Raw genomic sequence first — 144,179 nt, 5'->3', positions numbered from 1 at the left:
GTTTCCTGGGAGTTTATTATAAACTTCACATGTATGGTCTTATTGTTTTGGGGTTTTTTTTCTGACCCCAATACATGTGTTCTACAGATGCACTTCCTCAATTCTCATACACTGACAACACCCCACAACTTTTCAACAGAAAATTACAATGTTTTTACTGTCAAGGTCATTACTGAAAACAATGCAAAGTCAAGTGTCAGTTCAGTCCTTGGAAAATCTTCCTTATTGTTAATATCTCTTGCTCCATCTTTTTCTTTAGTTTTGATGTTGTTTTGGGGGAGGAAGTTGGGTGGTTCTTTAAAAAGATAATCAAATACAGTTGTTTCTTTTAGCCACCTTCATGCTGGTACTAACCCTCTCCTGTATCTGATCTAGATATTCACTAAGTGGCACTGACTCACTCACTCAGCTGAAGCCATATGCAGCAGATCTCACCTATTCATTTTATGTGGAGGAAAAAATACATAAATTGGTCATCTGATCAAAGAAGGAATCTAGTTTTTTTCAGGCACAACTGATCATCAGCAAATATTTTTCCCTGAAATCTAATAATTATTTTGCCTCATTTTGAAAATATGAGGGGAGAGCTTGTCTAAGCCTTGTACGCTACCAAGGTGAGACTGCCACCCAGAACATGGAATCTAATGGCCGAGTCTCCTCACAAGACCAGTCTCTGCAAAACCAATTTGCCCCTGCATGAACACTGTCTCCTGGCTCCCTACACGAGAGCATCAGACACAGTAACTCCATTTAGTCTCACCTGCAAGTCACCTCATGCTGGCTGGAACAAGCCATGGCTAAAACTATTCTATTTCCAACTTACTCTTCCATAGTAAATAGGCACATTTTTATTAATAGTGTCAAAGCCCAAACAGTCGTGTTCTAAATGTCATGTCAGAGCTGCAAATTCAAGACCGTAACCCTTACCTTGACCTCTAAATGCTACTGCAATAAAATTCTTTGACACCATTAGACCAAAATATTTATAGCACAGGAGTGTGTTTAATCCAATACTGAAACGCAAATGTACACACTTCAGTTTCCCTGCAAGCTTTGTTCTTGTCCTATATCTCTGTGTGGGGAACTTTCTTCTTACTCCCCCCACTGTAAAACCAAAACTAAAAAAATTATCAAGACAAGCTGTGAAATGAATGGCAAAACAACAATCCCCCATGACAGCAGAAAACAAAAGCAATCATTCTGCTGCTTCTGCTGGATAAAAAATGTAATGGGAAAGGATTTTTTTCTGCTTGTTTTTAAGTGTCAGTGCTGAACTACTTGGTGCTGAAACAGAAAGTGTGTGCACCCTTTAGATCCTTTTTTCTACCTTTTTTTTATAAAAATCTCTTGTCAATAGCTTCTGGACTAATGTCCAAATTGGACAGGCTTTATGTTTGATATGGAAAGGCCATTAAAAGAAGGGATTTAATCCACAGCTCTGAAAAAAAAAAAAAAAAAAAAAAAAACCAACCAAAGATGTCCTACAAATATTTTTCCATAAGCAGTGCATTTAAATCTTAACATTATGCCTGATGATGATAGACTTTGCCAACACTTATGGAGCCTTAAGTGAACTCCAACAGAAGGTAATAAACACAACCTGTTAATACATATCTGATAACACAGAAAATAGCCTGGTACTAAAGAAAATAGCACTTTTGAGCACCAATCCCAAAAGCTAACTACAAAAGAGAGTTTTACCACTTCCAGAGACAAAACTAAATTTTTACAATCCACATACACGTGCAGTGCGTGTCTGCAGAATTAAACTTTATTTCCAGAATGCTTAATTAGTTCAATGCATTAAAAAACTCAAAAGGATTTATCATAATGGAGTCATGTATTTCATATCAAGACAAAAGAAGAGTCCACAGTAAAACAACAAAGCATGTCTATTTTGTCAAAAAATACTAACTACATGGAATAAAGTATTAAATACAGATTCACACATACTGACAGGAAGACAAACAATAAAAACTGATAGACTTAAAATTTCTATGTAAGAATTGTCTCAAAACATCTGCAAGCATGATCATAAGATTTTAATCACCCTGATTAAGAAAAAAATAAATTTCCTTCAACAGGATATCTTGTTATTACTACCAAACAAAAGAATTAACTTTTTAATTAAAATATCTCATATGTAACAGCTGTTAAAGCATTAAAGACACTGCTTCTCCCTAAAGCAGAAAGGAAATGTCAGATGTACAATGCAATGCTGGAAGTTACTTTTTTAGTTTTATACTGCCATAGCCAAAAGAAAAGCATGAAACTTCTCAAGTTTTTCAAGTTTCTGTAGCATTTTTTCAAAGGACCAGACAATATAATTGGTTTCCTTTATCCCCAAATGTACCACGGCAACTGTGAAACAAATGTGGTAGCTGTCCTACCACGGTCTACTAATACTGTCTACTGCAATTTCCATTAAGCAAAAACATCTCAAAATGATAACTGCATTCTATTGAACCTAAGTTACACCATGGTAAGCCTGGAGTGATAATGCACACTGATTTATAGGAAACATCAACTTCACTGAGCTCTGCAAATGACTCAATGTCAGATCCTGACTTGGAATAACAAAATCCTCAAGAAACAATAATTTGAAATTTACTTGAGGCTTCCATAACTACACACAAAAACACTTCCAAATTAGTTTCGGGCTGACATTTTAGATCTGCAATCTGTAAATGCTCTGAATTCAGTAGTCCTATACATCTTATCTCTGGCCAAGCTGTTTTTAAGTTCTTGTCTCACAAGACAAAAACTTAAAAACAACAAAATGGGCTTGGCCTGTATTTGCTGGGGAGAAGTGGTGGTGGGAGTGGCAGGGTGGTGTCTGTTAAGGTTGCCCCTTCAAATTGTGTTTATCAATGATTCCTTCAAAAGAGAACTATCAGTATAATTTGTATTATATAACAGCTATCTAATTTTCTCAAAGCTGCAGAGATATATTTTGTTTATAAAACAGAAACAGAAAAAAAAATCCCTAGAACTGTTAAATAGTCAGAGAAATTGAACAGATTTTTTTAGACAAAAAATAGTAAAAACCCCATACAGTACCCATGCAGTTCCCAAAGTAGGATTTGAAGAAAGTAGGAAGAACTGTAGCACAAAGATATGAACTACCTGAAGCAAGAAGGTACTAATAGCTAGTAACTTCTATATTTCATGAAAGACAGTAAGGGCTACAGCTAGCATCACAGGAAAGGAAGAACATGCACTTTTCCATCAATTACAGTAAAAAAAAATGCTCTGGACAGCAGAAGCTAGGAAAAAAACCCCTTATTTTCCAAAGCATTTATAGAGTAAGAATTTTAGAATTGCTTCATAAAAGTAATGTAAATTCTGTTGCTGTACTCCTTGTTTCACATCCCACCAAACTAAGTAAAAAACACATTATCTGTGGAACAGGGCAATTCTGAACTGCAAGATGAAGTTTGGGACCACTGCTAGGTGCATTTTAAATCCCAGAGTAAGTCTGAGGAATATGTTAAGAGAAATCACAACAGTTATATTAATCAAAGATGAGCTATGGAAACAAAAGATTCTTTGAAGAGAAGCTGAAGTACAGAACATATAGTTCATGATGAAGAGATTGTAAGCACTCTTGAAAATACAGAGAAGGAAGTTGTGGAGCAAATAAAACCAAAGTAACAGAGAAAGACATGAAAGGACAAAATTAAGAGATAAATAAAGTAATATCTCAAAGTGTTCCCCCACCAGGAAGTGAGCTTTCAGACATCCAGATGAGAAAACTGGGACAGGAACATTCATGTACAGAAAAAAATCCATCAGATAGGCATCTACAAGGGCAAAAAGCAGAAGACACAAGCATGTACAGAGCAGAGCCTTCCTGTTCGGGTTAACACAATCTTGTCTGAAAAGCAGAGGGTCTTACACTGTTGGGAAAGCAGGAGGAATCTTGTAAATTATTGTATTTAATCAAAATAATAAAAAAAGTGTTTCCTAATGAAGACAAGGACTCAAATTTGAAGTTTCTGACACTGGATAATAATGAAATTCCTTTACACATTTTCTAACCTTCCAGTGGGAAATGGAGTAAAGAAAGAGCTGTCACTCTCAGCACAATTAATGACAACGAAGGAACAAACATAAAATAGTAAGTAATGCAAGGATTTCTGAAAGCACACAAGCAGCACACAACTGCAGCACTGGGAGGAACAAGGACAAGTCTGCTCCATCCCTCACATCCAGTTGTGGGTAACACTGCTGCAAGAGAAATCCTGAAACATTTCTAAGCTGCTTCTGATGAAAATTCTCCAACCAGCTCGTGCCCTGTTCCACAAAGTTTATTACTTAAACATAGTATTGAACAGGAATCTTCTTTACTGATGCTACTGCCTCACAGTCTAAGTATCATGCAGTAAGGATATTATTCTTTTCTTCTTCACAGCAAATCTTTAGATACACAGCACCCAGATACAGAAGACTAACTGGCTTGTCTTCCATTTTACACTATTTAACATTTATTTCACTAATACACCAGGGCATTATTATCTCATCTCATTTATTAAGCATAAAATCCCTTAGCCTCCAAATTCTAAACCTGCACTTACATGAGAATAGCAAGCACAATTCTTACAATTTTTCCTCATCAAACAGCATCTTATCATTTATGAGATATAAATTGATGACCAGTTTTTAACCATGGAAGAGGACATACTCTTCCACATTCAACCTCATCTGTATGTTTAAGCATCCAAGCCATTAGTGCCTTGGAGACAAACCTGTATTCCTTTAATATAACCCTCCTAGATGACAGCAATCTATTAATAAATGTCCTTCAAGTACAGTTCACTAACCACCTTCACATCTATAATTTAACATATTCACTTAGACTAAGCTTCTCTAGTTTGCTTCGCCTATATTCACAAAATTCCACACGCCCATAAACTCAAGTATTTCTTTGTCAATATGGCTTACCTCTTTTGGACACTGATTTCTGCAGGAAATAAGAAGCTCCTTTTCTTTTACATCAGCACATGTTAGTTTTCTGTAAAAGGAAAGATGTATTTGTGTTTTAAAAAAAAAACAAACCCAAACAATTTAAGAACAACAGAAGTCAATGCAATAGGGGTGCATTTTCAGTATATTCCACTGTAAAGAAAAGTGGACTCATTTGTCCACATCCTGTGTGGCTAATATAAACTGCCCTGTTTTACAGAAAAACCCACACAAATTTACAGGACTTAAGGTACTTTCAAGAAAATGAACAATGACAAATATTCTTGCATATGATGGATATTTTCAGAACAATCCACAAGTTCCAGCTTACATTTCCTGAAGTCTAGCTTAAGTCTATCCACACCCACAAATGATTAAAAAGGTGTACAAATTGAAACACTAAGCAGTTTTTCAATTAAAATAGCTAGAAATAGAAAGACATTAACTGCAAAGACAAAGGCCTTTTAGACTAACTATATTAATTCTATTACTTGTATAAAATTCTTCTTTACATACTCTAAAAGAAGCACATATAGAGCAAATTTTATGTTTTATATTTGCATAATTCAAAGGATTATCTGTATTATAAGACAATTTCTGTTCATGTGACTCCATGCATTTATAGCAATTTTAGCAGTAATACCAAATAAAATGCTTGCAAAATTTAAATAGAAAAAACCATTATCTTAGAAATTATAATCAAGAGAAATTTTATAAACTGCCATAAGAGTAGCTCCCATCCCCAGGTATTTCAAATTATTTCCAGTTAATAGCATTCAAATGAAAAGCTGAGTTGTGTTCTGACACTTACAAGCATTCAATATACAGTACTGATAGTTTGCAGTGACACTTTATTTTAAGCATCTGGAGACATGATGGGCAATCCCCAGGATGACAGGGCAAAACACATCGGTGAGGACAGCCAGCTGGCCGGGGCTTGGTGCACTCCTCTTCACACTGTGAGCATTCCGGACCCGCCTAACAAAATTAAGACAAAGTACTAAAGAAAATGCCAAGCATTTGTTTTGTGAGGCATCATTAACGACCTGTTACACAGAAGAAAGAGTTGGGGTGTTTTTGCTATGAGAATCAAGTTATTCAGTAAGATATTTCACAAGCAAGAGTAATTATTAAAATATGTTTTTTAAGAGAAAACCAGAAATGCCAGCGTTTGTCAGTCAAAGAGAATTTTATTTTCCCTCCTGGGCATAAAAGAACCTCCTTAATATTAGTGCTTTGGAAGTGACCATAACCTCTAAGGAAATTCTCTAAGGAAAACTGTTAGAAAAATAAGTCATTACATATTCAAAACCAACTTATCCCACTCACCATGTTCTTGTAATGTTTGAGTCATTACATACTATCCTCTAATACAGGGGTGGAGGGATTGGTTTGCTTGATTTTAAGAAGCAAACTTTAAGTTATTCAATTTCCAAACACACATGATATTCTGTATAATCTTCCAAAAAGGATTATTAACTTGGGAATATCCTAGGAACTGAATAAGGTCTTGCTTCTATTCCACAGACTACACAAGTCTACCAGAGCTGTGATGACACTCTCATTCCAGGTGATGCAACCACCGGCACAAGGTGATGAACAGCACAGCACAGTAAATAAAGCTTCATTTCTACTCACATTCTTAACAACACTTCCAGAACCCTAGTCTGTGACCAAACAGACCCAGACAGACTGACATGATTTATCAGCTGAACCTACACAGCACAATATTTAAGGTCCACTATCACATTCCATGTTCAGTTGCCAAGAAGTCAGCCAAAGTAAAGCAAATTTATCCAGGAATGAAGCTACAAAAGATTCCCCAAAAGGACTACTCCAACACCAATGTTCAACTTTATGCTGATCAAAATAACAGCATAAGAATTTTAAGTGAAGTTTTAAGTTAAATCCTTCTCCTTCTATAGCTGAACAATTTTTGCTGAAATTTAAAAACAACTTTTGTACAATGATTGTTTACAAATCTTAACTCACAAAAATTCAAATCTAAGGAAAACAACAGCAACTAAAACCAATTAGAAAACTGTCATATAACATTTAACAGTAGGTAAGAGTAAACAGCTGGCTTTTCTGCAACATTTTTCTAACACAACATGCAGAACAAACTGAAATTCCAGACAGAAAAATCACTACTCAGACATATAAGCCAGAAATTTAATCAGCCCTGACTACATTTAGTCTACCAAAACAAGAGAACAAAAGCTCTAAAGGTCAACACCAACTTGAGTTCATAAGAATTGAAGAAAATCGAGAAATTATATTTACCCATGCTTTGCAGGTACACAGACTCCCATTCTTCTGAGAATGTACTGCCTCATTCAAAATGGAGCCAGGAATAGTCCTGACTCATTCACATTTTAATTAGCTTAACTGAAGCAGCAGGCAGGCAGCCTTTTACAGTCAGAACTGGGGATGCTTAACTGTCACTATTTACTGATGTCACTCTGTTGCTGCAAGTTACTGTTCCACCAGTTGCACTAACAGCCCATACTCCTCAGACAAAATTTCCACAATCATAGATGATTTTGTTAGCTACAACATACAGTTATTAAATTACAACACCACCACTTTCAGGACATGAATCCACAGAAATATTATGCTATTTAAGTTAAATGTTAGCTAGTTAAAATATAGTATTCCTGCTTCACCCAAATAAATGCTTCTCTGTTTTCTAAATGCCCAGACTGCCCATGTTACAACTTTTTCTAAAGTAATGCTTAAAAAAAACTTGAGAAGCTGTTTTCCTCCAAACCATGACTCTCCCAAACCACAAAACTTACGTATGTGGCTCTGACTGCTCATAACTTGAACAATTTTAAGCTTCATACTTTTGTTTCACATTATCCTCAGCAGTTAACACCTGCAACTGAACTGCATAAATGACAGTTTCTAGTAGACACTGATAAACATGAATATATTATCATGTTTATATATTGAAGACAATTTCCATATAAAATACACAAAAACAAAAGCAAAAAGGAAATTAACCTACCTTTTTTCCATCTGCACTACTGTTTGATTTAGTAACACGATGACATTCTTTCACACAGGTATGATTCTGACAATCAAGAAGCCGCCCACAAAATCTCTTACAGGAGTAGGGATTTGCAGCGTGACATGGTAACGGACTAACCTAAAAGTTAAAAATAAATAAATAAATATAGACATGCAGGTGAGATATATATACAGATATTGCACATATGTAGCATGTGAGATATATATATTTACACACACAGAGACACAGAATTATTACGGAGAAGTTTTGGTTTTCCTTTGAAAGAGAAAAAACACCAGAGAAATTCTATCTGATTTTTTAAGTGTCATTTGGGTTCCTGCCCACACAACAATGTATCCACACAAATTTGTTTTACACTGACTATGACAGGAAAAAAACACACTTCACTAAATAAGCTAACTTTTGCAGCATAGTTTCCCTTTCTTTTTGAAAGACCATTCTTTCAAAAAAGAATAGTTCAAAGAAAGATCAAATCTTTTAGCGTCATTTGCTCAGTCTTTCTGAATTACCCTCATGTCTTCCTTTAAAGGTTCCTAGGGTGCTCTACTATTATTGCAAAAGACAGTAACAGTTTGCTTTCACAGAGCTAATTGTGTTATGGTCACCATAAACCAAAAATATTTTACAGTCTAAAAAACCTGCCTGCCAGAAATTCTAAAAAGCAAATACTGACTGCATCAAATATAACTCCCAGGATAGGTAAGGAGAAGCAGAAATAGCTCCATAACAGGATTAAGATTTTAATGTCTTATGTCACATTTGTACTTTCCAATTTGAGGTCAACACTCCAGTTAACAGAACTCTGCAGAAATCTTCAGAGCATCTACTTAAAAGCCATTACTCTTCATTGATACTGAAACCAGTGTAAACTCCTAAGTAGGTTACTTGCCTAAAGTTGAATAGTACAAGTCCCTCCATACAAAAGGATTAGAGGAAACTCGCTGTTAGCATTTTCCAACAATTATATAATACAAAAAAAAATTAGTTTCCTGTGATGCTGTCAAAAAAAAAATATTTTTTTTCATGATTTCATGTCATTTCTCAGAGAAAAACAAACTATTTGTGATGTTATTACACAAGAGGCTAATGTGACATAACTCACTTTGACTAGACTAAGGGTGTGATTTTATGTTGCAACTGCGGTTGACCGAACAGCTTTGCAGGGTACCCATTCCTTTTCTCTCTTCAAACTCTACAGCCCTCACAGCAATCTCCTACCACTTTGAACAAGTCCTACCACACATCTCTCTTTACAGAAAGATGATTCAAATCATCTTTCAAACCAAAATGGAAGAAAAGGAACCAACAGAAAAATGTTGCTTGTCTTTTGCCAGTGGCCTGGCCATACAAACAGGTGAACACAGGAACTGAAAAGAAAGAAGAGATGACCCCACAGTACAGAATGAGGGACGGCCTCCCTCCAGCACAGTCCATGTTATTATCTTCCTCAATCACACAAAACACAATTTAAATCCACTTACCTATATAAATTTTTCTGGACTTCACCCAAAAAATCCTACTCCACTACATCACTTCAAAATCCAGCTCATTCACAAGACTTCTGAACTTCCCTGATCATCCTGACTCACCAAGACTGAAGAGAAGTCTGCATGGCAGGCTGAACATCAAGCATGGCATACACAGGAGAAAACCTTGAAACCATCACATCCAATCACTTTCACACCTCTGTGTCAGAGCTGAAGCTAATAATGCTGGCTAAAGCACTAATACAACAACCACACCTGGTTCCTACTGCCCCTTGCAAACATCCTAACTCTGTCTCTGATGGATGTTCCTGGTGACCACAGGAGGAAAAGCCAGCAAGCAGTGGGTCTAAAGCAGAGAATAGTACCCTACCCAGAATGCACTTACCAATTACCAAAGCTTTTCATGTTCCTAATATCCCACCCCTTCACATCCTACTCCATCTCCCTCCCCAGAGCACATCCTTTCAGTAGCAATGTAAGTAGTCAAGTGATGTTAAAGATAAAAGAATTTTTAAAAAAGATGTATTCATCATTACATACCACCCACTTCTCTACCCTTCCTTGCTCGCCCATTGCAACTCAGCATTTTATGACTATGCTTCTGCTGTGGCTCAGACAGTAACAGCAGATTGGGGCTGTTCCATAATGCTGGTGAGACTTTTTTTACCAGGCGTTAGTCTTCCACCAGGTAAGGACACAAGCACTAGCTCCAGTTAGAGCCAAGCACTCAGGCAGAAGTGGAGCATCCCTCCCAGTAGCATCGCTCAAGTACACAGCTGAGAGGCACAGTTAAACAAAGACAAGACTGGTGAAGCACACAAGTCAGCCAGGCAACAATGGCCGCTTTCAGAGGCCTGACTAGAGGGAACATTCCAGCCCTCTGGCTGCATCCAGCAGAGATTCAGCTTGAGTTCAGTAAGATATGACAATCTCCTGGAATCAACTGACACCATAGCCAAAAACTGAAAATTTTCAATTAATTTAAACCTACATTATTTGTTTTCTCCACTCCTCTGCTGTGGGTCTAAGTAATAAATCCAGCTGAGAAAGTAAAGTTTTATTTCCTACAGTTGGAATGAGTTTCTGAAATGGTTAAATGAGGGCTGTAATTCTTAATACAAAGACAGACATCAAAGTAGCCACAAACTCCAGGAGGCTGATGAGCTGAAGAATGAAGAAGGCAGATGAGAACCAGAAGTATTTTATGAAAGCTGAATGGGAAGAAGAAAAAAAAAAAATAAGGCACCATTTTCAGACTACAGGTCTTCCATAGGACAAGGAAAGGAAGGAAAGGAAAAAAAAACACATGACAACTTTCAAAAGCTTTCCAGGAAATCTCCTAAATGCATAAAAGCAATTAGCAGATAAATCAATTAGAATATGAAACCAAAAATCAACATGGCAAGGAAATTCTGGAAACCCTTATAAGGTGTTTAGCCATAGAGAGGAATCTCATCAAGTTTCACATTAAATTTTACCTAGAGGCAGAGTAATGGTCTTCCTCCTATGAACAAACCAGAACTAAAACCCACTCAGAATATTAAAAAAACATACCACTAAATTACTAACAAAAGATAAAAAGAAACACCCAAGAAAAAAAAGAGTTCAATGATATGCCCAGACTGATACAGGATATTTACAAGGAAGTAAAACCAGAGTGTTTTCCTTCCTCTAAAACATTTAATGAAATGAAACAACTAGAAGAAAATCACACACAGCAGATAAATTGATATCATAGTCAGTAAAGATTTCCTTCTTTGTCATCATTTATTGTATCAGCTTTAATGTATGTTTCCCATAAAAAAGATTTAGAATAACTTGACTTTAAAAGATTTTTAAATAGCATATGTGTACTACTGCTATGAAATTCCAATGTATGTAACAGTTAAAAAGAGTTAGAACATCAAGATTTCTTTTTTGGGATGACATCAACTGTTGATAGGTGATTTTTTCTGACACACAACCTGAAACAAAATTGAGAGCTACTTTTAAGGGCCTACAAATGGAAGAATGATGAGTTATTTATTTTTCTAAATATATGTAAAATTATTTAAGCTGCACACTTCAGCTAAAAGAAATGTTCTTTTAGCTTAAACATCATGTAGAATCATACTTCCACTAAGCACAGATTTTATATAATTACATAGATTTTATATAATTACATAATCTGAAAAGTAATTTTAAGTCTGTTCTTAAGTGATAAATTGCTTGTTCTAAATGCCAGAACATGTAAGAGCTCAAACTAAATCAATCCTTTAAAAATACTTTCCAAATTAAATACCAAGGAGAAATAGAAAAAACAACCCCATACACAACCTTCCCAACAAACAACCAACTCCACTATCTACACAGATTAAAATTACTGTCAAAATATTAAAAAAATTAGACAGTATATTTGTTTGTTATACAAGTCCAAAAGTGTTTGCTTCCATTCTCTATTCTACACATTGTCAGTAGGCATCCTGATAAAACACAAGAAGACTTTACAGCTTGCTTATAACAATAGTCCCACATAAATAGTAGCATAGTACAGCAATAAGCACCTACTCACAGCAAAAGTTTGCTTAAGAAAATTGCTACTACTTTTGTCACTTGTGAACAGTCCCCATTTCCCTGTGAAAATTCCCTCAGGAGCAGGACCCTTCTACTGGAGGGAAGCATTCCCAAATACATATGTCTTCTCTTATTAACAAATGTAAATTAGTTTGAGCTGAAATTATTCATTAGGAACCAATGTGGCTGTAAAACAGTGAACAGACATTACATTTTTTTTTCCTTCCAGAGATCTCAGAACACAAAAATGTACAATGAGCACAAAATCCACTGCAAATAAAATACACTTCCTATACACATTAATGAATCATACTTTTCCATAACTTCCACCAAAATCTCAAATAGGAGACAACTTCACTCGAGGAACTGCTGCACTTCAGCAGGAAGGCAGCACCGCCCTCTGCGGGCTGACAGAAGTGACAGTTCATCTAGAGTACCATGAAGCATCCAAAAATCTAAATAATTAAAGTCAGCTGTAGACTCACAGGGATTTGTCCTTACTCTCTATGCAAATCCATATATAAAACATGACCCAAAACACTGAATGATTTTGCCAAGACTAGTATGCAACAGAAAATGAATTTTTTAAAATTATTCTGAAAGAAGTAGTAATAAATATGTAGCAATTGTTACTATTTTCTCTATTAAGTGTAGTGATACTGTCCTTCTGCTATGAGAAAAGATAAACTTCATAGTCATGTATATTGGAACAGGACCAAATCCTTTTACATTATCCAGATCACGTTATAGACTGGGTCTACTGACCACAGCTTTTATTTTGTTTAACATAAATTCATGGAAGTTTGGCTGAGATTCGGTATGTCCTATCAAAAACCATGTCACTGACTCCATGATACACGTGTAAGTTTTACTGTGGAAAAACAAAGCAAAGCCCATCTGTTTCAGCAACAAACAGACAAGCACTGTTGATCTTTTAATCCACTTTGAGGACACGCTTTGCTTTTCTTCAGCAACCATCAAGCTGCAAAACAGCTCAATGGAAAAGCTGCATTCACAGCCTGCATGGGGATGGGAACGTGCTGCCCCAACAGACTGCAGCTACATGGACACTGATAACAACATTCAAAGATGTCAACAAAACATAATCAAGACACCATTAAAACACACATCAAGAGATTATTAATAAAAGTCAAAGAAAAAAAAAAAGGTATCTTCAATATTTTTGTATTTATTTAGTGTTTTCTACAATTTTTTATTTGCTTAAAATGATTCTAGGTTTTTTTATAATATTGTTAGTTAGGCTTTGACAATGAATTTATACCAGACATACCAACAGACAAAGCCATAACAGAAAAACGTTTTTTTAAATTAGTTTAGCAATCATCTTTTGAAATCAAGAAAAAATACTTGACCTTACATTTTGTAACTTTTAGAAATTATTGTGAATAATGATGATAGCTACTAAGCATCAATTAGATTCTCTTCTCGTGTAAGACGAAACAGACAGGAACCTCACCTAAAACTAGAGAAGGCTACACACCAGAAAGACCAGTTAGTAACTAACACTAAAGAATTTTCCACTATTCTGTCTGATTTCACCCATGTATGTTTAGATCCAAGTCCCATGAACATTTTCCTGTATGACATTCTATTCCTAATCTTTTTAGAATATACACAGCAGTTCATAGAATTCAAGAGTGTGTGACAGAGAGAGAATATTAACTATAGAATGAGAGGAAAAAAGCATAAATATTTAATAAGACAACCACCGAAAACCATTTAAACACAATTTAAACACCTGCAAGAAAACACAAGGAGCTACATAAATCCTGAGTTTAAATTTCTGTCCATGAACTGCACAAAGTCAAATAGTTATACATTCTTCAGAAAGGAAGTAAAATACCTTCTGATATATAAGCTGTTGTGTTAAGGTACTTCATAGATTTAAAAATATGTATTAAAAAATCTACTATTTCTTTTGTTTTGCAGACTTATAAAGTAAGGTTAACTGCCATATTTCACTTCACAGGGTAGTTTTCATGACTCACCTCATGCTGTCCAAGACACTCCCTGTTAAAAAATAAAAAAAAAATCAGAGATTTAGAAAATGCATATTTGTTTAGGGGACTTAAATCAGCGACAGGGCTTTTCACACAAAAATTAGTGCAATCTATTTTTTAAAAGCGCAAACTAAGAAAATCACCCATCTATGCAGATCAATGCCTCCTCCTTTTTAATAGTTGTTTGGATTGCTGGGTTTTATAATGAAAATCTCAAAATTTGTTTCATTGCAAATTAATTGTACTTGTATATGATATTAGTTACTTGTTAGAAAGTAACCTGGTTTTGTTCCAAAAGCATCCTCTTTGCCTCTACTAATACATCATATTTTTCAGTTATCTAGTCTGAAGAACAGTTATTTAAAAAAAAAAATCTCCCTGATAACGTCTCAGACACAAAATAACTATCTTTCTATATAAAATCTTTATTTTTAATTAGTTTTGGTTTTTTTTAATACTTACACTGGTACAGGAACCTCACAGGGAGGGCATGGTAGTGCAGTCTGAATGAAGGCTGGCTCAGATGGCTGTTCCCAAGGCCCTGCAGACTGATGCTGAGAGCAAAAGACACTAGTTGAATACAAAACACAAATTTGCCTGACCATAAATAAATAAATAAAGCCTTTCCAATTCTAAGAAATTCACTTTCTAGTAACTAGATTTTTACTAATGGAAATCTCCACACCCCATATAGACAAAAAAATTACAATTTTATCCTTAGCCTGGTTAGGGATAGGAAAATTAAGTCCTGGGGCTCCTAGTGCTAAAATATTAAGCACTAAGTCAAATAAAAAAGACGAGTAAAACAATTCTAACCAGTTAATAAAGGTAAAATTATTTCAATTAGTACAATACTTCAATTACCATCATGCAGTGCATAACACATGTTATGTTAAGAACTGCCAATTTCTGACTTAACTTGTGCAAAATTTGATGGTTTTGTAAATACCAGACTTAAATTTTTTTTGTTCTTCTGTTAAAAGCAATTGCTTAAAGCTGAAATTAAATGTTTTTAATACAACTCCAAAACCAATCTTATAATTTTTTGAGCAACTCAATTATGTATTACAATATTACTTAGATTGCAACAAAGGAGCTAGAACCACTTAGCATCATGCTGAGCAGTACACCTACCTCTGTGCTTGATTATGTGTTTACTCTGAACTCCAAAAGCCTCAAAACAGAAGATTCAGGTCAAACTGATGCTCATTGTTCCAAACACAAATAACGTACCACTTTTCACTGCTTACTTACCAAGCCAGTTTGCTTCACAAGTGCTTCATCATGGCAGGACACAGGGCACAAATGGCCACAAGGCAAGGTTTTCTGGCAGGGCTGGCGACACGGAGGGCACCGCCCAAAGTGACAGTAGTGTTTCTCCTGGGTAGAATGGTGACAGGTAGGCGGCCGACTGCAGTAAAATCCAAGAATGAATCAATATGACAGTAAGAAATACGAAGTTAGTGTCACTGGGCAAGTATGTTCAACATACAAAGAATTGAAATGAACAAGTTGTTGGTGTTTTTTGTAAATTAGTTTACTTCTCACCTTCAGCAGGTGGTTAACACTACAATAAAATTAGAGAGGAATTCTAAAAAAAATTAAAAATCAAAGTTGGGCTTACATATTCAAACAGCTGTTTCAATCCTAATTCTACTCTGCACTACATAATCTTGCTACACCCCAGAAAAAAATATTCTTTCTTTTGCTAGTACATTTTTCTAGATAAACTGCCTCACTGAGGTACTTCAAAACATACCAGAGATGACTTGAAGAAATGAGCTGGACTACAGAGTTGGAAGAGCTTGGTGAGACAGAACCTCCCCTATGAACAGGCAAGCTGCTCATGAAACCTCGGTGTCAGAGAGGTGCCTAATAGGAGGGATTACTGCTAATCTCCATCTGCATAGTCAAGGATTCAGAAGAGCAAGAAATAATAACTGTAATCAGATAATGAACAATTTTTGCCTTTCAAGGTATATTTTATCACTTTCTTTAAGAACACTTTAAACTCCACTTAAGACAGCAAACAGACCCACTTTCTATACTGACCTGCACAGCTGCTTGCATTTGGGAGGTTTGATGGTGCGCTCTCTGCCACAGGGCACTTTAATGACAGTTTTTCCACAATTGCATTTCACATCTACAGTCTCCGGACATGGATTACAACTACCTAAAAATAAACATATTATAATAAGTAATAATTATAACAATAAGCTGACAAGCAAGTCAGAAATAACCCCCCCTCTCACATTTTAAAAAGAAGCCCAGTTATTTGGATCATGCAACACTTAGATGTTTTCAATTTGTATTTCAGTCTTAAATACCTATGAAGAAATGCCATCTTTCATCTGAATTCAAAAAGGGACACTGAAAAACTGGTACAATAAAATTTTGCAGATTTAGTATGATATTAATGTTCAGCCTATGTATAATGAATTGAAAGCATCCTCCATCGCTATAAAGTTACTAATCTGATGCATTTTAAAAATGTATCCGTAAAATATCTATGTTTTAATTCATAACTCTCCCACAACATTTCTTCACTAAGTGCCAATTGCTAAGCTTTATGACTGAGTAATTTAACAGCAAGAATATGAATCTTCTAAAAAAAGTAAACCCATGAGATTTCAGCTTACTAATCATGTTGCATTCTGAAGCTTTAAAGAAAACAACTGAAGATATTTACAGCAAAAAAATTTTAAGCAATTCTGGCTTGTTAGCAGGATCTGAAAAGCAGCATTTCAAGAAGCAGATGTCTCACTGGCAAAAGGCTGCTGAAGAGAAAAGGATGGAAGAACTACAGTCTTCATAGTGCAAAGTAAATTAATTAACAATATAGTGTTCAGCATGCACAGAAACATAGAATCACTCGGGTTTGAAGAGATCTTAAAGATGATCTAGATCCAACCTCGCTGCCTTGGGCAGGGACACATTTTACTAGACCATACTGCTCAAAGCCCCACCCAACCTAGCCTCAAAACACTGCCAGGGATGGAGCATCCAAAAATCCTCTGGGCAACCTGTTCCAATGCCTCCCCACCCCCACAGTAAAAAATCTCTTCCTAATATTTAATCTAAACATATTCTCTTTTCATTTAAAGCCATTCCTCCTTGTCCTGCCACTGCCTGTCCTTGTAAAAAGTCCCCCTCCATCATTCTTGTAGGCTGCTTTAGGGACTGGAAGGCTTCCAGTCTTCTCCAGGTTAAACAACCCAAATTTTGTCCCACCTTTCCTCACAGGAGAGGTGCTCCGTACCTCTCACCATCTTAGTGGCCCTTCTCTGGACTCTGTCCAACAAGCCCATGTCTTTCCTGTGCTGGGACCCCAGAGTTGGATGCAGTGTTCCATGTGGCGTCTCAGCAGAGCAGAGCAGAGTGGCAGAATCCCCTCCCTCCCCTGCTGCCCACGGTGCTCTGGATGCAGCCCAGGACACGTTTGGCTTTCTGGGCAGTGAGTGCTGGCTCATGTCCAGCCTCTCAGAGCACCTCCGAACAGAGCTGCTCTGGATCTGTTCATCCCTCAGCCTGTGTTGCCCCAACCCTGGGGTGCAGCACCTTGCACCTGTGTTGGTACACCTCATGAGATTCCCAAGGGCCCACTTCTTCAGCTTACTTGAAGTTCCAGCTACTTTTGCAAAATAAACTGAAGGTCTAACGCTATACTGCCCAGAGTGGCTAATACGTCTACAATTCACTTAAATATCCTATTAAGGAAGACAACTGACTACATTCTCAAAAATACAGAAAGGCAGAGATCAGAGATTCAGAGAGCCTGAAGGTAAGGTGAGAGCACACTGTTCTCAAATCAAGTGTTATAATGTACTGCAGTAGGAAGCAAAACATTTCCATTCCCTGGCAACACACTGTAAATTTCAGCAAGCACAATAAATATTTAAGGAAAAAAGATAAGGAAAAAACCCAAACCACAAACAGAATACATGAAGTTACCTTTTTTTTCAGGGACTCCTGTTAAAGGCCAAACATTTATTATCAACAACCTGTAAAAATTCTGAGATTTGGTGCCTTTTAAAGGACCCCATCTGGGAAGTTATTTTCTAGGAGGCATCTATTTCCTTTAATATCAGAGGTCACTACAATCTGACAGTTCATAGGAAAATTACCCTGACCTGGTATTACAAACTAAAGATAAAATAATTAATCATTACTTTCAGTAGCTATTAAAATATTGGTATATAGGGAGAAACAAATGAATATTAATATTTTTACATTAAAATAACTGCCTTTATTAGGAATACTTTCAAACATTTATGAAGATGTTACAAACTGTACTAGACTGTATTTTGTTAAAACACAGAGAATTTAGAAAAGAAAATAAATTTATCATCCGTTATCATTAGTGATTACCATCATTATATGCAACTTTAGTTAGCAAATAGACAATTATGCTCTTTTGATAAGTTACTCTTCAAAGTGTATATATTTGATATTTACATTCTCAAAGATCACTTTCGTTTTCTTACAGACACTGCTTTATTGTTTTCATGTTAATTACTGGAAATCTTTGTCACTTTTAGCCAGGTTGTAAAATGCAAACAGCATCAAATATAAACAATCATTCAATATAAAAGCTTATCCTATAGTACAGCATTAGCTCTTTAGTTTTTCAACCACAATTTTATTCTAGAATTTAGTTATCAACCAAACTAATGTGGAAAAGCAATGCTACCAGTTTTCTTCTGACAGTACACAAAAAATTACATTATCCAAGATTTTAGAGAGCTACAAGGGATGGAGAAGAAAGGGAAGGGAAAGAGAAAAGGGGGCACAGTATACAGAGAAAAACCAAACTGCTAGTTTGTGGTAACAGATTTAATAGCAACTTAACAGGTACAACTACCACATTTACCTATCCTCTCCTCCTAAGAGTCACTGCCTCAGAAGGAAGACTGGCTGAACAAGTTGTGATTTATTTCCTGAGTTGTTGCAATTTATACTTCAGAATACTAAGGAAAATTACAGAGGCTACTTGGCTGCTGTTTCAGCAGGCCAGCAACTTCTATGGGGAAAATTGCTGAGAGGGTAGACAATTTTTCAGTCATTCCAATTTAACCCCCTACCAAGCAAATGTCAAAGCAATTTGCCAGGTAATTTTGCCTGTTTCCAGCATCTTTCAACCAAGGTCACTAGATCCAGAAGCAAACTTTTTTGTTATCCTTCTTATAGTCAGTAACAAGTTCTTATTTTCTTTTACCAGTAGGATACCAATATACATTCAAATTTCATCATATTCTTTCTCATTTTAAGCCCACTTGTACCACATCTTGCATTCTAGGATTTTTTTAAACTATCCAGACTCAATCAGCAGCAGTCATTTCTATATGAATTTGGACTTTGTTATGCATATTCAGTGAACAGAATTATTGATAAAAGGAAGTCAAGCCATGGCTTTTGCATTACACAATTGGAAAGAAGACAAGAGCATTTTCAGAGGAAAAGTACTAAGCAAATCACCAGGTAAAAACTCAGGTTGCCACGATGTAAGTCCTTAAGTTCTAACCAATACTGCCCCCACAAAAAGTCCATATGCAACAATGAAGAGAATTTATTAAGCACTACACACAGTTATGCAAGCATGAAATTCGGCAAAAAATAAACAATTTTCCATCACTACAAGGATTCTTCACCTGTTCTTACCTCTGTGGCAGCCTGAAGGGCATTTGTGATTTCTGCAGCCGAGAGTCCGCCCGCAGACTTGATCACAAGGCGGACAGTTTCCAGAACAGCACTATTAAAAAAAAAACCCATGAAGTCTAATAAATGGAAAAAAAAATTTCTGGTGTACACTTTCCTTCTTCTACTATCTCATTATTTCAATACTTGTTTTTTAAAAAGTCAGTGCAATTTAGTCAAATTTCCTCAAACTCATCCCAGAAAAAAAGGCTACCCATAAAGTAGTTTTAAAAAAAATTCTTATTACAAAATAACAGGACAACACACATTTGAATGCATCATTTCAACACATTAAAAAGGCAGAGGGATTCAAAAAAAGCATAAAGTTCAAAATATTATCATATTTTAATCCTAAATATTTTCAGAAGACAGGATATCTAACACTTCACCTCATTATTCTGCAATTTCTTCCACTTTTATGTTCTATTGTCCCCAGCACAAAAATGTTGCTAACCTTTTTTTTTTATACACCTTTTACCTTTGTAGTAAAGACAGATAACTTCAAGACCAGTTATCTATTTTCTATTCTTAAATAAATCAGTAACCTGAAAGAATCAAAACATTTCATAAAACCATCACATCAGTGGATGTTGTATCAGGAGAGAACATAATCTTTTCTATCAACTTGAAAAGTACCTTCCTTCCAACAAGAAACCTGGATTTTCCACCACGGAGGTGTCAACATTGCATTTACTTGTTTTGTAATCTCTTCACATAAATTAAATTCACTACAACAATAATATTCAAAAATACATTAAGAGTAAAACTGTATTTTTTTTCATGCCTATTTGTGGTAAGTAGTCCAACTTTCACAAAGTATTAATTCAAAATAGGAGGCAACTTTCAGGCTCTCTTGAATGAATAAACTGAAAAGATACTTCTGACTTCAAATAAGAATCAAAACAAAACTCCAATTCCCAACTGTCAGACCACTGCTGCATGCACTGCTGTGTATTTGGGATGGAATGCTGGGCTGTCAAAAATAAAGAGTGTGCCCCTGACAAAGTTATAAGTGATTCCCAGCTCTTCCTACAAAGTAGGGAAATAAATTGACTTAAGTACTGCAAAATGCATAAAGCATCAGTGACTACTCAAGAATCTGAAAGTAAAACTGCCTTCAGGAACTGTAGAGCTGTCAAAATCCACTCCCTGTTTATAAGGCCAGTGAGTGTTACTTGATGTCATCCTTTTCAGAGAATTCTGGTACACTGAAAACTAATTTCAGTGTCATGGAAGAAAACTCCTCTTTCTACACAGTAATATGAGGTGGAGCAACAAGTTGATGTGATTTTATCCAGCCTTTTTTTACAAGTCAGCTAAACAATGCATTTGAGACAGATTATCTCTGGGCACTCACCTTCCTCCGGCACTGGTGCTTCTGGCAATCACGGATTTTAGTACACTTGGTTTCACACAGATATGGCTTATGGCATGGCATGCGCTTGGTGTGCTTCCCACAGCGACACTGCTTTTCAACCTCCTGGGCAGCAAGACAGGGAAAAAAAAGGAGGGTGTTTTTAGTATAAGAGGAAAAAAAAGGAAAATAAAATGTTCTACTACTATCTGTAAAGGAAAGTTCAAGGAAAAGTAACATTACACTCCATACACAAGGCAAGTGTGTCCTGCATGATAAGGGTAACTGCAAAACAAATTCATACAAAAAAGTACCTCTCTTGCACATGAGAGTAGATTCACCTCTAGTGCATACAGATAATTTAATAAGTAGATGAGCAGGTTTATCTCACCTTCATGGTGGCTGTCATGTGATGATTACTATCACCTAAACTTTGTAGCCTACGCTGGTTCAGGAAGAGACAGCTGAGACCTGACAGAGCAATGGCTTTGTAGGCCAGACCACAGAAGCTCCAGAGATATCCAGAGCACAGTAAATTTCTTACGGTTACTTTTCTTACAAAGAAGAAAATAGTGTTATGTTATACCACCTTCCATCTCACTAACGAAGGAATATCATAGAAAGACAAAGCCAGAAGGAAGGTAGAAAAGATGGGGAAAAAATTAAGTGCCTTTTAGGGCATAATAATTTAAAAAAACAAAACAAATAAAACCAAGCTAAAGCAACACACTCATCCACAGGTGCAGCCTCAAGTCAATACAGTGCTCAGCTACTTACTCAGAGTTGTGTTGGGATGGGAGGGGAATAATGAAAGAACCTGTTGCTTTTAATAAACAAAGTCACAGATTTTGTGATACATATGATTTCATTTTCCTTAGGTGACTTGCACTGTTCCAGGCACATAGTTTAAGAGCCCAAACAAAATGTGAACCTGATAAGGTAAGACTAACCTGTCTGCATATTTCACAGGGACCCCGATGACAGCGCTGTGAACATTTATGGATGCCACATTCCAGAACTTTGTCACAACTATCACCACAGGTGGGCACATCTTCTGTACAAGGCAATGTAAACTCTAGATGAAGAGAGAAAAGTACAAGTAAACATTTAGGGGAAAAAAAAGCCAAAATATTTAGCAAAAACATGTAATGTATAGTAAGCTCAAATGACAGTTGCCTTTCTTTTTTCAAAAGCTTCCTTAGATATACTTAGTTATTCACATCAAAAATTAAACCCTTGGTGCTAAACAAAGCTTTGAAAGCTATGCAAAAAAAGTTAATGTACTGTCATGGTTGACAGTAAGAAGTTTTTATGGACCCTGCCCTGCAGAATTAGCCTAAACTACTGACTGTGAAAGACTGGAGGACTTTTTATTTAATTTATCATACAAAAGAAGAAAGCAGCTTACTTGTTTTTCCACATGGACAGGACCTTTTCCCAGAACGAGGACAGTCTCCACAGGAACCAGCATGACAAACCTGTTCACATGTATGATTGCCACATGGCAAACATTTCCCACACACCTGAGAAATTCAGAGAAACCAGTGAATGCAATGCAATAGAACTACATACCAAGCCAAAGCAAACCAAGGGTAAAAAGCAGGAGTGAGATGCTTCTGGATGGAATTTCACTTTTTCTGTATTTGCTGAGTTCACTAAATAAAACTGATCATCCCTGCAGTGATCCTGCCTGGAAGGTCACAGTACAGTGAGGAATTAGTGATCCACAAAACCTGAGTAGTTGCAGGTCTGTGCTGGGCTGCACATACAGCTCAGCCTTCAGGCCGGCATTGTGCTGCACATACACTTTGGCCACAGGATAAACCTACTGTAGCAGTAGCGATTGGAGGCAGCTCCCACTCGGTACCAGTGATTGCATGCCTTTATCTAAAAGTGCAGCAAGAAGTTCTCATCTGAGTACCCTTTCTGTTTGACTGCAGAAATTATGATCAAGGATGCTTTCCTCTTGTAAGAAGATCCTACAATAACCTTCAACAACCAAAGTGGGGTCTGCACTGTATGCTGCACATCTATCATGGCCCATTCAATGCTGCACAGCTTGGGGTTCCAAAGATCTAAAGGGACATACTAGTCTTTAGATTATACTCCTTTACTCTACAGTGTTAGCTGAAATAAACTGCATTTTAACTGATACTTCACAGAGGCCAAGTACCTTCCTTACTGGGATCAGAATGGTCAAGTACCTCCTGGTACAGCCTCCCACCCACCACTTAATTTTTACAATTATTTTTATTTTTTCCAGTCTGTCGATCCATAGCCTTGGTCTTAAGGCTGCAAATATACTTCAAAGAATTAATCACAAAGCTTTCATTCTGCTACAGTCCTAAAAATAAACATGAAATTCTTGTCTACTAAGCTGTAGTTTCATTCTGATTTTGAAGGCAACAGCTGAAATTTCCTCAAGTACAAGAAAAAGAGTATACAAAGTTAAATTCACTGCTAAAGTAACCCCAGAACACTTCCAGAACAGAAACATTTTAACTATCATAAAAAATTAATGAAGCCACCAATTAAATCTCTTCCCAAACAATGCTGTTTATATTTTTGATTACACTTTCAAAAGTTAATTTTTTTTTTCTTACTGAATACATTTTTCCAATCTTTAATACACCAAGTAATCAAATTTTATAAAGGTGAGAAATCCATTTAAAAGGATAGCTTCAACATACCTGATCACATTGCCACTGAGGGCTTGCACAAAGTCTCTCCGCTGTCTGCCTCCCACAGATACACCGTTGTTTACTGACACGTGGACAAGGCTGACAATCTCCTGTATGCAATTGCAAAGTGACATTGAGAGCAGGAATTGCAAAAGAATGATGTATCTTAACAACAGAAACAGCTACTGCTCTGAAATCTAAAAAGGTTGGTCTACCTGCATGGCAGGGATTCTCACAAGCATGTTGTCCACACAGCAATGTTCGTCCACACGGCAGGCGGCAAGACCACTCCTTGGCACTGCACCTTCGGGGCACTGCCTTGGCTTTCTTACAGTGACAGGTTGTTGTCACCATCTTTGGGCAAGGTGGACACGGTCCTAATGACAGGAAAAATAGTATCTTGCTAATGACCATTCAGCAAATGCAGCCTTGACTACATCTCTCCTCTTCTGAGAATTTTAAATATACTTAACAGATGTTAAGTTGAACTGTGTAACAGGTACCTAAATACAGGTCACACAACCAAGAAACACAAAGGATTTACCTGGATGACAAAGCAGCAAACATTTATGACCACAGGAAGGTTTGAATTCCCTCTCACATATTTGACCACAGGAGTGAGGTACCAGCCATGGGTCCACCGCAGGATTCTCCACTTTTCCACAGTAACAGTAATACCTACTGGGAGTCTCGGAGCGTTTGTATTCAAACCTACATTTTGGACTAAATAAGGGAAAAAGGAGTGAAAACAAAAACAACTTATTAAAACAATGAAAAAAAAAAAAAAAAAAAAGCAGTTTTATTGTTTTGGCTTCCCAAGACTGTTTCAATGTTACAAATTAACATTTTTACAACTACTATAATGACTAACAAAAATATACAGTAACACAGAATAAAGGTATTTCTATATGTCAGATTTTACAATACATTAATTAGAATGTCTAAGGAATTGCCTTGTTAATGCAATTTCTTTTCGCTAAGAATATATACAGACAAAAATAAGCACAGCAAAAATCAGAACAGTCTTTATGTCAAGTAATATTAAAATAATCTATGCTACAGTTAACCTACTTAAATAGAACGAATTAAAAAAATTATTAAAAACTAGGGGTTTTCTAGTAGCAGTCTGTTAGTCATGTAAAACAAAGTTTAGCAATGCTATTAAAACCAAGCATAGTAATTAGAATTTTATCTGAAACATTTTAGATTCAAGATGTACACCTTCACTGTTCATCCCTGATGTTGACAGAAATTAAAAAATTAATTATTGCTAAAGGTAGATAGACACCAGAGGCCTGGAATTTATAAAGTGCCACAAGCCCAACAGGCCCCACAGAGGCCATGAAAAAGGGAGGCAACAGGAGGAAGGAGAAACAAATCAATTCACATTGCTGGCTACACTGGGAAAAGACAACAGACAAGAAGGTCCTCCTCAGAGAAGAACAGAAAGACTTTGAAAGACCTAGGCACTCATTTTTAACAAATAAAACATCAATTTGCCCTGATATAATATATTACAGACCATTAATCATTTCTCTATAGTGATAGCATAGTTTTAGCATGTCCTTACATAAAAAATAAAATACCATTTGCCTGAAGAGGCATTATCAACTTGAGATGCTGCCAGCCAGCAAGTGACACTTTATTTCCTAAACAAACCTGCTTACGAAATTGTATTCATGTAGCCACATTATTACCTTCTCTTTATACCATCTCAAGGAAAACTGCAAGACCTGATTTAATGTTTGGATTATAATGAGACTAAAAAAATAAATAAATTCCAACATCTTGCTATTTGACAATATTTTTTAAACTTCTTTCACGGTGCCAACTTTAAAAGTGAAAAATATGTAAAGCCATTCAGAAATAAATGTCAGAAGCTGAGACATATAAGTTACCTTCACAGAGGCTGAAACAAATTTGATGCAACAAGGTTTTAATATCACTGTGAAATTTTTGTGAATCATGTTAACAAAAACTTAAAAATAATTTTAAAAAGCAATAGAAAAGTCAGTCTTCTAAACTTTTTTTTTTGTTGTGCCCATAATGTACAAGTACCACTCCTTCTAAAGGAACACCAATTTGCATGGTTTTCCCAACAGAAATAACTTTGTCAATGTACCATGAGGAGCTCACCATGGCCAGGGATAATCTTTCTTCCCAAAATCATCATCCGTCAGAGGAGAAGATACAAGGAAGAGGCTGTCCTTGGCCCATTTTTGGATACACACCAGATGAAATATACAAAAGCATCCACAACAGCTCCAGACCTAAAGAGCAGACATCAAGTGTCAATTGCTTTAAATGAGGTTTCTGTTTCCACTGATGAAGATCCCTAATACCTGAAGAAATACTTCCCTTTAAAAAACGGTTTTTCAAAGACAGATTATACCCACTGTTAGATAATACAGACAGTTCTTCTGTTATAGATTCATACCTATCATCTTTTTTCCAGCTCCCGTGGGAAGTTTTTGCCAAGGCTGAGGGAGCCCCAAATACTCAGATTATCAGAGAAATGTTGATTTAAACACTGTTGGAGATCATGTAGCACAAATTGATGCCCAAAGAAGGACTATTGCCAGCTTAGCTCTGTTCAGACACAGCTTTGCCAAGCAAAGCTGGAAAGTCCTGAGGGATGGGGACTCCACAACCATTGTGAGCAAGCCACTCCAACTGTCATATTACCTTCCTAGTATCCAATCTGCACCTCCCAAGGCCCAGTTTGTGCCACCCTCCCTTATCAAACCACCTGACACCATAAAGATGACTTTGGCTTTACCCAAAATTATAACAATTTGGTAAGAAAAGTGCAGAAGAAAATTTTAACTATTTTTTCTTAATAACTGAAGACAATGTTATGAAATACTGTGAAAATGCAGAGATATTCTCCATTAACTTACAGAGGACAGTGCCAATGACTAAGTATCTACAACTATGTAACTAACTCCCCAAAACTAAAGCTAAGCAAGAGACATTATGCAAACAGACTTGGCCAAAATTATACAGATTCAAGATAACTAGCAAACCACTGAGTTATAAAAGAAGGCTTTCAAGTTACCAAATCATCTCACTTCTGCTAAGATAAGATGAACTCTATCAAGAACCCCAGAAATATGAAGCTAAACATACTCATTGAGGTCTGAAAGAATATGGATTAATATGTTAAGCATTCATACAAAATATATTGCATTTCTTTCTAGAAAGAAGTTACTGACTATGGTTTCATTGGGTCCTTGTAGTCTGTGTATATCTCTCATAAGAAATTTAAACGTTTTCTGAAATGTCTGGAAAAATTTTTTTTCACCTCATTTCTTTTTCATGTCAAACACACACTTGATGCCTCAGGCTTTAGCTTTATATTTTTCAGATTCTGTACTGCTTTAGTGTGAAGCTCTGACCTTCATATTAAGGGATGGTAAGCTCTCTTCACAGAGTAGCTAGACAAAGCAATTCCTTCTCTAGCTGGGCACCCAAGGACAACCGATCCAAATCTCAGGCCCCAAAAGGATAAACAACAGCAGAATGAAGAGAGAAAAACAAGGATGGGACTTCATACCCTAAAGCTATAATTGGACAATTAACTCCAATATGCTAATGGACCAAAACTTATAAAAGAGACCTCCTGACCGGTCGTCCCTTTTTTGTGACCATTTTCAGTTCATTTTGGGTGTAGCCTTGGCTGGGGTCTTGTACTGCCCAAGGTGTGTCCATTGAGGCCTTTTAATAAATACCTACTTTATTCTTTAACTCTGTCTGGCCTCTGTTCTAGGTCAGCCTTCACAAGGCATCACAGTTATACATGGTTTTGGTTCAAGTACCTCTAACAGAAAGAAGGAAAAAATATTTGTCGTGAAATTTTTCCCATATAAAATGTACCTATATGAAATAGGACAAACTTCTCTGACACACACACTTCTTTTTCACCAGATCAGCATTGAGGCAGGAAAGTTTATCTTAGCTTCCCTGCTGTAAATCTAACAATAATATCTCCTAATGTTCTAGTATTTTGTGTTTTGTTTTGCTACTCCATAGCTTACTGAATACACAACTGCAAGCACTGGTATTCAAGCACTTATCTTTGTCACCCGCTACTACCTAAAACTTAAAAATAGCAATTTTACACAATAACAAACATATGACAAAAAAAAGACATATTCTGTTTACAAGCTACACATATAACCACTTACATCTTCCAGTGTTTCAAAATCCAAAGATGCCAAATTTGCATTTAGTACTTTTACCATTTTAAAGCTATCAATCCCAAGAATAACCTCAATATTATAATACAAGTTATTCAGACAGTAACATTTCTTTTGTTCTAAAAGATACTGTAAAGTACTTACAGCTTGGTTCCTTTTAACTGAAGCAATGCAGATGAGACATGTCATGGCCCCTGACTGGAAAGCCTCATTCATGTACTGTCTTGTACGTTCCAGTTCGCTTGCATCTCCGTCTTTAACGGATAAAGATTTTTAAAGCAATTAGTAACATCTGATCTGTTATTTTGTACATGTTGAAACTGATGCAAAAGTATTTTCTCTCTGAATAAAGCCAGTCATGTATTATTAAAAAGGCCACACTTAAGACAGTTAAAAGTATACCATTGCTTCTGCAGGAAAAGACAAGAAGTGCAGCCAGTATGCACAGCTGGGAAAAAGTATTTTTAATGTAAGACATCATGATATAGTGCCTTCCTTCCAACTACAGTAAAATTCTAATACACAATGATACTGCATTGCTTATGTTTCCAGACTAAAGTAAAAGTCAGTAAATGAAAAAAGCCATTACCAGTTTGACTGGTGTAAATGGTAAATGTTTTGTCCAAAATCTTCCCTTGTTTTAGTTCAGCATCTTCATCATCATCTTCAGACGAGGAGCTTAATTGGTCTTCAACTAGCTTTTTTGCTGCAGCCTGATTAGCCTTCTTAATTTCATCAAATTTCTTCAGTGAAGATAATTCTATTAAGAGAAAATACTAATGATGATTAATACCATGATAGCTAATTGTACACACCACATTCAGTTCTACAAACTTTCAATTGTTCTTTTCTTTAAAGAGTTTGCTGATTTTACTTTTTAAGAGTATTTCATCACATTTTCAATACTACACAAGAAGAAATAAACTGTATTTACTTCTTTACTGTGCATTATCATAAAATTCACAGCAGAAATTATTATCTGTCAATTACTACTGACAAATCCAATCTAACATACCAGAATAAAAGCAACTATAATACCACTTTATGAAAAGGATACTTAAAAAACCCCAGACATCCTACACAAACACAACTGTGACACCATGAGGAAGAGAAGAACAAAACATGACACACAGTTTTGTTTATAACAAATTTTCAGTTGCTATAACTTGCAGATACCATACAGGTAGTTCTCCAGGATTTGATATTTCTTAAATTATGACTTTCACTGATCTCCCTCAAATTCAACAAATCTTTACTGCAATAGTGTGTTCATACTATTTCACATGAGATTTTTCTACTGTATTTACCGGGGTTTTGTCAAGTTTAGTTTTAAGGCTTTTCTTACGAAACTATGCTGCCACTAAAGAGTTCTGCATTTGGCGCTTCTCTGCAGGATTTCCCGAGGACGAACTTGCACTCACAGCTGCCGCGCACACCGAGAGCCCGCACCTTTCCCAGACCGGAGCAAAGTGTTTCCCTGACCAGCGCACCTAAGGCTCTCTCCACCGAGCAACTCCCCTGGCTGTTCCAACCAGAAAGAAACATTTCATCCATTACTTCACACTTTACTCCTCTGCTCCGAGAAGACGGTGCATCCTGTGCACCCTGGCGAGGGCTTAGCCCCTCGCTCCTCGCCACTGCCCGAGGCCTCCGCGTCTCTCCCCGGCAGGAACCCGCAGGCAGGACACGGCACATGGCGAACACGGGCTTGACACCGCCGAGCAGCGCGGGAGGGGGGCCGGGGCCCGCCAGCCTCCCTTCCCCGCGATGCCGGGGACAGCCCCGATCTCGCACCTGCAGGGGCTCCGGGCCACCGCCTGCTCCCCAGCCCGGGGCCCGGCAGCGCGGGTAGGGGGCGGAACGCGACACTCACCGCTGGCCCCCTCACCGATGGCCCCCACTGCCGCAGCGCGGGCACCGCCGCGGCCCTTCGCGGCCGGGGGCCGGGCGGCCGCCCCAGAGCGAGCGGCGAGCTCGTCCCCGGGCCTGCCGCGGCCGCGGCCCCGGCCGCCCTGACGCCACTGAGCCTCCATTTGTCCCTCGCCAGAGAGCGAAGGACGGCGGGGGACCAGACCCTCCGCCGGCCCCTCGCCGGCACAGCCGCCCGGAGAGCGCTCCGCCCGGCCCAGCCCGGCCTGGCCGCTCCGCCCGGCGGTAGAGGCAGCGGCGCCGCCGGTGCTCCCGCGGCAACGCGACTACAGCTCCCGGCGCTCCCCGCGCGGCGGGCGGGACGCGCCGGGCACCGCCTAAGCCGGCCGGGCTCGCAGCCGGGGCTGCGGCTGTGTCCCCGGGTCACAGAGTGTCCCAGCTTGGAAAGGGTGTGAGATCACCGTCATTAACCCTGCGCTGCCACGTCCACCATTGAACCATGTCCTCAAGTGCCACATCCATACGGCTTTTAAATACGTCAAGGGATGGTGATGCACCACTTCCCTGGGCAGCCTGTTCCAGTGCTTGACAACCATTTCGGGTGAAATTTGTCCTAGTAACTAGGAAACCTAGTTACTAATCTAACTAATCGAAACTAATCCAACCTCTCCTCGCGCAACTTGTGACCATTGTTTCTATTTCTGTCTCTTGTTACTTCAGAAGACACCGCCCCCCTTCCCGTCACTACCGCCTCCCTTCAGGAGCTTGGATCCTCGGGTGCGGTCCCCCCGAGCCTCCTTTTCTCCGGAGGGAATTTCTGGCAGCTGCTCCTGCAGCATGCTGCTCTTGCAGGCATTTTCTTCCTGTAATTCCTATAACTCCATAGCTGCTGGAGTATGAGAGTTAAAAACCGACCACAAAGCCTGTTTAGAAACTTGACTGAAGAACATCCAGAAAGTTCTAGCGCACAGAAACATATCTCGAGGAGCCTGTGTGCCTGCCAAGTTCTGACAAATAAAGGCAGGTTGAAATAATTCTGATTTTATTGACATTTCCTTATAGCACTTACATTATCTCACGTGCCAGGAGGAAACTTTTTCAGCAAATACCTTCTATTAAAAGTTGTTATAGAAGATTTCCAGCCTTAAGTAGTCTGTAAATCATAAGCAAAGCACTGGAGATAAATTCGGGTTTTCTGTTTTATTTTGAAGTGGTTTAAATCAACAAGTTCTTATTCTCAAGAAAGAGGCAGCTAGTGAATACAATTCATGTCTTAGACTGAAGGATCAATACCAGGAAAAAAAAACCAACAGACGATACCTGCCTTTTTTAAATTAAAACTTCATATCACACATTTATCTAATAAAAAGTCTTAAGCACTTCAACAAAGCAGAGAAGTGCTTTCTAAGTGCCTAGTAGCCATGTAGGATAGGTTGCTGCTGGCATACAGATTGCAAATTATATCCAAGACCTGAGCTGGAAGAATGCTGATTACAAAGTCCAAATCTCACAATATAGCTAAAGACCAGAATAATCCTTGTTCCTGTGTACAGGGATAGAATCTTTATTGACAGGATGGCATACATTTCCCCTTATCACCTAATGAAGCTATTTATCATTCAAAGCACAGGATCAACAGGACACGAACAGCCATTTTGTGTTTATATCTACCCTTGTTGTTCCATATTTATCCTGTGCGTTAGGTACTTCATAAAATTTCATCCTTGCAGCAAATCAGGAGTTATTTCTAAATCTCTGGCATGCTGGAAAGCATCAACATTACAAAAAAATAAAACAGCCAGAAAGAAATGCACTTTATAAAATACCCAATTTATATTATCTCCATCTCATTAAGGAGAGAATGCAAGTGTTGAGATATTACTGACAGTAACATGTACATAGGTATTTTTAAGGGTGGCAGTCCAGTTGCTCAGGGTAATAAAATTTCCCTAAATAGAGAATTATGGATTCTCTCATTACAGTCCCTTTCTTCACTCCTTTTCATCAAACTTATCCGATGTTATGTGCCTATGATGTAATTCTACTGAAAATACCCTGCTGCAAATACTCAGCTGAGACTATAACTGAGCAAACCATTTTTTGCCAATGGAAAAAGACATAAATTAGGGGAAAATCCAAGGAGATAATGCATCTTAAAGCAGTGAAAAATTGATCTAACATAGGAATCTACAAACTTTACTATCTCAGAAGTAGTTATAAAAAAAGAAATTCTCTATCAGTGGGAAAAAACAGCCTCTTTAGTCATATTCTTCCCCCAACAGCATCTACAGAAGACACTGTAGGAAGAATTTGGCCTGTTGCTGTTGTGTCTTCCTCTTGCAGTCTTCCAGCATAAACAAGTGTTACATTAGGGACATAAATATTTTTAATTACAAATCTTCAAAACTTGATAGTCCATGTTCTGCAGCCACATGATTACATGGAACAGAACAATCTTTAATGTATATTTTTATTGGTATATTATTTGTATATTTTTTTTTATTGTGAAAAAAACACTAGATAATGAGCCATCCATGTCTTTCATATTGATGCTTGCATAAAGTTGTATTTTCTCCTCTCTGTATTCCAGCCTTTGCATGTACTATCCTGAAAAAAGGTATATTTCAAATTGTCCTCTTATATTCCAAGAAATCAGCCAAGATGGACCCTATGAAGTAATAGTATTTTCCAAATCTTACAGCCTTCAGTATTCTCATCTACATTGTAGGTGAGAGTATATAGTATTAGTAGATATACTTAATTTTTTTATAATATTGCATACTTAATTAATTTCATGTTAATCAATAGATATTAAAATGTGCTCATTTCTACACAAATTTAATATAAAGGTTAATGACTCCAAATAATATAATTGTTACCAAACCTTTCATTCTTTCCATAAGCTGACACAAAAAATTATTTTAAAACAACCAGCAAAACTTCCAATATTTTCAGTATATGACAATGTATGTGCAACTGCCATGGAGCAGCGTTACAGGGAGTACAAAACACATTAGCAGATAATAATACCTGTTTGTGCAAGAGCAAAGTGTTATCTTCCATTCTCATTCTTGATTCTTCTTTTTTCTGCCCCAAAACTGCCAAATACACGCTACTTGTAGGAGATTACTGACATTGTCTCAACAAATAATCTTTTTGTAATTACTAGTCAGGTACTACAAATATTAGAAGTTAATGTGTTCAGCCCCAGTCAGGATTTGACCCTCAGTCTTATTGGCAACTTTGATGGTTTTTATTCTGCTTTTGACAATCCAGGTTTATCTGTGGATGGATCTGCTTCTTCTAAGCCTGCAAATTCTTCCTCTATAATTGGCTTCAATATTTTCTCTATTTGTGTAAGTCTTTTTTTCATTTTCTGCTGTGCACCTTCATACTCAGCCAACAACCTGGCAAACTTTGTTTGCAGTCTGTCCATAGCGCGTTCCATGTAGGCAACCTTCTCTTCCAGATCTTTAGGATCACTTCCTAAATTTGCAATTTCAATGTCCAGCAACCCATCTTTCATTAGGATTTGCTTGCCTTTTTCTTCCAGCATAGCCTTTGCATCTGGATACTCTGTTAAAGCCTCCATGAGATCATCTTTAGACAGACAAAACAAGTCTGAGTATCCAATACTTTTAATATTGGCTGTTCTTCGATTGCCAGCTTTGCTACCCTTGATATTAAGAATGCTGATTTCTCCGAAGTAGCTGCCATCACTTAGGACCACAAATTGGGTAATTCCATCATCAGCAACTACTGCCAGCTTGCCTTCTTTGATAATGTACATTTCTCGTCCAATATCTCCTTTTCTGCAAATATAATCTCCAGGACTGTATACTTGGGGCTGGAGTTTCAAAACCAGTTCAACCAGCAAACCCGCTTCACAGTCTGCAAAAATACGAACTTTTTTTAGCGTTTCCAGGTGAACGTTGATTGCGATCTCTGCTCTTAGTTTGTCTGGCAGATACTTCAAGACTTCCCTTTCATCCACAGCCTTTTTGTTTGTCCACAGGTAGTCAAACCACTTTATAACTCTTTTTTCCATGTCCTTACTCACATTCCGAAAGTGCATATACTGCTTGATAGCATCAATCCTTGCTTGGAACTCTGCCCTGGCAGCATTCATGTTGGAGATCATTGAACCCACGTTACCAACAATGGTAGCAAAGATAAGTACTCCAACCAAGAAGTCAACGACCACGAAGAAATACTCAGAATCTCTTACAGGAGGGGGAGTTTCACCGATAGTAGTCAGGGTCAGTGTTGACCAGTAGAGACTGTAGACATATTTCCTAGTCAGGCGGGCAAATTCAGGATCTGAGGTGTTGGGGTACACCCACGTGTCAGCCCCAAATCCAATGGCTTTTGAGATGGAGTAGTACACACAGGCGTTCCAGTGAATAATAATCACAATGTACATGACAAGGTTAGAGATCCTGAAGATATTTGGGTAGTTTGTTCTTGTTTCTGTTCTCTGGAAGAATTCAAACATCCGAGCTACTCTGAGTAGTCTGTTTATTCTTAATTCTGGGTAATTCAATCCTAACTTAAAGTATAAGAGATCAGTTGGAATGATTGACAGAAAATCTAGTTTGAATTGAAAAGATTTTTTGTATTTCTCTCGTAGCTTATGTTCTTCTTTCACCAGAAGACCTTGTTCCAGGTAACCTAAAATAAAATGGTAAATAATAAAAAAAGCTACAGGCTCAAATATGTTGTCTTTAAGGTCAGTCCAAATCTTCTTTGAAAAATATTTTGGGTGCAAATTCCATATGGAACATAACTTCTCTTATTTTTTACTATTTAATTTCTTATTTGCAAATAGCTTACTGCTGTATGGTTCAGCTATGAAAGATAAAAAATTCTAGATCTGAATATTTTCCTCCACTTTTCCACTATGGTGAACATCTGAAAAAAGCCCACATCTTCCCCTCCAAAGAAACCTCCACAAGTTATAGGAAGGGTGATCAATGAGGAAAAGAATCTGAACACAGGAACTGCGGTTCCATTTTGAGTGTATCTACTTAATAGCTCCATAGATATAAGTTTTAAAATAAATAGTCATAGCTGACGTTAATGGGATGTCTTGCTTGCTCAATGGTCTTGAAAATCCAGCAAATACTTGAATCTCCCATTAATACAAAAACCAGAGTTAGGTACTGGTTTTTCAGAACCCCTGATCCTCTCTTGGCTGCACTACGTGTTTCTTTTGTCTTGGTGAGTCAGCTGCAGGCAGAACAGCTTGTACCTACATATCTCAAATTTTATGTGTCCTTTGAGTAGTACATAAAATTTCATCAGAATTTCTCCTACTTTTACAGTAAGGCTGCATTCTTTCAGAAATCTAACTCAGTGTCTTTTTTCACTATTGCGTCTCATCAAGGCTATTCAGATGAGAGAAGTAGTACACTTTTGATTTAAAAAAAATTAAAACCGGCATAAATATGTAAAAAGGAATAATTAATCATTGAGTATATTTACCTGTCCTTGTCCGTACAAACATATCAGCAACATAAATGGCATCAGAAACATAATCAATAATAAACCATGCCACTAAGTAATCATGCTGAAGCTCATCAAAACAGGCCCTGAATATGAGAAAACAAAAGTAAATTACCGTAAAAAAAAATTAAATACTTGAATGAATCAATGATAATTTTTTTTTATCTAGTCAGGGATATTATGATTTTCCAGAAGTTCTACGTAGTCACTAAATGAGTACATCACCTAGCAATAATCATGGTCCAGTTGTACATGACAGGCATTGTGATGCAAAACAACCAGTTGTAATATATATTTCCTGCTGGATCAATGGTGAAAATATCTTTCTTCTTCCTAAGTCGTAAGCAGGGGGAAAAAAAGAGATTTAATGAGACTTGAAATACGTGTCTCATTTTTGAGGAATTACACATTCCAGAAATTATTATTGTGAAATAAATGGTCATTATCAAAGTTAAACTTCCTTGCTCAAAGGCATGGAAGATATGAAGCTTGGGGTGACACAACCTTTAGAATCTAAATTTTGCTGACCAAAGTTAGCTTGGCAGTCTCACTTCACTTCATAGTGGCACATGTGATTTTTAATTTTTTTTCTTACCCAAATAACTCTCTTGTCTGATAATTTATTTTATCATTAAAAAAATTATGTGACTATTAATTTTTAGATAAATATAAATTATGACATGAATCATGCCTTTCTGACAGGGAAAGTCTAGCCCCGAGGAAGATAAAATATTGGCATAGTTTACATAAAGAAACCAAAGAATAGGACATCATACAACACAGATTTCTACTGCACTGTGTTGAGTTTCTCTTCCTTAGCCAGAAAATTATGAATTTACCAAGCAGACTGAAAAGCAACAACTTTTAGAGCATAGAAGAGTTTACTGGCTTGTAGGTGCCTTTGTGTGTGGAAGAGATTGCTTTATACTGGCACATCATTTGCTGCAGTGTGTTGTACAAGAAATATTAGATAATCAGAATCCAAAGGAGATATATCTTGATTAATGTTTCAGACCACCTCCATGCATGCATATTTCAGTTGTCCACATATGAACTTAAGTCAAAACAACTCTACTCTAGGGAGAACAGCAGTCTTTACACTCATTCACTAAGGTATAAGCATCTTTACAGGATACCTGTGAATGAATTTGTTCTTACATCAAAAGTAATATTATTATATAGCATAACTGGACTTAAATTAAAAACACTTACTCTTCTGGATTTTCTTTCTTCTTCAACTTATCTTTATTTTTATTTTTCTCCTTTTTTTCTTTGTTCTTTTGTGTTTCTCCATCCTTTTTTTTTTCAGGCTTTCTAAGAAATAAATTAACATTTTCCATTGTTAAGGACCAAGTAAAACATATGTAGAAAGAAAAGTAAATCTCTTAGAAATAATAATAATATTACTCTTTATCTTACCTCTTCTTTTCTTTCTTCCTTTTCTTTTCCTCTCTAAGAAAAAGAAAAATATGAGAGGGTCATGGGATGCACATCCTGTTTCTTCAACATCTATTTATTAGAAGCATCTGAATTCAGTAAGGATAACATTGTACTTATGTGTTTAGCCTTCAAAAAAGGTGTTTTTCTTACTGCTTGTTATTTCACCTAGAACTACTTTTGTTTTAAATCAATAGATACAATATCAGTTACTTTGGTAATAAGGATGATCATCATTATAACTGATGTGCATGAAGTTGCAGTCTCTTTTGGGCTTACCTGAATAACATAACTGTTTCTCATTAAACAATTAGATACTTACTATAATTATTTATTAATGCTTTTCTAATCAAAATTGCAGTACTCTCATTTTATCAAATGGTAAGGATACTTACTCATCTTTATTACTATTATTGTTAATATTGTAGCATGCAAATACTCCAGGTAGATATTGTTGCCTGGGAAACAACAAAACAGCACAGTTATATGATATATGCTGAAATTTAAAAAAATCTCCTAAATATTTACAATAAGCAATATACTGTAATCTTAAAAACTTAGTTTATTACTAAGAATGAAGAAAATTGTATGATAGCAAGTATATGTGCTTAGATAATCCTATGTAAATCATCAAACTAAAAAAAATCCAAACCAACACAAAATATATTTGACATACCTGTTTTCCCCTTTGTGCATCAGTCCAAGGTCCTTACTGGTGTCATGCACCACCACAGTGGGAACAACTGTATGGGAGTGGTGGGTCTCAATCACTCCTACCTTCATGGTCAGGTTTGTTTTAACTTGGGTAATTGAAGAAGACTGAATAAAAAAAATAATCAAGTCATTTCACCACTGGAATAAGTAGCTTTTTGGTTTGGGTTTTTTTTTGTTTTGTTTTGTTTGGTTGGGGTTTTTTTGTTTTGTTTTGTTTTTGGTTTTTTTTGTTTTGGTTTGGTTTGTTTTGTTGTTGGTTTTTTTTTTTCTCTAGGAATGAATCCTTTACACTCTTGCTTTCCTGAAGACCAACAAGACTATTTGCAGTTTCCTGTCTCCCATGTCATTCCTGCCAGACGAGAAAATGACCTGGCAACTGCTGCTAAAGGGAACGTTGTACACATCTTCAGGGAAGCATTAATTTAGGTCTTTCCCCTGAGTTTTGACATATACTCTGAAAATATTTAAACAATTGTGTTTGAAACATCTACCGCTGTTTCTGTGGGTTTTGAACCAATGGCTTGAAACACTGTATCAAGATGGAGAAACAGATTCATGCACAGGTGACATCCTGAAAATCCGTCTAAAAGGTATCCCCAGGTTGTAGGTCCAAAGAAATCTCAGTATATCTAATAACTGAGACTTATACTCTGTTGAGATCAAAGAGTGGGTCCTGTAAGTAAGAGGGTGAGATTAATATGGTGGTTTCCTTATTCATATAGCAGGTGGTATAATAAACACGTAAATAGAAGTGTTACTGGCTCTCTATGTCTGGTCTGTTCATCTCAAGGAAAAAAAAATACCTGAAAATGTTTTACAGCTAATAGAGTGCATTCTACTGCATCATTTTCTAGCACTGGTGTAATTAAATTCTACTCTCCTTTTTCAGCACTTATTCCTACAACGCTGTCAGTTACATCTTGGCATCAGGGAGACTGCCAGCTCTTTAGGCATGAATTCTACCAGTATGATTTGCTCTTGCCAGGGCCATTTAGAGAGGATTATAAAACAGATATTGATACTGCTATCCACTGCAGTAACAATATCCCTGTATATGTGAAATCAGAGTACAGAGACCTCTGTAAGCCGCAAATTGACAAATGAGTGTCTGTACCTCTGATAAGTGAAGTCAAATGCCATAGGGATTTTAGTTTTGAAGCAGTGTATTCTGGCACACCACGAAGGAGGAGCAGAATGATACAGCTGACATTGCTGCCCCACTTGACTTCCCTTATTTGTCAATGAAAATAAAAATATGCCTATACAGGAAATAGGAGGGGAAATCCATGTTTCCAGCACTCATCAGACATGAATGACACATGGTGCAAAAAATAATACAGCAATATCACAGAATATTCTGATTTGGAAGGGACCCACAAGGACCACTGAGCCCAACCCTTAAGTGAATGGCCCATACAGGGATCAAGCCCACAATCTTGGTGTTATTAACATCATGCTCTGACTAACTGAGATCTAACATTCTACACAATAGAAAGATGAAAATTGAAGATTAAGATGTGTTATTCCATTAATAGTCCTAAATACAGTTCAATATTACTGGTCAGTCTTCCAGTGTTTACCAGCATGGATCAGGTTTAAGACAAATAGACATAAAAATATTCTAAATATCTAAGACATACTAAACTTTAGGTTAGATTCACCAGGAGACTAAAAGCTGTACCAGGGTTTCCTGTGACTTACTGCTTGAAAGTGAGAGGATTGAAATTACACCAGGTTCAATTAAGTAGCTTTATATCTCCTTACAGTTCTCGGAAAGCTCTGTTAATGCTGGCACACACAATTTCATCCTGATTAAACCTATATCCTCCACAGGACCACACAAACAATGGTGCAAAATAAAGCTGTGTCCAAATCAGCACCATACAAATTCAAATGCATTAATCTCAAGGGAAATAATTTCTCCGACAGAGAAGAACTGGCTCTAAGCCAGTCATTTCATGTTAGTGTTACTCACAGTACCAGCATTTCTACATAGGCATGTATTTTTCATATTTACTTTTGCTCTTTGAGTCCTCTTTTGTCTCAAAAAAATAAAAAAGAAGAAAAAACATTGGACTTTGTGCTCTCCAGACATACTGATTTCCACTTGTTCTAGAGTTTAAAGATGATGATAAGTATGATAAAATAGAATGTGTCTAAAATCACACCAATCCAGAGTATGTAGCCTAAAGGCTGGGGAAAAAAATCTGTATCCTCTACATTCCCATCTTCTTCAGGTTAATAGGATTTTCTCTGCATTTTTTCAAATAAACAAATTCCTCTGGCTCTGTTGGTGCCTGTTGTAAGCAGAGACACTGTGGGAAACTCTGTTCTGGGGAAGCAGCCATGGCAACCATGCATAGGATTTGCTGGGAAATAGGAGCTGCCATTTGAGGCAGGACTGGACATATTCACATTACTGAGGCACTGAAAGCACTAAGTGGCATAGAAATTGAAGCAGTAACTACCCTGCAGTCTCAAAATACCAAGTCTGAATGTCAAGTTTAGGTAAGTGCTGCACCAGGTTCTTTTTCTGTCTGTCAGGATGTGAAGCACAAGAGTATCCTCAAATTCCACTAGTCTAAAAGCAAATTGTGGGGAGTTTAAGTTCCCAAGTCTAAGACACAGGACTGCTAATGCAGCATGTGCCCAGTGCAAGTTGGACAGACACAGAAATTAAATCTAGTTTGGGGACTGTTGTTATCTTGTTACAGCATTTGCCCATCCTGGGCACAGTAGAAAATACCACATTAAACTCAGTGGATCTGAATTCATCTTAATGCATTTTCAAGTGTTTCAGAATTTTTACTAAATTCTATCACTATCATGTTTTTTATTTGGTAGCCACACATATTTTTTCTTAAACTGATACATTGCCACAACTTATTACAGTACTTTTTAATATTGGGATGCATATTTTCACATTATCACCTTTAGGTAGCAAATTCCAAAGGTAATAGATGCTTTCTTGAGACATATTTTAGATTTTTACCATATGGCTTTTACTGCATCATCCCAAATAGTTTCCTTTTACTACTCTGTATTTTTTTTTAAATGTAACTACTATGATAAACAACGGAGTTTTCCAGCATTGTGACCTGAAAACTAATTATATTAATCACTGTGCATCAAAATCTTTAGGGCTTCAAGAAAATGAAGGCCTAAGTATTACCCTTTTACAGGATGGTGATGAGTAGAAGATCAGTTTCTGTCGCTTCTGCTCTTTTATTTTACATATTTTTCCCTTTCTTACTGGCCCACCACCTTCATATCTCTAATAATTATTTTCATAGAGAAAATGCTTTAAATAAGGATACCCTGGAACAGATTTGGGCATCATATAAAGATTTTTTTTTTCTTTACAAAAAGCAGCAAAAAAATCTTCATTAACATTGAAATCTGCAGCAGGCTACAGCATGATCTGTCTTTTCTAACATGCTAAGAGTCCTTAGCAGTTCTGCAGTAAGCAGTTTCAACAAGCAGTGTGCATGCTTACCTTAGGAATGTAATCTGCTGCTTCTGCTAGAGATTTCAGTCCTTTAAATCAGCCACATTTCCTTACTACATAAACAGAAAACCATGAAAAGCTACATATAATCAACATTTCATAAATAAATCCCTTACTGATTGATTTCACAAAGAGAGTCAGCTCCCTGTGCAGTTCTCTGAATTATTCCCAAGGAAGGACATGGTTATTAGAGGAGGATTTCCTTGACCTAGTGATGGATTTTGAGATTTAGAGTGAGATGAAAGTGACAGTGGCAGTCAGTATTATCCTTCACCTGAGCAGAAGCTTACTAGCCCTATCTACAAGCACAAGAAGTGACAAATACTGGAGTGTGCTCTGTTTTCAAACTGAAAAAAAATATTGTAAATAACTATATATTCAGTGTTGTCTACTTACTTGTTCTCTTAATATTGCAGATGCTTTTTAACTGTAGTAACAGTTTTTTACTGTAATAGATAAAACACCTTCAATGGAAATTTCCTGTTTATTTTAATGTGTATACCATATAACTGGAGAAAAGGAAATAACATTTTAAATTACTTAAAGTTCTTAAACAATATAACATGACATATTTTGATGCTTAAAAATCCAGTGAATTGTGGATATATTTTTATTGGAAAATGCCTTGATGATGAAGTTTTAAGACACTGAACTGATCTTCAGCTTCAGTATGGATTATGACTTTGCAAAATGGTTTAAGTAGCTGCATTCCTCCTCCGGTAGAAATGTGCAAGAGTGCATCTGTAGTGGCCAGAGAGTCAAGAAAGGCCCCACGAGGATCCTAGCATATACATCTAAAGAGAAGATAGTATTTGCATACTTCACCTTTCACATTTCACTGCTGGATACAATAAGAATGAGGAAAATAATGTTCTCTGAAGTTTGAGTGATTAATTTTTCAGTCTGGAATCTTGTGCATGGCCCATTTTTGTAAAAGAAAAAAAAAAACAAAAGGCTCTTAAGCAGCAAAAAGAGGTAAATGTTGAACCTTGAATTTATATCTTTGCCACAACTGAGACATAGCTAAAGTTACTGAATTACATTCTAACTTTGCTTCACAAAAAGCAGAATCCAGGAAAGCAGTCCAGCCCATGGGACTCCAGGATTATGACATATTTGTTTCTATAACCAAGGGTAGCAGGAAAAAAATGCCATTAGCAATCATAGGAACCAACTTAAATCTTGCAGCCCAGGTGACTGAGTTTATGGATTTAATCATAAAACAAAAGCTCAGCACAGGTCAGCCTCCTGATGATAGAAGCAAATTAAACACATCTGCTGCTATGACTTTCCAACCCTGGAGACAGTCATTCCATTTTCCAGAAATGAGAACATGCATCTGAAATTTAAAGAATAAAAATAATTTAAAATAAGATAATACAGGGCAACAAGGAAATGTATAATCTTATGTACAATGGAAGCCACATACCCCAGTTTTGAGTAAGATATGCAACATAACAGATAAAGAAGTGAATAATCTTCTAAATTCTGGCTTATGCTTTACTGTTGTCTTTGAAGAGCTGAAATGCATCTGTTATCCTAAAATCATAGATAATATTAAAGGAATCTCAGAAGGTTACTGCATCCAACTGCATTCATAGTATTGAATCATGATCAGATTTACCTCTGTCATTCTCCAGGTTTTTTCCCTGTCTTACTGTCTGAAAGATGTCAATGTTCAGTGCTGAGCAGTGATTCTGTGAATATGTGGAATATGTCCCAAACTAAATGTTTGGGACATATTCCTTGTTATGTGACACAAAAGAGTTGATACACCTTTTTAATCTGGTGTAGAACTGCCAGTTTTCTCACAAAATAGTATGTCCTGCAAAGCAAAACTAACTTATTTTTCTCTTTATTGGTTTACCCTAGAATTTTTCAAAGCTCTCAAACAGAGGAAGATGAGTCCTACTAGGCCTGGCCACTTCCTTGTCTGACAGTGGCCAGGACCTCACTAACCTGTGAAGAAGTTTGCAGGACAAATTCTGCATAGGCTCAACATAGTGGTGTCAATTCTGCCCTCCTTTAAAAGCCAGTGACATAGAGGTCATAGACTTCACTGATTATTATATTAATGTCAATATTTTTTCATGAATATTTTTCCTGTCATTCTGTATTCCAGCGAAGTAACCTGGACTGATGGGAGAATGACTGCACTAATGGATTACTGTTTTAGTAGGCCAACTGTAATCTCTTTTTGCATCTTGCATTGTCATCATCTGTAATTCTGCTCAATCCTATTAATTCTACATGTAGTTTCAGATACCCACAGCCAAAACACTAGATACATTACACATGCATATGACTTCTAAATTAAGCAGGTTTTAATGACATGACATTGCTTTTCAGCTTACTATGTTGAAGCTCTGTAAACAGATGAGTGTTTGGATTGGGATCACAGTTTTGGCAAGCTTATTTTCTGCAAATATTGTTCTGGTTTTTCTAGAGCTGATGTGATTTCAGCAATTAATGTCATGTTGGAAGTGCTGCAGCTGAGAAGATTCCAGGGCTTCTGGCTTATTTATGGTCTTATGTAGAATTCAGTGTCATGAAGCTCAATTCACACTAGAATTCAGTGTCATCAATGAGGCTTGATGATTAGAAAACCATCAGTGCCAACAGTGTCTCCACCAGTAGGTGGTACTGTATTTTTACTTTAGGTTGATGGCGAGTGAAATAGAAGCAATTTAAGATGTGTATTGGTGAGTTGGGCTCTAATGTGCAGATGAGGCTGGAATGGCAAAGCATTGCAGGTGCTCTCAGGCACAGAGCACAGCACCGCACAGTGTGCTCAAACACTGTCTCAAAGCCTTTCACCACCATCCACCAGGTCCAGACCCTAGTTTCTGCATGGCTACTCTGCACAGGGACTAGCACTTCTGAAATGTCCACACTGTGTCTGGCCATGCCTGGCAGTTTTTTCTGTGCCCTGAGATGAACCTGCATTAAGACTATCCTTGTCTCTTCCATGTTCAGTGGGTGTTTCTCCCCTGAGAAACTGCAAGGAACAAAGAGACTGCCTTATCAGAAAACTCTCTGGAAAATACTAGATCTTCATTCAATGGTATAAATGGGATAAAGAATAATTGTAGTGACCCTACAGAAGTTCCAGAAGTTCTGTACAGTCATTACTTCTATTTAGCAGAATCTTTGTTGGTTGCACAGAATAATGATGCTGAAACATTTACACAATAAAAGGTGATTCCACTGATATTAATTCTGCTTAAACAAAAATCATCAATATATGACATTGCCACCAATAAGAGAGATAGAAAGTGCACTGTAGATAAAAAAGGTTTCATAAATCCAACCTTGCATGTTATTCACTCTTTGTAGTATAGAAGGAGTGAAGATGGCACTATCTGGGCATTTATAAGGGAACATATATACAATTAATCTCTACCCAGCAAGTAGAGCAATCTAATAATTTTAAACTTCAGTCTAGAGACCTTTTTTTTCTCAGTTGAACCTAATTTCTTCATGTATTCCTGCAGGTCTGCACTAAATCACCATGTAGTGGGGAAGATAGAGTTCCCATGGTCAGAGCTTCATTCACAAATCCACTTCAGTAATTTTTGTGTGGCTACATGCCAGGAAAGGTAATGAATCTGTCTGTACCTTCTGTATTGAACAGAACTCATGTTTGGACACTGTCGTGTAGCAACGACTGCTGGCAGAGTAATGCAGAACAGGGAAGCTGAGCAATGAGAACAGGATTTAAAAATGCCACAGGCAATTTTCCTAAATAATAATAAAAGAGATAGCTCTTGCTTCATGTCTGCACCTGAACCAGCTGCACAGTGAACAGGTTTTCTAATTGTGGTGAAACTTGTCATCATCTTCAGTATTTATGATAATATAATTCAATACTGCATCAGGAACTCAATGTACATGCACATAAGAAAAAAGAATCCTCAATAAGAGTAAAGAATTTATAACAAAGCCAAGAAGACACACAAATTATGGTAATTAAGTAGTTCATGGCTAACACAGAGGTAAAGATGGGATTTATTAAGGCACAAAAAATGATGTTTCCAGTGACTGTTTTAGTTATAAATGTAAAAGACTAAAATTGGCTAGATAGTCAGTGCTTCCATTTTTATGAAAGATCTACTATTAAAGTCAGTGCTTGCTGGCTTTAAGGAAAGTTTCATGAAACTTTTAATATATTACATAGTTAATGAAGTTAGATAGCTACATAAGTAGCAGAATTTTAACATAAATTTTCTCTTGCATTTTCCAAACATTTAATGGGGGAAAAAATAGTGCAATAACATAGAAGGGCAGAGCAGGGTTTCACAGACATTTATTCATCTTTGGGAGAAATGGAAACTGCCACAAAATTGCTTTGACTGTTACTACATGCATATTTTTACTTCATACACAAAAGGTTAATCTGTGCTTAGCTGTATCTGGCACAGCTCCAGGGAATTAAATGGGTCTGTGCTGATTTGCATTAGCTTATGATCCAGGCATTGCTCTAAATCAGTCATAAGTGTCATTTTGGATGGCAAACTGGCATCTTTTTTCTCTTTATGTCAGTTGATGAGATTGTGTATCAATACTTTATTTTTTTTTCCCATTTGACCTTTACATGTCAACCAAAATAAAGAAAAATATATCAATGTTGATAAATTACTTTTATGTAGTTAGTTTCTCCCTGACATTGTCTCAAAGTTCTTCAAAACAAGTTGAGTATGAAAACTGCTAATCACCAGTGAAGTATTTACACCTGAAGTATGCCTACTCTGTTCTGTAATAATATTATAGATTGCAAGGTTTTTGCATCTGTCCATTGACTTGGATTGTTAGTCACAAGGTTTTCGTGACTTCATTTTTTTTTCTCTGAAGAAAAATGGTCTCATAATGGTTTTTGCTGTTTATTACAATATAAAAATGTGAAGCATTTAAAGATTTTCAGCCAAGGAACAATAAGTATATAGCATCATTTAAGTTGGAAAATACTCTTGAGATCATTAAGTACAAGTTAACCCAACACTACTACGTTCACTATTAAACCATACCCATCACTTCCACATCTATACATCTTTTGAATAGCGCCAGGGATGGCGAGTCCACCATTTCTTTAGGTGGCCTGTTCCAATGATAGACAACCCTCTGAGTGAAGAAAAACCTCCCCTGGCACAACCTGAAGCTGTCGCTTCTTGTCTGGTTGCTTTTGACTTGGTGGAAGAGACCAACCCTCTTCTAACTACAGCCTCCTTTCAGGCAGTTGTAGAGAGGTAAGGTTTACCCTGAGCCTCCTTTTCTCCAGGCTAAACACCCCCAGCTCCCTCACCACTCCTCACATGACTTGTGCTCCAGACCCTCACCAGCTCCATTGCCCTTCTCTAGACCTGCTCCAGTACCTCAGTGTCTTTCTTGTAGTGATGGGCCCAGAACTGAACACAGGACTCACAGTGTGGCCTCATCAGTGCCAGCTTCAGGGGGACAAAATGTTGCTGGCCACCCTATTCCTGATAGAGGGCAGGATGCCATTGGTTTTCCCAGCCATCTGGGCATACTGCTGGTTCATGTTCAGCCAGCTGTCAACAAATGTGTAAATCAGATTAAATATTTTATTCATTAATTAAATAGACTTTGATGTCCATGGCCTGCTAAAGGACTTGGCTGGTACAGCAGCCCATTTACAGAAGTGTTAGCTGTGTTGTTTCTCCATATTCTTGCTCTGGGTACTGCACCACAGTGAAGCTGTGAGAAGCATGTCAGCAAGAGCTGTGCCAGAGGAAGAGGTGGTCTTTGGCAGCTCACCCTTTCCCACCTTCTCTGCTGCTTCAGCAGGACTTTGTGGATATTACCACTTCTCTTCTCAGCAGATCTGCCAACGGAGTCACTTGCAGGATTGCAGCAAGCTCAAAAAATTGACACATTTTTTCAGAAACAGGGATATGAACAAACAGAGTTGACAGATCTGAGAGGACACAGAACAAAAATAGGAATTTGAAGTAGACTGCAGACATGCATCTGTCCATATATGTGGTTTTATCCTATGGGCATGCTTATGTTGTACAAGAAGATCACAATTTTCTCCCAGACTTTCAGATTATGCTCTAAAATTTTGATTTAATTCTTTCAAATACCATTTAAAATTATTGCTCTCTTTTTTTTTTTTAGCAGTAGCCTGCTTTAGAAATGTTAAAGCGGAGAAGTCAAACTATTTATCATGCAGCCTGCAATGGATTCTGGCCACCTTCCCTAGAAGTTGTTATAGTGTAGACATAGTAAAGATAAAGTGGAATGGTAACTAAAATCACAAAAAGCAAATCCAGTGTTCCTTTTATCCTAACATACGAGTGCTGGTTATGCTAAAAAATAAATACAGAAATTAAAAATGAGACTTAGACATTGAAACCAATCTCTTGGTTTAACCACAGGACTGCAAAGTCAAGGATACCTAAGTCAAGGAAAACCAAGTTATTTTGCTGATAATGTCAACGTATTTCAGCAGTATGCCCCAATGGCTTTTCAAAACCAATGATGATTAGTTTCGGTACTGTGCTGCAAAGCCTGGTTACAGCTCTAATCTCAGTCCTGCACGTCCCTGTGGTGCTCTGTGGAGGTGTGTTAAATTTGCAATTTTGCCTCCAGTTAGAGAAATCCTTGTGCATGCTAAAGGTCTGCAGAGTGTCCCAGGAAGTTTGCTGGGCAACATATAATCTTTTATTAAGCCTTACATTTTGTAAGTGTATTTCACTTTAATCATGTCAAAACCAAGACCTTAGTTGAAACTATTCATTGGGTAATAAAGATAATTATTTCTGTAAGAACTTGGAGCCTGTTAAGCCACAGGGAGTCATCTCAGGGTATGCATCACCAGGCACTGCCCTTGTTCTAGGACGCTGCCATAGTTTGGCCGGGAAACCCCTCTGCTTGCCCGCAGATCCACTGGCCAAAGCGAGCACAGGCAGCTTGTCACAAACATAAGTGGTTGCACATCAAGACTGCTCATCTCTGCTCCCAGCTGCGAAGGGGAAGAAAATTAAATCTACAGAAACTCCCAGGAGAGGCAAACGCTGCCAAGCTACTTCAGGAGAGCGCGCTCTTCTTTGGATTCAGTGCTCAGGTGGGGCCCCTGAACTCCCCAGGTCTGGGACTCGGTAACCATCTGGAAAGCCCATTCGGGGTGACTCCTGGAGCCCTGCGTGCCCTTTCGCCCACAGGCTGTGTCCAGAGGGGTGGCGGGGATGCCACCCCCGTCTCCAGCGGCGAGCGGGCGCGCCCAGGTGCGGCGTGCCGCGCCCGGGCGGGCGGAGCCGCGGAGCCTCGCAGCCGTGGGCCCCGGAGAGGCGCTGCCCGCCCGCCCGTGCTGCCGAGCGGGTCAGTGTGTGCGGGCCGCGGGGCCGGGGCACCGCGGGAGGGCGCGGGGTGGCTCGGCCTGCGCGGGGGGATCCACCGCGGGAGGGCGCGGGGTGGCTCGGCCTGCGCGGGGGGATCGCGTGGCTCGGGACGCGGAGGGCCGGCGGGCTCGGGGCGCGGCCGTGCGCTCCTGCAGCCCCGGTGCCCGGAGCCCCCAGGTGAGGTTTTCCTCCGCCCCGGCATCACCCAGTTGTTTTCCGAGGAGCGGCGCGTGTGCGGCGCCGGGGAGGCTCCTGCCCCTCTCCCGCGGCTGCCTAGGGTTAAACATCTTTTCAGCTTTGTTTTGTGCTTTTTGGTGAGTCTCTACTCCAGGTGTGACGGGAAGAATTCCTTGCGGCTTCTCGATACACCCACTCTTGGCCCCAGGAGCTGCGCCTTGGCAAAGGTGGGCTTGGTATTTCCTGGGTGACCGAGAAAGGCGTTCCAGGTTTCTGCCAGGGGGGAGCTGAGTCGTGAGCTCATTAGAAATGGTTAAATTATTGTCTAATCAGAGCAATTCGTTTTCGAGATGACTTAGGACCAGTATCTTCAGTGGCAGGTTAAGAACCAAGTTGACTGTCACTAACCAAGGCCAGTCAGCCCTGAACTTCAGAATGACAGCAAGTTAGACATGTCACAAGCAGTGTGTAGCACCGGGGTGGCTGGTCTACCCAATTCAGACAGCGAATATTTAGGTGTTTGAGAGAAAAAAAAAAAAGAAAAAAGAAAAAAATTAGCTGAATCATAAAAAAGGTTTAGAAGTTACACCAGCAGTTGCCTCGGCTCAGACTGGTTTCCTGTTGCTGCCAGCCTTGAGTCAGAGCTGGGAGAGATTATTTCTGCAAGGAGGAGTTCTGCTGACACGTTCATGTTTGTTGACATTTGGAAGTAGGAGGTGAAACTAGCTTAGCTACAGAAACTCTGTGCTGAGCAAGCCAGGCAGCCTCAGTGGTTTGTCATCTTCCTCAGCCTTTCCAAGTGATCTTCAGACTGTTCAGACTGGGGTAATAAAATAACAGTAATTTCTGGAGCAGCCTCCTCTTCCCGTCACTCAGGTGGTTCTTTGATCAGTGCACTTACATGCCGCTTTTCATGCAAGAGGAACAAATTACTTTTTTTTTTTCTTTAACTATGAGAAGCTGCTCAGCCCAATAAAAAGAGATCATAAGCATTTAAAATGACTCTTCTCAGTGACAAATCCAATGTTTCTTTGTGAATGTGGGCAAAGATTGTAATTCAGAAAGGAGAGAAGCAACCTGTGACATTCACTGGGTGACTTAGTACAAATGACGTGATAAACTTTCCTTATTTGATGGTGTGAGGTATGCTGAGGAATGAAAAACTTTAGAACACATAGAAAAACATTTTGTTTCATGTGAAACAAAATAAGCTTGCCATTCATCTCCAGCTAAACGAAAGTGCACCAGTCACCAAAAAGGAGGACGAAAACTGTTATTTTCTTCGCTGTAGAAACCCAATGCACAGATAGAAAGCTGCCTTTACTGTTGCAGGGAATGGAAGGACTATACTTACCAGGAGTGTTTATCTTCAAGTTTTCTTTTAATTAAAGGCAAGGAATGTTACTGCTTCTCACACCATCCTGGTTTAGCACCAGTATAGGTATTGGGAGCTAAGGGATTTCATTCATCTCTCCATTGTTTTTTTCACAGAATAATAGAATAGTTTGGATTGGAAGGGACCTTTGAAGGGTATTTAAACCAACCCCCCGTCATGAGCAAGGGCATTTTTATCTTGCCCCAGTATGTGTTTACTAAGACAAAATGTATTCATGCTTAAAGGACTTTTCTGTAATTTTGTTTTGTGATTTATTCTTCACTAATTATGTGAAAACAAGCACATGCAAATTTTTCTTCTTCTAAGACTATGCTAATAGTTTAGGATTTCAAAATACTTTCAGTTGCAAATGCTAATTCCATATTTTTACATTATCCAATTGTAATTTCTAATAATGATAAGAGTGTAGAATAGTATCTATCCTACATACTATGCAATAGTAACTGCATGTTGATCTAAGTTCTCTAAGATTTGAATCTTCAGCTGTGGAATATGAGCATACCTATCTTGTGGGAACATTTTTATTAAGTCTGACTTAGCAATACAAAACAACTCCTGTTATATGGAAACACTCTTGGCAAACAAGGAAATGTGTTTGTACAGCCTGCAAATCAAATTATCACTTCCTGTAGTATGTTTGCTGTATAATATGAAATGAGAAAATAGGGAACAGGTACTCACTCTAGTTCCTTACTTGTAAAGGGTGCTGTCTCCCAGAGCTAATACCAGCATTGCCTGGTATTAGCTGTAATTAACTGCAAATAGGATATTTTTAGGACTTTATGTATTTTAACTATTCTTTGTTAAACTGTATTAAATGAATTATCCAAGTCTGCTTCTTGTTAATTGTTCAGTTAAGTACTTTTGATGTAACATTTTTATTTCCAGAGCTTACATGTGACCACAGAGGCACATCCTTTCCTACCAAGTCCCTAAGTGGCATTTCTTCAGTTAGGAAAAGGGAGAAGAAAAAAAAAGAAAAAAAGGGAGTGTATTACTGATTCTGTCACTCTTCAGGATTAATTGTTCATGTGTTATTTTAACTGCAGGGAAAACATGAAAAACAAAACTATTTGTTGCATCCCCTGCTTCCTATGTATCACAGTGCACTCAGCTTTTGTACTTCTGCAAATTGTTTCATATTTTAACATGTCTTCACAATAAGCCTTCTTTTCAAAAAACTTTGTTCCTAAGAGTTTTCCAGTCTGTAATCCACACTGGTTTCTTGATGCACTCTACTGTGACAAACTGAGATGTCAGCCTAGACTGCCGGAGCCCTGTTGCAGCTTTGCTGCCTGACCTCTGCTTCCCCATGCAAAAAAAAAGCAATTCATTTTGTTCTTGGAAATGCAGTACCTGTTCTTCCTTTAGAAACAAATCTAGGCTGATAACAATGATGTCATTCCCACAGGCTGTCGTCATGGTGGCACTGATAATGCTTGGCTGGCTGAGTGTGAAGCTTCGGTCTCTGCTCAGGATCACCCAGCTCTCCAGCAGTGTTGCAGGGATAGCTGGGGGATCTGTCCCCTGTGGCCTGTGATCTACCTCCACCCAGGGCTTATTGAGGTTAGATTAGATTTGCTGGGAGGTGTAATGAGGCCTTCACCTGAAAATTTTGTGATTGGTTAAATAAGATTTGATTCACATAGTATTCACTGAACAGTTTTCATAAAATGTCTTAGTGCCCATATGCAGTGAGAGTTTGTTCCCTGTTTGATTTTCCTTCTTTTTTTTCCATTTGTTTTTCCAATCTCAGCCACCAATGTAAAAACAGAAGCCTTGAATAGCAGCAGGCTTACTTTTACAGGCAAAGTCCAAAATTGGATTCGGCTATGTGTTTGTGATCTCTGCACAACAAAAAAGAGGCCCTTCATCTTGTTAAGTTTCAGGTTAGCTTTTAAGATTTTGAGTTGAATTTTAAATTGAAGCTAATATTTTTTGGTGCATTGCTTGGTATTCCCCTTATTGCTTGTCTGAGCCAATGAAGTGCAAAATAAGGATGTAAAATAATGTAATCACCTGCGAGCTACAGGAGCGGGTAATGACCCAGGGCAGCACTGTGTACATTGTGTGGGTTTTGTGTGTTATTTGCACAGTCAGAAATTACAGGTGCTCTGCAAAGACACGAAATAGAGTGAGCAGAGTGAGGCCAGGGCTCTTCCAGAGGTGGGCCTGTGTTATGAATCATTTGTCCTTCTTTTTGTGCTCCCAGGTGCTGTGCTCTCTTTTTCTTGCCGCAACTCCTGTCAGGCATGGTGCCAGATCATCAATGTGTCTGAGTCACACTCTCCTCTCCTCACCTCTATGGAAGGGATGGGCAATGAAACAAACTGGAGCATTTCCATGCCTTCTGGAAGCAAATACCACCTCTACATTGGCTTGGCTTTGGCTATAGGCTCCAGTATCTTTATTGGGTCTAGTTTCATACTGAAGAAGAAAGGACTTTTGAAACTGGCAGACAGAGGAGTCACCCGAGCTGGTAAGTGATGTGTCCCCATCACTGCTCCTGCTGGGGACACAAACACCTCTTCCAGCTTGACAAAATCAAGGTTCAAGTCACAGATTGCATGTTTAAAACTACTTTAATGGTGATCAGAAGTCCTGTCTTGGTGAGGGATGGAGACATGGTATTATTTCTGTGTGTGATTACAGGGACCAGGATTTCAGAACTCATAGGACTGTGGGAGATGCAGGGGGTATTAAATCTAGTGAGCTGGTGTGATTTCCTCACTGAGAGCAATTAGTTACCAAAGTAAAATTCTCCATTTGTCTTACCCTCCAAAATGCCCTTCTCCCTCTTTTTTCAATCTTTCTTCCCCCTCATTTGAGATTGAAAGTCTTAAGCTGGTTTAGCTTTTTGGTTTTGCTCAGCTTTTTTTGAGTGCAATGAGTTTTAGAAATGATATTTATTACACAAGTTTCTACAGTTAGTACAACTATGCCTTCATCAAAGTCAACATATGAACAGCTAGAAAAAGAACAGTTGCACTAATCTCATAATTTCCTTTGCATGAATTTAAATACAGAATATTAGCAGTTTTTCTTTTGTTTGTTGCGTTTATTGGAAAATATTATTCCAGAGAATTTGGTTATTTGAAAAAGCTCTGATACTGTATATTATATATACTTATGTTTTATGTTAAAAACAAAAAACAACAAAAAAAGTCATGCACACAGGGGCATTTTTCTTTCTAATTTTTTCAAACCTAAAGTAAAAGGAGAGTCAAGCTGCAGTTGACCATATGAATATATTGGAAAAGCATTTTAAAACATCTCTTAAGCTCACCAACAGTCTTTATAAACATTTTACTTCTGCTTGAAACTTCCCCTCTGTTTATTTTTAGTCAAATAGCATTTTTTAGAAGTCCAAGTCACAAAGCAGTAGAGTGGTTAATAAAATGTCAGTCAAAATCAAATATTCTTCTTGTTGCAAACAATGCTCTTTTGTACTTTGTAAGTGCAAATGTGAAGCTGTAATTTTTGTTTCTTACAATAAGGTGATCTGTTAGTTCTAAAGTAAGGGTTTTTTCTCTTTCAGGTCAAGGTGGATATTCTTATTTGAAGGAATGGCTTTGGTGGGCTGGACTGCTGTCAAGTAAGTCAGTTCTTTCCTCTCAACCTATATGTAAATCTGCAAAAAGCAGATTGTTTGAAAGAGATTTATTGTCTGATTTTTCGTTCCCTTCACTTAAAAGAAATGTCCTTGCAATCACATTCATGACAAGCTGTTCTCATATGCTGTCTTTCAAATACTGCATTTGGTCTTCAGAGCTCTTTGCAGAATAACCATCTTTTCTTTAATATCTGGTCAAATGCCATGGAATTTCATCTGTCCAGCTTCTAGGAGTATTTAGGAGAAAAGTATTTAACTGTCTTCAGCATTTATTACTTCCAAAAGAGGTTGTGCAGCTAATTTTGAAATGAAAATGTTCATGTATAGTGCAGAAAAAATATTTTTGTTTGTATTTTGCTGTCATAGCTGTCATAGAAAATATTTACAGTAGTGTGCCTTTTAATATTCTCCTCCAAGCTGATTCAAATTTTCTTTCTTCTGCAGTGGGATTAGGAGAAGCTGCAAACTTTGCTGCCTATGCCTTTGCACCTGCAACCTTGGTTACCCCCTTGGGTGCACTGAGTGTTCTCATAAGGTCAGTAGCAGTTGGGAGCAAGCCTTGGCAGATGAACCACTCACTGCATGAGGAAAAAAATACTGTCTTTGGCTGAAAGTAGAGATTTTTAATAAGAAAACTGGAAAGCAATTGATGAGCAGAAAATGCTTTTTGTTGCTTGCTGGAAAGATATTTTTCCTTATTTAGAACTTACCTCTCTGGCTAGACAGAATAAAAAGTCTTGTTGCAAAGGCCACTGAATGCCTTCCCTGTAGCTTTCCACCTAGATCATAAAGTAATTCTTATCAGCACAAACAAGGTATACTGCTGATAGAAGGTAATTTATCTATTCCTAGACAACTGGAGTTTTTTAAAAAACTGTTATTCTGTTCTTTGGCTGTGACTAAACTTTAAATAAAAATACAGCACTCCTTCACAAAATGTTTTCAAAATAATTTCTATTTATAGGAGCATAATTTCATATTAAAGCAGAGTTAGTAAACCTTTTGATTTTGTTTTGTCTTTTTGAAATCTTTCTGGCAAGAAGGCAAAGAAAATCTAAGCTTTCTTCTGTATCCACAATTAAAATTTGTGATTCTTTTGAAACATAAATGTCCTTCACAGACTTATTGTTTCCTATGTATGAAGAAAAAAAATAATTTCCAAGTTCTTAAGCACATACAGTAATGTGGCAATCATAAGAGCAGAAAAGACGTGGACTGTGCATACAAAAATTTTATAGGAAATAATTTTTAGCAAAATGAAATTATAGTATTTTAAATGTAAAACTCTGATTTTTAAGAACTGAGTATATTATATGAACCACTGTGTTTAAAAACAACATGCACCACATATTAAAAACAAAGCAAAAAAATAACCTAAACAATAAAACCAAACAAACAAAAAACCCCCTAGGATGCTTGGAATAATCTACCTGCTTAAACTTCAGCTGTTCTGTCGTAGCAAAACTGATGTAACTGATGTAACCTGCAGTGGTGCTGGGGTCAGCACGTTGGTAAATGCAGATCAGCTGGCTGCCTGGCTGCTGCTGTGCAAAAACAGCTTGAGCTTTATTGCTCTCTTCTTTGATGGGGATAGCAATCATTCAAATTGTCATGAGACAGAGAGGTTGTTAGAACTCCATGTCAATGAACTCATTACCCTTGTGTGAAAAAAAATGTCTGTGTTTTGATCAGTGGGTTGAATAACTATTTGTGAGTGTGTTCACACACCATTAAGCCTGTGTTTGTGCCCAAGGTTGTTCTCTAACAGGCTAATCATGACCTGTGAGTGGTGTTATTTAGGCTGTGTTATTGTCCTTAGGTTAAATAATCAACCCCGTGGAGATCCTGAGGTTGGTCTCTTTGAAGGGGAAGACATGCCTTCTCTCTGTTTTGGGGGGAGCCCTGGAAGCCAGGCAGAAAGTGTGCCTGGGTGGGAGAGCCTGGGGAGGGATGAGGAACAGTTTCCAAAACTCATGTGCATTGGTTGTAATGGCAAATGAAGTGCTTTGAACCATTTTTGGAAGAAAGAAACTGCTCTTATGGTTAATCTCCAGTGAAAGTGCATACCCTGAGCCAGGCAATCAGGAGTGAGAAGTTCCTTGGTACTTTGGACCCTTTTACAACCTGGAGGGAAGCAATGAGGGTGTCTAAACTCCCTAAAACCTGACCTTATCTTCTTGGTCATGACCAACTTTCTTGGAAAAACTCCTTACAATTTGATTGTTTTAGGCTGGTTTACCATATATCCAAACTCAAAAGAGGTTTTCTGTTATGCTAGACAGAGATTTTTAATGTCTTCTGTGCCTGGTGGAGCTGAACATTTTATTTTTATTTTGCTGAACAGTGCTATATTGTCATCCTATTTTTTAAAAGAGAAGCTGAATATTCATGGAAAGCTGGGCTGTGTACTGAGCATTTTGGGGTCAACAGTCATGGTTATTCATGCTCCAGAGGAGGAGGAGGTCACCTCACTAGATGAGATGGAAAGAAAACTGCAAGATCCAGGTCTGTATGCAATTGCAGAGAAGACATGCTGCAGCTTGTAGGGAGGTTGCCAGGGCACTGAACAACTCTGAGCATATTTGTGGGCATAGTCTAGTATTTTACCTCATGTGCATTATTCTTCCCTTTCCTCTTTTTTACAGTGTTTGTTACATTTGCTGTTCTTCTAACAGTCGTTGCCCTCGTCCTGATCATTGTCGTGGCTCCAAAGAGAGGTCAGACAAATATACTGATCTACATTTTAATTTGCTCACTCATTGGCGCCTTCTCTGTCTCGTCTGTGAAAGGCCTGGGCATTGCCATTAAACAGATGCTGCAGAGGAAGCCAGCCTATCGCCATCCCCTGGTTTACATTCTGGTGGGCATCTTGGTGCTCTCAGTCAGCACCCAGATCAGCTATCTCAACAAAGCACTGGACGTGTTCAACACGTCCCTCGTGACCCCCATTTACTACGTGTGCTTCACTACGACAGTGGTGACGTGCTCCATCATCTTGTTCAAGGAGTGGAGTAGCATGGAACTGGGTGATATCATTGGAACCCTGAGTGGATTCTGCAGCATCATCATTGGCATTTTCCTGCTGCATGCTTTCAAAAACACTAACATCACCTGGAGTCAGCTGATGTCCACTGTTGCCAAAGAACCGTCACTGCCCCACCGTGAATTTGAAACCAGTCACACTTTGCTGGAGAGCATGGAAGACCCAGCTTTGGCATATGAGGAGGACAACATTTTATTCAGTCAGTGAAACACTCAAGCAGTGTTCATCATTGAAGTATCATGAATTGTAGACTCAGCCCACCCATGTCTACTAGAAAGCTCTACTTTCCTGCAGTCCTCTGGAAATTTGTCTGTGAGGCCTGTTAAGTGTGGAGCATTCCTCTCTATATCAGCTGTTGGCAGTAATGATTGAAAATATTCAGTAATTAGCATGACAGCCAGAAACCTGGTGGTCATTATATGTTAGGCAATGAAAAACATGGTCCTTTTTTTATGCAGCATCTCTTCTTGGGAAATATTAGCAAAAAAGAATGATCTTTGTAAGCCATGTTTAAAAAATGAAATTTTCTTTTGATGATAAAAGACAAGCCTTGCTGAAGTGGCAGGTACTCTGCTATTATCTTGGTGATGGCCTTAATATTTCTGGCTTTCTTTATATTTTTACAATTTATTGCCAAGTGAGCTTGTGGATACTCTACATGAAGGATATTCATTGGAGACATAATATGAAGAAAACACTGTTTAATCCTTTTAGTTTTTAGTACAAAATTTTATGCAAGATTTTTTTTCACCTTTTCCTAATACAGCCATCTATTAATTAGAACCCAATTAAGCTTTTCAAATTTTTTTCCTCATTTTCTAGGAAGGTATTGTTCTTTATTAATAAAATAGTCCTGTTAATTTTTATTCTAAGTGCAAAATTCATTTTGCAATCCATGCACTACTTCTAAAAATACTAAGTAAAGGATGAGCTGTAGGCAAGGGGTGAGAAACGTCAGAATGTCTTTTTTTTTGAGTTTGAACTTTCTAAAAAATAGTATTCGCCCCTATTAGGTGTTTAACAATATGTTAACCTACCAGAAGCCTTGAAGATTGGTAACTTTACTGTAGTTCCTCAGTTGTGGTCACTGGTCTTCCTGTCACAAAAAAGCTCGCACAGTCCATGGTTTGCTCATTACAGTCCTCTTTGTTTTCCACTTTGTAAGTAAGTAACTTCAGCAATCAGATGTGTGTTGGTGACAAGCTCTTCAGAAAGGAGCATTTCCAGTCTTTGGATTTTTAAGTGTGAGTCCAGAAAGTTTGCCAGAGGATGCCAGCACATCAGCAGTTAAAAACTGGTTTTAATCAGCTGAAATGTATATGCCAAGCAGAACTTCTTCATGAAGCAAGCTGTATGTATTCTAATGTTCAAAAGGTTTGGTAGAAGAGTTTGGATGGATAGAAAATTGTTCTGCCAAGGAAAGCTCATCCTTTACAAAAGGGTTGCTGCTTATATTTCATATATTTGTGTGGCATCACTGTTACCCAGCAAAAGGGACATTTTCACTAAAAACGCTTGTCTTCAAAATATAATGACATTGTATACATTATCAATTTGGAATATTTTTCAGCTTGAGAGATGAAATTCACAGCAATTCTTTGCTGTTAAAATGCTTGTGTTAAAAAAGCTTCAGACAAGAAAAGCTACTAACAGGGTTTCATTAATTCTTAGTTAATGTAGAGAATACTTTGGTTTTATTGACCAGATTCAAGCTTCAAAATCTTAATAGTTAAAAACAACTAATACAAACAATAAAAACACTAAAGATGGAGGGCATTTTATAGTTTGTTCTTTAACAAAAACTTGAGTTGCTTTTCACTCTGAATTGCACAATTCAAAGAATAGCTGAAGAAAATATTGACTGTAAAAAAGAGAAAAAGAAATGCTTTTGCATAGTTTGCGGCCCCTTTATTTGCTTATAGAGTCGTCACTGTGGTGTGACCAGATGAGTTATTTGTAAGAAATAGCAACCAGTCCAGTTCTTGAATGGATGTGCATTGGCATTTTTTAAAGATTTGTCATAATACTTTCTTTGAGAAGGGTGTGGACTCCTTATACTCCAACTATGCTGGCTGTAATTAGCCTATACCAAGCAAAATTCCTGTATTTTCTACTGGACCTGTGTATCTGCTATTACACATAAATAGCAACTAATAATAAAAGAATTTTATTTTCTAACAATGTCAAAAAAACAAAGTTAATGGTTATTTTCATGGTGTACAAGAAGTCCGTCATGTTAGAAAAAAAATTACTGATTAACTTTTTGTATAAAAATATTTGTTGTAAGAGATGCTATTTTTTTAAATGTTTATATTTAGTTACTAGTTTGGAATAACTTTGATTTTTTTAATTGAAATTATGCTAATATTTCTCTTGTAATAAATTATTCATGGTTATGTACTAAATTATCTGTGGTTTTTAAACAAGGGATAAGAAAAGAGTGTCATCCATATTTCAAAACTAGAGAAGAAAACCCAAAGCTGATGTGTTAGGCATGTTTGTCTCTTAGCCAGTCTCAGTGGAGAGCATTTCAGTGAGTTGTGAGGTTTTCCAGGCAGTGAAATGAAGAACACTATTTAAAGTAATTAAATGTGTTTTGGTATGTAGGGTGAATGGATAAGAAGGAGAACAAAGCAATCCTCAGAGGCAATACATTGCTAACCAAATTACAGCTTTTAAATGCTGATACTAAACAAATCTGGGCAGCTACTCATTATTACCCTATCTCAGGACAAATTAATGGGCAATTAAGTTCCTTACATAGCTGCACCAACTAAATTTAGGTAGGTTAAGAAGACTTGGATATGTTAAAAAATCTGTATGATTTTGGAAGGAAATACTTCAGTTACCAGTTTCTATAGATATCTGGTCTACCATCTTCCTTTTCCAGCCACACTTGAAAGAAACATGCCATAATAAAATCTTCATCCCAAAGGGTACATATTCAAAACATCAAACTCTACTCATCAGCGCTGCATCCTGGAGCTAGGTGGGGAATTGCTAGAATTCTTCATTTTCTAGAATACTTTGAGAAGGGTGTGGACTCCTATTATTCAAATTCCAGCAAAATAAAACTGGCAAGTGTGCTAGGAAGTATCCTGCCAGCAGGGCAGGTTTGCACTGACTCCTTGTGGGCAGGTTTTAAGATGGTGCCATGGTTCAGAACATGGTGGGAGGCTGAGCAGGAGCCAGGCTGGTGGTGCCTGAGGGAGGAGGGATGGTGATGTGCTTTGGTGGGCCTGTAGGGCCTCCCATCTGTGAAATCTGCTGGGGGAGCAGGAGAGGAGGCAGGAATTGGTCTGAAACAAGTGTCACCAGCCCTGTACATACTAGAAAATGGTCTGCATTGCTTCTCAGGAGTACTTTTGATGAGTGAATTCATTTCACTTTCTGAAAATAAATTCCATTTTTTCAATAATGCACCTTTTTCATAGAAAATAGATGTATCCTAAGTGGCTGGCTCACAAAAGCTTGGAGTTCTGTCTTTTTTCCTCCCAGCCATGATACAGTCTTGTTCCAAGTGTTCTGATTTGTGATCAGCAAACAGTAGCTAAATTTTTACAAATGCTGAACACTCCTACAGCCTTTGACGGAATCTTCCCTGTATGGACGTGTCTTTACTGCTTTTTCCAGATCTCATTTTTATCACATGGAAGTTTGAAAAAACAGCAGACATCTCTTTATGGTCAGTGACAAGGATATCTATTAATCCATTTTTTGCCTGTTAGAATATGGTTGGAATTTGAACTAAGCTCACAGTCACCATGAGGTCTAAGGTGGCCTACTCAGTCTTTATGTAAGGGTGTAGCTGTTCTGATAAATAAATACACTTTAGATACCTGACCTTTGTACTGCAGACTATTTCTTGCTGCCAATTAAGCATCAGTTTCACAAGTTCTCGTGCTTTTTCATTTATTTACTGTCAGCTTGATGATAGCAGCTGTTTAATTTATCTGTGTCAGAATGTTAATAACACCTTCTTCAAATTTTTCCCCAAGCAGCCTACAGAAAGATTATATTGGGAAGTGGAAGCCTGGTAGGCAAGCCTTATTGGTTCCAGTTGTTAGACCAGCATGTTTCCCACCAGGATGGGTGCATATTCACCATGGGAGAGGTCAGTGAGAGGCAGGAGCAAGGTGCTTTGAGTACATAAACCTAATGGAGCTGGTTTTCACTGCATGGTGCTGTAATGTATCACACATTAACTTGCAGTAATATGGCAAAACCAGTTTTACAAGAGCTGCTTAAAAAGATGTCTCATATATTATTCAAAGTCCCCATGCACTTTATATTGTGGAGAGTGTTTGAATTTCACATTGGTAGTACATCATCTGCTGAAAAGCTTTGTACTTCTACGGCCTGGGCATAAACTGTGCTGAGCTCCGTGTGTCTACTGTGTTGTCTCAATTTTGGCTGAGAGGCAGCAGAGCCAGGACAGCTGACCTAAAGTGGCCAAGGGGATATTTCACACCATAGAACATCATGATCGAAGTATAAACTGGGGGGGAGAGGAAGGGAAGTTGGCTGGGGGCTGCTGGTTACTGCCCGTGGGTGGGCTGGGCATTGGTCAGCAGGGGTGAGCACTGGTAAGGTGCATCACTTGTTTCTCTTGGGTTCTATCCTTTAAATTGCTATTGCTATTGTTACATCTTACTTTGTTTCAGTTGTTAACCTGTTCTTATCTCAGCCCACAAGTTTTATCTTCTGATTCTCCATCCCACAGGGCAGAGGCAGTGAGCAAGCAGCTGTGTGGCACTGTTGCCAGCTGGGGTTAACCCACAGCAGTTATAGGCCAGCATTCAGTCATGGGTCTGATGAAGGGTTGAATGCTCATAAATAAATTGGTTATGAAAGTAAACAGTGGCATCAGTTGTTGGCAATTCTTCTGGGAATTTACATTAAATAATGAGAATATCATGGTTTGCTTGATGCAGAAATACCTTAGAAGTGTGTTTGTAGGTACTCCCAAATGTTCAAACAATGGGAGTAGCAATTTTCTTCCCCAAGGGTTGATAACTACCAAAATACTATTGCAGTAAAGATGACTGATTACTGCCAGGACTATATTTGATTATGAGATGCCATCGTTCTTTGGAAATTCCATACTTTGTGGGGTTTTCTATATTTAATTTTAATGTTACAGTTATTTTTAAAATCTGGAAATAAAAAATTAAACTGTGACTCAATTTGTGACAAAAATTAAATTTAACTCATTCTTTCTCTAGCATGTTTTACATATTTTGTCTACAAAGCCCTATAAAACTAAATATTGTGATGTATTTACCTAAAAATAATTCACAATGCAATCACATATTTTCAAGAACATATTTATTTGCAATGATCTGACTATTTTTAAAAATAATTATGAATTCCATCTACCTTTCCTTCTCTACGACATATTTGTGTTGACCACAGTTAAGATTTAAAATTAAAAGTGAATAATAACATAAGAAATAGGGGTACAGAGGTGTCCATGTAAGGTGTCACAGGATCCATCTGAGCCTTACTGTAGGGTTCCAGTTTTTACTTGCCCATGAATCATTCTGGCCATTTGCAAGTGGATGCACTACTTTGTCCAGCCAATCACTTAGCTGGCTGTCCCTTGGACAGAGCCCTGCTCTGCTTCTCTAGGGCTGGATGCTTTGCTGTGCACAAGGACTTGCCTTTGAAAGTGACCTAGCCAGAGCTTTTCTGTGGCATTCACATCTTCTGAAAAATCCCTTCACCCAGGATTTTTCTCCTGGGAAGGTGAGAACCCTCAGAGAAAAAGGAAAACAATATTATCTCATTTGCTTCTCCTCTGTTTTGCTCCTTTGGAATGTGTTTGGAGATTGTTTACCCACAGGTGATGGTTTCATTGGATTCTGGATTGTTTTTACTCAATGGCCAATCAGTGCCAAGCTATGTCGGGATTCTGGTGAGAGTCGCAAGTTTTCTTTATTATCTTTTTAGCATTCTGTATGTATCCTGTCTGTATTCTTAGTATAGTATAGTAACTTTTAATATAATATAGTATCATAAAATAATAAATTAGCCTTCTGAGAACATGGAGTCAGATTCATCATTCCTCCCTTCATTGGGGCACCCCACAAATACAATACTTATCAGAGGTTCTTCCATCATTTTTGCTCTGCCAATCAGTATTCCCCTGTGCATGAGTCATAGTAAGTATAAATAATATAATAATATTGATGCAAGAATTAGTGTAACTCAAAGGAATGAATAAAAATAACTATAAGGTGAGTAGGCTTGGTTACTGCTTTTCAGACAGATTTTTCTCCCTAACCATGAACACAAAGCCTTGAGAGGCCCAAATCAGTGTCCTGGAGTATCTTTCTCAAATATGAAAAACTGTGCCAAGACCAAACAACTGCTTCAATATGTAGGATGCTGGTACTGTGTTTTAGGTAGAGACCTCTCTAAAAGGCTGAGGTTTTCTGTACCAGCTACATAAGTGGCATGCTTAATGCTAGCCTTTCAGGAAATATACTGGTGATGAAAATATATGAAATCACATAAAATCTGTGATTATGCCATCTCTGTTAGATCTCTGAGGGTCGCTGTTAACTCTGCAAAAGTAGGACGTCCTTCGGGTTTCTGAAAAGAAAAGCAGAGGATAAATTTGTGTTAGCAGATTGGTTGATTACAGTACTAGACTTCAGAAATTGGATATAAGTACATATAAGATAACGCTTTAAAATTACATTTCATTTTATTAATACAGAAGAAAAGATCAAGTTTGTCATTTTAGAGAAAAAGAAAAATCATTATTAATGACACCAGCAGCATAAGCACAGACACTTATAAAAAGATTCCTGACATTTCTTTATACTTATTTCAGTTCTGGATCAGAATTCCTATGGAATTTCCCCCTGCAGTAGGTCTGTGGAAAGCCCTGCCAGTCAGGAAAACATGGTACTCAGGAATGCTTTCTGTGTTTTTGAAAAAGGATCTTCACTGCTGAATAATTTGAAGTGCTGCAGCCCAGTGTGGAACAAACTCCTGTGTGGTGGCAGACAGGAAAGAGAGCTTCTTCCCCATGATCTCTCTGCTGGCTGGCACCCCAACAGATGTTTGTAGTAAGCAGGCAAGCTGGATGCAATTTAGATTTCCATCTCTTAAGCTTTTTTTTTTTAAACTTAGGATTTAAAAATTTTATTCAGAGTTATAAGGTGGGAGATAAAGGAGACAGTGGTAGCAACAAGATTCCCCAGCTACTCACTGGGTATGCCTGCAATTTTATATGAAAAAATTGTACACAAAGCTCTTCTGAAAGGACTTTTAACCTAAAATGTATTTAACCTAAAGATGTATTTCTTCTAGAGACTAGGGAAGGAGGTCCCTTAAGGGATTAATCAGATGGAGAAGTTGATGAAATCAGTGTTTTGTTGCCAATATAGGAAATAACAGTTGCTGGACAAATGGTGAAAGAACATGAAGTACTAAATCAGCTTGGAGAGGGTGAAAGAGGTGCAGCCTAGGAGCTGCACTGATGTACAGAGATACTGATATACACTTGAAAAAAGGGGTTCAAAATCTACATTTAGTGGGCATATCCACTTGGTATATGAATGTGTTATCATTCAGAGCAGATCTAGAGAAAGCTATGAACAATACAAAGGCATGAAAAAGGTATCGCATTGCACCCAGCAGAGAAACATGACAACAGTGGCATATTCCAACCCAGGGATGGTCTAGATCTATTGTTCTGATAGTGTGCTTTATATTTCTTGGCTGCAACAGTCAAAAGAAGGAGACACTTGTAAACTTTGGTGTGATTTGTGAAAAACATAATTGGAGATGCTGAGAATGCCACAGACATGGAATAAGGATTTAATGCCTTGAGCTTTTTAAGGTTGCTTTTATATCCATTTTAAAAATTAAGAACAAAGTAATACTTGAAGGGGAAAAAAAAGGGGGGCGGGGAACAAACCTCATGCCAGCAGCTGTACATGACTTTGTACACCGGATGTGATGCCAAATGTGGTCGATAAAGTCGGTTACCCTGAGAGATCTCACGGACAACTTCAGCATTTGACTTGGTTTCAAAAGGCATTTTGCCTTCTGTGAAAACTTCCCACATCAGTACACCTAGAAGTGAACCAAAATAGGTTTAGGACAAAACAAAAGATGCCAAACCCACCAGCTTTTAAGAAAATTAGGAGAATAAAAACCACTCCTGATTCTTCTGTGTGTTGGAAAATGTGGAAAATGAATGAAAATATGGGCAGCCTGAGCTGAATAAAGGATACAACCCAAACAATTTTCAGCTACTATAATTCTGCTCTCTTTTAAGTCAGCTATGGTGATAGTCCATGAAACTCAGATTAATATGTTTGGCTAATGAGGACTCATCAGAAATGCACATTTCAGTCAAAATCTACTTTTTAGGTGCAGAACCTTTCAAATGGAAAATCCATTTGTCTGATATAAGCAAACTTTGAAAAATGAGAAGGACTGAAGCTTAAGATAGGTAGCATGGGTAAAAATTTACATTTTCCTAAATCACATCAGCAGTTTTAGGGAAGCCTGGTTACCCTTTTACCTAATCAACTCACCAAATGACCAGACATCTGATTTGCTGCTATATTTTTTGAAATGAAAGACTTCAGGAGATGACCATTTGACTGGAAACTTGGCACCTGAAGAGCTGATATATTCATCATCAATGACATACCTGAAGAATAAGAGGAAATCACATATTTGAATGAGTGACATTTCCACAAATGGTTTAGAATTCCAGAAAAATAGTATCATTTGGAAACAACACAATTATATCACAACTTTAATATAAAATGCACACCAAAAAAACCCCAAAAAATGGGAAGCTATGCACTTAAAGACATTTCTGTTTAAATGAATGATTTGGATTATTCATCAGAAATATGTCAGAATAAAACATTTTGATACAAACATAAGAGTGACAGGATGGTTATTATTGTCATCTTTTGGGCGTATATTAATAACACACATCACTTCAGCATGGGCAGGAGAATCAGCAGCAATAAATAATTAGTTGTTTTTTTTAATAATCCACCTTTTCAACTGCTTGTTCTAGCCAAATAAGACTCTCACTGTCCATCTTCACAGATGCCATATCAGGGCCATTGTTACCAAAGCAACACACAAAGAAATGTTCATCACATTTGAGGCAACAGTTCTTGTAGGTGCACTAAAGTAACTGTAGGAGCTGACTTCCAGATAAAATGAAATTATGTGCCTAAGGCAGGCATTTATAGGGCAGCATTTTAAATGATTACTAGGCTGACCCCAACATCCTTATGAACTCTGGGAACACTTTCCAAGTATTAATGTTCCTGAGCAGATCACAGATGTGCAGTACATATTTATTCTCAGGGAAAGCATAAAGGTAATTTTTTTAAAGCACCTTTTAAAGGAGGTCACATTGAAATAAGTAATCTTTTTGTCTCACTTTCTCATTTTGGTGCAGGCACAGAAACATGGGAGGCTATTGAACAAAGACCATATGAAATAGCAGTACAAAATAGCCTGTAGTAGCAGTTGTGTGAGCTCTGAATAATTAGGTTGTGTTCCCATCACATCTCCACAGCCTCCCCAGGAGAGTGAGTCCTAGAGCCACACCACTGATCTCCACGTTGTGGCCACAGTGAGCCACTCAGGTCAATTATTCTTAGGCTGGACCCTGACTACCACCTTGGTCTTACTGTATTTTCTCATTCATTTGGATAAGTCCAGAGCCCTGATACTGACCTTACCCTTTTGGGGAGCAGTACAAGCATGGTACAGGATAGCCCTTTGAAAAATAAGTCCTTAGCTATAAACTTCTAGGGTGTTTTAAGCCTGAGGTTAGAAACGAGAGGCAAAACTGAAGGAGCATGGCTGTGTTGACGTAATGACCCACAGCCACAAGGTAAGCGTCACCACAACCTTCTGCTCAAAGCCACTGACTTTGCTCTTTCAAGCTCATCTGCCTCCTAAGTGAGCTGATTCAGTCTGCTAACCCACAAGAAAACTAGTCAGTAAAACACAAAAGTGGAGAGCTTTGTGCTGGGCGTGCAAGAGGAAAGAAGAAAGAAGACATCCCCTTTGGGTAGCATTCAGTCATTTGGCCAGATCAGCTGTGTCCTCTGAGGAAAGTCTGTGATGCTAGAGCTGTGTTTCTCAGACTGGTGCTTGTCAGAGTTCAGAGTGCTCTCTTTCCTCATTTTGGCTGGTTCTATCACCAAGCAGAAAAACCACTTCCCTGCTAGGGCAGCGTGTGTCACACTTCCTACCCACATGGTCCTCCCTGCATCCTGCCTCACCTACTCAGCTACCGCTGCCTCCAGAGGTCAGCAGCATCTCCCAGTCCTGTCCCTAGTGACTTTCTGACCTCCATCCTGCTCAGCAAAGTTGTTTCAGACTTCTGGATGCCCTGTGCACTCTGGGCATTTCTCTGTCCATAAACACCTCAGAAGTTTACCTGGCACTTTGTTTACCTATCTTGAAATCACCAAGAGGACACAACATCCAGTTCATGGTACAGTGGTTAAACAACATTACAGTTTTCATCAGGATTCAAAAATTACCCACAGTGGGATTCCCCAAACCAGTGAAGCAAGCAGTGAGGTTAACTAAATATCATGCTGCAGCTGTCTGAGAAGAGGTGCTCACAAAACCTTTGTCAGTGGCCTCCTACCTTGCCATGCCAAAGTCAGATACTTTAACCACGTGCTCCACATTGACTAAACAGTTTCTTGCAGCCTAGGGAAAATGAGAGAAATATATCTGAAGTCTGTGCTAAAGAATTTTAAGAGAAATACAGCAGCTGATTATATTTGCTTTAGCTCATGCTGTTTATATCTGAAAGGAGATTAGTGTATTAGTCAAAAATATTACTGAATTTTTGTCTCTGAGTCAGTGAACATATTTCACTACTGTGTAGTGAAACACATACATAGCACCTAGCAACTTAAATGCTTGTAGTATGAGTTGCAACATGTTTACGTATTCTTGAAAGTGAAAGACTTTTAGATATTTTCCTGAACATCAACACTAGGAACAATTAGTGTAAATTTTTTAATTTGTTTTGTGATGCTTTCATTACAGAAATCAGTAACCTTGTGGTAGTTTTCAAGATTTTACATTTCTTCATGCAGCTAGGTAGGAAAGGAGGAAGATTTCCTCTCTACATCCAAATGTAAGCATTGAAAAAGCATCAAGGAGTAAAGAAACAAACTCCTTTCCTCTAATTCCCTGCCTATGGGCAGAAAACCCACTCATATATCCCAGCATTAATGAATGACTGTAGAGAGCCAAAAAAATGTAAATAGAAAAATATTTCAATTTTTTAAAATTCTCATTGTTCCTGACCTTTTGTAATGCTGTGATTTTGGTTGTGTTCTAATCACTTTCACACTGAGGTGTCATAATACCAGATAGTTCCCTGTCAATATCCTAATTTTCTCTGATCTCTCAAGGGGTTTGCCTTATTAGATCCTGCAGGGCTGAAGTCTTACAAGATACATAGTGTCCCATAAAATGCAACAGCACATTCTCTACAGCAAATATTTGATAAGAACCTCAAAAAACCTATTGTACTTACCAAATCACGGTGAATAAAGCCGTTTCTTTCCAGATATTCCATCCCTTCGCAAACGTCCTGGCACATGCTGAGGAGAACACCTCTGCCGAGTTTCCCCCGCCTTTGCCGAAGGTAATTGAGCAGGCAACCATTTTCCATTAATTCAGTCACAACATAGAGAGGTTTGTGGTGTGTACATACTCCATAAAGCTGGACCAGCTTTGGATGGGAGAGTTTCCTGTTTAAAATCACATTTTAGACAGGCTAATATTTGTTCTTGACAGGTAACTAAACATTTGATTCTCATGGTGATTTTGGAAAATATTTTCATTACTTGATAAAAAATGTCCTATTCAGCTTTCTTCAGAGTTCTCCCAGTACTTAGCACTTTTCTCTCTACAACTTCCTACAAAAAGTTCACTCTGCGAACTCATAATTCTTCATCAGTTATATAAATGCAGTGAATGCAAAGCTTGATTTGGTTGATGCAAAATGGAAAGGTCAAGTTACACTTGGTTTGCAGGCAGGGGCCTTGACCCTGCAAGGGTTCATCTCTTCTGGGCTTTGCCAAGACCTCATGTGGATGCTTCCCTAATTTGCAAAATTTGCATATATGGTAATACAGTTTCTCAAAAGCTTTAGTTGGATGGAAGCTCTGCCAGTATTCCTAGAGACACTGAGTTACGGATTAAAGAATAGTTGTAGGAGCACATTTACATTTTACCAGAACACTTATTCCCCATTGAGCTCCACAGTACAAAGCAAGGCACACTCTAAAGAATCTGGGCGTAGGAAGCATCTGCATCAGCATGGTTCAGACATTTATATCATCCTTTCTGTCCCACACATCCACCATTCCCATCAAACTGCTTTGTGTGTTTGAAATGGAATTAGGTTATATTTATTTCCTGGTAAACTGACACAATAGCTTTTGTACTTACATCATCAGTTTGGCCTCCTCTATGAAATCATCTTCAGACATTGCACCTTCATTGATTGTTTTGATGGCAACCTTGATAGTCTCTTTCCATTTACCAAGGTAAACAACTCCAAACTGCCCACGCCCAAGTTCTTTCAGTAACAGCAGTTCAGATGGGTTTAATCCCCACTCCTCTGCAAAAGCAACCCAATATGTCAGGAGAGTCAGGCCAGCTTTCCTGAGCGCCTTGCTGATGGCAGTTAATGAGCACTGCAAAGCATCACACTGGTTCATCAGCTATAGCATCAGGTTTAAATATCTGAAAATTTCCACTGGCTCATATATGTTTAAATATAAATGCTATTTAACAGCTTAAAGAATGTGATTGGTAATTTTGGTTAACGTAGGAATGTCTGAGGCTTGAAGATAAGGCAAATGTTTAGATTTAATTACACATGGGAATTTTTTTGGCTCTATGATATGTGATGTTTTTAGCTCCAAAACCAGTTCCGGATGGATAGTATAGCTACAGAAATAGTCACTGGCTACCATTATTGTAAAAACTACAATAGTTCAACCCTTCAGAAATATTAAGCCTTGAGATTATGGGAACATGAAAGAGACTGTCTTGGAGGTTCCTGTTATCCAATAGATGGTATGAAGTTCCAATCTATATACACAAAACTGACATTTATTGCTTGGTTTTTTTTTTTAATACCACATCAGATTCCATTCTTGTTTCTAAAACCTGCAGGACTGACAAAGAAAATCTTCTCCATAAATAGTAATAATTTCAGGTTTCAGTTTTGGTTTCCTAAGCACTTACATAAATCAAATAGCCTTTCAAAAGCTATTAAATGTATGTTTGAGTCTTGGGTTTCCTTAGAAAAGTCCAAATATCTCTGAATGCACTGGTGGTTGTAACAGAAGCACAACAGTCGCTGCACAGAAGCAGCTGAGTCAGGTGTCTCATTTGGTACTGGCACCTTACACTGTTTATGTGTTTATTATTACCAAAGAATTTCACAGATACAACTTAATTATTAACCTGTGTGAATATGAGCTAAATTCTTGCCTCAGCAGATAGCTAAATCTCCTTAAAAAAGAAGATGAAAAATTTACCATAATTCAATCCTGTGGTTTCTGGTGAGGTACATCCATCTGATCCGACTGGATGGCGGAGACGTGTGATAAGACCTGTTGGGGACAAAGCCATAATATTCTGCTGACCAATTACTTAATTTTAAAATATGCTATATCATACCTCTTCTCAAACAAAGCTACTTGGAATCTGATGTAAATTTCTTATTTATTGAAGTTATTTTTGTCTAGTTTGCTCAGATAAAACACTACAGTGAGAAGAAATACAGAAAGATTATTTAATAGGGCCCTGACTATGAAAGTATTTCTACTTTCATAAAGCCAACAGTAATACTCTTGCTTTTTTGTACCATGATAGTGAGCTTAAATGAACTGTAAAATACTGTATAACCGACCTAAGCAGGGTCTGCCAGCATGACTACCAGGTTTAAAATATTTTTTTGTCTCATTTATTTTCTTTGCATTCACAAGCCAACAGTACTAGTGAATACAGCCTTCACCAAGGACTCCCTGAGTTCATTGATTCTTCCCACTACTACTTTTAGGGCCAATTCTGCTACAAGTGATTCCTACAATTCTCCTCGCTCCAGCAAAATGTTCTGTCTATTCCCATATCTTCTTCTCTAGTGCAAGGGATCTCCGTGTGTTTTTCCATCTTCCCTCATTCAGACTAAAACCATTTTATATTGTATTAAAATGATGGGCAGAACCAAGGTGAAGGATATTTTTCATGCTAAAAATTATAAAAATCTGCCATCAGCCAACAGTTAGAGGTGTCTAACTCTGGTAAGCTGAAAGCCAGTGTTAGAGAGTCCTTGTGCTCCCTCATCCCGCCCTTGATTGTTTGTGGTATGGGTTGGGTTTTTTTCCAAAATCAGTAGAATGCTCCTGCTGAAGCACAGCATAATTCCTGCTTTTATTAGATTGCATGTATGCAGGTCCATGTCATAGAAAAAAAAGAATTATGATCAAATTTCACTCAAGTCCCATTCAGTTAAATGTGAACAAAGACAATACAGATCAGGCTTTTAACTTTGCTAAACTCATTTACTACATGTAGACAATTTTGGCAGTTTCACTTCCCCCATGTTATATGCACATGACAGCTATGACTTTGGCAGAAAGAATCAAAGCATATTTGAATACATTAGCAATAGAAACACTTTTGTCTCTTTTTGTAAGGAAAGTATTAGAAAAAGATGTAAAACTGTTACCAGCTCACATGCATTACCTGCAGCATTGTGCTGATGATACTCGATGAGCTCAGGAACGGATGAGAAGAGATAGTTTTCTGCTACATAATATTGTCCCAAGTGATTCTGCTTAATTTGATAATGTAGAATATCTCCATTATGACTTCTGAAATCAACAAAACATCATAATTTCCAGTTTTAAATTTTATAAAAATAATTTGTACTATAAATCTGCTTAAATTTCACTATGGAAACATAGAAAAATCTGAAAACTTGGGACACAGTCCTCAGCTTAAAATGGCTGTGTGTAGCAATGGCTACTGTTTCAGGAGAAAAAAAAATAATTCATTGACTGCCGCTTTCTGCCAGCTTTGGGAGATAGTTGTACAATGTCTTTTGTTGCCCAAGTGTTTTTTACCCCTGTATCATTGCATTCCTAAGAAATAGCCACAACGTTTAAGCAGTGCTCCTCCTCATTTAGCATGTATTTGAATACAACCTCTTAAAATTAAGATGGTACGAATTACCTGCATTTTCTCCCAAAAAACTTAAACATATTCATATATAGCATGAGATTAAATTTTAAGTTCTACTTCTTCAAAAGGTCTTCATTGGAGCTTTTATTTGACACCTTTGTTTTTCTGTATTTCTTCACATTATCTGTCTTATTTGCTTTCTGTATATTTTGCTGTCTGCTTATCCCTGCTTTCTGTGACACTCAAAATTAAGCAGTTAAGTCTGCATTTCAGACTGGTGGTTGCTGAAGGTTAGTACACTAAATTGTGGACACATGGTCACAACAAGCAGAGATCAGAATACAGAGAATACATTATACAGTCTGCATTACTGAGTCATTGTCAGAAACATTACTGAGCCTACAGAAATGGTGAGTCTGTCCCCAGCACAGGGATGATGGGGAGGGCTGGCCCCAGGTTTCCAAGGAGGGGATGGAGGGAGGGAGGAAGAGGGTGGAGGTAACAGCAATGCCTTAGCTGCTCTCACCTCTGGCTTGCTGTAAGAGGGAGAGAAGGAAAGCGGACACAGTTGGTATGGGGGGATGTGGGATTGCTGATGAAGAGGGTGTAAAACAGCTTAAAATAGGTTAAATCAGTGCTGTAGGTGATACAGGCAAGTGTGAGTCCTGTGGCTGTTTTCTGGCAAAAGTAAGATTGCACAGTAGGGGTGACGTGATTTTGGGAGACAAACAGGTGAAGTTTGAGCACAGCAGAGTCTGGGATGGATTACAGTGCACAGAGCCTGTGAAGAAAGGAAACAGTTTGGTGCCATGGCCAAAGGCTGTGGCATGGTTTCCACAGCAGATCATTTGAGAATTTCAGTGAGTGCAGGCAGGTAATCTTTTCTTGCCAGGAGATTTGCACACTGACTCCCAGATCCACCGCCCACCATGACCTTTTCTGCATACAGGGTGATGAACTCTGCATGAACAGCAGCCCAGTGGTTCCCTGCTCTTGTGCACTGCATGTCCAACCTACCCAATTATTCTGAAGAGTCTGGAGGAAGCTTTTCCACCACCACTTGATTCAAACCCTGACCATGCAGAGGAACTCACCCCTTAGCCCGCGAATACATGGACAGCGTAAGAAGACCCTGCCGGCTTGAATCTCTGACAACAAAGGCACCTTCTGTGGGCTGAAAAGAAATCCAAGTAGAGTTACCTGCTTTTGGCTTCAGTAATGCTCTCTTGAGACAGGACTTGCAGCTGATTACCAAATTCTATGAGTATTTGGGAGGAAGATAAATAAGTGGAGAACAGGAATGGATAGCCAGGTACATGGCAGAACAAAATAAACCAAGAGAAAATAATAAGTGTCAGGCAACTTCTTAGAGATAAATAATTTAGCTGAATTAAACACTTCAGTGTGAAGTAGTGAAAATGCTTCGATTTATTAAAAAATCAAATTGTACAAATCACAAGAAAAAAAAATCCAGTTAAAAACATTCTGAGATATTCTTCCTTGGTCTTTCCCTGGGCTGAGCAAAGACCCAACGAGTTTGACTGAGTTACGCACTTTGGGCGTAGAATGCAATGTGGATTGTTTGCTCTGTATTTAAGGAAGAAGCAGTGGTTTGTTAAGTCCTGCTAAACTCAGAGCTAATTAGCTTACTACACGGATTTCAGTTTTTAATATCTAATGCAACAGACAAGAACAGTAAGCCAAATAATTTGATTTATCTGGTATGGAAAATCTACATAGAATTTGCTGGGGCTACAGCTTAAAGCTTTGTCGAGTCTGGATAGTTTGCACTTTACACTTACACCAGAAAGCCTTTTCATTTTAAGGTAGAAATCTTAAAATGTACTTTCTCTCTTACAGAATACCAAACAGATTTTGATTTGACTGTGATAATTCTCTTGATGCCTCTACTGGTAGGTATTTTTCAGTACTGTTAGCTCTCTGTAAGCTGAGTTACCTTCTGGCGCAAAAGAAGTTCTGCCTGGCTTCTGTTTATGTTTCTGCAGTACCACCTGCAACAAGGAGATAATCTAGCCTTAATTTCAGCCAGTAAAAATGAATGTTTGCTTTGTTTCACAGTTTAGTAGTTGCATTTTTCCAGGTCAAAAGCATGTTTAGAGCTATCACTGTATGTTAACATGTCTTAATTTGGAATGATTTTATTAGACCTTTTTTTTTTTACTTTTTGGCCCAATTTACTAAATATTAGTTCAAATAAAAGAAACCCCAGAGGAAAAAAAAAAAGTTATGCCAAACTGTGAAGAAAATTTACAGTTCTGGATGATGTGTGAAGCCTTTCTTCTCTACAATTTTTTCAGAACTTTATTCTTCTCTCCAGTAATTTAAATTTATAGTAATTCGAATTAGCTACATGATCACAACAGGCAAAGATCAGAATACAGAAACATTATGCATTGGGTCTACAGAAACAGGAGAAATCTGGATTCTGACACTATGATTCATGCACGTGAATGTTAATTCATTTTAAGAGTAATGTTTTGTGACAAAAAAAAGAAAGCCTTTGATAAACATGTTCACGTCTAATAAAAATTTGAAGGATCAAACATTAAAATGTATCTCTGCAATCCATTTTTAGAAATGAAAGCACAGTTATAATTTTCAAAGGTACTTACTTGTATGTTTCTAAATTGCTTTTCTTGTTCTCACTAACATAGTTGCTGGGAATTAGACCTTCATTCCTGAAACAACATATTGGGGATAGCATTAATGGTGTAAAAGATTAGTAGGATTAAGATATACATCATCCTTTTGTTGAATTACAAATGTTTCTTATCCTAGAGGCTATGTTGCTAGATACTGAATTACAGCATTAGAACTGAATAAAAATATGAGTCCTTTCATCCAGGCACAACCTTTTTGTCCCACGACTGTGGATGGCTACTCAGATGAAAAAGCCAGATAGTATAGGCTGAGATTTAGGAAAAGAATTTTTTTTCTTCTGAACCAGAAAACACCATCCTTATTTCTGGCCTATACAAACCTCCTATATGAAGAAATGCAAAGTGTGTGCTTGCTTGTGTATTCAAAATAGTTATCAGTACACTTTTACTGAAAACATGAGATGAGAAAAAGTATTAAAATATTTAAACAAGAAATCTGAAGGGAAAAGAGATGTTATAATATACATACAACCATTCCCAACATCAGGATACACTGAAGAAAATGCAAAGGAGAAAGGGGAACAACACAAAACAAACGTAAGTGTGAAAAGTATATTAACTGAAGTTATCTAGTTCTCTAAAATAACCAGGTATTTTGGGGAAGAGGTTATGTTTCTGGTATGTCTTCAAAATCTCTATGGTTTCATAAAGTTTTTACATCTACACACTCCACTGTAAAGCACTTGAAATATGGAAAGCTGGATTTGCACATGGCCCAGAGCCCAGTGATTCACATGGTCTTCAAACACCCTTATGCTGGTCAGGAACTTACTGAGTGTAGGGCTTAACTCTGAATTCCCAACAGATTCTAGATTCCCTGTCCGTTTCTGGGGTGCCAAACCCTGCTGAAAGTCTGCCCAGTCAATCTGTGTGCCTCATATAGAGTTGAACACTTTCAAGCCCGTTCCTAAATAGTCTCATAAGTCTCATTCTATCTACCCACTTTTGCCCAGGTTGCTTTAGGCTTTTTTCTTTCTGTGTAGGAGATTGAAATAGATGACCTCTCTCTTACCCGTGTCGATCTCTCGCCTTCCACCAGAGGGGATCATACTGTTCGAGGATAATGTATTCTTCTGATTTCTTGAGAGGTAAATCTAAAGGCCCTCTAGCAAAGAAGTCACAGAGTGCAGTAACTCTGGGCTTGTTCGTGCAGTCTTCAAAGGCCTCAGGAGGCAGAGGAGGTAATGGCTTGTCCTTAAACTGTAATTGTCTCTTGTGCTGCTGAAAAATCAAAGTATTTTTCATAACTAGTCTTTTCTCTCTACTATAGATTCCTTAGTTACTGTTACTCTGTGATTTTTATGCAACAAAGAACTTGATATGCTCAAGAGCTAGTTACTCCCCTGCTTACTCTAGTACTGAGCCACTGGTACTCACAATTCTCTCTTTTCACCTGCCAAAATGTTACTCACCCCACACTTCCAAATAGATTCATAGGAAACGTCTGGTTGTGAGGCAGAATACTGAGTCACCAGAACAGCGTCAGGGTCCAGGTGCACTTTTGTTCTCATTTCTCTGATTTTGAAAAACATGAAGCATTTGTGTGAATGCATATCTGTAAACATCCACATAAAAATATCCATAGCCATCCATGCCTTCCTTCATTAGGGATATGCAGAGCACGGTGTTTAAACTTCCACACATTTGCTCTTCTACTGCAAATAGAGGGATTTTAAGAAATCCTTTATGTGTAGATATTTAATGACTGAAAAGTCTAGGCATTTCACATACCTTTCTTGCACTGAGCAGCAGCAGCAGCAGAAAACAGACTGGAAGGTGTGATCTGTGAACAAAAACAATTTCCATATTTGCAGTGTTCCTGTTTGTTTACTCACAACACTTACAGAATTAAGGACTATCCTATGTGCTTAGACCCACTGTTAGCTCTGTCTGGCTGTGAGATATCTGGCAAATCATTACGGCTGAATTTGCAGCCACCAAACCCAGCAGATCTTTCCTACCACGGTCTGCCTTATAATGTTTTGGCAATTATGAGGCTATATGTATGAGCTAAATCAGCTCACTAAATCAGCAAAAATAAATAATAAAAAAAGATACATTGTCAGCCAAATTCATAATGATTTGACTGATTACACCACCCTGCACAAGCTCTACCTAGTGCACCGAGGGGGATGAGAATCTTGTCAGGGACAGGAGGTGGACAACTGTCCCCTTCAGCATTGACATAATTTTTAGATTATTCAAGCCAAATACAAAACCACACTTGCATGACAAGCTTTTCTTTATTTTGAGGTTTATTAAAGGAGCCACGCAATATTAACATCTTTGAATTAATACTGATTTTCCTGTTTCTGTTGCAGCCATTAACATAATAAATGCACTAGCCTAGGTTTGAAGTGTGGAGAGAATGTGTGCTTCGCACTTGCATGTCGAGGGGCTGATAATCCTTGTTTATAAAATTGTTTCTAAAATCCAAAATCCAGTGGATACATCATCACAGACATCAAAAATTTAGAGAGAAACCAATCCAATCTATCTTGTATATGCAGCAGAGAGGATATGACATTAAATATGTTGGAAGGCATTAAGAAGATTTGAAGGAAGTAAATAAATGGTTGACACTTGGTCCGCTCCTACCCAGGCTGAGATGTACCTTCCCCAGTTTGTGCTCCCAGAGCAGTTTGAGCTAAGCTGCAGCAGCTATGGTTGTGTACTCTTTCCCTCTCATCTCATCTCAAACTGGGCAGGACAGGATGCTAAAAGGGCAGGTAATCCCTTCCTGCTGGGTCAGTTCCCTGAAGTCTCACCCTCATGCATCACCACTGGGCAGGGGGGAGGGCAGCAGCAGCACCTGCAGGACAGGCTCAGGTTCTCAGGTGCAATGTACAGTCTTTTAAGAAGCATGAGAGTCAGGGATGGAGAGACAAGGCTCCCTTCATATTCAGCACTTTATGTTTATAAAATAAACACTATATCCCACTACAATGTGTCCTATTTTTCTCTGCCACAAAGGTCATGGTTTGCAAAGAGGCCTCAGATTTTTATTTGAAATAGACTTCCCAAGGTCTCAGAATTTTGCTGCTTTGCATTTAATATGATATTTCTTTGGCAGTCCCACCAGTTCCTTCCACATTATTTGTTTCTTTCTCATGGCACTTTTGCATTGTTGATCCTAATGACCTAATCCAGCCTGGAATAAATAGGATGTCCCTTCTGGTGACCTATGAGACTCTTGCCACTGCCTATTACCAAGTGAAAGCCAAATGTGCTAAGAGTATCAATCTTCGCATTAAAACCATTAAACAACTTACCACATTATGAAAGTGTAATTATTTTCCCTATGAAAGTACATAACATAGCAAATCTTGTGCTAATAAAAGAAATGAGAATGTTGGATGTCCAAATGATAAGACCAAATCTAATTCTTAGGTGGAAGAGCCCTGCCTCATAAGTGGTTTGTTTAGACAGACTTGAAAGTCATGGTGAAGTTTCCCTCAGACTTGAATCCTGTGAAGAATCTATTGTGTGGGAAACAGATGAGCTGACCGTAATCAGAAGATACCATCAATTGTTTGATAAGTTTCCAGTGACAGCTGTGAAAAATGCAGCAATTAAAAATATCCAAGCTGGCTGGCAGCAACAATTCTCTTCAAAGCCGCCAGACCAAAAAGATGCTGTCAATGAAGTTTATTTCCTGCGTAATTGTCCAGTGTAATTGTCCCTTGGCCATTTAAACCTGCCTCATAAATAGTGAAGACTGTGGGTGAAAAAATGCTTGGGTTTCTTTTATTTCAGCCAGTGACATGAAGTTTAATCGATGTCTGCAAAGTATGTTGTTATTTGCAAATAGGAACATGATATTTGAAATCCTGTCTGTTTCTTCTCATTGAACCATCTAGTCTAATGAAATACATTATTTCTCAACAGTTTATTTGCTCTCCATATAAAACATTTACAAGAAATAGTTAGAAAGAGCACTGCAGACTTTCTTTGTAACACTAGAATAATCTTCTAATTAGATTTTAAAGATTTGGCTGTTAGCTTGAAAACAAGGGGGTCAGACAGATGCTTTGAATGTGTAATTCTGTCTTGTTTTCTTTATGAGCCCAGTAATTTGAGTATATTTATAGTGTAAGGTCAGGAATCCTTTTTGCCTTCAGTGAATCTCAGACTTGTTTTGTTAATGGATGATTTTTATGTCTGACCCCCTCCTTTTACTGTGCTAAAAGCTATTAGTAAAAAATGACTGTATGTGACATTTTAAAAAATATCCTAAGCATGTATGATGTTGAGTATTTATCCTCTTGTCCTATCCATAAAACCACAGAAAAGGTATAGGCTGAAGCTGTAATTGTGATGTTGCTTCCTGGGACATGTGCTTCATTTGGTGAGCAATTTTTCCAAGGGTGGAGTGTTTAACCTAATAAAGATGACAAAATAGGAGATGATAAATTCTGCAGACTGTAAATTAAGGCTCAGATTAGACTAAGGCCATGGATCAGACAAGACCACACTGAACTGAATTGCAGGATCTGGAGGAGCAGCACACACTTTACACAGTTCTACCAAAGTTTAGTTGCCCTCATTCACTCCGTTGGAGTATTTTAAGTGTGAAATCACAGCCTATCAATCCAGCAGATATCATCCTAAAGCAGATAATTTCCAGTTCTTTGAGAATTAATTTGTCTTTATACATCTTTTCTCAGCAACCTCAGACAATTCTGAAATTCTTTTATCCCTGCATTACTCCTAGAGTATTCATGGAATTAATTCAGTAGAAATTAGTACAAGTGTAAATTAATGCAGTGCAAACTGTACATTTCTGCTTGGAAATTTACCAAGGCTGCCAGGAAGCATTATCAAAGCCCATAGAGAAAGGCCTTCAGCTCTGCAGAGCTAAGTCCTGCTTTAGTTAAATTGACTTAAGGCCAGAAGCTTTGACCTGATGGCTTGGAATTTCAGTTCTCAAGCAAAGACTCATGTACTGATCTGCGCATTTTACATCTTCCCTGGTCATTGGTAATCTTCTTGAATTACACTTTTCCCTCCCGATTAAATTCATATTTATTAAGTTCATAACTTCCATCAGAAAGGAGGCCCAAACTGTGTGGCTGTTCCAGAAAGACGTGGCCAACACTACAGATGGGGAAAGCTTTGATACCCTGAGTGAATAATTTGATTGAACTTGCTCTCCTCGTGGCCAAGGCAGATGCTGACGCTGAGGGCTGCACAGCAGTGTGTGCTGTCACGCAGCAGGAAGATGGCATTTCCTGCCTGACACTTCTCACCCCCACATGCACTCTCTCATGTCTTGTGCTCTTCCTTCCTTTCTCTTTTCTCAACACCCATCAGAAAAACTGAGAAAGAATTATAATACTTAAACTCCTGTATTTTAACTTTTTTAAAAGGCTAACATTTAAAATACAAATTAATTGAAAATAGATTCTTATCATTTACTAATTTAAAATATTTCTTCTTGATTATCCGTTCTTCTGGATCACTGAAATCAGTGGAACAGTTCTATCTGGCTTCCTTTGATTTTTCATCAAGGATATTTTCCTAAAACACTATATTAGAGTCACATATTATGTGTTAGAGTAACATATTAGCTAGCTTTGATCCTTTGGTCCCTAACTCAAGTAACCACACTGAAGAGTTCGTAAATTAAAGTTTAGTCACTGATGGTATCACTGAAAGTTGTGCTTCAGCAAAGAAATCACATTTTGGATTCCGTATTTGGAAGAGAACAGAGAGACCAGTTAGATTTGCCATGTTATGAATTACAGACTGCTTGGACAGGACACAGAAAAGAAATACAGCCTAAGAGGAAGAAATATTCTATAATTTTTAACAGTAAATTAACTTTGAATTCTGTTAAAATAAAGTACTTATGTAGCTATCAATTATTTTAGATTCCACTTCTCTGTTTCCTACCTAACCAAAAAGCTTCCCCTAAATTTAAAAAAAAAAAAAAAGTAACCAAGTCTTCCTTCTTTTAAATCCATACCAAGGAAGATTCCTCTAGCACCCACAGCCCCCTTAAATCTTTCAGCTCACATTCCCTTGAGTTCTATCAAAACACAAGCTATGCAAACACACTGCTTTGATCCTCAGGGTACATCATGATGGAACAACTAAACTCAGTAGTTTAAAACCTAGGTTTAAATTAAACATGAAGAGTATTTGAGGTGTTCAATCTAGAACTTGCCATCTTCCTTCTTCCATTGTATAGAGAATTTTTCATTTCTGCAGTTTTTGACGAAAGCCTGCCACCTTAGACAAAGTTATTTAACACAGGAACAAACAAATATAGTGCACTTCACTGCTAATATCTTTTTTCTTTCTGGAAATTAATATTTTAGGAGGAAGACACTTGTTTATAAAGCAGTGTAACATTATCTCCCTGATGACAGGCAAGCAAACACAAACCCCAACACTAGCACAGAGCCATGCCAGCCTATGGAAGTACATCAGACCTATTAGGATGCTCTGTTTCAAAACAAGAAATAACCATGGCATGAGAAGCATGTGGCTAAAGTAGAAACACTAGGAAACCAGTGTTGAAGCTAATCTGACAAACACTCAGCCTAAAAATGTGCAGCTGACACTTTGATAACTAACTTTTGAGTCCTGGAAATAAATTTATCTGTGCACAACAGAGCAGATGGGATGCAAAAGGAAGAAAAAGATGGGTCAGCTGTCAGGAACAGCCATTTGCTTAAGCAGCTTAAAGAAGAGTCCCATCAGAACAGAACAGAGAAGGCAGAGTGAAAACACATTGATACAGTCCCAAGCGTACACTTTGGGTTGATAACGTTGTCTGTGTATGGTGCAAATTCACACATATATGTGCAATCTTCCTCCCATCCTCAGCTGTTACTCACTGTAAATGGCAGCTTTAGGAAAGGAACACCAAAGAGAAAAGCAACAAGTCAGAAATTAATTTTTATCATTTGCATGTTATAATTTTGCTATTTCACCATTTTCTTCACTTGTGTTTCTTTTTCTGAGTCAGCTTCCCAAAGCTCTACTAACACTGAACACACTCTAGTCCATGTCAAAGGTTTGCACTCTACCACCACATTTTTGCTAGAAGCTATTGCTCTTGCAATGGAGCAGAAGGTTTACTGTGTTCAACACCACAAACTCAGCTTCTCCCATCAAACCTTTGCTGTAACACAGTGTGCCTCCTGGTCTGGTCTGTCAGTTTTCAACGTTACTACAAAAATCAATAACCTGGTAGAAAGCCACACTATAGTTTGCTTCTAAAAGCACTTTAAAATACAAGCTTTCAGCTTTTGGTGTGTGCAAGCTGAGGCTTCCTGTCTTTCCTGTGAGTTAACTCTACTCTGAGGAAAGACAATTTTAGTTCTATCAAACTCTCTGTCCATGTCTATGCAGTTCACAAGTTTAAGAACAGTATGTGGAAAAATCTCCCAATCTATATGTAAAATCAGTTGCTTTGCTAAATCCATCATACAATGGATTTATATTGGTGTGTTAATTTTGAAAGTCCAGACAAGTAGACAAGTAGACAAGTAGTCTTAACACAGATCCCCTTAGCAGTGCAAGAAAAAGTAGATTCATATTTTTATGGCAATATTTAAATACATAATTTGCTAAGTATGCTGCTGTTGCACAAAACAAAACTACAAGATCAAAATATGCAGCCAAGTTTACTTACAGGTAGAAAGAATCATGTCCGCTTATCCGTTTATATTGAAATGAAAATGCAAACCTCTCTTCATCAGCTGTGTCAGTAAAACAGCCCAAACTGAGCTCTTTGCTCTGATAAGAAGCATGGTAAACCACAAATATTGCTTGACCACGCCTACTTACCTTTTATTTGAAAAAAAAAGTCCCAAACAGAGTAGAAGGAGAAAAATGGTCTGCTTTCTAGCATCAAACATTTTATAGAAAAAAAAAGTTATTAAACTGTTACCACTAGCTCTAAGTATTTCTTTTTAAAAAAAAGTTTAAAAGCCTGGTGTTGTTCAAATGGATTTTTGACCCCAACATATGACAGAATTGAATTATAATAAAAATGGGAGGAAGGGCTGAAGTTGCTTAAGGGTGAGTGAGCTCATCCAGAAGAAAGGATGGTACAGCATTTCAACCTGCCTTTGAAGACACCAGGAGAGTCAGCAACACAACTGCCTCCAAAGGTGATCTGACCCTTTCTAAAATTAGCCACCTAAGGCTACATTCAACTAAAAAATGAATTAATCTAGAAACTAGGTGCCTCAGAGTTCCTGAAATCCTAAATATCAAGCCAAATACCAAGTAGGCAGAAATTATCTTCAGCTACTGGGAAGTGGCATGTGAAAGGGCAAGATTCAAAGCACCCACTCCACTTAGAAAACTGCTGCCAAATGTTCACACAGTTAGTGTGTGTTTTATTATACAAATTAATGATAAATATTTAATTATTGCAAAGAAATAGGCTTAAGGTTCATTGCAAACAATTAATCTTCTGATTTTCCTAAGCTTCATTTGTCTTTTAAAGGAAATATTACTTATGACATGATGTGTGGTTGAAAGAGTTAGCAGCACCATACTTTGGAAGATCTTAAGAGAAAGTGGGGTTCAAAGGAGCAGTTAGGGAAGGAAAGATGTACCTGGCTTACCTTACATGTTCCACATTGCTTTTTCCACTACTTTTTCTACTAGGTAGAGTAGAAACCCCTAGATTTTCCCTTTCAACAGTGCTTGCTGTTGGTATGGATTGGAGAGTGGTTTTGGACTCAGCAATTTGACAGGTTGGTTTGCATGGCTGGAATAATCTTCTGAGACTTTGCAATGAAGGAAATAGGCATTTGAACCTTTTCTGGCAGCCTGTAGCTTTTCAATAGAATAGCATGAGAAAAGGAAAGCACTTCTTCCAAGAAAGAGGAGGCTTCCTCCTTTTGAACATAAAGGTAAATATTAAACAAAGCAATGTGGGAATCTAAACATCTCTAAAATTGATTACTGAAATATCCCAATGCCAGAATGATGGAATGTATTAAGCTAACTATGGTTACTCTTAATAACTTCATTGGAAATTAAATTCCTCTTACTTCTCTCTGACTAATTGCAAAAAAAAACTTTTGGTGCAATCTATTTGCTATTATACATGCCACAACAGCACAAGTAGCAACAGAAAATGAAAAAACTTAATAGAGCTACTAAGAAAGTGACTACAGTGAAACAGGAGTACAAATAGTCCTCATATGGACTGCTACAAAGTTAGGTTAACTGAAGTAGGCTTCAGTATGGTTGAGGAGATGTTAGCAGAGGGGACAGGGCATGTAACTTCCAAGGAGAGTTCAGGTAATGCTGAACATTTCATCAAGGCCAAATTCATTTAAATATGTATTCATTCTACCATATATATATGTACAAAGAGAGAGTGTATGTATACACACCAAAGTGTATATATCTATGTATCTATATATATACATGCACTAATGTAATGCCATATTCATGTGAACAATTCGTCTGACTTACGATGCATTGACAGCAAATGACAGGCTACAAATTAGTTGGTTCCAAACAATAGTTAACATTCAGTTTATTTACACACACACGCAGTATGATATCTTCTGTTATGAACAGAAAGGTTAGATTACTGTATGTGCAGACAACAGACAGAAACAAGAGCCCTTCTTAAACACATTCGAGAATTTCTTTCATTCACAACCCCCTGCAGAGAATTATGTGTTTAAATGAAGAAAGGACAAATTTGTGCTTGAACATTTCAAGACAATCCCCCCCCCCCACTTTATATAAATAAATGCATTCAATTTATATATTTACAGTACATACAGCATATAAATAATTTTATAATTAATCCAAAACATGGTACTATGGTTCACTGACAGCCAGCTGTGCTGAATCTTGGACTTATTTTTCATTAGTAACATGAAGACTAAGCATGGGAGGTCTCTGGTAAACCAACTTTACAATGACTCCAGCATATCATGGCTCATGAAGCACAGCTTTCAGAGTGTTATGCTAAACTGAGCTGGTAAGAACATACCATGTGCAAATGAAAGAGATGCATTTCGTCTTGATAAACACCCATCAGCCAAGAAAAACAATGTTTCTGAAGAATCTCTGGAAATATTTCAGTGTCAGTAAAAAGCCATTCATAAACACCTTCCATTTCCAAGCACACAAATCACTACTAATGCTACTGCCCATGTAGAGAAACCCAAAAACATGGACTGTATGTACATGAACCCAACCCACTGAATGCAAACGAGGTTCCTGGCCTCTGGCCACATTTTCCCTCTCCATAAAGAGCTCAACTTTGCAGCTATGCAATGCTGACTTTTTAGAGAAAATATAGAGATCACTAATATTGCTGAAGGTACTGTGCTCATTTCCCATCATGGAAAACTCTCCTTGTTCTGGAGTGCATCAGATATTACATGTCCCCCACATTGTTTATTTATCAGCACCCAACAGCTTACAGGATCAAGTTCTTAAAAAGAAACTAAGAAGCCACATATCTCTGGGAAGTGCCTGATTTTCTCTGCTTGTGCTGCTGTTGCCTTTTTTCAAAAAGCATCTTCACCCTCTGCAATGTCAATGATTGCATGAAGCAACTCTTCAAAAGTCGGGCGTTCCTCTGGTTTCTGAAAATAAAAAACATGCACAGCTGTGATCAAAAATCAATAAAGTTGTGTTGATTTTGATAAATTACTAGTTATATAATCGTTCTTTGGTGAGGAATATAGCATTCATTAGGTATTAAAAGTAAAAATAGTTACTATTCAGGATTTTGGGATGTGTCACTTAATATCAGTAAGCAACACTTTTCTTAATGCTTTGAAAAAGGCATAAACAGGTGTTGCTGGACTACACTCTTTATATAATTCATTATTTTGCATAGTTTTATACCTTTTTTATTTTTCTTCCCCATTCCCACCCTTCCCCAATGAACTGCTCCAGTCTTTCTTAATGCAAGTTGTTCATGCTCCTAAGAATTTTGGGTGTCATTCTCAGATGCCTCTTTTATATCAACTTTCTTTTCTGACCTCTGAAATGACAAATTATTTAATTTTGTCACTAAATGCCTTCACATACTCAATCAGACAGTTCATTTATTTCATAGAAATTTCTTCAATGTTTTATCTTGTCTGAGCTCCAGTTCAGTTGCACATGAATAGCTGAGAGACCTGGATACACTCAGAACGCTCCTCTAGAGAAGATAACTGCTGTTTTTAGGTCAACCTTTATTTAAATTCAAAGACAAAAAAAAAATTAAATATATATATATATATATATATATATATAAATATATACCTCCTGCCAGCACATCATCATCATTTCATACATCTGCTTACAGGCCAGTTTGGGCCGATACAAGCGATGTCCTTGGCTAACCATTGTTACCACTTCATAGTTGGAGCTTTTTTCAAAAGGCATTTTTCCTTCTGTATATACTTCCCACATTAAAACACCTGGGGGAAAAAAAAAAGAAAATAACTAACTTCTTACACGTGTTTATTGTGAGACCTGGACTCAGGCTTTCTGATAGATAAATAGTTTGAGATCCATAATCTAGACACTTTTCACATGTGTCATCACCAAAAAAGTGTTATTCTAGTCGCATGTGTTTTAATGAATAACATAACTAAATGTGTCTGTGGAACTTTATCACTAATAAAACCATGGCAAATGGCTTCTCTGAGCTTCTACTCAGATGTCTGAATCCTTCCTAATAACCAGAGCTTAACTGCTACTGATAGAATATAAAAAATGCACTTTCTTTCCATGATGAATATCTTACCAAATGACCAGACATCTGACTTGCTGCTGAATCGGCTGTAATTAAAGACTTCTGGGGGGCACCATTTCACAGGAAATTTAGCCCCTGAAGAACTGGTGTATTGGTCATCAAGGACATACCTAAAAAAAAAACCCACAAAAAAACAAAACAAAAACACCGCCAAAACCAACCAACCAAACAAAAAAAAAAAAAAAAAAAAAAGAAGAAAAAAATATATGCACATTATATCCTTCTGTCAGCCTCCAAATCTGCAAATTTTAATTTAGCTTTGGATTGGAGTATTAGAAGCTCTTATTGCCACCTAATGGCCATGGGTGTTAACATCACAAGACAAAAATAGCTTCCCTGGGGCAGTACTACTGCTTCAGCCATGACTCTGTTCATTTTTCATATTACCCCAGAGTCTTTTCTTGTGATCTATTAGCTATACAACACAGGTCTAGGCCACCTGCAAGTTAAATTCTCTAATATGAGAGAAAATGTGGGAAAAGCAGAAATTGCATGCTCTGTTTTTCACCAGCCAGTCTGAGTTCAGTTGTCAGGGGACATAGAAACTTAGCAACACAGAGATGTGGCAAAAGTCAAACCACGGTGCTTTAACACCTTTCTTGGAAGAGCTGCTCCCACCACTGCCTCACCAACACATCACCCACGCAGGCGCTAACAAGGGCAGGAAATTAACCCCCCTCCAGATCTCAGCATCTCCCAGCCCTTCAGCTACCACAACTCTGAACCTTCTATCCCAAGAGAATCCCAAACTCACTGAACAGCCTCTTTCTAACATCTATTTAATAAAATACAGTTTAACTATTATCTCTGCAGCAGCTCTGCTCTCTGAAGCTCAAACTCTGTCTTTTGTTTAAATGAGTAAGGAAATCAACACAGAACAAGCAAACATAAAACTAGAAAAGAGAAAGGCAAAATAAACCCCATCGAAGACTGTTTCATAAAGAAGTCAAAAAAGGTAATTTTTGTATGCAATTTTACTTGGTCTGTGTTGCCTTTGGGCTTAGTACAAGGCTTAGGTGAATTTTTCCAAATCTCCATAAATGTCTTTGCACACTCACACATACCTTGTCATTCCAAAATCCGAGACTTTGACCACTCCTGAGTCACTCACCAAGCAGTTCCTGGCAGCCTGCAATGGGAATGGTTAGAGCTGGATGAAAAATTGGAGTCTCTTGCAGACAAATTACAGCAGTCTTATCATAATAATGTCTTTTTATTCATTGCTTAGCAAATTAAGCCATTTACCACATTCAGTGGTGTATTATCATTATAAAAAGTACATGTGCATCTCCTCTTGATAGTACCATTTTCACAACTACACTACTGTGTAAAAGATCGCCAGGAAAAAATTATCATCTCAAGGGATTAATGTGTGGTGAAAATTGCACAAATACAGAAAGGAGATAGGCTGTTATATTAGCACAAATTGCTACTATTTATAAACTTTTCAGAGAGATTTTATTTCTTTTTCTTGAGAGAGGAAAATCTCTCAAGATTTTCTGTACAGAGCAGTTTTAGAGACTTGACTAAACCATAAAGAGCCAACTTCGTCCATTCAATTTTCTGCAAGAACAGAAGCAGTTGTAAACAAACAGACCGTTCCAAAAATAAAAATTTCAGAGAGGAGTGTATTGCCTAATGGGATGTTACCAGGTCTCTGTGGATAAAGCTGTTCCTCTCCAGGTACTCCATTCCCTCACATACATCCTGGCACATAGTAAGCAGAGTGTCTTTACTCAAAACTCCCCGTTTTTGTCTCAGGTAATTGAGAAGGCAGCCATGCTCCATGAACTCTGTCACGATGTAAATGGGCCTCTGTTGTGTGCACACGCCATACAGCTGAACTAGTTTAGGATGTGTTAGCTTCCTGAAAAGATTGAGATCATGTTGTTATTACTTCCTCCACCCAATGCTAGTTCTCCAGCACACAAAACTGCAGAAATAACACCTCCCCCAGTGTTTATTTATCATCAGTATACAGCATCAGAGGCCTAGGACTGGAGATCAAAGTGCTAACCACACAACTCACATCATTACTTTAGCTTCTTCAATGAAGTCCTCTTCATACATGGCACCTTCCCGAATTGCCTTGATGGCCACCTTGTACTGTGCCCTCCACTTCCCGAGGCGCACCACACCAAACAGACCGCTCCCCAGCTCCCTCATGAATGTCAGTTCTGAGGGGTTGATCTCCCATTTCTCTACAAAACAAAACAAGTTAACAAACAGTTAAGGAACCTACTGACCTGGTAGACGATAAGGAAGAGGAAAGAGAAACTGGACTAATAGCAAATTAAGGAATTTAGGTAGAAAATTTCTGAGAATTAACTTGAAATCTGAACACTTCAGTACATCACAAAACAAACTTTTAGATGGACATGACCTTTAAGCAACTCCTGACTAACACAGAAGTCAAAATTCAAACTTTGCTAAGGCCAGTAATTACGTACTGATATTATCAGATTTGATTTCAACAGAATGGCACCACAAAGTTGTGCCAACACATAGAAATTGCTCACATCACCAAGCATGAAAAATGGCTATTCTAAATTTACATTTTAAAACGGTAACCCCTCAACAAAGATCAAAGGGTCAAGTTTGAGTCAGAAGTCTGGAGACTAATGAAGGAACCAAAAGCACAGCCCTCTAATAAGGCAGAGCTCAAGATAGCCATAGCAGAAAGCATGGAGGAAAATACCAAATTTTGCTGGAGCACCAGTGGCACGTGGTGCCTCTGCAAGTGTCTTGAAAGTACAGCATGGACCAGTGTGAGTTCATACAGCAAATCACAGCACAGAATCAGACCTTTCCAAAACTTCTAGGAAGTATTGTAGCACCTCAGCATACACAAAATCATTAGAATAAGTGTAGATGAACATAACAGGCAATCACCATAGCTGAATCCTGCCGTTGTTGGTGCTGTCGTCCGCTTTGGGGTCACTGGGTAACGCAGCCTGGTAACGAGACCTGAGGTTCAATGATAATTCAAGAGACACAGTTTACTTCAGAAACAGCACCAGGCAGCAACTCAGCCTCTTGTTCACTACAGACTCCAATTAAGAATATGTAGAAAAATCAGTTATAATAAATGAAAAGCAGGAGTATGTTTTTGGGGTGTGATTTTCAGGATGTCATCAGGAAATGCTGGGCCATCTGAGTTTGATGTAAAGATCTGGAAATTATAGTTCTTGAGTGAGATTTGTGCACAGACCAGACTTGGAAAAAATAAGTATTAGTATCTGTGCCTTAAACCCCATCCCTATCCTCTCCCCATTCCATCATACAGGGGGCAGAGACTAGCATCAGCCATGAATCTGGAGTCGGGATTTTCTAAACAACAAATTATTGTTCTCCTCAACTGTTTGCTATATGGGAAGGTTAGATTATTTCAAATGGCAGTGACCAGCAAGTAAAAAGGTAAGACCTGGAGTGTGTTCTGGGGAAGTACCATCACTATCCATCTACTGTGGGTTACAGGCAGCTGATAGAAGCACTATGTGGAGCTAAGGGGACAATTCTTCCTGACTTGATACAACTATTCTTCTGTTACTCTGGGAAAGTAACATTTTATACATCATAGATATATATATAAATATATATGTATATATATATATACATGCACAAAACCTTTCAAATTACTGCCTCTATTGAAATAATGTGGAACTGCAGTGTTTCGTGGCTTCCCTGAAAAGGAAGGATCCACAAAACCCCCCAAAATTTCATTAAAACAATAAAATGCCTCAAATTCCTTTTCAAATCAACCTTCAGGGATAGAAAGAATCCAATCCATCTACCTGCTGCATTATGGCTGTGATATTCAATTATTTCTGGAATGGAGTTAAAGAGATGTTTTTCTGCGAGGTAGTACTGTTTTGGTGATGTCACTGTTTCCTTTATATGATAGTGTCTTATTCCTGATGAACCTTCCCTGGAAAAAAAATAACAACAATAACAATTTGTAATATTATCATGTCGTTTGTGGTGATTTTTTTAAGAGGAGCACATTTACAAGGAATAAGTAAACTGAAAGTGCCAGCACAGCTGCAGAGTACCATATGCTTTGGGAATGGCTTGAATAGCAAATATCCTAAGCCCTGGCAACTTGCCTGCACCTCAGTTCTCAAACCAAGTTGAAGATTAACCCAGAAAAGGTAATTTTCAGCCCAGTGAGTTCCCCAGTCCAGCTCACACATACAGGCTGGCAAGAGAGAAGAGACCAAATGGAGTGGGAGAGCAAAACCTCCTCCTGTGGGTGGGGGTTAAGGTCTACGCTGGATTAAACCAAATGGGAACTAACCATGGAGCTGAGAAATTTGTTTTAGTCACCCGCCTTTTCTACCACAGCAGCCCTTGTTCCTTTATTGAGCCTTCTCCTGGCTTTCCCCCAGCCAATGCATTTGGATACAGATACAAATGGATTCAGACAAGACAAGGTGTGCAGAGAAGCCACAGAAACTCACCCTCCAAATTTTGTGTAAAGGGAAACAGTATACAGGCCAGGCTGACTGGAATCTCTCACCACAAAACCACCTTCTTTATCCTAAAACACAAGCACATTGACAGTTTTGAGCAAGTGGTTTTAAGCTACATGATTCTATCACTTGGTTCCAGGACATGCACTTGCCAAAATAAGCCTGTGCTTTAACTAAAGAAGCTACTTAAAGTGAATTTCACAGTCGATACTGTAAGGCTGATGTGCTCACCTCATTTCTGAGGAGCTGCTCTGCCTTGCTTCTGTTCAGGTTTCGGCTGTACCACCTGCAACACAACATAAGTAAATAAAACTTCCCCAAGGTGCATGATTTACCTAAAATGCTTTAAGCAAACTATTATGAAGCTAGAGATAAAACAATTTTATGATAGAAGAAGATCAAGAATTGAACCTTTGATAACATGCAAAAATCAGTCTCTGCTACACTATGCAGTTGTCCCATAAAAAAGTTCTGAAACAAATCCATGGAGATCCCACAAAAGCCCATAAAACTCAGGGAACTGATGTAAGTTTTTGGAAAAAACACTTGTCAAACACAGTGGCAGTAGTTGTTGTGAAGAGCAGCCCAAGGGGAAGGCTGGCAGCCCTGGGGAAGCAGCTGCCTGCACACCAGTCAAACCACCCGTGGAGCTGTGTCAGACTGCTCTGCCATGCAGTATCTCCATTCCTCTGGGCTCCCAGGGAGCACCCACCTAGCAAAGGGGAGGCTGAAACTCTGAATTAAGGGTCATGGCTGCACATCTCTGAGCTCTGTGCTGCATGGGCAGGTTAAAGCAGCCACAGAAGCACCTGGCAGGTCAGCCAGTCACAGAGAATAATAAAAAAAAAAAAAAAGGAAAACCAGGCATTTGCAAATGGTGTGGAGCAGTTGTTTTGAGCTATGCTGTTATTTCAGTAACCAAGCAGGGAAGTGGCACGGCAGCCTTTAATCAGATGCTGCATGTTCAGGAGACAGTGGTTTCTTGCAGTTGGTACATGACCTGGAGTAATGCTCCCTGGACTGCGCAGAGACTCAGAAGTTTGGCCCCAAGGTGGTAAAAGCACAAAGTGGCTGGACCAGATAAGGCAGTCCAGTTCCTTCCTTCCCTTTCTGCCAGCCCTGCAGCCCAGCCCAGAGCTGAGCAGAGCTCTTAGCAAGAGTTTCTAAGATGAGAAAGCAACAAAGAATTCCCTCTAGTCAAGCTAAGGGCAAAATCCCAGATGAAATTCTTCTGTCAAACCATGGCAAGTAGGAACCATATGTAGCTGAGAGTAAAGTTTTGGAGCTACTAACACAGCTTTGAAATTTGGTTTTATTCATTATTTTCTTACAGCTCAATTTTATCACATGAAATGTGTCTTAAATTCTCAGGCATAACAGTTTATCCTATAATGATGTTTGATCATCAAGAACAGGTTTGGAGACTATCATGTTAAATTTTACTCTGATGTTCCTAAATAAGTACTCTGTAATTAAATATCAACTGGAAAAACTATTAAAAAAAAAAACCAAAAAACTAGACATTTATAGCTGTTAAGTTACATTGAAATCTGAAAAGCATTGAATTACATATTTTCTTGAAAACTAGAGCTTCCAAAATATCCAGTATTTTATGTTTATTTGGAGTGACTTCTATTGTTTTCTCCTCTACTGTTTACTGCTACATACTTTGGACAGACTTGTCACTTTACTATTAAAACAACATTTAGCACACTTAAAATGGGTACATTTCCTTCAAAGTCTCCCTTTGTCTACCAGAGAATTAAGAGGAGATTTTTGCTTTAACCTTGATAGCCTAAACAGTACATGCTGATGGCTGTCTCGCTGTCTTGACTCTACATTATAAATTCCAACAGAATCAATGAGGAGAATCTGAAAAAAAAATATATGCCTATTTCAGTTGTTTAAGTTTAACCTCTAGGTGCTACCGTATGTGAACAGTTGCTTTCAAAATGCTAAAAATACATTGTCATTCTTGAAGAATAGGTTTTATTTCATGATATTCCAGATTTTAATTCAAGCATTCACTTACTCATATTGATCAAGGTTGTTGGACTTCTTTCCTGTTACATAGTTGCTTGGAATATATCCTTGTTTTCTAAAAAAATATATAATATATCATCTGAGTGAAAACATGTAAAATTGCACGCCTAGAAGACACTTGTTTCATTCTGCTAATTGCTAGAGGTCTCTCAATGTAATTTATTAATTACTGACCCACCCACTCTACTACTGATTATTCAGAAACTAATTTTCTGCATCATCAGTTCACACTGACTTTCAGCAGCCCTAGAAAAGTGTCACGGCCAGCAGAAGTGTCCAAGGAAAGCAGCAGAAGGGATGAAGGAGAGTGAGTAACCTTCTGCTGCTCCGTCACTGTTCTGCACTCAGAAGTCCCAGTCAGTCAGGGGAAATATGTGTGGAGCCTGGCACAGCCTGATAACTCACAATTACCATAACATATGGCAACAGGAACCTGATAAATATTGAAATATGAAAACTTTCATCTTTGAAACCGCAGGGAAAATTCTAATACAGGGAATGTGAAGTTGTAGTCATTACAGTATCTCACTGCAATTCTCTCTCAACTTATTCAAAGATTGTCCCTAATGATCCAGCTATTAAGTAAAATGATGATTATTCAAGTCTGGAAGTTAGAGTCTGCTGAGCTAAATGTTAACCATATTGCTCCCTAATGAGACGTTCCCCAGGGAAGTGGGAATACTTTACCAGTCTAGCGAGGTTTTAAAGGATGGCTGGGTCTTTAATTGGGGAACTATAAAATTGGAAAGTAAACACAATTGGAAAGGCTTCCAGTTCTGCAACTGTCTTTGCACTTGGGTCCCACAATCCATCTATGGAGTACCCTTTTAAAAATTGGCTTCTGCATGAGAATATATGGATGAGATTTCAGAGCCTGGGCCTAATGTAGGGTCTAATGCAGTTATTTGCTGACACATAGTCAATATGAACTTCTACAATATGAAAATAGACTGATAAACTTTATGATAAAAAATCAGGAGCTAATTCTTACCCATATTTGTCTTTTGCCCTCCACCAATGGATGTCATTCTTCTCAATCACTGTATATTCTTCACCTTTCTCTAATCTTAAATCATGGTGTTCTGTAGGTTCAAAGTCATACATTGCTACCACTATCTCCTCCTCTTCATTTCCATTTTCTTCAACTGGAGGAGCAGGTGGAGGAGGCCTTCGCTGAAAACAACACCACATTATTCAATTATCATCCCACGCTGCTCCACCTTCCCGCCCATTCACCCTTGCCATCACCCCAGTGCATCCTGGAGGCAAAAGCTGGGCTAGTCCTGTGGTGGCCTGGGGGGCAGCTGGGCTCTGGGGAGGCAAACCACGCAGGTGCCATCCATGGGGCTGGTTTGTGCTGCAGCCCTGCAGCTGCCACTAAAGAGCAAAGCTGGCTGGCATTTGCTTTTTGCCAGCATTTTCCACCAGCAGTACAGATACAGCTAACAGATGTAGCTAAATTTCAGTGGGATTTTTTCACCCTGAGATAGAACATGATGCCCACTGATGCATCCAGAAACTGACCTTTGCTCCAGATACAGCAAGTATTTTGAGAAATGTAAACACTTTTTCAAAAAGCAGTAATTATTTGTTCAATATTTTAACGATTCTACCTACCGCACTTTTTTCTGGCATTGAGGAGGACAATCTCATTACATCTAGAAACAAAGCACAGGAGAGGATTTGTGCCTATTTATTTAGCTATAAACTTTAAAACTAAATAAAAGGTTTACATTTCAGATCAGGCTTGAACAAGCCTTCAGTATGGCTTAGAAATTCAGAAAGCAAAGACAATTCCAATTAAGCTATAGGAAAAATAACTAAATATTCTTGCAAAACTATTCTAAATTAGCCAGCAGTTACATTGACCACAGATTTGGCAACATCTGTGCCACACTAGAGCATGCCACAGAGAGCTCTGAACCAGCCCTCAGATGCTAAAAAATATGAGAAATAAAAAAAGGATAGAGATAAAAAAGGCATAAGAAAATGAAGCTGTGTTCTTGTCAGCATGATAATCTAAAAGTCTGTTAGTATCAACACCTGCCCTTTTAAAAAACATAAGCCCCTGAACCATGCCTTGCTAAATAATGCATAACAGTTGTATGTATTTTCTTATTACATCCCTGAGATCCAAAACTACTTTTCTCCTGCACTAATTTTTTCACACATTTAAAAGGTTGAGCTATAGGTCATGCTTTTCACTTTGCTGAATCAGATCAGCCATGAGCCCCTGTTTATTCTGCAAGTCTTCTAATGCCACTAAATCCCCAGGTCCCCCTGACTGCCTGTGCAGACATAAGAAATCATTGGTGCCACAGATTTAACTGGGAGATAAGCAATGGCTCAATTTCTTTCCCTACTACAGAATTTTTCTTAAATCAAGGACTGATCATTACTAGCTCCTTTGCTGGACAATATTGCAGTGCCACAGCAGTGCATGCTGGAGCCTCCACTGCTGAATCAGCAGAACCTGCAATCTGGAGGCTGGAAGAAGGCACAGCTCATCCCAGTTCAGCACAGGGACACTTACAAACCTCTGAGGAAATTCAATCCAGTGTCTGTAAATATATTAAACCTTCTTGTACCATTTTTAACTAGGTGTAGGAACACTGAATGCAATGCAGTTATTATTCTTTCACATGGATATCCAGAGGTTTTAATAAATAACTGAAGAGCTGGCAAGATTTGTAGCAGAATCTTTTTGCCATAAGGTTTTATCCTCAGTCTAAGGGGAACACTTGGTCAAATAAGTTTCAGATGGGAGAAAAAAACCAAATGAAATTCAGCAACTTCAATAATTCCTTTCAGATTTACCTAAACTTTTTTCTTTTTTGCAAGGACATTTTGCTGGCTTTTCTATTTTCCACCAAGAATGCTTGGTAAATATTTTTGTCTTACTTTAGGCACAGTATCAATGATTGACTCTGCTCTATAAATTTGCCTAATACCCAGGGCATTCAGGTGTGATGACAGAATCATACAAAAAAGCAGAAAAATATACCAGAAGAACTTCATAGGAAAACATATGTACTTACTGTTTTCAAAAAGACTATATCTTTCACAGCCAGGTGCTAATTTTTCTGTCTGCCTACAGCACTGATAAATTCCCTCTGTCCAGAATTTAGGATGATATTTTACCATTATATTGCTGTTGTTCTTTATTTCTACAAGAAACAAAGGAGCATATATTGAAAGATACCAAAAAAAAAAAAAAGGTCTGCAAGAGGGTAATTTTTAATACATATTACAATATCTTTGACATGAGGCATAATCTTTGCTTGCCCTTACTTCAGCATAGCTTCTCTTCTTGCATGTTTACATGGAGGTGACAAAACAACCACAGAGAACATATTTAAGGTAATAACTTTATTCCAGATGGGTATGCCATACTCCCCCCCTACATCAACCATCCTGGCAGGGGTTTGGTGCATCACTGACAGGAGACCCTGCACCACTGGCATCAGTCAGGCAGCTGTGTAGGCTTTGGGAGCTCTTTGTTGCTGTTGCAAGTGACTCAAATTCATCTACAAACAGTGTTCTGGAGGGAAAGACAGCTGATATTTGTCTCTATTCTGTGGCACAATTCATCATTTTGGCCTGGAAGGCTCCTTCCCCCATGCTATGGACTTGCTGAGTTTCAGAGGTCACTCCTTGCCCTCTGACCCCAGCCCAGAAATAATTTCTTATTACTTTACAGACCACCTGTAATTAATGTAAGCACCTGATGGTGAGAGAGGGCATTAAGAGGCAAATTTAAAAAACACTTTTACTCACTGTGAAAGCAACTATCTGACCACATCTCAGCAGAGATACCTCCTATCATTTTACATCAGCTTAAGGCCCACAATGTTGTCTAGCTAGATCCAAACAAAACTTTCCAGTGATGCCATCAGCTAGCTTGGATAAACTTTTTAACTCATTGTGCAAAAGCAGAGTCAAATTCTGACTGCAGCTGCACTTCACAAAATCAAACTAGATCAGTTTGAGTATTTGAGGCTCTCAGTACCTGCTACCACACCCTGTGTATGCAAGTAATGAGCTGGCCCAATAAAAATTAAAATTGGTAGACATAAACAGCAGAAACTCTACTATTTCATTTTTGTAATTTGTTGTGGGTTGATGCTAGCCAGCAGCTAAGCACCCATGCAGGCACTCACCCACTCCCACAACCCAGTGGGATGGGGGAAGGAATAGAAAGAACAAGAGATAAAAAAACTTTTGGCTTCAGATAAAAACAGTTTAATAACCAAAAGAGAGAAAAAAAGAACCCAGAAGTAATGTAAAGTAAATCACTCACCATCTCCCACAAGCAGACCAGTGCCCAGCCAGCCCCTGTGCAGCAGCCAATAGGGAAGGAAAACCCCCTAATCCCTGTCTTCCTCTATCCTGGTTTTCATTGCTGAGCTCAACTCTATATGGAATATCCCTTTGGCCAGTCCAGCTCTGCTGTCCTGGCTGTGTCACCTCCCAGCCTCTTGTCCACCTCCAGTCAGTGGGGGCAGAGAAGGAAAGAGGCAAATCCTCCATGCTGTGCAAGCACTGCTCAGCAGCAAGCACAACACTGAAATGTTTTTAACACTGTTTTGGCCACAAATCCAAAACACGGCACCAAGTTAACTCCAATCCATGCAGACAGCTCAAGCAAAGCTATCTGCCTATGTTAGGGTTTAAGTACAAGCAGTTCCCATTACCTTCTTTCAGGTTCCTCACCCACTGATCCCGGCTTTGTGCACTCGGTGCAAAAATATAAAGTGTGTTAGCATCATATACAACCTGGAGAGGAGAAAAGAAATAATCAAAATACATTCACTTCATTATGTTAATTCATTTCTTCCTAAAGAAACAGAACACATGACTGTTGAAGACAAATGACTGTTACACTTGGCAAAATTGGTGTATTCAGGCACAAAATGCAGAAATTGGAAAAGGTTATTAAGGTGTATTATTCAGATATTATGTTTTCAGGAGAATTAGAAAGAATTTTGTAATGGTGTATTATCTTGTCAGCATTCCTTAAAATGCTTGCTTCACGCTTTGCTTTGTTCATTCTTCACTGTGTTCTTTTCTGAAAGCAGTTCAATTTAATGAATGAAAGCTACTTTGTAACCAGACATTCTCCATCTGATTCAGTAATGCTCTGGAGTGACTCTTTTTTACTTCTCCACTGCTTGAATTGGCAGAAAAAGAGTACTGCTGTGGCAAAAATGGATCAGAGTCACTGCTGCCCCTCTCCAGGTGTGGAATTCCTCCTCACTCCAACCATTCCCTCTATAGAAAGGAGGGAATAGTAAGCATCCAACCCCCACATTTTTCTTTTTCCCCTCTAAGAACTTTGTTTTCTGTTTTCATTTCTATTCAATTCACAATTAAACAGGGCAAAATAAAAAAGCAACCACTTCTATTTTGATTTTCTTATTGCTATATAATTTCATGGCAATTAGATTTAATTTCATGTAAAAGAATGAAGACAGGGAAATTGGGCTGTCAGCTCACTTGTTCCAGCAAAAGAACAGGGCAGGGCAGTTTCCAGTCAAAATTCAAGCTGAGAGGGCGAGGAAAAGAAAACAACCAAGTGTCTGCGGCCCAACTCCCAAGGGAAGGGACTGCAGCAGAGCTTGCAGGGGAGTGTTTTAACCACTGATCCTGAATTACCTCCCACCAGCCCAAGAGATAGAGAATGGTCTCGTTATTTACAGTAATTTTAAGGGCAGTTATGTCCAAATGACTTGGTGTTGTTGAAAAGAGCACTTTATGTATTTTCTATTTTAAAAACATACCTGAAAAGGGTATTTATTTTGACATGGAATAATACCATCATTTTTTACAACTTCTACACATTTAATCCTTGAAATATCCACAGATCCTTTTCTGTACTTTTTCTATAAGAGAAAAGAAAGAAAACATTTGTAAAAAGATAACCAATTTATCTAATTATTTCCTTTTTTCAGCAGAGACATCTTGATTTCTTTCCCATTTATAATAGTGATTTCACTTTGTGTGACTTCAGCTGGAGAAGTTGTTTGAAAACTGAGAGTATAAAGATCTGCACTTGCGAAAATACAGTAAATTTGCTTAGTGAAAGTACCAATTCCTTATATAGAAAATTTCCTATCAGATGTAATTGTAGGCTTGATATACTCTTCTTTACAAAAAATAACTTGAGAAAAAAAGAAGTGCTTCCCCCTTGCTGAGTTTATGATGAAAACTGGTATAATCTCATCTGCTTCCTTGTTCTGTTGCTGAAGTGCTCCAGCATTTGGAGGCTTCTGCGGTGTTCCACTAAGGTTCCAGAGAAATTTGGATGCTACACAGGCAACACAAGTCCCTGATGAGACAGAAGGCAGAAGATACAGGTGTAACCCTGGACCAAAGTGGGGTCTGTACTGAAGAAACTTCTTTGAACAAGGCTAGCAGAATCCCAGAGAAGCAAAGTCAAAAGCACAGACTAAATCTGAGATTTAGTCACCTACACTGATAATGATGAGCATTTTAAAGAAGGCACAGGTGCTCAGCAGGTGCTGCACAGTGCATGGAATGACAGTGTAGTTCAACACTCTGGAGAGGCAGCCCCTTGGAAGAACAGCTGATAATGAGAGGCAGGCGTACTGGGCTTTGGTCTGCCCTGAAATCCACAGGAGGACTGTATAGTGCCATCTCTCACTTTTGGGACAACCAAATCTCTAATAGGAGAGGAAGTTTCTACTGGAATCCAGAACAAAACAAAAGCAGTAACAGCTCATGGCTGGTACTGAATTAATACACATCAAAAAAATTGATTTCCCAAGCACATCCAGAACATCCAGTCCAGAGTACATCTTATGAAAGACTGACACTGTTCACACAATGTGGAAATAATTAGCAATTACTGAATTCTTTGAGATATGCCAATCCTTACTCAGCTCCTCTCTTGGGGATGGAAATTTTAGCCCGAATAGCAGAAGTCTGGTACAATCACAAGCAATTGAAAACACAGTCTTGTATGCAGAAGAAAAGAAGAATTTCAAATACAGCAGTTATGATCCATCACCCTAGAAACACTACAGTTAATTACCCATGAAGTTTCATCGGCACTTAAAATGCATTTAGCATTCTGAGTCTTACATAGATTAGTGCAGAGAAAACATGCATAAAGAATTCATGTACATCATGGTCAGCATCAGGAAGAATGACAAGGGATAAGTTCAGATAAAGTTACAACAGCTATTTGTTACCAGAAAAACCAACACACAAGAGAGGTAGGTTTTTTAAGGGGGAATGTATGGGGAAATTAGGCACTTCAACCACAAAGAAAAAGTAAATCATAAACATTACCATGAGTTGTACTACAAAGATTTATCAAGTAACGCTGAAAAATAATTTTGTACTAAGTATGAAACCTTGGATTTTTTTAACCAAAAAATCATTTTAAGTTTTTTGTTTATTTTATGTTGGTCACTTCCAAACTCAGGCTATTCTATGGTATCCCCATACTTGAACATTGACTCCCTAAAGTTCGTGCAAAAGCCAAAAGTTGTTACTGAAATCCACACCATTTGGCAGAGCAGGCAGTACTGCCTCTCCCTCCCCTTGTCACTGTGTGGCTGACCCAGCAGTTTCAGGGATGCCAGGTTAGCCAAGGCAGAACAGGAGGGTCCAAACAAGATCAGCCTTTTCATGAACCCCAGAATTCAACAGCCCACACAATTGTGCTGAAGACACCTCTCCAGATGTCTTTTTTGCACAACAACAGGCAAAGAAGAAGAAACACCACTCCTGTAACTTATCTACCCTGCTTCCTGCGTCCAGAGGGGTGCTCCTACTGCTTGGATCCTACCTGCTGGTTAACTGAGGTTGCAGGACAGACAGAAAATACACATTGGAGGGAGTTTTTGTGTCCAGAATCACAGAAATCCCTTAGAGGAACACACTATTGTTTTATCTTGGATCACCCTCCCTCTGGGCTGAGATTTTCATGCCAATTCTGGCATTCAGGGAGCTCACTCAGAGGACACTGATAGGAGGACAAAGGACAGGAATCCAACTAGATAGCCAGCTAACATTTGGGGGAAAAACATAAAGGAAATCCCCTGGTGTACAGCACTTCATTCTAGTAATTGTATTTCCTAAGTCACACCTTTGTATTCTTTCTTGATTTAGGGTGGCACCGTTTGCTTTATCACAAGATGCTAAATTAAGCTAACACAAAGCTGACCCACCTTACAAGGCAATACAACTTATTAAACCTAATGTCAGGGAAGATTCTTCTGTTCTTGCATATTTTATAGATTTAAAACCCTCCTTGCATATGTGAAATTAAAAACAAAACCTACTGCTCAAGACATTTTCAGATCACATCAGAAGCAGCAGTTATTAATGCCAAGTGTGCAGCTCTGTTTTAGCTGACCTTTACTCATCATATAAACTATGGTGCACAGAAGCAGGAAAGAATGACTCAAGAAAAATGCTAAAGAGACCACTGCAATTCTCTGTCTTCCCTACCTAAATGATTTTCCTTTATAATAATAGGGCATCTTGCATACCATAACTGTGTTGCATTTATTCTCCAGGCAAGTGGGGGTTCTACAAGCTCTACACCTGTACAGCAGACATGGAATGCAGAATCAAGGCAGAGCTCAAGCCCTGAAGCAGTTGGGAAGTAGAGATGTGGGCATGAGCCAGCCCTGAGAAATTCAACCATAGCCACTCTTTCCAACAAGAAAAGCTACAAAGAGACAAAACTAGTGCAATGGCTAATTATGCAATGTTGAAGTGTAGGAAGCAGAGGGACATTTTTAGATATTCTTTTTCTTTATGTGGAAGATGGCTAACAAAGTAGAAAAAGATAGAATTTATGGTAGAAGTAGCAGTATTTCATCAGAACATTCATGCTCTCTGAATGGGATACAAGTACTCAAGCAGGATTTGGAAGAATCACAGGTCAGTGAAACAAAGGGATCTATCAAACCTGGTCTGCTCCTTTACTAAAGATAGATATATGCCTTTAGAGGGAGGCCTATAGAAGCAAATATGGTTAGAACAGTAATAAAGGTATAAAATACTAAATCCCAATAAGGAAAACCTAAAATAGGTAAAATATGTGCTACAAAGTCACACTAAAGGTTGGGGTTTTGGTGTGCGTTTTCTTTTTTAATTTATCTTCTTTCTGAAAATAACAAAAGGGAAGTGACTATACAGAAACTATATAAACAAAGATTTTCAAAATGCCATACATATTTCATATTTACTTATGTTCCAAAATATTGATTCAGAGTTTTAGAAGTCCTGATCCTTGCTCACAATGGGTATGGCCAAGTCTTGTTTCCATACAATCTCAAAAGAATAAGGTATTCCTCTTTATTTTAGCATATTAAACAGTAATATGAAGCAGTCATAACACTAGACCTATGTTGTCAGATACAGAACAAATACAGGATTACACAATTCCTTAAAAAAATAATCTTAGAACACAGTAAGACAAGAAATACCCAAGTGTTAGATAAGCATACAAACAGCTGATCCACTGTACATTTGGAATTACTCCTCTGCTAAATACAGAGGCTTTACAGCTTCAGAAGCCCATATTCTCACTATCAGATGAAAATATTTATTCAGCGTATTTCCTCTTTGCACTGTTTACCCCTACAGAAGTATGTGTGTATGCGGGGGTGTTGAACAATACAAAGGACACTAGATTTGGGGGAGGGGGGGAAAGCCTCAATGAAAACATGCATAAGTCAGCCCAGCTTGCAAGAAATATCTTGATTTTTGTCTTCCCCATGCTCTTTCTCTCTTTCCTTGATACACATATTATTTCTTTCTTCCATGCCTACCCCCATATAGGAAATCCTGAGGTCGTCAGCATGTGACCCATGGAGCTTGTGTTCTCACAAGTGTAGCACATCACAGCACTACTTCTATCTCCTTTTATGGACTGCCTCTTCAACTTTGCAAAACCACAAAAAGCCTGGCTAAGCCAACACTGCCTACAGCCAGCTGCTCTGATAGAATATGCTCCAGAGCCAAATGTACGGGTATTTTCATTTTTGGATTCTTTGCGGGGAGGGAGGTCTGGTTTTTGGGTTTTGTTTCTTTTAACAGTTTTGCCATTTATTAATAAATGCACTGACTGGACACTTCTGCAGTTCCCTCTTGAGGCAAGCAATTACAAATTATGAAAATATAATTACCATAGCTAGGTGTCAAGTGGCCACATTTTCTATTCCTATATTTTCCAGTGTGTCAAATACATTGAAGAATGTCCTTTGCCTTTCAATTATATTTTTAACTTATTAAGAAAAGTGAGTATCAAGTATTTTTATTTACCTTTTGAAAATGGCTAGAATTGATAGGAAAAGTGAAAGGTGATTTTCATGCCAAAGGTGATTACTATTCTGATCTAGTCTGACCTGATCCAATATCCATCTGCAAGGTAGAATTTAAAGGGGGAAAAATACAGATATAATTAAGAAGAAGAAAGTTTCAAACCCTGTCTTGCAGATTAAGAAACTGAGAATCCATTTCCATGGCCTGGCTGCTCAGCAGATGTCAATGACCAGCACTGGAGAGACTGAAAAGCACACAAATAAATTCTCTGCCATAGCTCTGATACAACTTCCTAACCACGACCACAGTGCATTATCTGTAATTAATCTAATTAATTTACTCTTCTTCTGCAATGGAGAGGCAGACATTAAAACCTGCACAACTGCAGTTATGATCTATTGTTGCAAACTCATAAAAGTAATAAATCAGCCAGGTCTCCATTCATATCAGGCCTTAAATAACCTACAACCCTTCAGCTGGCAAAGTAACTGCTCTACTTCTTCAGGTTCTTCCAGACAAGTCTTCTCTTCTTGGCTTTTTGTGAAGTCCACCCACACGGAGTTCTCGGCCTGCCCAGCCCAGCTGCAGTATTTCTGCCCCATTTTCTCCTGCTCAGGACCACGCTCTGGCTGCTGGCTGAGTGACACCTTGCATTCAGCCCAACGCAGCCTCCCTGCTGTCTGAGCCATGCAGAGAGGAGAGCCCAAGCGCACAGGCATCACAGACAAGTGGCCAGAGAATCCAAAACAGGATCCAAGAGGTCACTCAGCCAAGGCACTTGCTGTTTAGCTACTTTCTCAAGGGCCATATGATGGACTCAACAACTACGGGCCCCAGGTCCTGCTGGGGACACCTGACACTTGGCTACTTATTGCTGCTCTGTATCTGAACATTTCAGCATTCCTGCCTTTTTTACTTGTCCACACTGAATTGCATTCTACAAAATAAAAATTTAAAAAAACCAATCAATTAAACCCACCACCCACCTAATCCAAATATACCACATGGATTTCTAGACTTGTTTGTCAAAATACTTGCAGCCCCTTCAAGTTTTATTTCACCTGAGAACTCAACAAGCTTCTAGTCCAACAACAGTACCAGCAGTGAAAATACTAAAATGCAGAATAGGACATTCCATTCAAGACAGGATCTCCATCTGGAAACAAGCCACTGATGCCTATTCAGCACAGTACCAGCTTCCCATGTGCTCTGCAATCAGATTCACACAAAGTTTATATAGGTAATTTCTAATGCTGACATATGAAAATGTCTCATTCAGCAGTGTCAAAAAAAACCTTACTGGGATGAAAACACAGGATTTCTGCTGCTCTCTGCTCTCCACAAGACTTGTTACCTCATAGCAGACAGAGCATAGATAAGTCTGAGATTATTTTGTTTTGTTTCTTTGTTGGCTGATGTGCAATTTCTGCATCTTTCAGGTACCTTCAACAAGCTGGATTTTCTTGCATTTTCCTCCAAATTATCTTCATAGATTAAACTTTCTCAGCTTCTCTTCTGCACACTTTTTTAAAACCTAGGCCTTCTCTAGCCTTCTCTTACCTATTTTCCAGTTCTTACTTCTTAAGACCTTTAAGACTCACCCACTCCTGTCTAGTCATAAGGTAAATATTCTCACCCCTGCCTTTTCTATATCTCAACAACTACAATCTATGCTTCTCAACTTCATCTACATTTCATTTGTTCCATATCATAAAAATAAAAATTCTTGTAGAAAGAGATTTACTGTAGCTTCTCATTTTATAGCTGACTTTTCTTTCAGTAGCTGTTACAGGAAACAGGGAATCATTACTACAAAATAACTAACTTTTTTTTACAACTTCGGTTTCTTTATGAATTGCCCTTTACAAGTGAGCATTCCCATGCATCTGTTAAGCTGCTTCCATTCACAAGAATAGCTTTACTTTGTGTCTCCAACTTGAACAGTTTTCACTCTCAAGTATTTTAAGAATGCTGTATCGTTATGACCTGTGACTTGGAACTAAAAAATTCTCTGTAAACCTACTGGTTTCAGAAACATTGTAATACTGAATTGTGCTTTCATTTATATAAAATAATTAAATCACCTATGCAATGACTAAGGAAATCCCATAAATCAGGGTAATTATTTTAAAAATAATAAAGGAAAAGCACTATAGGAATAAACAACAGTAGAATGAATTAATCTTCTGTTAAAAAAGAAAAGTAGGAAGCATAGGTTTTTGGAACTCTATCATGTTGTTGTGCTCCAAATGAAGTATTTGCACAATATTAGTGTCGCAATGAAGCTACACAATTTTACCCTGAAACTTACAGCTTCGGGGTGGGCCCCAGAGCTTTTATTTTTCCTTCCTTAAAATATCACCACTGTAATTTCAGTAGCTTCTGTCTCCTTTATATTCAAATTACAAGAACCAAACATAACCATTACAGAAGGACCTTTTTTCCTTAGGAAGAGACTTTCAAAATAAGCAACCGCCCAAAATGTTCAGGTTTGTATTCTGCTTTTTTTTCATTTATATCCCGGTTGGTTTTTATCAGTTGTAGCAGTCCTGTTTACACAAGAAAGTTTTCACACAAGCCTGATCCTAATGGCAAATACCACTACTGCCACTGAAGACAAGAGCATTCTGCACCTCTCAAGTTCAGTCTCTTAAACATTTTCTCTCCGAGAACTATCATTTGCCTTCTCTGTAGAAGCAAATGGTTTCTGCTCACTAATAAACAGGTAAGTGATGTGCCTACTCCAATATCTGCTGTGCAGCAGTTCCAGAGCTAATGGGCATTGCAGCCCAAACTCTCCCCCTTCTAGTTCTCCCTTCTAACATGGCAGACTCCTGTCCACCAAAACACATGCAGGGTAACCACAGGAATCAGGATTTAGCCTATGCCTTTTGAAAATGCAAAATCCAATGTACACTATTTATTGCTGTGAACTGTCATCCATACAACAAACGTGAGCAAACAATAAAAATGCCAAAGCATAAACAAATTTAATGTACATAAGCTCATAGTCAGCTTCATAATAATGGTCAGTGCAAGCAGCAGTGGGATGGAAAAGTTAATTCAAGCATGCTGTGCCCTGTGTGGGAGGACAGTAACCAAACCACACACATCAGCACACTTTCAAACTAAAGAGTAACACTGATAAACTGAGCTTGACAATTGATAAGCAAACTGAGCTTGACAAAGAGAGAGAGAAATATCATGGTGAAAGGAAACATTGCACAGGTTCAATATGTATGAGGATACTAACAGTCTACATATTGAGAAGGACTTATAAAATTATGACCAGATCTGTGTCACCTTTGGAAGCACCACTCATGAGAAACATCAATGTGAAAGTTTTCAAACCAACAAACTAGAAGGACATCTCAATTGCACAGACAAGTTCTTTTCAACTATTTCACTAGTGAGAAGTACTTTAACACCTACACTTACTCTCTTTCCTTCATCATGACGAACTTCCCTTGCCTAAAATGCCATCTAGAGCAAAAACCTGTAGTCTGGTGGCACTTTTAAGTACAAGCAAGATGCCTTGTCAGTATTAGCTAACTAAAACTTGTGTGAAGTAGGTGTTACTTGCTGTCATGGCTGTTCTGTAATGCAGCAGCAAGCCTGCTCCAGCTGAGCCCATTTGACTGCCCAGTTCAGAGACACCTTAGAAAGGATTCACAGCAGCCAAACTCATTGGCACACAAGGAGAAAGAGAGTAAACCACGAGTAGGTGGTGGCCAACCCTGATGGATGCCGTAGCTTGGATGCTATTTTTGTGTGGTCTGGCCTGTTGGCTAACTCCAGAGGAATCAATGATGCTGTTCTTTGCAGCCAGCCTGGAAAGGAGTGTGGGGGGCACTTGAACTGTGCAACACCAGCCATCAGGCATGCTGGTAAAATGAGCGCTCCTTTGCATTGTCCATATTTACTAAAGTGTTTAAAATTTCAGTGGACTCCTACATAAACACTTAAGGTTTGATTTTCCAAACAGACACAGATGAAAGTGTCAACGCACTGATCCTTTGAAAATAAACTCCAGGAAATTTTAAGTTGAATATTCAAGATATGAGATCACTTTTGACAGACAATGGCTAAACGTACCTAGGGCCACACATATGTGGTGCTATTTCCACAAATGCCTCCTTGGAATTCAAACCTACACTCCATTCAAGATGAAATCAGCAATTTGAAAAAGTCATATAAAACTTCAGCTAAATTTTTTGCTGGTCAAAAATAAAGAAAGCCATTCCAAATGAGGTTGTTTTTTTTTTTAATCACTGCATGAAATATTTGATTTTCAAACAAGTCAATTAATTTCAAAATTGCCTGAATTTGCTTATCAATTTGGTACTGACTAGTATGTTTTGATTTCTTGAAAAAAAGTAGTTCAGGAAAATTACCAGATGCACACCTGAAGTATTATCCTGAGTTTTCAAACCACACACAATTGAAAAGAGATTGCCTAATAAAATATTTCATGCTCATGTTTCCTCACTCGAGCACTACAAACACTGCCTTTGCTATACAGCCAGATTATCCAGCAAAGTCACACTACAGTCCATTACTCCACTATTATTCCAGTAAGAATAGTGCAGTGGTCCTCAAGAACAAGGCCCAGTTTGTTAAAAAATGCCTACCACCTCCCACTTTCAAACTAGTCAATACCATCTATGTAAATGTGTTTAAAGCTGGCTTGGTAAGGCTACAATACATGTTTGAGAATACTGTACATACCTTAAGTCTTTCTGACTGTAGCATAACCAGCAAGATGTGCTTTATAGTACATCTCTATACTCAGAATAGGAAGATATTTTACTTACTCCCTACTTTTATACATTCAAGACCACCCATGACATTCTGTGCTTGGAGACCAATGCAGTTATATCTTACTACAGTGAACTTCTGTCTTCATTCTAAATAGACCTCATCACATTCAGATTTCAATAGCCACTTCTGCAACATCAGGAAAAAATACAGAAAATATTCTTTCCAATAATGACAGCTGATAAACCAATAAGAGCTTCAAGAAACAACATTAGCTCAGCCTTTTTATATGCTTATAATCATTGTTAACCCAATGTTACACAACAGTGCAATGATGCCATTTCCCCAACAGCTACATTTACTAATTCTCAGAATTTATGACCAAGAAAAAAAGACAAAACCAGAACACATCCCAGCTTAAACAGAATATTTCTCTTTTCTGACATTAAAAATCTATCTCCATGACACTTAAGGCACATTGGTTCCTGATGTATTTTCATTTTCAAGCTTCTTAATGGCAATCTTTTTAACAAACTTAAAGGTGATACTTCTTCCACATTTTTTATCCAACAGCATAATGCCCAGAAGGTAAGCAGTAAAAGCCAAGGTCCTATTGACTTCCTACCCAAAGTAAGTTCCCCACGATATTAATCATAATTGTAGAGCTTTGCACAGGTGATCTAAACCAGGATTCTCCTTCCTCAGGCTTCTTTGTTTTGAAACCAGTCTTGAACTGCAGCCTCTTCACTGATTCTGTAGCTATGCTCCATCAATGGTTCACACACCTGCTCCATGACTTATAGCAGAGCAATATCTTTAAGTGAAAAAACTGTATTTCTCCTTCTCATGGCAGCAGTGCAGTTCCAGCTTCACTGCAGGCATGCACTGTCACTGTACCATGGCAGGGGGCCTGATCTGCTTGAAAGGATGTACAGAAAGATTTAAACAAGTAATGAGCAAGCTAGAACAAGATTTTAGCCTGTTGTTAGTAGTCATGTTTAGGAGATAATAATTTATTGCTCCAAGTAAGGTATATGGGACTTTTTCAGTACAGGGGACAGAAAAAAAACAGAGAAGTGTAGAGTCTGTAATGTGTAGTTTCTGGTCAAAGAGCAAGTGATGCTCCACTTCTGGCTGCACAGAACAATTAAATCTCTCAGCAGCATTTACATGAACAGTATTTGCTATGGTTGACTGCTTTTTGTTGTCATCAATGTTCCACTTCTGTCACCAGACATACAAAATGTCTAATTCTGTCACTTTATTAATAATCCCAACCTGCCCACGCTTTGAGCATTGACTAATCTGGTTAACGAGATTTACTTTAGTCTTGTTTTAAAAAAGAAGTGGTATGATTATTCATGTGCCCACAAACCCTGGGTTTTTCTTGAACTCTCTCTACTGAACTTCCATAAAAGTTAAAATGGAAGAAAACAAGAAAATACTTCAGATTGGCCAACAACCAAACTAGGAATTGCACACTTGCCTAGAGGAGCAGAACTCAACCACCCTTGGCAGACTGTTACCACTACAGTTATGGGATTAAAATGAGGGTGTGAGATCCTCTTGGCTTGGGATTTCCATACTTATCTTACCAATCTGGACTTTGAATACTGCCAAGCCCAAAATTAAATCAGTCTGTACTTATCCTTTCATCTGTCATGTCTTTAAATTCAACCAGCATACACAGTAGTCACATTTATTTCAGCAATAAGCCTCCAGTTATTCAGAGGGGGCAGAATTATCTTGATGGCTAATAACTTTTTTCTCTTCATATAAATTACCTCAGCCAGAATGTGCAGCTTACTGTAAATACATATTTATAGCCACCACAATTGGCTTTAAAAAACCCAAGCAATAACCAAACAAATAATTAAACCCACAAACATCTTTGCCATTTAAGTTGACCAGAGATATTAAGGAATAACTGTGCCACAGAGATCTTAGCCTTACAGATGTGATTTTTTAAAGAGACCAAAATATTTAGCATGCCCCTTTAAGGTCAGAGCTCACTATTTTCAGACAACACTGTTAATAAAATACAATGCTAATGATTAATGTTTAAAAGAAACTGAAATGAGAGGAACAGTGAAAACGAAAATGTTTTGAGGCTGGAAAGTAATGCATTATGGCTGAGCCAGTCTAACAACCTGCTGATGTCAACAGTCGGAGCATCCTGTTCTCCTCCAGCACCTGGCAGGGCCTCTGGCACTTGTTACATCCTGCCCCCAGCTCATGCAGCGTGCTAACCCAGCAGAACACTAATCCAGCAGAAATAAAACCAGATCAAATACCTTTCTGCTGACCTAATTGCAGCCTTCCAGCACCTGAAGGGAGATGACAAGCAAGAGAGAAACTCTTTCCAAGAGCATGTAGCGACAGGACAGTGGGGAATGGCTTCCAACTAAGAGCAGGTTTAGATAAGATTTCTGGAAATAATTCTTTACTGTGAGGGTGGTGAGGCACTGGAACAGGTTGCCCACAGATGTGGCGGATGCCCCATCCCTAGAAGTGCTCTAGGCCAGGTTGGATGGAACTCTGAGAAATCTGGGCTAGTGGAAAATATCTCTGCCCACGGTCAGAGGGGTTGGAACTAGATGAACTTCAAGGTCCCTTCTGACCCAGGCCATTCTATGATTCCATGATTAGAAATTTTTTTTCAGAGCAATATGGAATCCAAGAAGGACCAGCATGAACTCAAGCGAGTAGGAAGGCTAGGACAGGGATAAAATGGCCTTTTTCAGCAGCAAACTGATGGCATAGCATAGTCATAATGTATATTTTCAGCCCAGCTGGCTGTATCTTAGGCAGAAATGTTTTAAGGAGTTACTGCATCTTCTGCTGAGGGCACTGTGGGCTGCCCTGTTCAATGTCACTGCAAGTAAAACTGACAGTTTAAACCCCTCTCAGAGAGATCCACAAGTCAGTCTGCTGGAAAAACACTTTAGCCAGAGGACATTAACCTGCAGGGCAAAGGGAAAGCTGGAAGGGGAAGACTGGAAGAGGGGAAGCTGGAAATGGTAACTTTTTAAAGGGTGACAACTAGACCTACAAAACCTGTTTGTCACATTTCTACTTGATCTGAATGTAAGACATGGGATAAGCATACAAGAGATATTTCAGAGGGCTTCTTAGCCCCCACCTCTTTATTCTCTGGGAGGAGGTCAGAGTCACCAAAATAGGAGTGACTGGTACACTCTGCCATCATAAAATGTGGGCATAAAATGCCTGACAGGAGTGTGCAAAGAGAACAGAGCTGGGCTACTGCCAACAGTGTCCAGTGACAGGGCCAGAGGCACTGGGCACAAACTGAAAGACAAGAGGCTCCACTGAACATCAGGAAATAATGTTGGTCTTTTTTTAATGTGAGGATGACTGTGCCCTAGCACAGGTTGCCAAGCAAGGCTGTGAAGACTCCATCAATGGAGATACTCAACAGCCAGCTGGACAGAGATACTTGACAGCCAGCTGGCTCTTGGCAACCAGCTCTGTGCAGCTCTGCTTGGATCAGATAGCCTCCAGAGGCCCCTTCCAACCTCAGTCTGTGATCTTGTTCTTAATCCCTGACTGTGCCCAAGCTACTTTCAGAGAACAAAGTGCTGTGAGCATCTTGTAGCATGGTAAGCAAGCTCAGGTCTGGTGCAACCATAATGTCTGGCAGAGAAACATGCTTAGCAAGCCTCAGCTCTCCTCTACCCTCTTCTTTTAGCACAGGTAAGACAGCCAAGGCAAAAGGTTGCAGGGTTCCCTCCATTAAGCGTTATTTATTAAATGCTTCCCAAGGCATACAACATGTTTCACAAGCTACTGCAGCCATTTTAATCCTCTTCAGCATTGTGACAAACACGGAAAGTAGCCTCACTTAAGTGGAAAATCTCACCCCCAGCACTGAGGATATGACAGGGCACTCTGAGGGCAGGTGACCTTGATGAAACTGAGTCTGGAGATTATTTGAAAAAATGCTGGTTTGGGGAATTTGCATAGTTTACACTAATGACTTCCTGAGTAACTGAATTTACACAGAAAGTGGTAATCAGGATGAGTTGCTTGTATGGTCAAAGATAAACTGCTTCCAGTTTCACTTCAATCACCAGGTTGCATGATCCACTCTAATGGATCTTGTCTCTGCTGAACTTGGTCTGCAATGCACTGCTCCTATCAAATGATCTTTCTCCTGTTCAAATGCAGTTAATGGCCAGATGTGGATGTAATGGCCTTCACAGTACACAAGGCTACAAGAACTGCAATTGCAACTCTTTCTACCTTTTCCCCAATTCGTTGTAGCAGTGATCTTTCATCTCTCTAGAGAGAGAAACAAATCAGCTTTGATGACCACCTCTAAAGGCTGTTTTATGTCATTCCTACCATCCTGGCTATGCACTACTTCTCTTATTGAGAACCAATTCATACTGACTACCAGGTAAGTTATCTACACCTCTGTCAACTTGCATTATAAGTAAGAGAAATGCCAGCTCATGTTAATGGCCACTAATGACCATTTCCCCAATCAGCTCTTGATAGTATGACATACAGTAGGAAAAAAAGCCAGTATGGTACAAAAGCAAAAAGGAACAAAGGCAATCTGTGTCTCCTACCTCCGCTCGACCTTCGTAGTATGTTAGCATAGACTTTGTAAGTACAAAAAGCCTCTCTTTGTAGTTTAGGGGAGAAGTCCTCTTCTTCTGCTGTGATCTTTTAATCAAAATCTCTTGTAGGATAGTAGTAGTATTCATTTCAGCCGCTTGTCAACTCTCTTCTAGCCATTGAACAGCAGTTCCTGTGAAGAAGAGGAATAAAACATTACCAAATCTTTGGAGGATCACAGAACAGGAGACTTCTGCAACAAAAAGATCTTTTACTTATAAACGAAGCTGCCTGAATATACAGAAAGCTGGAGCTCACATGGAAGTTTACAAAAGTTAATTATTAGACTAAAAAGTTCAGGTTTCGCTCAGCTGAAGGCTGCACTGGCACATTCCCAGGAAGCCAAAAGCTGTACGTGACTGGGATGAAATAAGGTACACTGCAGCCTCTGTCACAGAGAATATGGGTGAGAAGTCTGAAATGTGCTCCAGGCAAGCAGCAGTGTACAACTGCCCTGCACCACAAACCTGTATAGAAGTTTCTAACCTGCAGAGAAGTTTTAATTGCTAAGGTCTGTGCCTGTATAATGTCATTTGCAAAAGAGTTCTATATACAAAATTGAAGATCATAGAATATCCTGCATGGAAGAGACCTACATGGATCATGGAAGTCAAACTCCTGGCCCAGAACAGGACAGCCCCAAGCATCCCACCATTTATCTGAGAGCATTGTCCAAATGCTCCTCCAACTGTCAGGCTGTGATCACTTCTCTGGGGAGCCTGTTCCAGTGCCAAACCATCTTCTAAGTGAAGAATCTTTTTCTAATATCCAACCTAAAATTCTCCTGACAACTTCAGGCCATTCCCTTGGGTACTGTCACTGGTGACGAGAGAGACAAGATCAGTGTCTGCCGCTTCTCCTCCCCTCTCACAGAAGTTTTAACCGCAATGAAGTCTCCCCTCAGTCTCCTCCAGACTGAACAGACCAAGTGTGCTCAGACATTCTTCATATGGATTCCCCTCTAGACCCTTCACCATCTTGCCCCCTCCTTTGGATGCTCCTGCATAGCTTAATGTCTTCCTTACATTGTGGCACCCAAAACTGCACACAATATTAAAGGTGAGGCTGCCCCAGAGCAGAGCAGAGCAGGACAATCCCCTCCCTTGCCCAGCTGGTGATGCTGTCCCTGATGCCCCCCAGGACATGGGTGGCCCTCCTGGCTGCCAGGACACAGCTGGCTCATGTTCACCTTGCCATCGACTATGGCTCCCAGGTCTCTTTCCACAGTGCTGGTTTCCAGCCTCTCATTCCCTGGTCTACACACACAACCAGGGCTGCCCATCCCAGGTGCAGAATCCCCAGTGTGCCCTTGTTAAACTTCAAATGGTTGGTGATTGCCCATCTCTCTAATTCGTCAAGGGCTCTCTCCAGGGCCTCTTTCTGCCCTTGAGGCAGTCAACAGCTCCTCCCAGTTCAGTATTTTCGGAAAACTCATTTAATATTCTTTCAATTCTGTATTCAAGTTGTTTATGAGGATGTTGAAGAATGCTGGGCCTAAAATGAAGCCCTGGAGAACTCCACTGGAGAACTCCCTGGAGAATTCCACTAGTGACCAGTCATCAGCCTGATGTAATCCCATTTACTACAACCCTTTGTACCTAACGTGGATCAGTAAATGTAATTTTGAAAATTTACCCCAAATTTATTAATGAAAATTTTCAGACACAAATGGTTGTTTAGAAGATTTCAGTTTGAGAACAAAGAACTTAAGCTTATTTTTCTGAAACTGCTAAGCATATGCCTTCCAACTTCTGTTAAGAAAGACTTCATGCTGACTAACAAAATCAAGCAATTGAATTCAGACACTTTTGGTCACTCAGTAATGTCAAGCTGCTTTAAGTTCTACACTATGACTGACACCTGTAAGACAAACTTAGGAGTACATAAAAACCAAAGCACCCACAGCTGCTTTGTTTGCCAATCTGGCTCCGGGGTCCTGCTGTAGTCAATCTCTCTGTTCTTTGCAATGATGCAGCTTCAACACAGCTGACCTCCTTCCTCATCAGCTCACCACTGTCCTGCCATGCCACCCTGCCTTCTGCCAGACTGGGAAGCAGGTTAGGGAGGGGATCCAACCAGGATTTCATCATGCAGCACAGGCAGCTGCCTGCACAGACACATTAAATGAAGTGGCAGCAATGAAATTAAATGGAGGAGCCAGGAATGAAAGGAGTGGGAGAGGTTGTGGAGAAGCTGTTCCAGAAAACTTTCTCCCCACTCCCTTTTGCTTTGCTCACTTTCTGCCAGCCGTGCCCATGGCACACTTGGGCCCTCCCTGCCTGGAGCTGTGCTCCAAAGCCAGGAGAAGCTGCAGGCACAGACCTGGAGAGCAACTCGGGCTAGAGCAGCACGGCTGGAGCTGAGGCCATGGCTTGAGGATGGAACAGCAGCATCTGCTGAAGCACCAGGGACTATGAACAATCTGTCAACTGTTTGGCGGGGGTGGGGGGATAACACAAACCAAAGCCCTAGAGTAAAACAAAAAAATAATTCATTCTTCACAGGGCTTACTTTATGCAACTATTTGCTACTTAGAGTATTTCAGAATTCACTGGGGAAATGGCATGCACACTTTTCTCTGCAGGCAACATAACCTCAGCATGGACAAAACAGTACATTTCACAGAATTGTGGCAGACAATCTTGAAAAACCACAAACTTCCTCACAACATTGCCTTACATGATTTAATTTTTAATTAAATCAAATGTAAACAAACTCACTGTAGTGTGTCTCATTTTGTGAGCAAGTAATGGCTGTCACAATACATAAAATGACACTGTCATCCAGTCTAATATTGCTACTACTTTTCACTCTCTGGTTTGACCAGCTGAGCTCTCATAGTCCATATGTCAACAGCTGGAAGTAGTTGTTAACAGCTTTAAAATATCCTTTTCTTTCCTAGGAATACCTCTTCATATGTTAAAAAAAATAATTCAGTTGTTTAAATGGAACTACAAAATAAGACCAGGCTAGGATGTATAAGTAAAAGACAATGATTGGACTGCAAATAGTGATTATTATGAATAATCTACTTTTTCTTATTTCTCTTCTTCTGAAATGCATACACATACATTTTGTTGGTAGTCTGTCATATTGCATTCTGGGAAAAAGGCAGATCTTTTTTAATCAGTAATTGTCTTGGATATGTTATTTAACTACTAACGCTGACCAATTCTGATTTATTGCCCTTCTAAAAATAAATTGGCAATCTTAAAGGTAATTGCAGAAGGAAGAATACTACCATAAACTGAAAATATAAACATTGGCCAAAAAATTAAAAGTCAGTATTAACTTTCAGACCAGCTTCATTCACACAAAACTTTAAGGGTTCTCATCACAGGCTCCCCCACTCAAAACAATTCTATCGCTCTCAGTAGTAAAAGTTCTCTGTTTGTACTTAAGAAAAACATAATTATTATCCATCTTATCTCTAGATCCCTAGAGTGCTGCATTAGTGAGTACAAGAAGGATTCAAAGTTAACTATGATTTCAAATCTCAATACTGATAATGCTAATATATTTCATTTCTCTACCAGATTACATTAACATGACACAAGAATCAAAAAGATCCTTTTGACAAAATTGGGGTTAAAAAATAAAACCATCAGTAAACGTCTGCTCTTGGTTGCTACACTGAATTATCTCTACTATTAAGATTTCAGCAGATTAGAACCAGTTTCCCAGGTCACAAGATCAGCCTTTGAATCTGGTCACAGAAACCTGCCTTATTTGGGGTTATTTCTAAGTCAATGGCTCCAGATACATTTCTTTTTGGCTCAGGATAACTGAACCCTCAATTATTATTCTGAAAGTTCTTTTTCAGAATAGCAATACTCCATTAAGAAGCCCCTGTAACAGCCACGCATACCTCTTAACAAACCCATATATCACTACTTTTCTTCGTTACAGTTTTGGACATTTTCTGTACATTTTCCCTGCCCCCACTTCCCCCCAAACACTCCTTTGTTCCCAGACCATCCCTCAGAACATGAAGCTGTTTGCATGACACATTGTTATCTAGTTATAAACAACTGTGGGAGTTTCAGGCTGACACCCAACATAAACTTTTCACAATATGACTGGTGCCAAGGAATTGCCCTGTTCCCTGCCAACTGTAGTTACACAATAACAAAGACAATCTAATTTGCAGAGATGCTGAAGACTCAGAATTATGGCAGAAATCAGAAAGACTTATAGATTCTCAGCTTTTCTCAGGGCGGGAAAACAACCTCAACTTTAAGCATCAAAATACCTGCATCAGCTTGTGTTTCCCATTTTCCCATTATACAAGAATTAATCTGTACAGCCATGAAGTCACCATACACCTCCTCAAAACAAATTAAAACAACTGCTCAGATAAGCCTTCTAAGTCAATATTGGTCCAAATGCACTGGATACCTTTTCACTTGTAGACAAGCTTCTTATGCATGCCACCTTTCCCAGTTTTCACTGGGGAAAACTGAGCCACTAAGTGATGTGGTAAGCTCAGGTGTTGCAACACTACCCACCCCACATATCTTCTGGTTCCCACTCCCAGCTCCCAGATTGTGTCTGTTTATTGAAACAATTAGTCACTGTAATCCAGCCGGCTTGTAAGAACCTTTAACATTCAAAAAGATGAAAAAAAATTGTACGAAATTTCCAGTGCAATTCTAGTGAGCAGAAAAGAGAAAGTGCATCCAGTCTGATTAGGGCTTCTCTCAGCCAAATGTAACAATTGTCACTTTTTAAGGCACAAATCTTTGCACCACACATAGTCATGGAGGGGCTCACAAGAAAAAAACACATTCTGAAAAACATGCATCACAATGATGCAAAAGGAACACTAGGAGGAAATATTTGTAGCTGAAAAGAAAAATGAAAGCAAGGTGGAACTGTTTTCTGAGTTTCAACACCTCCTTAGTGATGGCAAAATGTCCCTAGGAATTTGTGTCCTTCAGAGCAAAGTCCTGATGTTAAACTGATGGGCAATCAAGGCAGGCAATCCCTCTAGTAACAAGCATCCTCAGCTTTCTGCCTTGGATTTCATGCATTGTGCACAACTGCTCTTTTTCAGATTTAGGACACATCAATCCAAACCCATGTCAACTCCAGATCTGGATACTTAACATTGAAAATGTACCTCCTAGGGCAGTAGACTAAAAAAAAATAAAAATAAATTAAATATTCACTACTTCAATTTGTGAAAGTATCAACCAAAACGTTGATTCTAAAAACCCAATTGGTACCTTGTAATCCCTCCTCAAATCTGTAAGTTTCAGAATATTTTTCCTCCTTCATTTTAATTAGTTCAGATCAGTTTGCTGACCAAGCTCATATTGTGTCCCTGCAGATGTCTGCCGTGGGGCAAGTGAGCAGGCAGCACAGTGCTCCTCTGGGCAGAGAGCAGAAACAGTGCAGAAGGAACAAGGAAAGGAGAACTCCTCACCCTGTTTTTTCTGCTGGAGCTTCTGTTGCTTTACCATGAAACCATGAACTGAGTTATGTGAACATTTACATAAGTATCCAGCACAGGCTTATTTGAATAATTACAACTCAGTGTAAGCAAGGGTTGCAAAATATACTCTTGTATTGCCTGTCCTGCATCTAAGGTTGCAAATTCAAACTCAAAAAAATGAAATACAACTGTTATTAATCCCTGTTCAAAAGGTAAATTTCACAGAAATTCAAATACAAAAGAAATATACTTTAGCAAAAATCTGTCATAATTTAAAAGTTCAGGGAAAAATACTGTAATAATATACAAAATGTATCATATCCAGAAAAAGGAGAAGTAAAAAATATTAAGAAATACTTAGATTGACTTTTTTCCTCTTTTTTTTTTTTTTTTTTTTAGCAGCAGCAGCAGACTCTCAGAAATTACTTCCATCATATGCAAGTTCGGGGTTTTTTTAACTGTGAGAAATGTAATTTGCGGGGACTACTTTCTAAGAGATTTCAAAATTATAGCCAAAGGTTTGCAAAAGCTTCATTTCTCTTTGAAAATCAGCCAAACAAAAAATGGCTAATTTTATATACACAATCAAACCCTGAGAAAATAAAATTCATATTTGCCTGTATGAAATTTAGGTTTAAAAGTAAACAGGCTGAGGGGTAAATCTATGACAACTCTGACTGGAGATTCTGAGACCATGTGATGTTGCAAAATATCCTTTATTCAGCTGAAAGGTACTCATGTACACCACACACAGAAGGAGCATTTTATCACAATCAGAAGCAGTTTTCCAAAATTTGTTGGGAACAGGCTCGCTACATTTTACAAAGTACATCATTTGTTTCCTTTTGGCATTGTAACTTAGGTGGTTGGGGTAAGCAAGAAAATGACGACAAGTGATGGTCACTCTTAGGGTCAGTTGGCACTGAGGTGGTTTATCACACCAAACTGGAGCATCAGCTCATCAACCATTGCAAAAGGGAAATGCACTCCAGAGAGTACACAAAACAGCTCAGGAAAAATGGTAAGAAAACAAAAGGGTTTGTTTTCCCATTACAACAATGATTTAGTTGAATGGCATGTAGATGTTTCCAATTCATTTATAAACTCAGCTGTTGCTCCTTACTGGATTGCCTGCAAGCCATACACTCCAGTTACTAAGTTATCCTTTCACAGCTTTAGAGGCACTTTCTTCACAACTAAATTATTCAGGAAATTTATGAAACAAAAATTGCACTATTATCATCCATGATGAAGGAAATATATTCACATGGGCATTTTTTCCTTGAAATTATTTACTACTAAGTTTGAGTTAGCAACACTATGAGATACCATACAAAAGGTGGACTAATCAATTTTCACTATCCTCAACAACTTATATTTTTATTCATTCCTCTAGAGCTGAGTACTTGTAGTTTTCTTATTTTTCCCACACAAGAACTTTGCAATATTTGTAAACTTGCATTGACTATTTTGCCTTCAGTTTATTCAGACCAAAAACCTCTATCATTTATAATGTTCTCTGTTGCAAGGCAATAAAGCTGAAAATTAGTTTGGGACAGGGGAAAGCAAGGCACAAAAAAAAAAAAAAAAAAAAAAAAAAAAGGAAAAGACTTTGAAAATTAATCCCTGAAAGGGAGACAGAAGATTTTCCCAGGTCCAGGCTTTGTAGCTCATGTTTATTTTTATTCTAAATACCATGTATAAAGCAAAGTGAAAACAGCAAACCATTTTCTGTTGTCATCCAGCAGGTTTTGTCCGCTATGGTGCCATCACCAAGACTTCAGGATGCTGCAAGAAGTTTGACTGTAGCTGGCAAGATGAGGCAGAGCATAAAGAGATTTGCTTAATTCACTTGTGCAGCATAAAGGTCTAGTGAAGAATATTGGCTTGCCTTACCTGCACAAATATAACTGACCCTCACCTGACAGAGAAAAGATAAAGAACAGGAAGGGAAGGACAGGGTCTGAACTGGGAAGAGGCATGTGGTGTACTGGTCCCCTTCACGTGTTTATGTACCTTTGAAAGGAAACAATCTGCTTTATTCTGGCAAGTGTTTCCAAAATAAGGCTAAAGAGAGACATGGAAGAACTAACTCCAAACTGGCATGGCATTGGTTTGGAAGAGCAGAAGCAGCTAAAAAGCAGAATCTGTATGCTTCACTCCTACATAGACCAAGGCCACTCCACCACAACCCCACTGGTTGGACATTCAGTAAAGCAGAGTGCTGCCTCAGCCTTTTTCCAAAAATCCCCTGCCCATAAGAAGGGAAGAGAAATGGCAACACCCACTTACTAAAGAAACAGGCAAAGATGAGATTGGCAAACAAAATGGGTGATGCTTGTGCAAAAGATTTTCCTACTTCTCCAGGAAGCTGAAGATTTAGAGGGCTGGAAAAATAAAAGCTCTATTAAATCAGAGGTTGAACCTAACCATGTTAAGGAATCCTAAAGCTCACTATCAAGTAGGAGAACAATTGCTTTTGTACACAAAACTGCTAGTATGAGAAAAACTAATCAAATCTATGGGAAAGAAAAATATAAAAAGAAAATAATTCAACAGTGCCTGAGGGTACCCTTTTTTTCAACTACCATAAAGGAGGCAACTTAATTAACTTTCTTCACAATTTGAAGTTGTCTTCTCAAATGTTATACAATCTCAGAGATGGACATGATATATTAGACCAAAAATAAGCTCAATTTATTTCAGTATTCTAGACACTCTTTTGACATGGTCTAACTAAATTACTGAAATACATATGAATTATGACTGTCTTTATGCACAGGGAATGACTAATACTTCCTCAGTTAATTCTCTTTCCAAACATTCCAAGATCTTTTTTCCCTAAACAACTGCTTGTTCTCCACCTACTAAAGAACTACTTGTTCTCCACCTGCTAGACTCTGTGGAAGCTACACAGTAAGAAATAATTCAACAAACATGTTTTCACTAGAACACATCCCCTCCACTACAAAACAAGCACGAGAGATCGAACACAAAATGAACAACCATTTACATTTCAGCTGAGATGTTGTACTGCCCTTCCCATGCGTGGCAAAGCTGTGGTGTTGGCAAGGTCAGCATGCTTATCTTGTGATTCCAGACTCTCTTACCCTGTTATGTTGGATAGGTGTGCTTATTTTGGCTGGGGTAGAGTTAACTTTCTTCACAGTGGCTAATATCGAGCTGTGTTTTGAAACTGTGTTGATTGCAGTGTTGATAATATAGTGATGGCTTTGTTATCGCTGGGCAGTGTTTGCACAGAGCCAGGACCTTTTCTGCTTTTTGTACTGCCACACTGGCAAGGAGACTGGCAAATTAGAAGACACAGCTGGGATAGGTGACCCAAACTGACCAAAGGGATGTTCCAGACCATATGACATCACTTGAGTAGATAAAGTGGGGGGAAGAAGGAAGAAGGGGAGACATTTGGAGTTATGGTATTTGTCTTCCCAAGAAACTGCTTTGCATGATGTAGACCTGCTTTCCTGGGGATGGCTGAACACCTGCCTACCCACAGGAAGTGGTGAAAGAAATCCTTGCTTTTACTTGCATTTTATAGCCACTTGCTAATAAAGTCTCCCCATACAGGACTGAAAAGCCAGGCTGTGACCTTGAAGAATTTCTCCTTCACATAGAGTGCACCCTAAGCAACAAGGAATACCAAAGGACTTCAGCTTCATTCACGTCAATATACACATATTAATTCAGGGGAAAATTTCTCACTGAATCTGAAAATAGACACAACTGACGCAAGGCTGTGGTCTCGTGTTTTCCCTTTCCTCTGGTTAATGCAAGGTAGTGAGCATCTCCAGCAAAGCAGCTTGTTATCTCTGCTCTCCTTGGTGTCAGATCTCAGATGTGTTGAGGTGCTACAACTGCTGCAAGTTAAACAGGGAAATGGACTTGCACTTGTCAGGAGTCACAAGACATTTATGGTCTCAAGCATTGAGGTCAAACTCTTTGAGACATGGTGCAACACAGTCATTAATGCTTCACGGTATCCTACTCCACTCTGCTTATCTATGGTGAGACACAAGCATATTGGAGAATCAATCAAACATCATCACAACTTGGGCTACAATAATCCAGTCCCATTGAGGTCAAAATTACAAGAAGTAAAGTTAAGGCATTGCAAAGGTAAGATTCATGGTTAGGTCTCAGTTTTTCATGGGGAATGCCTGTATCACATTGAGTTTCAGAGTTCGTTTCAGGTTAAGAGATCCAGAAAAGTAACTATACCAAATTGAGGGAATTTTGCTGCTTGCCCATGACTTTTACTTTTTCCTCAGAAAGCTGTAATCCCCTTCATGGTTGGGGAGAGTGCCTTTGTGGGACGAGAAAGCTGCTGTGGTGCCAAAGAGGCTGCCTGCACAGAACGATGGCCCTCCTCCCACTGCTCTCACACTCCACAGCCTTTCACCATGCCATTCTCCCAAACTCCCTGCTGATAAAACAGACCCTCACAGTTCATCTGACACTCTGGAGCTGTAAATATGTCTCCTTCCAACCACCAAACCTGCTGTATTCAAGAACCACTGAGGATGACTGATTGCCAGCCTGCAGCTCTGAGGAGGAGATGGTCCTCATGGCTGACCACGACAAAGCAAACTGAAACAGTCCAGCCAGCCATGGTCTGAATGAAACAGCAAAATCACATGTGGCTGCATAACTAAACATGTAACAGGTTGCATGTAAGCAAGCTGAATTCAAGTTGCAATAGCAGTTTTGAACCAGCCACTCTTAACACTGGAGTGTTAGATCTCATCATGTTAAAAAAAATATTATTTTAAGCGTCTGTTCTGGATACAGATGAGGTAGAAATTTTAATTTCAAAAGATCCCAAAGTATATGTGAAATTATCAGCCTAGGGGATCTCCCATGGGGCAGAAAAAGACCCATTCAGCTCAACTCACTTTGCACATCCCTTGAACTGGGTCACACAATTCAAAGCGGGAGAGCCCCCATCCTTCTCCTTCTATGGCATTGGAGACCACTGATGTGGTCTGCAACTTCAGCTGGGAAGAGACACTCAGAATAAGGGTGGGGAGGCAGGAAAAACACACACAGTTGGTTTTTTTTTCTGCCAGGGTATGGAGCTTGCCCTGTTATATAGGACATCCTGTAGTTCACAGGACAAGTAGCAACCTTGAATATATTAATTTATGCATTATAATTATCTCACCTACCTAGTCAGCTACCACAGTGAATCCAACAAGATTTGTTCACAGGGCTGCCTAGGACAGATTTGCAATGTTCAGCTAAAATGAAACGGCAGGTATCACCTGGGTCTGATGGTGAGTTATGTGGCTATCCTGTGGAGGGAAGGAAAAAAAAACCAAAAACCCAGAAACAACAAAGACAGCCTTTTTTTGTTTCATAAACATAAATGGTCAGCAGTTTGTCCCAGTCTAGCGTACAGTGCACTCTCTGGAAGTGCCCCTAGAAGGGTAGGGTCCCACTGTCATGGCCAGACCCTCTTTCAGAAGGAAGAATCCTACTTCCTTTACTACCCAAAGCCATGTTTTTCTGCCCTACATTCAACTGAAAACAAGGCCTAGATCTTACAAGTTAATCAGATCACAGCTTGTAATAGGCACAAGGCTGAACAAAACCCCTCCTCACAGGAAACTCAGCTGTGACCTACTTGAGCCTACATAAAGTTATACCCTATGTGTGGCAAAGTGGTACCCATTCACGTGTCTGCTGATAAGAGAAATGGAAACGAGAAAAAGCAGGAGTGCCAAGAAAGCCTTTGTTCAGGTCTCACACACCTCAGCACACTACTTTTTTTTCCCTTTTTTCCTGCGTTTGTTTAATGTTGCATAGGATTTTTACCTTAAGAGGCGAAAGAGAGTAGCCCAGTTGGCAGCTTGGTGCTTTGCTTCAGCAGAGGAGCTGTGACTGCAAACATGGGCAAACACTTCTCCTTCCCCTCACCAAAACCTGAGTCCCACAGCTGATGGGAAGCAGCTCTTGTACATCAGCTGCTGGCCAGGCTCAGACTCTCCCAGAGCAACTCCTCTCTCTGCAGCAGGCTCCTGACAACCCTATCTCCTGCCCACCATGCAAGGCAGGACCACACCACGCTAAGCATGAGCTTTACTGAACTGCCCAGAACACAGGACAGTCATGCAACCAAGAGGTGTCTTTTCAGCAATAGCATTTCCTCCTAAATGTTTGGGTATTATCCAAACCAAAGACGACTTCTAGGTGAAAGAAGAAGTTTACCTTACTTCTAAGAAAGGTAAACCCTGCCCATGATGGACAGACCTACTCTCAGGAGACTTCCGTCATTCTTCCCAAGATTTCATGACCCCATCTGAACACAGTGGCTACTTCACAGTACTTGTAAGAAATGGCTCTCTCTCCATCCCACCTCCATGCCCAGGAAATGCAAAAACCTGCTCCCCTCCCCACAAAGCACCTTCTGCAATGAGACTATCGTCACGCTGGTACGTAGTTACCTACCTATTTTTCAAGGTTTTATCTCACATGTTGTTTTCCCTGACTCTGAATCATAGCCCGTGGGGCTGAGCCAGGGCAGGGGATGACTGAGAACTGCCAGTGCTGTCATGGCCACGGGGCAGTGCTCAGCTCCCCAGTTCCTCTTCTGCCACACCAGACAAAGAGCAGGCGTGTCCACCCAAACACTCATTTCCCTCACTTGCACACTGTTTTCTTTCCTAATGCTTTTTCCTTTAGAAAATACACTTAGAAAAACAGACCAGAAGCAGGAGAGCAGGATGCTCCTCTGCCTGAGTGCTGGCAGAGCAAGCTGGTGATTTGCTGCCAGAAGTAAACTGCTTCATTACCAAAAATACATTTCTTGAGACCTGAGAGACCACTTGGTAAAACACTGGTGTAATTTCATGGGTTTCTGGAGAGTTGTGTTCCATTATATCAGTAATACCTCTAATGTCTAGTGCTAGCATGAAGTCCTGGCCAGGAGAATTAGGGTAAATTGGGCTGATCCCTCTGCAGTAAGGAGGAGGATGCAGACAGTGTAGTGAGAGCCTTTCCCTTGCATTTTGCATAATGGAGAAAGCTACTGGTATCAGCAGGTCATTTAATGAATTTCATCATTCTAATTTCCATGGTGCAGCAACTGACTGACCATTGCCAACACTTTCTAGACAAGGTATCAGTAATTCTGCACAAATAGATGAATCCAGATAATAATAAAAATATATGTAGCACAAATACAAAAATATATTATATATGTCCTTTAGGAGCACATATGTAATTAGAAACACAAAAGCCTGAGGTGGTGGACCTTTCTTCATCATGCCAACTTGTACTCCACTCTGTTCGAGTACTGTTTTCCATATTTTTCAGTTTTTATTGTTCTTTGTACTATTTCTGCAGGAGAGTCATTGTAGACTGCTACAACTGATTCTTTGGCATGCACAAGTCTTCCTTTTTTGAAGAACGGTTCCAAGTTCAGCAGCAAAAAGGTAATAGGTTACTGAAAAAAAGTCAAACTAAGTAAAAGTAGAAAAACATCTTAGACATCAATAGTTAACAAAGGCTAAAGACTGTTTTCCATGACCTTTGCATTGACAGCAGGCAGCACAGACTTCTATTGTGTAAGAAACAGAAAATGTTTTGCATATTTGAGGTATAAATATTTGTATCAAACTTACACTATTCTGCACCTTATCTTGGGCATCCAGTTTATAAGCTAACACAATGAAGAGATAATCAAATCTACAACTTGCACCTATATTTGGTGGGGGGGAAGACTTTTCTTCATGCTTCTAAGTAATTCTATTAAATTAACCACTTCCCAGTTATTTAAACTTCATTACAGGTTATCACATATCATGGTGTTTCTGAATACAATGTTGTTTCAGGGCAAGATGAAAAAATATAGAGCTAATATTGTTTTATCAGCTTTTTATTTTTCTTTTTTATCTACTGTAGACAGCCTAGTGGATACACTACAATGCCAAATCCACAATGACTACAGCCAAGCATTAAAATGTGATTTAACTTAGGACATAGTTCAAACTGTCTCATAGTAACTGTTTTTTAAATATTTCAAAGACTTTAAAAACTCTACATTAACATTAAAAAAAAAAAAAAACAACAAAAAAAAAACGTGGTATGCCTATAAATTTTGAAGGGCTAAAAAAAGCAGGTCTGGCAGTTGATACCCAGAGTTCCTTCAAGACTGAGGTGTAACTGCCAGTATGGTTTTGATTTGCACACCTATGAGATTATCTTATCATAACAAAAAACATGCCAAACATAATCACACTGCTCTGCTTTCAGTGGTTTCAGCAGGAAAGATCACATAGAAATCAACCTTTTGGTTCAAAACAATTGTAATATTCATTTAGAAATTTACAGGAATATATAAGGCACCCTTTCAAGAACTAGGTTCAGAGATAAATGTGATCATTTCACGATAAAATGTATTTCACAACAAATAAAACATAAAATAAACCCCAGAGAAACATGAAACATACCAAAGAAGAGTCTGATAGTAAATGGGCTCTTTCCTGCTGCAGTTCCCTTACAAACCATAACCACCATAAGGAACTCCCTGTCTGGGAGCTACCTCCCCACCTACAAGAGCAGTACCCAGCAAACAAGACCAGGACACCTAAAGGGCCTCCTGTGCACAGGTGAAATGATCTGAGCAGCACAGCTGCTCTGTGTGCCAGAAGGAAAGAAAAGCACGTGCTTTCTGATAGCCTAAAATACTCTAAACATTTATATAACAGCAGTAAGTAATAACCCATCTTCCTGTCTCTGAGGAATTCTGAGAAACTGAACAAAACATCATCTTCTATCAGAGGTGAGACAGTCAGAATATCAGAAACACATACTCTAAAATGAAAACAAATGCTCCAGAAGCAAGTACTCGCAACACAGCTTTTTGCCTGCATCTCTACTACAGTCAGTTTTTCCATCTATAAAAGCTACATGTATTTGACTCGTGAAACAACGCTGAGTATTTCAGATTAGCATCTGTCATTTCAAGCAGGGAACTCATGGCCATGCCTGTACTAAAGGTTCAGTTTACAGCTCAAATAACCACCCATTCTAACAGAAAGGAAGCCTATGGAAAAGCACCACGCGGGTCTCGTCCCCTACTGAGCAAGCAGCAGGTGCGCTGTATCCCAGCAGGAGGCTATGCAAGAGCATTCACTGCCAAGAAAGGGTATCCCAGTGCGGGACAGAAAGCAGGAGGAATTATTAGGATAGCTGAACTCAACAGGAGGCAATTTTTCCCTTGAGACGAGGTGAAACGGCCTCAGCAAAGAACAGCGGTTGCATGGAGCTAAGACTCAGAGGAGAAAGTCGCACAAAGAAAGAAATACCCATCAGTGTTGGCTGTCAAATGGATTTGGCAGCCTGGACCACAACCCCTTTATATTACACAGTTAGAGCAATTTTAAGCAAAGGTTTAACAGCCAGCTTTTGTCACCGCTCCCGCTCACGGCTGCTGTGGCACCTGTGCGCCGAGGCAGCAGCAGCCCCTCCGCCCCGGCGGTGCCGCACCCTCGGGCCCGGAGGCAGGGGGGCTCCGTGCGCCGGCACCCCCGGGCAGCTGCCCGCGGTGCCAGCGCTGGACGGACCCGCTCCGCTCCCTCAGCGGGCCGGCAGCCCGGCTTGCCTTACCTGCCCCACCTGCGCGTCCCGCCGCGGTCTCGGAAGGAGTCCGGGCGCCGGCGGCGTGGAGGGCGGCGGAAGGAGGGAGGGAGGAAGGGAGAGAAGCACCGCACTGCCTCGCTCCGGCCCGGGAAGGCGGCACCACCTCCTCCTCCTCCTCCTCCCGCCGAGCGCGGCTCCCCGCGGAGGAAGCAGCGGGGACAGCCCTGCGCGGGGCGGCCGCGCTTGTCTGGGCGCCCTCCGCGCTCGGGGCGGGGGCGGCACTGCGAGAAGCTGAACTGAGGTGTCCCACACCCACTAGATCCGTCGGGAGCTGCCTGGAATCCTGTCCGTGAAGTTCAAGAAAAAGACAAATTACGTAATTCGGAGCAGGTTGCAAACGCTCCCTCAAAATCTAGGTTCTTGGCCCCAGCTGGCTGTAAACTGTGTGAAAGCTGTGCTTTGACTACAGCATTTCTCTTACCAAGCCACGGTGAGAATGAGCGCTCGCAGGGCTCCAGGCTGGTGTGGCGGTGGGCACGGCATTCCCGCATCCCGAGTGGGCTGTGCACCCCGAGGCTGCTCCTCTTTAACGCCCATGGAAGACCTGCTCGTGTCCCAGTGCCCCCGGGGTAACAGTGCCTTCCTTCATAATTAACCGTGCGCAACAGTCGCATCCCGCCACCTCAAACCCACAGCCAGAATGACTGAAGCGGCTTTTTGCACCCCTCAGGTTCCTGTGTTGAACTTCAGAGTTCAGGGTCTGTACTGAAACGGTGTGTAGGCTCTTTTCTTTACCTTCTTTCCCTCTCTTAGCCCAGTCTGACCTATAGAAACTGTCACTGCAAAACCACATTGAAAGAAAAAGATCTTGTAAAGTTCAGTGGAAATACATCTCTCACATTTCAGTCAGCCTAGAGGAAAGCAAGCAGGGTCTATGCTGTTTGCAAGAGAATTGTTTTGTTGTGATTAGAGTGTAATAGCTGTATCAACACAGATGTCTTTCTGTTCAGCTCAGAGGAAATGACTTACAGAGCCTTTGTTTTCACTTGAGGGATTTCCTCCAACTTACTTTGGCACTGTGGCCTTGTCTCCCATGCCTGTCACACTACTGCTGAGACCTGGGAGTCACAGGGCTGAATGCCAGTGTGTGGGGCCTCTCTGTTTTAAATACATGGGCAGTCTCCTTGCAGCCACTTTACGATGACTAGTACCACCAGCCCATGTAACCACTCCTCCTTCCCTCCATGTCCACACATTTGTGGTAGCACACACTCAGGCATCCATTCAGACACCTTTACCCACTGCCACTGATGTGGTCAGTTTTGCAAAGAGGCAACTATTGCTTCATTTTTCAAGCAATGGCAGCTACAGCTTTCCTCACGCCCTCTGCTGCTGCTGTGGCACAGGGAAAGGGCAATAAAACCAAACAGTTGCTTAAAGGAGGAACTTGAAATAGCTTTGCCTCATATGGTGCCATTTCTGAGCTCTAGAAAGAAGTGGCATTTAGCAGAGAACTAGATTAAGTGCTATGCTACACTGTGACTTAACCAGCAGCAGATACATTACTCCTGAGGCTTCACTCCAGAGCTGCAGCAGAAGCAAAGGGACAGCAAGGCACATCTCTGTGGTTCAAAGCATGTGGCTGCTGCCATGCTGAAGCTGTTCTTACAACTATTGTTGTCTTATAACTTTTGATCAAGGGTTAACTACTTTGATGTTGATCTGCCAACTGACAGAGCATTTGTGGTGGACCTGTGGATCACAAACTTGCTTGCAAACTTTATGGAGTTTGCAGTTCTCAGTTCCCTTCCCGTGTTCTTCTACCGCAATGGCAGACAAAGGACATCATCAGGATGGTGGAATCAAAGCAACTACAGGATGACACTGCTTCTCAGGATTTTGCTCTACTACTAAGGAAAGAGTAGTGGTGAAGAGTCCTTGTGACATAGTCTCGAAGAGGAAGTTTCCACTTTGGGAAAGACTGAGACTTATGAAATTTCAGGCCCACATGTAGTGTAAAGTACCAAAGAGAGAAAGACAAATACACAAGCTGGATGGTGACTTTAATAGACCACCTTTTCCAGCAGTTTTTCACCTATTGATGCTTCTTCATCTCATGGTTCATGCCCATTCTCTCTTTGAAGCCTGTGTTGTTCTTTTGGGTGTGCTCTTGGGTTCAAAAAGCCACTCTAATATTTTTGGTCAGAGAGAGACATCTCTACCAGTCCCTCAGTCACAGAGAGGCTCTTTTTCTTTTTTCTTTACATGCCTGTCAAATCCTCTTTGTCCCTTCATTTCTCAGAGGATTCTGTCAATTTGGTCACCAAGTATTTTCTTTTTTTATTTCTCTTCCCTCACTTCCTGTGGGCAGAGATAACACTCTTAAGAGAGAACCCTGTGAATGAGAGAAAATTTGCAGTCATTCTTCATTATCTGGTTTCCCTATCAGCAAATGTGCTGGTTTTCCTTTCTCCATAGCTTTGGCCCAGTTTTGAGAGATTTTGGGAGTGATAATTCCATTGCACTGCTGAAAGTAACTAAACAGTGGAGTGTAATAGAGACCTACCATAAAATACTCTTTCTTGCAGTAAATATTGCTGTCTTGAAGGTGTATGCCAGTTCAATGCCAGCCACTGAGTTGTGTTTCATTGCAGTAAATGTGAGAATGTATCCTAGCTGCGCCACGGTTTTGAGGAGACATACATTGTGTCCAGAAGCAAAAGCATCATATCAACGTAGTATCAGGTTGGGACACTGGTGCAGGGTACTATCAGCTGTGTCAGGTCTGGTAAAATGTGTTTGCTATAGACAAATGCCACCCTAGGGAAAGGTACTTGCCCAGTGGGGTTATGGAACAGATCACGTTGAGTGTGGTCACAAGGCACATACAGGACAAGCAGGGGATCAGGCCCAGCCAGCACACGTTTAGGAAGGGCAGGCCCTGCCTGACCAACCTGATCTCCCTTTTGTGACCAGGTAACCCACCGGGGGAACGAGAAGGGCTGTGGATGTAATCTACCTGGACTTCAGCAAAGCCACTGTCTCCCATGGCACCCTCCAGGAAAAGTAGGCAGCTGATGGCTGGGATGGCTGCAGTCTTTGTCAAAATCTGTATGGACAGCTGGACACAGAGTGTGAATGGTGTCACATCCAGCTAGTGGCAGTCCTTAGTGCTGTTTGCCAGGGCTCAGTATTGGGCCCAGTCCTGTTCCATACCTTTATCAGTAATTTGGATGAGGGAATCAAGTGCACCCTCAGCAAACTCATGGATGACACCAAACTAGGTGGCAGTTGATCTGCTGCAGGGCAGGAAGGCTCTGCAGAGGGATCTGGACAGGCTGGATCCATGGGCTAAGACCAGTAGTGTGAGGTTCAACAAGGTCGAGTGCTCGGTCCAGCGCCTGGGTCACAACAACAGTGACCCCTGCAGTGCTGCAGGCTGGGGGAAGAGTGGCTGAAAGCTGCCCTGTGGAAAAGGGCCTGGGGGTGCTGGTCAGCAGTGGCCAAACATCAGCCAGCTGTGCCCAGGTGGACAAGAAGGCCGATGGCATCCTGGCCTGTGTCAGCAATAGTGTGGCCAGCAGGAGCAGGGCAGGGATTGTCCCCCTGAACTGGTGAGGCTGCACCTCAAATCCTGTGTCTGGTCCGGGCCCCTCACTACAAGGAGGACATTGAGGTGCTGCAGTGAGTCCAGAGAAGGACAGTAGTGGTGAAGGGTCTGGAGCACAAGTCCTGTGAGGAGTGGCTGAAGGAGCAGCTGGTGTTTAGCCTGGAGAAAAGGAGGGCTCAGGGTAGACTTTATTGCCCCCTACAACTACCTGGAAGGACATTGTAGTTGGGTAAGGATTGGTCCTTTCTCCCAGGCAGCAAGTAGCAGGATGAAAGGACATAGCCTCAAGTTATGCCAGAGGAAGTTCAGGTGGCTGGGCATTAGGAGGAATTTTGTCACTGAAAGGGTGTCAGTTATGGGAACGGGTTGTACATGTAGGAGGTGGAGTCACCATCCCTGGAGGTACTCAAGAAATGACTGTGTCACTTGACAAGGTCTATTTGACAAGGTGGTGATTGGTCAAAGATTGAACTTGATGATTTACAAGATATCATAGTCACAACAGGAAGGTACAGTCAAAATACCAAGGAGTTTTGAAAGCACCCTGGAATACAGGGAATCTGGGTTTTTACCCACTGTTTTAGAATATTACAGCATTTTTCATTATAAACATTGCCCAGCATAACATGAAAGATCTGTGCACAAGGTATGTGCATGAACAAAACATATAACCACATAAGAAAACATTTGTTTTGTTATGTGGTTATAATCTAGATTTATAGAGCAGCAATTATCCATATATATCACTTGTCCTTTCCTTGATCACCATCTCCTCTGACAAGTCCCCTCTAGGAACTTCACCTTCTGGAATAGGAAGTCAGTGTTTCCAAGAAGGAGGAGGTAGCTACTACTGCTGGTTGGCTGGGAAGGGGCAGGCCCTGACCTATCATGGTGATAACCTTCCCTGGTGTAGCTGGGATTAATCTTCTTGGGGATGCAGGGTGATTTCCACCATGATAACTTTTTATCCTTTCAGTGTGAACTGTTGTCTGTTGATGCCAGATTTTCCTTTGGCATGCAGCTGTCACCTGACATTTTGGGATTTTCATATCCACAGTCTAGGCAGGAGTCATAAGTGAATGCTAATTCCATGTAGGAAAAAGAAATGGGGGAAATAGTTTATCAAACAGTCAGGTTATTGACATGCCAGGAGTAAAACTCACAAGACTTTGCAAGGAACACTAATATAGTTACTGATTTAATGAACAAAAGGTAAAAGAAGCGTGTATCAGGCTAAATTAGCCTTCAAAAATCCATAGACCTCTCTAAAGCTACCAGACCCATAAACTTGCAAAAGAGTTTGCAAAATTTCTTTAGTAAGTGGTGGGCCTGCTTGACCACAATGTTTGGTAAAATCATGTAACCACACACATTTGTCAAACCTTTCTTTCCTCTTTCTCTGTGCTATGGTGCGCTGCTGCAGTGCAACTTGCCACAAAGGAGTTAGTTATTAAAAACAGGGCCCTGTCTTCAGAACAGTGCAGCCTGATTTGAGTGGTGGCTTGATGTGCTAATGTAATAACATGAACTGCTGCAGTGCAACTTGCCACAAACAAAGGAGTTAGTTATTAAAAACAGGGCCCTGTCTTCAGAACAGTGCAGCCTGATTTGAGTGGTGGCTTGATGTGCTAATGTAATAACATGACAGGAAAGTAATGTGAATATATAACACGGGAGAGAACATAAAGAGTCTTCATTTATGTGCACATTTTACCTGACATCCAGGGTCAGAACAGTAGCGCTAAGGAGTACACTGAAATTCTTTGCCAGTCCTGGTACAAAGAACAACTATCTAAAAAGACAAGGATGTGGGTTAGTATGCTGGGATGTTCAGCTCTGGTGATTGTCAGCTTGTGCTCTCTGAGTCTCTGGATACTTCTCAAAGGACCCCTAGGAGGTAACCAAGAAGGACTACAGTAGGATTCACTCTATAAGGATCATGAGATCTGAAAACTATTGCCCTACCAGCTAATGGAGTCAGTGTGGACTGTCTGAAGCATGCAGCTACCAGGGGCTGTGGGCAAAAACTCTGTCTAGGTGACACTGCAGGGCAGCCTCAGACACTGTGATAGCATCATATGTGGTTTAGCATGTGCTATTGCGAAGGAAACAGTAAGTCTGCTTGAAGAGCCAACTCTTAGATTTCAAAAGCAAGTTTAGCCTTTAGGTATGGGTGGCAAAGCAAAATTTAACCAATTAATATGGATCCTCAGTGAACAGAATCTGAGCTCAGCAAAACTGGGATTTCACATCTGACTTCAGTGAAGTTACACCAAATTTACAGGGAAAATGCTTAAAGGAAATTTTGTGTCAAGATGTGGTCTGTTGAACTGGAATATACTATGGAAAAGTAGGTGTCAATGTGTAATTTTAGCATATACACAAAGTATTATGTATGACTGAATAAGGTTAGAAAGCAAAGCAAAAATGCAAATAACTTTTCTCTCTCAAGAGAAAAGAATATTTTATCTCCTTTTCTGAGAGGTTTGTATCACTGTGTATATAACCATGTTACACTGATTTAATTCTAAGAAGCTGCTGAACCACATTGATTAGAAGGCTATCACGCCAAATCTCCAAGAGAAGGTCAGATTCTGATTGTGATATTATTGTAGATGTGTTCCTAGTTAAATTATTCTGAATTTACATGTAGGTCAGACTATGGTTTTGCTTATGGAGCTTTAGTGTATTTGGGATTCCCTAACACAATGGCAAAATAAAATATACCATGCATCTGGTTGACAATAAAAGCTCACTTCAACAAATGGAATCAGTAGTATGGCAACAGCCTTCAGCCCAAGCATTTTGCCACATGACCTTAATTTCTGTCCTTATCAGCCTGGCATCCCAGTAATGACAATTCAGAGTAAATCCACTGTGATAATCACATACATGACCTTACTATTATTTTAGAGTGAATTTGACATCCTACACTCACTGTAAAATCTATTTTCCAGCCTTCATTGACAGACAATAATGTTACAAACTTTCAAAACAGTTGCAGCAAATAATATTTGTTTTGTTATTAAAGAATTTGTAACTTCATGTTAGAAAGTTTTATTTAACTTATGATCACTTTTCAAGTTATATTTACTGATTAAATAAAGTAGGGACATAATTTTTTTTCCCTAATTCAACCCCTGTGAATGTGCATTGCTGTGAACAAAGCTGAGTGAAGACGAATGTTGCATCCTTTGCAATGTCATGTCCAAAGCTATGGTCTTATTGAAAAAAATGCCTTCATTGCTCCTAAAAGTTCTTAATATTGAAGTATAGGCAGAGCTAGGGACCCTCAAGTGTCATAAAGAGGGAATTTCCACTCCATACTTCATTGCTGTTTCCTTGCAACCTCCTGAAGCTGCAGTCCAACATTCTAACAGTTGTTCAAGTCTAACATGATCTGCAAATATGGTGTTTAATAGGTGTATGTGTGTATGTATAAACACAGATACACACACATGTGTGGTTGCACACACACTATTTGTTATACATCGAATGAAACACAAGTTAAAACAACACAATATGGTTCATCACTTTGAAATATGGCAATATGAACAGACCATAACTCTAGTCTTCCCAAATCAGTACCCCTCTATGCTTCGCTGGACTTTGTCATAAATCCAAGATTTTCAGAGAACTATTTAGCTATCACTTATTTCTTAGGAAAAAAAATCAATTGTCAAGAGCAGTAAAAGCCTTTTCTTTTTTTTTTTCTTTTAATAATAATTAGATTCCTTGGACAAACCTTAATGTTTTTCTCAAAATTTTCTTGCCAAGATACTTATGAGAAAGGAAGAAGTCTTTAGTCTCTTGCCTTCTGTGTTTCTTTGTTCTAATAGCCAGGCCTGTCACTAGAAGGAGATGCCTGTGCCATGACTAGGAGAGGGCTGACGCATTACTATCTACCCTCACATTTGGCTTGCAAACAATACCAGGAACTGAACCCATAGAAAATATCTCACTCTCACCAGCCTGCCACATTGTTTGACCTGGGAAATTGAGACAAACTGCTACATTCTCAGTTAAAAATAAGAGGCCTTTGAATTTTCCCTCTACTCTGAACTTTCCACTAAGGGTTGACTTTTGTCATTTTGGCACATCTTCTGAGGTTTGAATATAGCTTAGCTTTTATGTAGGGCTTTCTTTACTTACAGAATTGTGCAGCAGTGGAACAGGTTCAGACCTGTTAACAGAGGAAGTGCAAAATGTGTCTTATTGAATCAGACACCAGCATCCTACTGTGCCCTAATGTGCAGGTTTGGTTGTGATGGAGCAAGACGCCTCAGCCCAAGACAGTTCCCTTCTCCTGGAGAAAGCCTAAATGGGGCTCATATTTAGCCCTAGAGCATGACTGACTTCAGCCACACTTGGGCTGAATCTGTCCCATATATTCTTTTGATTTTCATCCTCCATCAATCCCTCATGACGAGTGACTCAGCCTTTCCACCAACCAACAAAGGCATTTAGAAGGTTACAGCTCACTCCAAAGATTGTTTCAAGATGAAAATGATAAAATCAGTTAAACTGCATGTGTACAAAGTACAATTATGCAAGGAGCCAGGGATTTTTGCAGAAAAGGATACATACAGAAGGTAACTTCTAATAAAATGTAAATGTTGTGCTGTGCTTATTATCGTCAAGCCCTCAATAAACAGATTTTCTGTGATGGTAACTACATGTTCAGATATTATTTCTCCTTTTTAATTTTGGGAGAGAAATATAATTGTTTAAAAGTATTAACAATTTTATATTCTATCTGGCAGCAAGGTAGAATATTTCTATTGCTATTTTACTATCATAGTCTAATACCGCAGCTTAATATTTTGATTGAAGTCAAATATATGTATAGAGATATAAATATATATAGATATATGTATAGAGAGAGAGAAATACATGTCAGTGAACACTTGCAACATGGTATGTGTAGTGACACCCATAATTATTACATGCATTAACAAAACCCAACACTAAATCTTGTAATTTTGCAACTTACCTGAATTACAAAGGCACCTGAGAGATCCTGATGCTACAAGTTTTTAATTCCCGCTGATAATAGGAATAAATAGGGAATATAAGATCAGATTTTGGTTATAGTAAATCATCAATGCATGGCTTATTAGTGTATTGTTTGCACTGGGAATGTTCAGACTCTGTAGAACTGCAGCTTGAATGTGGAGGAAGCTGGAAAACCTGCTCATGGGGCACAGTACTTTGACTTGCATAGTTCTTCCTCCCCAGTGTTTACCCTTGTTGCTCTCTAAAACCACATCTGGTTTCATCTGGTTGAGCCAAACAAGACACCTCCTGACCTATACTTAAGGTATCACTATTTCCTTGGCCATTTTAAGGTTCTCTCTCCTAAACTTCTCTGAGTGTGTTTTAATCTTTCTTCACTGCGACATGCCTCCATAAGGTCTCAGCTTAAACAGTTTCAAAAATATTTCGGGCCAGGCTCTTCTCTTAATTTTTATTCAGCAGCTGATAAACCTGTACTTACTGAAGAAATTCCTCCTAGTATTTTAAGTACCTTGCCTTTGTTGCGTTAGACTTCTGTTAATTAAGACTTTGTTTTATGGCAGTTCAGTCCAGATATTTTCTTTTGGTCACAAGTGTATTTCATTAATTATTTAATTTGGACATAACCTTTAACATAAATAATAAATGCATCAGTCCCTAATCCAGTTACATAAATCATCCCCTATAGCCACGGCAGTTTCCTCGAAGTACAGTAATTGCTGTTGCTCTTTGGCTGGTTTCTTGCCTCTGATTTTCCTGCATGATCACACTGATTTCCATATAACACCATGTCAGTCACTGTACTGAAACCTATATGGATTTGCTTTATTGCAATTTTCTAAAAACATTGTGTATTTCAGCAAATAAAAATACAAGTTGATTTGTCACAATCTATCTTTGGCAACTATGTCTCCAATTTTTAATCTGCTTTCATACCTGTTTCTTTCACAAAATGTTGAGTCATTATAAACTTCAGACATTATGAAATCATCATAATGCAATTTGTGCATCACTTTTTTCCTTAAATACTGCTACTTCACTTTTTAGTATTTTAATCATATGGCATTGTTGTCTGGTTTAGTAAAAACCTTACTGCTGGATTTGTTATCTCTGCTGCTGGGCCTCCTTGACAGGCAAGCTCTTTGCCCTTCATTTTCACCTCGCACATGACAATTTCTCTTTCCACACCCATTCTCATGAACATCTTTGGGTTTAGCTCTGTGTACTTCAGCATTATCATTACTCATGCTGAGCCAAATAGTCAGGCAGTTTGGGGTGGGACCTTAATTACCTTTAATTGCAACCACATCCATGATTTATAAGGCATCCACTCCTTTTTTGTTGTTTATATGGCCAAGGTACCTTTTACTATTTGCTTAAATTTCTTTTACCTAAGCCTCTTCCTAAGCTTGACTTTTGACATTTTCACATGCCTTTTGTCTGGCAAGACATTTTTTCATTTTCTGTTCCTTGTAGACTCACTCTTTACTTTATAAAGTTCAGGGTTTCCCAGTTAATTGTGAATGGAGCTATTTCCATTTTTTTTTTTTTTCCTTTGGGGAACATCCTGAAGATAATTTCTGGAGCATTTAGGCTTAAAGGAATTCCAGTTGCCTTCCACAGTTATCTGACTGAGGATTTATGGATTCAAATCAGCTGAGTAGCACAAATATTTTTAAATTAATATTTCAGCTAGTTATATTCTGCAGATCTTGACTTCCCCTTGAGTAGTTCTATTAGGTGTACTAGAGAAAAACGAACCACTTAAAAAACAGAAGTTGGGTAACTGCTCCAAACAAAGATCCTAAAATCTAAAGGGGATAATAACAGAAACAGAAGAAATACAAACACATCATACATGCAGGAGCATGAATAATGACACAGACCATTTTATCAGGCTGTTTTTTCTAATGTGTAGTAGTCTCTAAAATGTCTGTAAAATAAAGCAAAACCAAAGGAAAATAAATAAGATTAGTTGTACTGTATACTTTAAAGAATGATCTTGCTGTTGCAGTCATTACTGAAATAGAAAAAAATCCCAGTCTGTTTGGTGAATGTTGTGATAGTATTAGAAAGGAAGCAAATAATTCAGTGGGGAAATAATGGAATACATTTGTCCTGATTTTTTTACATCAAATTGTTTATCAAGATCTACCTGCAGCTGGGCAGCTGAATCTCTGTATCAAGCCTACTGACTTATGGTGAGTGGCCTGTCATATCAAGAGCAGACTGTTTTCCTTTGACTTTGCTGAGAGCCACTATGAGAGGGCCATTTCCCTGCAAGCCCTTCTGAGGGGTCTCCTGGCCCCCTTCCTGGACAGTCTGCTCTTGTATTCCACTGTGATTTCTAAACAATATTTTCCCAATTTGCTTCTCATTCACAAACCCTATAATATTCTTGCAATGGGAAATCTAATGATGGTCCTTCTTGTGGACTTCAGCAAAAAGGTATGCACTTAATTAGGCCTTGAAAACATGCTTTGGGAAACAAATGAATTTTAAGTTTATTTTCGTTTCCCTGCAGCAGGGTCTTTCCTTCCTTTTGTCCTTGCTGACAAAGGGCACAGTGACTAACTCAGCTCCTCACTGAGGCTAGCTGGTTTATTTGAGCAGCAGGACACCACAGAGGGAATGTTTTACTCCGTCCTATGAATTGTTATTTTACCACTGTTGGGTAAAATCAGCCATTTGATATATTAAAAAATTACCATACAAGAATCCAAAAGAAAACCATCATGACACTGTGTTAAATAATACTGGTCTTGAAGAAAAGAAGATCAGTAAGTGTTGGGACTGATTACACCATAGAATTTACTTCATGGCATCCTCCAAACACAGGGAACTTCTTCCACTGTGGGATGTGCAGGGTGTCCTCTCACCCTCTCCCAAAACGTGGGCAGGAAAACGTCAGTGCAGAAGCGAGAGCACACACATACCTGTGCTACCTCCCCACTGCACAGGCATGGCAAGAGCTGTCCCACTAGAAACTCTCCACACACATTTGTCCCCTCTCTGAGCCACCTCCTCAGGAGTGAGTCCTGAGCCACCAAAGCCATGACCGAGGTCTCTTGACCTCAAGACCTCTGAAATAGGGTGGCAGGAGTCCTGCTGCACCATCTTCTCCCTGGGAACGCTCTGGTCCTGTGCTCAGACTCAGGCACAACGTGGTGTCACTAGATGGCGATGGATACCTTCGACACTGTGCAAGATAGCCAAAAGCTTTCTCAAAAGAGAACAGGGAAGAGGGAAAAAATGTCAGAAGTTGCATTATACAGTGACATGACACTTCTCAAACAACATATTCTCATTTTCTCTCCAGACTCAAGTACCAACGTAATATCTCAGGCTTCTTTGGTAATTCTTTTGTTTGCATACAGTATTTTGGTTACTCATGGTCACGCATCTTCCTTTCTTGATTGCAAGTCTTAATTACTTTTGTCAGCATTAGCATACTGTCTTCAGACAGAAGCAGAGCCTTATTAAGTACAAGCCATTAATAAATTGAGCATAAACCTAATTTAATTGCAAAGTTTTGTCTATGCAATGTGAATATGCTCTCTCTCCTATTCAGTAACAAATTTTTCTGCAAATCTAAGCAAAAAGACATTTAAAACATATTAGCTTTTCCAGTATGCAGCAATTCAAACTTTCAACACATCTGAAAGCTCCTGACTTTCCAATTACTTTGCATTCTGAAGATTTGGTACTTTATCATGCTAAAAATAGTGCAGAGGGAAAACAGTTTTAAAAACTTCTTGAGTGCAATGAAGTCTTCTTCCTTCCAGAATTGGCCTGTTAATAAAGCCATGTCGGGAGAGCAAATTTAGGAACTTTTTTTTGAATGATAGAACAGAAGGTTGCTTCATATGGGTGGAGACATGAAAGGTTTCACTCACTGTTACCCAAATTATTAAAATCACTACAACTGAACATCAATCATGAATCTTCTTGACAAAAATTCTTTCCCAATGTTGAGTCACCACAATGTCAATTCAATTTCCATGTCACCACAGCATTTTAAGTATGTTGAGCTCAGCAGTTTTTTAAAGAGCAACTAATTTATTTCCAAGTGGTTGATAAACATGAAATACTGGTAGCTAACGCCTTTTCTTTTTCTTTCTTCCTTTTCTTTCTTTCTTTTCTTTCCTCTTTCTTCTCTTTCTTTCCTCACTTCTTCTCAAAATATGTCATAAGCCAGACTAGAAAATTCCACTCAATGCCTTAGAAAGTACCTTGTTCTGTCTGAATAATTTAAATTTGGCTAAGTTTAATAAATCTGGCTAAGTTTAATAAATTTTAATAAATTGTGAAATATTAATTTAAATTTTAAAAATTAAAAAATTGTGAAAATGTTGTGCCTTGCTTTGTCTGGATGTTGTTTTAAAATTTGCCAAGGTCCTTACTCTACCGTAATGTTCTAAAGTTTGCAAATAAAAGTTTGTTTGTTGTTGAGCTTGCAGATATTTTTGGTGTTTCTCCCACGCATCACCTAGAATGAATCAAACAATCTTCCTCTAAATCCCCTGAGCAGATCAGGGCAAAACAGGTGTCTGCAGTGATCCAGGCTCAAAAGGCAGCAGTCAGCAGCACAAGATCTAACTGGGGGTCAGTGCCTGATATTGTACCCTACAGGTCAGAGCTGAGTCCAGTCCTGTTCAATGTCTTCATTAATGACCTGGTTGATGGGGGTGGGAGTACCCTCAGCAGGTTTGCTGATGACACCACCCTGGGAGGAGCAGCTGACACACCAGAGGGCCATGCTGCCATCCAGAGGGTCCTCAGCTGGCTGGAGAACTGCATGAGCTTCATCCAGAAGAAGTGCAAAGTCCTGCAGCTGGGAGGAACAGCCCCTGCACCAGTATCTGCTGAGGGCCCCCAGCTGGAAAGCAGCTTGGCAGAAAAGGGACTGGGGGTCCTGGTGGACAGCAGGTCGGAGACGAGCCAGCAACAAGTCTGTGCTGTGAAAAAGGTGAGTGGTTCCTGCCTGTTCCTTCCAGCCTCAGCCACTCTGCAATTTTGTGATATGAAATATTTATTACAATGCTTAAGTGTGATGATAATACTTGAAAAGGATCATAAGTACCCTACTTATAAAAATCTAAAACGATTGAAGTACATACATTTCCTAGCCACATGGTATGCCATGAATATCAGCCTCTTTATGAATCTGATTGTCCACTGTCTTAGAATTGCTCTGGCTCCAGAGCACAAAATACATGTTTAAAGATGGTTGTGCTCAAAATGTTAACATCTTTTTTCTCTGTGCAGAAAAAGAACAGGCATATAAATTCATGCCAAAGAGCTACATTCTCTACTTGATGATACAAAAAAGAAATGTACTTTCAATAGCAGAATCTGGCTGGAATTTTGCCTGCCCTTCAGGCAGGCCTGTACCTTGGTAAGGAGACCAACGTACTGATCGTGGGTCTATCATCCACAACACTGTCATCAGAAAACACTTATTATAAATTATTCATAAAGACTTTTAAAGTGTATTTATGCACAGCTCACTGCTGTTTAAAGTTTTTAGGGGATGGGTACTGAAGATGTGTGCAGAGACACTGACTGCATTTCTTAGTTTCCAAACTCCAGTCTAAAGGGCTAAACATGTTGTCTCATCACTGTTGAGCATTATATACTCAGAGGTATCTTTTATAAACAACTGAAGGTATAATGTTGGTTCTTTTAGTGGAAACAGAGTAAGAGTTCTAACTTTAATTCTGAAAGGGACATATTATGACAGGAACATGCTTCTTCCACTTTGTATTCAATGTCTGTAATTCAATGTACATGCCATATATTGTAATGATAAACAATACTTTATATTTTGTCAAAGGTTTAGCTAAACACTGCCTAACACAAACATGTGTGGGCCTGCTGAACACCTCCTCTGAGAAATCTGGCAGGCAACCACCCTTCTGCAGGAGAATAAACAAAGATGCTTAAAAACCAGTCTGGTTTTCCAGGCATGAAGTTAAATATTTACAACAAATGTTAACTTCCCACCATGCACCTGCCCATCTTCATGTACTATTCCCCCTGAGGGACTGTCCTCCCAGGTGACAAGTGAAATCAGGGTTTCAAAGTCAGATTCTAACAGTTTTGACAGGTGTAAAGACAAATACCCAGCAAATCACAGCTGTGAGAAACTAACCATAGGGCTGTCCATGCTAGAGAGTGAGAGAGCCAGCAAAACAAGGCTCATGGTGGCCTTTTCCTAGGATCCACTTGTCAGAAGGATGTGTTGAATTATTTGAGTGACACGAGAGCCTTGCTCAACTTCCTTTCCTTTGGAGAGACTGGTCCTCATTTCCTCTCATCTTGTGAGTTTAGAACCTGCCCCAAGTCAGACAAGAGAAGCACCCATGCATGTCCTGAGATCTGGAAAATATTGCTGTGCAAAGGCTGCTTTTCTCCTCCCTCTCTGAAAAGGGAAAAACAGCGTGGGTGCAATTGCAGCTGTTCGCAAAAAACTCTACAGCAGATCTAATTTCACACACAGAGGAATTTCTCTTGCTCTTGTGACGTAGTGGAAAGGTTTCATTTTTGTGGCATTACTATCAATTAATACTATTTCTGTATAATCACCCAGGGGCCTCTGCTTGGGTGTGGTCTCACATCTGGCCAGAGCAAGCCTGGAATCTGAGGAACAAGAAGGTTGTGGAAGCTTATTATTGACCTGATATTTCATAGGAAGCTTATGGACCAAGCCTTGCTGCTCTTCAGCTCCCTGCACACAAGAAGGGCACTCACAGCACAAGAATGAATGAGAAAGCAGAATCATGGTTCTTGCTATTCAAAGCACAGACTATGGTGACTACTAAGCAGTGACTCCCTTTGTTCATTTAATTTCATTTCTGCCCTTACTCTTTGTAAAAATAGCAGATGATTCAGCAGTTCTGAAACTTTTTTCTACAACCTTTTTCTCACTTTCCTCCCCCTTTGTCCACACACACCTGCAGGGAGAGTATCTTGTGGGGAGAAAAAAATGCTACAGCTGCTGGCAGCAAAGCAATGGTGTCAGTAGGGGACAGAAGGTTGGAGTAGGAAATCTGAGGGACAGACAGACCATAAAATGAACTGGGGAAGAGAAAGGGAGAAGGAAGTAGAGGAGAGGCAGGATGCAGGCTGTGCACTGACCACTAAAGAGCTCTCAGATCTGTCCCATCACCTAACAGAGGAAGCCTCTAAACATGTCAGAATCAACAGAACAGCTGCAGTTTTGGCAGCAGCTCCCAGGAGCCTGGGTCTCTCTGTGTTCCAGGTTCTCCTCTGCACTGCCTGTCTGCAGAGCCCTTTGTCACAGCCTCACTTCACACTCTGTCACATTCCCAGTTCCAGCCACCAGTAATTCAAGTGACTGAGGGTTTATTGTGCCACTGATGTTTGGCCTGAAGACAGTTATAGAAGAATAAAGAAGTTATATTGTGTGGTCCTGCTATAAATGTTCTAATTTGGAATAAACTTCCCTGAATAATTTAAGATCCAGCAACCACTGAATTGTCTGCAGTGTCACTGTAAGTGTCAGAGTCATGGAAGATCCTTAATGTAAAAAAACTTTATGTAATAGTTTTCTTTGCCTTTTGGAGGACTGTAAATTCTGTTGATAAGTAACTGTTCCCACAGAATATATCTGGATTCCATTAAGGCACTTGACTTTGTACCATATCATACAGACATCAAGAATGAGATGGATTTACAAACTGATTTACAGACCAATCTCTAAGGAGTCATGATAGTCATTAACATGGTGTCAGTGAGCAGAGTGCCAAAGGTCTCAGCTCATGGGCCAAAACTGTTTAGTAGTTCTATAGTTGTGATAACTATACAAAATCTGTGGCAAAATGTGATGCTAAGAAGTTGTTTCACTTGCAGATAACAGAGTATATTACCATATATAGTGTGTGTGTATATATATATATATATATATATATATATATATAGTATATACCATATAATGAAGAGTAGATTACCATAAGATTAATTAAATTGCTTTGTTGAAAGATACCAGCCCTGATG

General features: G+C 39.0%; 5 protein-coding genes across 8 annotated transcripts in view; 1 reads left to right on the top strand and 4 right to left on the bottom strand.

Annotated features, from left to right (window-relative positions):
* Positions 1 to 30,165, bottom strand: part of NFXL1 (nuclear transcription factor, X-box binding like 1) — a 44,481-nt gene extending 14,316 nt beyond the window's left edge. Inside the window, exons 1-18 of one of the 2 annotated variants that reach the window (XM_041402908.1) lie at positions 29,862 to 30,165; positions 28,578 to 28,748; positions 28,133 to 28,242; positions 25,926 to 26,059; positions 24,334 to 24,512; positions 24,005 to 24,166; positions 23,799 to 23,899; positions 22,517 to 22,631; positions 22,059 to 22,183; positions 21,112 to 21,234; positions 19,719 to 19,809; positions 16,113 to 16,233; positions 15,315 to 15,471; positions 14,523 to 14,614; positions 14,049 to 14,070; positions 7,976 to 8,116; positions 5,777 to 5,943; positions 4,945 to 5,014 (exon numbers count right to left, since the gene is read on the bottom strand). In XM_041402908.1, the coding sequence (XP_041258842.1) occupies positions 4,945 to 5,014; positions 5,777 to 5,943; positions 7,976 to 8,116; positions 14,049 to 14,070; positions 14,523 to 14,614; positions 15,315 to 15,471; positions 16,113 to 16,233; positions 19,719 to 19,809; positions 21,112 to 21,234; positions 22,059 to 22,183; positions 22,517 to 22,631; positions 23,799 to 23,899; positions 24,005 to 24,166; positions 24,334 to 24,512; positions 25,926 to 26,059; positions 28,133 to 28,242; positions 28,578 to 28,748; positions 29,862 to 30,021 (2,241 nt within the window). In that variant the 5' untranslated portion in view covers positions 30,022 to 30,165. Of the gene's footprint in view, positions 1 to 4,944; positions 5,015 to 5,776; positions 5,944 to 7,975; positions 8,117 to 14,048; positions 14,071 to 14,522; positions 14,615 to 15,314; positions 15,472 to 16,112; positions 16,234 to 19,718; positions 19,810 to 21,111; positions 21,235 to 22,058; positions 22,184 to 22,516; positions 22,632 to 23,798; positions 23,900 to 24,004; positions 24,167 to 24,333; positions 24,513 to 25,925; positions 26,060 to 28,132; positions 28,243 to 28,577; positions 28,749 to 29,409; positions 29,489 to 29,861 lie in introns of those variants that run through there. The other variant, XM_041402909.1, reaches the window with a different exon arrangement.
* A 2,945-nt stretch (positions 30,166 to 33,110) lies between these two features.
* CNGA1 (cyclic nucleotide gated channel subunit alpha 1) lies at positions 33,111 to 37,582 on the bottom strand. The gene is made up of 7 exons (XM_041403006.1): positions 37,471 to 37,582; positions 37,195 to 37,261; positions 36,782 to 36,814; positions 36,575 to 36,676; positions 35,588 to 35,695; positions 35,342 to 35,448; positions 33,111 to 34,528 (listed from the first exon to the last, which is right to left on the bottom strand). Exons 1-7 carry the CDS (start codon positions 37,580 to 37,582, stop codon positions 33,111 to 33,113), a joined length of 1,947 nt encoding a protein of 648 aa, XP_041258940.1.
* Positions 37,583 to 48,226: 10,644 nt separating this feature from the next.
* Positions 48,227 to 56,815, top strand: NIPAL1 (NIPA like domain containing 1). Its single transcript, XM_041402801.1, has 7 exons — positions 48,227 to 48,556; positions 49,283 to 49,334; positions 52,123 to 52,431; positions 53,491 to 53,547; positions 54,010 to 54,100; positions 55,910 to 56,070; positions 56,211 to 56,815. The coding sequence occupies exons 1-7, from the start codon at positions 48,227 to 48,229 to the stop codon at positions 56,813 to 56,815; spliced, it is 1,605 nt and encodes a 534-aa protein (XP_041258735.1).
* A 6,321-nt stretch (positions 56,816 to 63,136) lies between these two features.
* On the bottom strand, positions 63,137 to 82,184 carry LOC121335036 (tyrosine-protein kinase TXK-like). Its single transcript, XM_041402798.1, has 15 exons — positions 82,169 to 82,184; positions 76,255 to 76,378; positions 75,936 to 76,038; positions 75,536 to 75,741; positions 74,476 to 74,541; positions 73,800 to 73,854; positions 72,937 to 73,016; positions 71,405 to 71,532; positions 70,195 to 70,269; positions 69,095 to 69,266; positions 68,175 to 68,391; positions 67,269 to 67,333; positions 65,167 to 65,285; positions 64,542 to 64,699; positions 63,137 to 63,205 (listed from the first exon to the last, which is right to left on the bottom strand). Exons 1-15 carry the CDS (start codon positions 82,182 to 82,184, stop codon positions 63,137 to 63,139), a joined length of 1,653 nt encoding a protein of 550 aa, XP_041258732.1.
* Positions 82,185 to 84,012: 1,828 nt separating this feature from the next.
* TEC (tec protein tyrosine kinase) lies at positions 84,013 to 128,190 on the bottom strand. Of its 3 annotated transcripts, none has more exons than XM_041402699.1 (18): positions 128,016 to 128,190; positions 112,446 to 112,627; positions 98,568 to 98,669; positions 97,482 to 97,563; positions 95,826 to 95,954; positions 94,405 to 94,445; positions 93,779 to 93,960; positions 92,777 to 92,842; positions 90,976 to 91,030; positions 90,733 to 90,812; positions 90,067 to 90,200; positions 89,165 to 89,239; positions 88,302 to 88,473; positions 87,923 to 88,139; positions 87,337 to 87,401; positions 86,264 to 86,382; positions 85,777 to 85,934; positions 84,013 to 85,106 (listed from the first exon to the last, which is right to left on the bottom strand). In XM_041402699.1, exons 2-18 carry the CDS (start codon positions 112,581 to 112,583, stop codon positions 85,029 to 85,031), a joined length of 1,893 nt encoding a protein of 630 aa, XP_041258633.1. In that variant the 5' UTR covers positions 112,584 to 112,627; positions 128,016 to 128,190; the 3' UTR covers positions 84,013 to 85,028. The 3 variants fall into 3 exon arrangements, with proteins under 3 accessions (XP_041258633.1, XP_041258632.1, XP_041258634.1); XM_041402698.1 differs by lacking the exon at positions 128,016 to 128,190 and adding an exon at positions 127,562 to 127,767; XM_041402700.1 differs by lacking the exon at positions 128,016 to 128,190 and adding an exon at positions 127,562 to 127,767 and having other exon boundaries at positions 85,818 to 85,934.
* Between the last annotated feature and the right edge of the window lie 15,989 nt (positions 128,191 to 144,179).

The sequence above is a fragment of the Onychostruthus taczanowskii genome, unplaced genomic scaffold (genome assembly GCF_017590055.1).
Source record: "Onychostruthus taczanowskii isolate IOZ18803 unplaced genomic scaffold, ASM1759005v1 scaffold2, whole genome shotgun sequence".
Classification (NCBI taxonomy): Eukaryota; Metazoa; Chordata; class Aves; order Passeriformes; family Passeridae; genus Onychostruthus; species Onychostruthus taczanowskii.
The sequence above is the reverse complement of the archived record's forward strand: the minus strand, read 5'-3'. Positions and strand labels throughout refer to the sequence as shown.

Coding starts and splice junctions, on each gene's coding strand:
- CNGA1 (XM_041403006.1), bottom strand. CDS start 37,582: ATGAAGGTAGGAGTGATTGAGACCCACCACTCCCATACAGTTGTTCCC. Junction 35,696..36,574: donor AAGAAAGAAAATCCAGAAGA/GTAAGTGTTTTT, acceptor CTTACGACTTAG/GAAGAAGAAAGATATTTTCA. Junction 34,529..35,341: donor GTTTGTACGGACAAGGACAG/GTAAATATACTC, acceptor ATTTTATTTTAG/GTTACCTGGAACAAGGTCTT.
- NIPAL1 (XM_041402801.1), top strand. CDS start 48,227: ATGCCACCCCCGTCTCCAGCGGCGAGCGGGCGCGCCCAGGTGCGGCGT. Junction 53,548..54,009: donor GTGGGCTGGACTGCTGTCAA/GTAAGTCAGTTC, acceptor TTTCTTCTGCAG/TGGGATTAGGAGAAGCTGCA. Junction 54,101..55,909: donor GCACTGAGTGTTCTCATAAG/GTCAGTAGCAGT, acceptor TTTGCTGAACAG/TGCTATATTGTCATCCTATT.
- LOC121335036 (XM_041402798.1), bottom strand. Junction 76,039..76,254: donor TGCTGCTCAGTGCAAGAAAG/GTATGTGAAATG, acceptor TTTCAAAATCAG/AGAAATGAGAACAAAAGTGC. Junction 73,017..73,799: donor AACTTCTTTTGCGCCAGAAG/GTAACTCAGCTT, acceptor ATTTCTTTTCAG/CCCACAGAAGGTGCCTTTGT.
- TEC (XM_041402699.1), bottom strand. CDS start 112,583: ATGAATACTACTACTATCCTACAAGAGATTTTGATTAAAAGATCACAG. Junction 90,813..90,975: donor AGCAGCTCCTCAGAAATGAG/GTGAGCACATCA, acceptor CTTGTGTTTTAG/GATAAAGAAGGTGGTTTTGT. Junction 87,402..87,922: donor GCTTTATCCACAGAGACCTG/GTAACATCCCAT, acceptor TTCCCATTGCAG/GCTGCCAGGAACTGCTTGGT.